The sequence below is a fragment of the Sus scrofa genome, chromosome 2 (genome assembly GCF_000003025.6).
Source record: "Sus scrofa isolate TJ Tabasco breed Duroc chromosome 2, Sscrofa11.1, whole genome shotgun sequence".
NCBI classification, from domain to species: domain Eukaryota; kingdom Metazoa; phylum Chordata; class Mammalia; order Artiodactyla; family Suidae; genus Sus; species Sus scrofa.
The window spans coordinates 100097782-100241960 of NC_010444.4; the positions used below are offsets into that span (position 1 = coordinate 100097782).

General features: G+C 37.9%; 1 long non-coding RNA gene across 2 annotated transcripts; it reads right to left on the reverse strand.

Annotated features, from left to right (window-relative positions):
- LOC106509500 lies at positions 712-66525 on the reverse strand. 2 transcript variants are annotated; one of them, XR_002341824.1, is made up of 4 exons: positions 66348-66525; positions 57634-57740; positions 30045-30242; positions 712-5864 (listed from the first exon to the last, which is right to left on the reverse strand). It is a non-coding gene; the product is annotated as an uncharacterized LOC106509500 (long non-coding RNA). The 2 variants fall into 2 exon arrangements; XR_002341825.1 differs by lacking the exon at positions 712-5864 and adding an exon at positions 14309-15763.

Sequence of the window (144179 nt, forward strand, 5' to 3'; positions counted from 1 at the left end):
TCATTCCCAATGAAAATTATAGTCCATTTTTATTGGTCCATCACCTACCATGACCCCCACTTACAGAGGAAAGCCACTACTGATTCTCTAAAGAATTTTGTTAATCCTTCATCAATGTACTTCTCCATGCCTCATTAAAGAGAATGTTTTCTGGACCTTCTTGAGAAACAATTAAAGAATAAGAGGGTTATACACACTGCAACATTTTTAACTACCCAGTTATTTTTATCCCTTCCTCTATACAGTGTCAAAGAATTTCTGGTATCTCAACTGTATTTAATGCAAGCCACCACAAAGGACAGATTTCAAGGATCAGAGTAAGCTTTTAGAAACATGTCCTGCTACATTGCCTATTTTTAAGTCCTAGGTGCTTTGCTTTGTGGTTATTTGTTACCATCCTATGCCTAGAAGCAAAACTATATTGAGAAATCTGGACATCTCCTTACTCTTATACATTTACATTTCCTATTCTAAACATTAGAATACTATCTTGTACACACCAAATGTTAATAAGCTTTTTTGTATTCACATTAATAAATAAAAAAAGTTTGATCTACAGCTCAAACAACATAGAAACTAAACTTTTTAAAGAGTTTTAGGACTTCCCTTGTGGCTCACAACATAACTACTCAACGTTGCTTCTACAGTGGCTGTGGCTGGAGAGCTTCCATATGCTGCGGGTGCAGTCACTTGTTTAAAAATAAAGTAAAAAATAAAAGAGTTTTAAGAAAAGAAATAAATAAATATTCTAATTAAAACATTTTATGTATTCAACTTTATTTTAACCCAATGAGCAAAGGGAGAGGCATCTGTTTTTCTCATTCAGTTATATTTTTAAGACCTGAGTCAACATTTTTGCTGTACTTGGGACCTTCCCATTTTCCAACAAACTAAGCTCTTTATCAATGAACTAGGTGCTCAGAAAGAACCATAACATATAGAAATATAGAGTAAAACCCTAGACACCTGGAAAAGCTAATGCCTTGTTCCTCAATAGCTACACTTGTGAGTGGTGTAGCTGCCACTGCAGAAAAGTACATTTTCCACTACCAGAAAAAATGAATCAGATTTCCCCAGTACCCATCTGGGTAGAGTAACTCATCTGAGGCTTTCTGGTAAAAATTAACAAACTCAATAGTACTCCAGTGGCCTAGAATCCTTAATGAATAAGCCCAAACACTTCACCTAATTCTGAGAGGACACATCAGCACTATGGGGAAAAAAGAAGCCCATAATTACTTAGCTTTTTATTTAAATCATGTTACAAATTGTTTAGTCTCTCCTTTTACAGTCATGAGTGTAGACATTTTTATTCCCGAACGTATCTTGGTTTTATGGACATCACATGCCCTGACACATGTTGTGGAGGTAGGGAAGAACAGTTATTTAAAAACCATCCCTGTGTCCAATGGCTCAAGTTCTAAGTAAGCCATGAGTCTTCACTGTGGTGCAGCCAACTTCTATGTGGCCACCCACACAGTTCTAGTCGATCAAATGACAAGGAAAAATTAAAATAAGCATGTGAATGAGTTAGAGCTCAGCAGACATCACTGAGTATTTAGAGTCATTTTAGGAACTGCCCTTATCTTCAGAAAATTCGGCTTGCACTTTCGCTCCTACAATCTCATTTTTTTTCAACTTAGTTTTGAAGTCACAGGGAGAATCTGATTCATATCATTAATGTCTCTTTGTTCTTGGTTCTACTGCTTTCACAAAAATGCTGCGGGCAGTTCACTAGAATGACTAATTTACTGGAGAAGTTATCAGAGTCCATTCAGTTGCAACTGTAAAATAATTCAAGTAAGACAATGGTGCCTGCTAGCACTCCATGAGGAAGGTTTGTCTGTGAACCTATTTGATTCACCCCAGCATATTCATCCACGAAGTTAAAAATCTCATCTAGAATGCCTGTTCTTTATCAATTTGTCATTCCTGTCATAAATTAAGAAACGAAAATAGGAGAGTTTTTTTTTTAAGGTAAAACAAAGTCAAAACATTTTTTTACATCACTCAATTGAATTTCACATCACAAAATTTAAATATTTTAAATACTGTTAATAATATAATATTTAGAAGAAAAGTTGCCTTCCCTTAGTTTTGAAAGTTTTTATTGTATTGCTCTGGTAGGCATAGACTATTCAAGAATCCATGTATATACACTGAGTTCGCCATTTCTAATTTTTTAAAAATGTCATTCATCTTAACTATAATAAGAAATACCAATAAAATGAGACTTTGAATGTAAATTACAGAAAATGTCATTTTTGCTGTTGCTAAAATAGAGTCAAGTCACCCAGATGCATGTACTCCCAATGGTTCTATTAGATAAATTACACATCACAGTAACTCACGCTATATCCATTGGGGTTTTCTTCTAGTACTGAATCCTCAAACACTTTACAACTAATGCTACCCATACTGAAATATGGAAAGTTTAATCTTTAAATAGCCATTTAATTTCAGGATTGTTTTCCTACAGTACTAGAGGTGAAGGACTAGAACCAGATTATTGTAAATAGTAGCAGTAGTTATCAAAACACTAAAACTTTGAGTATCCATATTTCCAGAAAACTGCTGCTCAAAATTCAATGAAGTAAACAGAAAATAAAAGACTAGAATGCAGACAGACAAATACAACAGAAGAATATAAAGACTAGAAATGTGAAAGAATGCAATGTTTCCTATCTCAAAGCTTTTTGTCATATTTATGTTGTCCCTTCCCTTAGTATAATAGGAGCCATGTATATAGGATTGGGACAGATTAAACAGAAACCTTGGAAAGGGCTCAGAAATGTCAGCCCAAAGTAAAAAAATATATATGCTTCTGTAAAAAGCCCTCATGCCCTGGTTCAGTCCCCAAGTTCAAATTCAGCTCTTCTTTTCCACCTCACAAATTCTTTGTAAAGATATTGAACTATTTTAAATTCCCTAAACATGACAGGCCTCCTCAGATCTCCTTGTCTTTAGGAATAATGTTTCCTCTTCCCTGCTTCTATAAATTCCTATTTGACTACGTTTTAGCCCAAATATAACTTCCTCTGGGAATCTTTCTCTTACTGCCCCAGAAAACCTAGATACTCTTTCCTTTATGTTCCTACCATGTGTTATACAAGGTACATTATTAGAAATGTTCTCGTTTTACTCATTTTCCCATAATTGTGTGCATATTTTCCTCCCCACTAAGCACTTTTTTGAGAAGAATTATATAGGATTCATTTTTATATTCCTAAAATTTATTATAGTGCCTGGCACACTGTGGATGATCAATAGTTTTTTAAGAATAAAATGAGGGAATTAAAATAACAACATTATGAATTCTGCCTGAAATTCCATGAAAAAATGTTTTGAAGTGGGAAATAAGAAAGTATATATATATAAATGGGCCTTTTATGCATACTTCTAAGTGAGAACTTCAAAATGGCAACTCTAGAAATAATAGGAGTTGTCATGGAACCAACTTCAAGACACGGAGATAATATGCATATAGAAAGAAAGAGGACTCAATACTGACCCATTTGAGCTCTACTTTTTACAAATTGGATATGCAAGTAAAGGAGAAAGATTCATCTGCAAAGGTAGGAATGGAGCCAGGACAGTGTCCTGAAAGCCAAGTGAAGAGTCCCTCGTGAGGGAGGGAATGGTCACCTCAGTGAAATCCTGCTAAGAAGGAGAGCAAAATTAGCACATGAAAATGTCCTTTGGGTTGGACAATAAGGAGGTTTTGGGGAACCTTGACAAGAGTGATTTGTTTTCAGTGGTAGGATAAAAACTCAATTAGAGTAGGAATTAAACATGAGGAAGTGCAGCCAGCACCTGCAGTTAAATAGTTTGAGAAGTTTTGTTGAGAAAGATAAGAGAGAAATGGGAAGGGGCTAGCTGAAAGGAATGACAAGGCGAGAAGGAATTGTTCTTAGCATGGAATATATGCATGATCCAGCAGAGAGGAGACGACTGAGTTATCCCTTCTCTCCTCTTTGTCAAAAGATAAGGCTCTAAGCATTTGGAAGAAGGGGTCCAGAGCTCAAGCAGAGATCTTGGCCATTTATCAGAAGACGTTCCTTCTATTCGTAAAACGGGAAGGAGGAGTAGGTGGGTGTGGAAACTACAAGATTCCTAGAAGTGGTGGCAGCAAGATGATGGCTAATTTCATCCCAAAGCTCAGAGACATCACATTGTTTAGATCATGCTGAAAGGATACAGTTTCCATCTCTGTCAGTCAAGGTAAGCGATGTTTTACCGGGGTAAAAGACAGTCGAAAAATCCCAAAGGCTAGCAATAACAAAATGAGTTTTTCCTGAGTACTATTGTGGGTATCGCTAGTCATCTGTAGCTTGGCTCCACTTTGCCCTTTATTTGGAACTTTGCTGACTGTCTTGCAGAGGAAAGGAAGACAGGCAAACTATGCCCTGACTCTTAAAACTTCTTCCAGAAGCAACATGACAAATTTCTGCTAATATTCCCTTGGCAAAACCACATCAATGGCCAGGCCTACATTAAACAAGGCAAAGATATACGAAGATACTAAAGAGAAAGCTACAGAACATGGGTGAAGAATGATGCAATCCATAGGTTTTATAGACCATTTCTATCTTCCAGTTTAAAAAAAAAAAAATCAGAGGTAAAGCGAATGTCCCAGTTAGGGATTTTTTTTTTTAATTCTATAACCACCTGTTCTCCACATCCACGCTAATTACACTAAAATAACTAGTATATTTAAGAACATTCACTAGGCTATTGCCACCTCTTAAACTATCATTCTAGCTGTAACTTTAGTTCCTCTATGGTAGATGGTAACAAGCGATTTCTGCCATTTATGCATTAAGTATTTACCACGTGCTAGCTTCCTGTGTGCTAGTTATACCAGAATTATTAAGACCCACCCCTGCCATAAACAAAGCTGTTATATTTTCCATATGATAAATGTGTAAAATATATGCCTTACAATAATTTTCATGTGGCTAAATATCTTACTTCAAGAAAACTCTAAGAAACACATATGAAATCTGGATGTTGACTTCTAAATCATGTATTTTACAACCATTAAATGGATATTCTCTTGAAGAAGGTTAAGAAATACTTATGCAAAAGTTTACCCTTTGAAATTGTGCCTGAATTGTGCTATTTTTATTCAAAACATTTTATTTATTCATAGCCAGCAGAAAAAAAATTTTAACTTTATTAATTAAGTAAATTATTGCATAGGATGGATTCATTGAGGAAACATTCTGCTAAGGTTCAAAATGCAGACAGATACTTTTAACTTGTAGAATTCAATGACAGATAAGGGAAAGAAAGAAAGGTTGAACTATCTCATCTCTACATGAAAAAATCTAAGGCTTCCATAAGCTTTCCATAAATTAAAACACCCTCACTGCTAACTGACCAGCATAGTAATAGGATAGCAGAAAAATTTTCTAGCAAATATAGTTTAGCCTTTAAACAAAGTTCTTCATGCTATTTCCCTATATTTAAAATGATTCCTATCCAGAGCATATTGCTACTTTGTATTCCTCTTGATATTTTCATTTAAAAGAGAGCCGCTGTGCAAAATAATGTCCTTGTCTGTCCCTTCCTCATACAAACCTCCAATCAAATTTAATAAAGCTAGTTTGATACAATGCCAGCCTACACTTGGTTTACCCTTGGTCGACTTTAATAGGGTCAAAAATATTTTCGCATTGGCAGTGTACGCATTAATCATTTTTCCAGAGGATTTAGAAAATTGGAAGAGACAAGGCCAAGCAAAATTTTAAATTAATTGGGCCTACCCCAGCCTTCCAGGGTCACCTTGTGGCAGTTGTCCCACATTTTCCAGGTCATGGAGTTCCTGTGTTTCCTACAGCTGCCACGAGGAGAGATCCATGCTGTGGGCACACAAAGGTGAAAGAATTTCTCTCAGAAAGTGCGAATTTTCCTACGGCAACCACAACAATTGCAGTTTCCAGATTGTCGCCAGACACTAACCACTTAAATAATGCATGCTCGGCTGACGCCTCCACTTGTGCATTTTCTAATCGAGTAGTCAGGAAAATTTGCAAACACTCTGTCATTTACCATAAATCCGCTGCCTACTTATAACCACAGAGTAATTAATTTTAGGACTGCTCAGCATTATTAATTTCAGCCAGAAAAATTTGTTTTCAGAATTGTTATGTCCCCCATTTTTGCCTCCATCAATATGCATCGAAAAAAGTTGAAATAATTTTCTTACCAGGGAAGGTTTATTCAGAATAATGTTCCCAAGAGTCTATGTGATAGCAGTAATGGATCTACAGTTTGGGTTCTAACCTATACTCATCTACTCACTCACACTGTCTGGCTGATTCACCAGAAAATGGTGACAACATAAACTAAAGGCTCTCATGACCATATGCTGCAGTAGTCTTTAAAGCCTTAATATGCGATGGGCAACCACTTCATGTTTGGTCCGTTTAATATAGATAGGGTAGAAGTTCCTGTCGTGGCGCAGTGGTTAACGAATCCGATTAGGAACCATGAGGTTGCAGGTTCGATCCCTGCCCTTGCTCAGTGGGTTAATGATCCGGCGTTGCCATGAGCTGTGGTGTAGGCTGCAGACACGGCTCAGATACTGCATTGCTGTGGCTCTGGCGTAGGCTGGCAGCTACAGCTCCGATTGGACCCCTAGCCTGGAAACCTCCATATGCCGTGGGAGTGGCCCAAGAAATGGCAAAAATATATAGATAGATAGATAGATAGATAGATAGATAGATAGATAGATAGATAGGGTAGCGATGAGCTCCACACTCTGTACAGAAAATCATTTGTATCCTTTGAGAAAAATAGCAAATGCTGGATCCAAGCTGTATCTATGACCTACACTGCAGCTTGGGGCAAGCAACACCAGATCCTTAACCCACTGAGTGAGGCCAGGGATCAAAACCACATCCTTATTCTCATGGTTACCAGTGGGGTTCCTTTTTTTTCTTTTCTTTTTTTTTTTTTAAGGCTGCGCCCACAACATATGGAAGTTTCCAGGCTACGGGTCGAATTTGAGCTATAGCTACCAGCCTGCATCACAGCCACAGCAGTGCAAGATCTAAGCCACATCTGAGATCTATACCATAGCTCATGGCAATGCCAGATCCTTTACCCCTCTGAGCAGGGCCAGGGATCGAACCTCCATCCTCATAGATATTAGCCAGGTTCGTTACCACTGAGCCACAACAGGTACTACCACTAGTGGGGTTAACTCACTGAACCACAATGGGAACTCCACAAGTATTTCTCACTTGTTTAAATGATTTTAGCATCTGATAGAAAAAGAGAATAAGAAGCTTGACCAAGGGTAAAAATAACTTGTAGTGGAGTACACAGTTATGAAAATCTCGGCAGTCACATGTATATCTAACACACACAGAATGAAAACTGAGCATTAAATATGGTGCATTTTTTTCTTAGTAAAACTAAATCTGGCACTCTCTTATTCAATATTAGTGTTCTGCCTAAGCAGCTGCATGGCATGTCACAAGGCTGTCCATATTATAAATACATAATGAGCATGAGAAAATTGGTATATCTTTGTTTGACTAATAACCAGATTCCTCCCTATCTGTAGCAGGAACCCAGAGCCAGCGCAAGTATTGGCACTTTAATTGCCATGGAAGATTTCGTTTACACTTTCCACTGCATGAGTGATCAAGAAAAAAATGAAGGGAAAGTAAACTAACATCTAGAGAGATAAACATGACTCACTGGGAAATCAGACATGGTTAAGTAAATTCCAGGATGTTTGTGGTTATCTGGGTCTAAACACTGCTGATAATTCTGACTGCTCTTGTTTTTAACCATTTTTCCTCTGGGCGCTTCTTAGCCCAAGTGCATCCTTATAATGACCTTCAACCTTTTGATTATGAACAGTCTGATTGTTAGATAGCAAGGGAGAGATGTCATTCAGCATTAATGAAATCACTAGTAGATTGCAAAATGCTCTCAACAAGACCATGATCTAGAGAAAAACTAAGATTTTAAGAGCAGGGTTGAGAAAACCTGACATTGTTACCATCTTTGTACTGTACTTTATTTTGAAAATACAGTAGGGTCATTGTGAGACGATGTTGCTACTGTTATAGTGAAAATAGAAATTCCTAAAAAGGATCAAGTCACAGACACATAAAAAAGATGATAAGCATAGAAAAAATATGTCAGAAGGGGAATTACGTTTAGCAAAATCAGCCTCTTGAACTTGGGAACCTTGAAATATTTGACACACACTCTTGTTCAGAGCTGGGAAGTAAGAGCCTAAAACCTTGCACCGAGTGTGAGGTCCAGGCTCAGCAGGATCTTCATCATTGGGGAACCTGTTAGGAACACAGATGCTCCAGCCCTATCCTGACCTACCTACTCAATCAGAATCACCCTTTAACAAGATCTAGAGATTCAAGGGCACAATAAGTCTGAGAAGCACTGGTCTAAAACATAACTGAGGAAGGGAAAGAAATTTTGCAGATATTACACAAATTGTTGCTGAGAATGAGCTTTCCACCTCTATTTCAAGGTAACTAATTGCATTCTAGGTCCACAGTTCTTCCCCCCCCCCCAAGTTTTCCATATATAAAAACAATGTTACTCCAAACACAGACACAGTTAGCACATTTTCAATTTCACATCAAGCGTGGGCCCACTTGAAAGAAGAGAAGCACTAGATACTTAAAAATCAAGCAAGGAGAAAATAACTAACATCTCTTTAGTGCTATTAAGTTTTCTGGGGTTATATCACATGGACTTTCTTAACTCTTCTGATCCAGCCTCTTGTTTAGAGTAATTAATTTGACAATCGTGGCTTTGGAGTTATAAAATTTTATCTTCTTGGTTACAAGGCAAAGCCCTGAATCCTCCTAAACTGGTGAAACAAAATCTACTCAGTTCTGAAGTCTGCAGGGCTATGATAAAGGTTCATGAAAAAAAAAAATTAATCACCATGATAAATAATTCAAACATTATGTAACTAATCTAGAAAAAGAATAGAGTTCAACCCCATTAATTAGTCGTTACAAACTACTGACTTGTACTAAACACCAGTGGTGTTTCTTGCGTAAAATATTAGGGAGTTAAAACCAGGATATGTAGTTAGAATATGGGACTTCAAAACACATGATTTTTTGATGGAAATACTTGTTATTAAATTGAGCCACCACTGAGCTGTTATGCTGCTCAATATTACTCTTCTCTATTAAATCAAATATTTAAACTTTAATTCATGATATTTTGTTGAAAGAAGCACCGTGCTGATCCTCACTATATTTTGACAGCAAACTGAATTCTTGTTCACAAGTATAGGATTTGTTTAGCTCCAGGCATCTGTGTTTGGATTACAAGAATGCTGATTGGTTCCTTGCCAGGGGCACCCAAAGGTCAAACTGTCCTTTTAAAAGTCTCTCACTCTCTCTCTTTCTCTCTCCTTCCTTTGTCTCATTAATCAGAGTTAACAGATAGAGGAAAAGGCAATCATTTAATTCTTTTTCAAGGATATTTTTAAAAGCAGAACTCAGCGTTGGTGTGAGGTCAAGTCGATGTGAGTACAGATCACACTGGCACACTTCTGACAGGTGACCTGAAACCTTTCAAACTGACATCTGTCACAGAGACAGACACAAGTTTTCTAGCCTGAGAGCTTGTTTTCCTGACATTTCATTTTTCATCAGATTTTGAGAGAAGGGAAAAAAGATGAACTTGAAAAAGTCTTGCCAGGGGCAGAAAATAAGATCAGGTTTTCTGCAGCTGCCTGACTCACCTTTAAAGGTTAGAGGTCTAGCAAAAGTGAACAAAAAAGATCTCAGTTTGATGCTATTGGATAAAAAGGACATGTTATTACTTTAGAAACATTTTTGAGACTTGCATAACCATTAGGCAGCATTACAGAAGAAATGGAATCAGAGTGAGATTACACATCCATTTTAAACCCCAATTTTAGAGTTTAGTCATGGAGTAAATCAAATCCAACCTCACCTATTCATCTGGCACAAAAGATGAAATCTACAGGTGCATGAATTTTCTTTCTCATGAATTGAATAATTTCCTGCTCCTATGATATTGAAATGGCCAGTGAAATTTAGGTTAAGGTATTAAAATTCTTACTTTGGATGAGAGGGATTGCTGCATTAAAATAGTCACATGGTTTATCTGGACTGAAAAACATTAAGAAAACATGCTACTGAATGATAGAGAAAAAAATCAGAAGTTCAAAGACAGTTGGGTTATATAGTCTTGGCTCAACTTAAAATGTGATCCTGGGCAAGTGACATTTCTGTTGCAATTTTTTATCACCTATAAAATGGGAGAAATCGTTATCTGGTGGAATTCTGGTGAGGATGAAATAGGAGACTGTATTTGCACACTACTAAATATAAAACAGTGCATCAATGAGTGGAAACTACAATGTGCTCATCTTTTTTATCCTAGAATTTAATATAGTACTTGACATGAAGTTAGCATTCAAAAAGTAGTTCTTGATTTTAGATGAAAGGTAAAGTATTTTTCAACTGAGTCCAGGAAGTTTTTCTATGAGCAACTGCGTGGTTGAAGTTTGGGAAATGTATTCCTATAGATCATCTCCAGAAGTGGATATAAGGGCAATAACTTAGGAATTCTCTAAGAGATTGAGCACATACTAGACCATGTAAGTCCAAAGAACCTGGCAAATCAAACTTATTTGGACAGAATTATCCATATTTTATAAAATAATGGCTCACTTATTGCAAACTGACCAGCATTCCCTTGAGTATCAAATGAGTTTTCCACCATAACATTGATCATAGTATAGAATGTGAGAGGTACAGAATTTACTAAGTAATGGGAGCTAGATAGCCTGGATCAGGCCAACTAAGTGTAAGAAATCTAGCTTACTTTGATAAGTACACCATTAAAACAGTCTTAAAATGCTCTTTATGTATCCTTCTGATAAACCCTCCTCCATAAAGACAGAACACGGCAGAATTTGACTTGCACATTTATGATACTTCATACATAGTGCTTATTATCAAACTGTTAAGTGGAAAATGCATGACAAGGTTAAGACCTACAGGTTTGAAAGTTTGGGTGTGACATAACTTTTGTAGGTAAATTGGGATCCAGAGCTTAATATTCTACCAATAATTCTTCCTTTTAATCTTATTTTCTTTTACCTTTTAAATGAACTACAGTTAATTTACAATGTTGTGTTAGTTTCAGGTGTAGGGAAAAGTGATTCAGTTTTACATATAATTCTTTTCAGAATCTTCTCCATTACAGGCTATGACAAGATACTGAATAGAGTTCCCTGTGTTATACAGTAGGTCCTTGTTTGTTTTTTATATAGTAGTGTGCATATGTTAAGCCCAAACTCCTAATTTAGCCCCCCAATCCCGACTATCCCCTTGGTAACCATAAGTTTGTTTTCTACATCTGTGAGTCTATTTCTGTTTTGTAAACAAGTTCATTAGTATCTCTTTTTTTAGACTTCACATGTAAGCGATACCATATTTGTCTTGCTCTGTCTGAGAGAAATACACATACAGACACCATATCTTCTTTATTCATTCATTTGTTGATGGGTACTTAGATTGCCTCTACATCTTGGCTATTGTAAATATTGCTATATTGCTGCTATGACATTGCAATGGGTGAATATTTTCCCTTTTTTGGGAGGGGGCGGTTTAGGGCTGTACCCGTAGCATGTGGAGATTCCCAGGCAAAGGGTTGAATCGGAGCTATAGCTGCCATATCCAAGCCGTTTATATGACTCACACCACAGCTCATGACAACACTGGATCCCCAACCCACTGAGCAAGGCCAGGGATTGAACCTGCATCCTCAATGATATTAGTTGGATTCGTTTCTGCTGAGCCAATGGGAACTCCATTTTTTGAATTAGAATTTTATCCAGATATATGCTCAGAAGTGGAATTGCAAGATCATATAATAACTCTATTTTCAGTTTTTTAAGGACCCTCCATACTGTTCTCCATAGCAGCTGCTTCAATTTATAGTCCCACCAACAGCGTAGAAAGGTACCTTTTTTTCCACACTCTCTCCAGCATTTAGTATCTGTAGATTTTAATGATGGCCATTCTGACTGGTGTAAGGTGATATTGTAGTTTTGATTTACACTTCTTTAATAATCAGCAATATTAAGCATCTTTTTATGTGCCTATTGGCCATCTGTATGTATACTTTGGAGAAATGTCTATTTCGATCCTCTGCCCATTTTTTGATTGGGTTATTTCCTGGGGCTTTTTCTTGTTTTCTTGACTGCTTTTTTAAGGCATAAAGAAGTTTCCAGTCTAGGGGCTGAAATGGAGCTATAGCTGCCGGCCTACACCACAGCCACAGGATTGTCAGATCTGAACCACATCTGCAACCTACACCATAGCTCATAGCAGTGCCAGATCCTTAACCCTCTGAGCAAGGCCAGGGATTGAACCTGCATACTCATGGATATTAGTTGTTACCACTGAGCCACAACAGGAACTCCCTATTTGGATTTTTTAATATTAAGTTGTATGAGCTGTTTCCATTTTTTGAAAATTAATCCCTTGTGGATAGTATTGTTTGCAAATATTTTCTTCCCATCCTTAGGCTGTCTTTTAGTTTTGTTTGTGCTTTCCTTTGCTATGAAAAAGATTTTAAGTTTAATTAGGTCCCCATTTGTTTATTTTTGTTTTTATTTCCATTACTCAAGGAGACAAATCCAAAAATATATTCATGTAATTTATGTCAAAGTGTGTTCTGCCTAGATTTTCCTCTATGAATTTAATAGTATCCAGTCTTACATTTAGGTATTTAATCTATTTTGAGTTTATTTTTGTACATGGTGTTGGAGAATGTTCTAATTTCATTCTTTTATAAGTAGCTGTCCAGTGTTCCCAGCACAACTTATTGAAGAGATTGTCTTTTCTCCACTGTATATCCTTGCCTCCTTTATCATAGATTAATTAACCATAACTGCATGTGTTTATTTCTGGGCTTTCTATCCTGTTCCATTGATCCATATGTCTGCTTTTGTGACATTACCATGCTGTTTTGATGACTGTAACTTTGCAATATATTCTGGAGTTAAGAAGCTTGACTCCTCCAGCTCCATTCTTTGTTGTCAAGATTGTTTTCACTTTTGTGTTTCCAAATAAATTTACCTTTTTTTTTCATTTTAGTTCTGTGAAAAATGCTACTGATAATTTGATAGAGAGTGCATAAAATCTGTAGATTATCTTGGGTAGTATGGTCATTTTAACAATATTAATCCTTTCAATTCAAGAACATGGTTTACCTTACTACCTATTTGTGTCATCTTCTATTTCTTTCATCAGCGTCTTACAGTTTTCAAAGTCCAAGTCTTTTGCCTCCTTAGGTAGGTGTATTCATAGCTATTATATTCTTTTTTATGTAATGGTAAATGGTATTTTTTCCTTAATTTTTCATTCTGATATTTCATTGTTAGTGTACGGAAATGCAACAGATGTTGTTCCTGTCCTGGCTCAGCAGAAATGAATCTGACTAGTATCCATGAAGATTCAGGTTCAATCCCCAGCCTTGCTCCGTGGGTTAAGGATCTGGCATTGCCATGAGCTGTGATGTAGGTCCCATATTGCTGTGGCTGTGGTGTAGGCCAGTGACTACAGCTCCAATTTGACCCCTAACCTGGGAACCTCCATATGGTGCAGGTGCAGCCCTAAAGAGACAAAAGAAAGGAAATGCAACAGATTTCAGTATAATAACTTTGTAGCCAGCAATTTACCAAATTCATTGATGAGCTCTAGTAGTTTCCTGGTAGCATCTTTAGGATTTTCTAGGCATAGTATCATGCCCTCTGCAAACAGTGATAGTTTTACTTCCTCTTTTCCAGTTTGGATTCCTTCCCTTTTTCTTCTCTGATTCCTATGGCTAGGACTTCCAAAACTATATTGAATAAAAGTGTCACCAATGGTCATCCTGATGTTGTTCCTGATCTTAGAGGAATACTTAGAGGAAATGCTTTCAGCTTTTCACTGTTGAGTTTGATGTTAGCTGTGGGTTTGTCATATATGGCCTTTATCATGTTGAAGTATGTTACCTCTATGTCCACTTTTTGAAGAGTTTTTATCATAAATGGCTATTGAATTTTACCAGAAGCTTTTTCTGCATCTAATGAAATGATCATATAATTTTTCTTTTTCAGATTGTTAATGTGGTATATCACATTGATTGACTTGCAGATACTGAAAAGTCCTTGCATCCCTAGGGTAAATCCCACTTGATCGTGGCATATGATTCTTTTAATGTCTTGTTGGATTTGGTTTGCTAGTATCTAGTGGAGGATTTTTGTGTCTATGTTCAGTGATACCGGCCTGTAATTTTCTTTTTCTGTGCTATCTTGGTCTGGTTTTGGTATCAGGGTGATGGTGGTCTCATGGAATGAATTCAGAAGTGTTCCTTCCTCTGCAATTTTTTTGTAATGGTTTTGGATAATCTTATTTTCAATTCTCCTTTTAGCACACTTCACACTAATATGTGTAAATAAAACTAATGTATGAGTATTTCATGTCAGAGAAATCTATTTGGTATATAGTTTAGCATGGGAAGCAATGAAACATATAGTATTTGCTAATCCTCTTCATATTTCAGATTTTTAGTTTCTGTTCTTTCTTTAAGTAGAACCATAATCACCATTCTGCATGTTGCAATTCTTGGTTTTAAAAAGAGACTCCTCAAAAATAGTGAAAACAACTTGGAACAATCTTATATCTATTTTTTAAACTCAGGGTGTCCTATGTTGCTATTTTGGAGAAGTTGCCTCATTTTTACAGTTCATTATCACTCTGCTCTATTTTCCTGAAAAACCTGAGAAAACTTTTTTACACAAATTTATTTTATGTTATTTTTACAAGATATGTTCTGCATTGTTGTTTTGATGATATTTATTTTAGTGCTGATCACAAAATAAGATGGCATGAGAATGTTAATCTATACTACCTGGAACCATCAAATTATAGAATCATCTAAAGAAGAAGAACATAAAAGTTTCTTTCAGTAAATTTTGTATTACTTTGGAGATCTTGTCAGCTTTACTGGACATTCTAATATACTTCTTTTAGATTAAAAATATATTATCCTTAATGATAATGTGTTTGAATCTTTTAATAACATTTTTATTGCAATTCTTGATTCAATTTCTAACACTAGAATTTTAAAGGGACAAATACATTTTTATTATTTCTGAAATTGTATATAAACTGAGATATATAATCTGTAGATTTCTGCTTCCTTAACATTTATTTATTCACAATTACACACCATTTAGGCACTGGAATTTACAAGTGCTACTTGATTTCCAAGAACAGGCAGGACCCATTATGAGACTGTTAAAGCCTTTCTTTTTCAAAACAAAAAGTTACATTGTTCTAACATCAAGTGAACTAAATTGCCAGAGTTCAATTTCAGTTCAGAAGTAAAAATCCAAAAGAGATGAGTGGGTTTCCTATTTAGTGCAATATTTTAGACTTAGTTTCTCAATTGTTGAAGAGGAATGATACAAAGTAATATTTCAGAGTCTATGAACAAGCACATTTCATCTGCTGGGTGGCTTCGGACAAGAAAAAGGCGCTGTTATGACATTAACTTTCTTCATCAGTGCCCCCCTCCTGCAGTCAAGAAAAGTTGCTCTAAAGTCCTGAGCAAGGTCTACATCTGATGAGGAAAATAGACTGTAGCATGGCTGTGAGAAGCTGTCCACCTCTGCCAGTCCAGACAATACATACAGTTCAGGTGAGGAAGCCTTCATCCACTGGTAAGACTTGCAAAGGAAGACACACTGTTACCTCTACCTTTTCACTTAAGGCAATGCTGCCCAAAACTTTTCCTCAGCCTTACCTGGACCTCTTATTTGCCCCATTTTTTCTATCTGTGGCAATGCCTGACTTTGCTAAAGAAATGTTTCTTTCAAACATTTTTTTTCTTTTCTTTCTTTCTTTTTTATTTTATTTTTTTTTCCTGCGTCTATTGCATGCAGAAGTGCCCAAGCCACAGCAGTGACAATCAAGATCCTTAACCACTAGGCAACAAGGGAACTCCCAGACATTTTTTTTTTCTTTTCTGATTACATCAGCAATACATACATGTTTGTTGGAGATAACCTAGAAAATAACATCCAAGAGCATATATGCTCTCATTTTTTTCCTAAGGCTTGTTTTAAATACATGAGGACACACAAAATACACAATTTTGTATTCACTTTTTTCAACATATCATAATTATTTCCCCCTTGCTATAAAAATTATTTTTAAAGAATTTTACTGGCTGCATAGCATCCTTTCAATATTACCTCAATGATGTATTTTATGCCCTTTGCCCTTTTATCCATTTATGATTTAGTGAGCTTTCAAATCATTTTATATGTCTTTATAGATTGAAAAGTAATAACCTATTCAAAAATATTTCTTAGATTATGTGTATATTTTAAATCACTTAAGATTTTTTTTTTTGATGTATATATTGTTTAACATCTATGACTGCAAACATATTGATCCTTAGTTTGGGAGGTTTTTTGTTTTGTTTTGTTTTTTGGTAGTTGTTCATTCTATTTTTTCTACTTTTTGGATTTTCCCTATTGCTTTTAAAACTTGGAATTTTTCCCCTACGTAGAAAAAAAATCACTGTATTTTCATCTTGTTTTACAAAGTAATGTTTAATGATGATTATTGCTAAAATTGAATGGCGAGTACATGGAAATTCATTATACTATCTAACCTACTTTTGTATGTATTTCAAATCTTCTATATTAACAAAGAAAAAAATGGAAACTGTTTAGATTTATTTGCATTCTATAGACTCTTACTTTTTCTAAAATACCCTTCCTGGGCTCTGATGGAGACAGTAATGACTTGAAGTAAAGAGTTAGTGAATAATAATGGCATTATGCCAATTGCTCTCAAAGTTTAGCATCCCCAAGAATCACCTAGGGTATTTGTCCTAAGATTTTAATTTGAAAGGGCTGGTGTGAGACCTAGGAATTTGCATTTTTAACAAGCACTAAAAGTGATTATACTGAGGTAGTCCATGGACCACACTGGAATAATGCACTCCATATTTTAAAATAAGATGAGTGATTTCAACACATGGTGCTGGAACACTTGAACATCCATATGCAAAAAAAAAATAAATAAAATAAAAAAAATTTTAGTCCATATCTTACACCATATATGTAAATTAACTCAAAATGGATCATATTAAATTTTTTTAAAATAAGTAGAGAGCTAAATGTAAGACTAAAATTTCTAGAAGTAAACATAAGAAAAACTCTTTGTGGCTTTGGATTATGTGAAAATGTCTTAGGTAGAACACCAAAGCATTATCCATAGAGTAAAAAATTGAAAAATTGGACCTAATTAAAATTAAAAACTTCTGTTCATTGAAAGACACTATTATGAGAAGATAATGGAAGGACAAGCCAAAGGCTGGAAGGAAAATTTTTATAGCACAAATATGATAAAATGTTTGTATACAGAATATACTTTTTTTAAAAAACCCTTAAAACCTAATAAAAATAAATTACCCAATTAAATGATGAACAAAATATCTGAACAGACTTCAACAAAGGAGATATGCAAATAGCAAGTAATCATATGAAAAGATGCTTAACATCATTTGTCACTAGGGAGATGCCTAATTAAAAATTAAAATTGAAAACCACAATGAGTTACTACTACATAACTGTAGAGTGGCTAAAATTCAAAAAGACACACAAGAATTGGCAAAGATGAGGGGAACTGGAACTTTTATACACTGCTGATGGGGATGTAAAGTGACATAGCCACTCTGGAAAACAATTTGGCAGCTTCTTAAAAAGTTAAACATACACCTACCATATGATCCAGCCATTCCATTCCTAAGAATTTGGCCAAGAAATGAAAGCCTATGTCTGTACAAAGACTTGTCCCCAAATGCTCATAGTAGCCTTACTAATAATAGCCCAAAACTGAAAACATCCAAGTATCTATCAACAAGTAAATGAATAAGCAAGTTATTGAATGTGCATACAATGGAAAACTAGCTATCAATAAAAAGGAATTAACTGTTGATGTATGCAACATGTATGACTACCAAAATAATTATTTTGAGTGAAAAAAGGCAAACCAAAGAGTGTACACTTTATGGTCCCATTTACATAAAATTCTAAACAACGTAAACAAATCTATACTGACAGAAAGCAGATCAGTGATTGCATAAGGAAGAGGGGAAGTGGGAAGGAGAATTAATTATAAAGGATCATGAGGAAACTTTGAGGGATGAAGAATATTCTCATTACCTTGATCTCAGTGATAGTTTTATGACTAGATAGCTATGTCAAAAATAAAACATAAATTTGACTATAGATTCTAGAGGATACTGGTTTTCTTGACTTCCTTTCCCTCATATCCCCTCCTGGGATAACTCAGTTTCCTAAATTGACTGTTGGCTCTTGGAGTAAAACCTAACAGATGAATTTCCAGAAGAGCTGTGTAAAAGTGAAGTATAATAAAATGGTATTGTATTTTGTTTCATTTTGTAGTAAGCTCATGAAAAATCAATCTGTCCTGAAGGAGCTGCCTCTGTCCTGGTTTGGATTCCCCAGGAAGAAGACTCTAAGATAGAATTTCCTCAGGATCAATCCCTGTGAGAAAAGAAACAGGATGGGATTGAGGGAGAGGTCAAGCTGTCATGCAGGCCTTGCAGCTTCAGCTAACCCCACACATTCTCTGGAGCTTAAGGGGAAGTAATATTTTTAATTAAATCCAAATCGATGATAGCCATGTGACTAAAAGTCATAACATGTACACTAGATATCAGTGAGTTCAGGTGAGGCTTGGTCCAGGGTTTAAGGGATATTACCAAGGGCCCAGTTTCCTGCCATCTCTCTCTGTTCTGCCTTCCACATGTTCAGCTCTACACTCAGGCTCCATTACACGGTCCCCTCAGTTCCAGACTTTTATGACAGAAAATGAAGGCTATGGTCACATCATATACCACATCCTCCCACCAATACCTCAGTGGAAAAGAGACTAAAAGTCTAGTACCTCCTACAAAAAAGAAAAGGTTTCTCTAACAACAACAAAAATTTAATCCAGCAAAATCTCCTAACATCTCTCCACCTGGGCTATGTGCCCATACCTGAACCAACTTCCCTGGTCAGACTTATTGGCACAGTTCTGGAACTCAGGCAAAATCAACTCCTGCAAAATGGAGGATGTGGATTTTCACAGGAAACATCTGGGCATTTGTATCAAGATGTAGACAGAACAGATGCTGAGACACAAACAAAACAAGTGATCTAGTGGAACTACAATGATTTAAGGCAAAGACACAAGCAGTGGGGGAATTTGAGGGACAAAGTCAATAAAAAGGGTACAATTGACAGCCACTCCAGTATCACCGCAATCGGTCAGCTGACCCTGCTCACTCATACATAATCTGCTTTTATTTTCCCCATGAGTAAACATATCCTCATCTTTTCAAATTAAAAACTACAAGAAATGTCAAAAATGAAAAAAAAAAAACATTTTAAAATTAAACTCTATTAAAGAAATGCTAGTTCAAAAAAGACATAATTGGGCTCTCTAAAACCTGGCAGCTCCCGAACGCCAACAAGTTTTTCTCTTCGCAAGTCTGTTCTCAGCCATTCCAAGAAAGGAACGGAGAAGAACAGAGCTATATCATTTTGATGACAACCCACTTCTAATCCGCAGGATCATATGCCTTTGCACCCTGTTCAAAGGAAACTTGGCCTAGAAAAGAATTAGTTTCATAACAAACCAGCCACTCTGAGAATAGAGGTGAGAAGAGATCGGGGTGGGGGAAGAATCTGAGACGTGGAAAGGAGTTGGCGAGTTTAATTGCCAGTTCATATGCAGCTTCACGGTTGTGGTCAATAACCCAATGGACTTGGCTTCTAGTTTCCCAGTCAAATCCGTATTGAGAAGTAGAAAATAGTAAAATCTGGAAGGTGTCTGGACCTTCTTGAGATATCAAAAAGGATATTTTTTTTTTTGAGTCACTGAGGCAAATACAATCATTTCAAGGAAAATAGATGACTAGTAAAGGTCAGTATCTGCAGGACCATCTTCGTTATCCTCGAATAATATTTATTGAGTATATCATTTAAAGACATGCCAAAGTCCCTCTTTTTATAAAGCTTAGAACCAAGTAGTCAAATGCATAGTTTTACTGACACATGAAATTCAGAGAGAAAGAAGACAGGACGGCTATAAAATTGGGAAGTTACTATGATGTTAAAAACAAGCACAAAGCACAATGTTACATGAATAAAAGCTCTACCTACGGTATGATCAAAATAATAAGTGTATAATAGATGAGTATAAGGAGATTCAAAGATTATTATTTAGGAAATAATAAAATTTAAGCCAAATGCCAAAAAAATTTAAAAAATAAGAGAAAAACAACTCTATGGCTGGGAAGACCGTCCAGTTGATTCTCTTTCCCATGGATGTGTTTCAGTGGCACTATTCCTTAAGCCGCTTTTATTTCTTCTTCTTTCTCCACTTTCTCTAAGTAGTTAACATTTCAAGCAAGCTTCACACCTAAGAAGTTACTGTTGTTAATGAAGCAAATGGTAGTAATGAAACTCAAGCTGAGGGGGGAAAAAAAACTATTCTAAGTTCTAATAAAAGTCCTTAGAGATTAAAACCATGTAGATAAAATATGCATAATACTTACTTTTTTGTGTCATGTTGATGAAATAAGCAAAAAGACATGAAAAATTAGTTGCTTTCAACCAATCTTTTCTCCTCATCACCCTGTCACCCATCAGGCCACTAAATACACTAGAGAATGATTCTGGGAAACAGAAGACATGCTCCTTTGGTTCTCTTGATTTTCTCTCATTTCTGTGAATTTAATTTTCTGTGCGAGCATGTGTCTGAGCTGGGGCAGACAGATTGGTGCAAGGTTTCTTAAAAACAATTTTTTGCTCCATCAGACACAATATATTCTGCTGAAAGAGAAGAAAGCACTATACCCCAGGGGGAAAAAAGTTTCCCCAAAAGTTTGTTCCCTCAAAACTTTACAATGGAAGAAGACATCCCTCTTGGGTGATTTAATTTAATTGTTATGTTTTTTAACTTTGTTCTGGGGGAAATTAAGCAACCATCGGCTGCACTTCATAGACAAATGCCACTTTTTGGTAGATAGAACACAAAACTAGGAATCGGAAAACCAAAAAAAGAATCCTGGCACAGCACCGGGTGATTTCATCTCCACATGCCTAAATTTCCTGTTTGCAAAATGAGATAGAGCTTCCCACTCGTCACTTCTTTCTTGGAGATGCTGTGAGGACTAATAGTCTTCACTCTGATTTTTTTTCATCCAAGAAGCAGAGATTTTTAATGGTGCAAAAGACACATCTTGATAAGTATGGAAAGGGCAACAGAGCCAGGATTCTGTGCTACATTCAGTGGTACAAAGGTAAGGCATGATCTGTGCTTTCCAGATGCCGTAACTGAAAGGGCATCAGATATTTAAATAGGTAATTGAATATGGGAAAAGTCAAGATATACTTAGGAACAGATCAAATTGAGCTGAGGCTTAAGAGGCAGGAGAACCTGGAGGTTAAACTACAGACTCCAGATCCTGATTCTGAAACTAGACTTCTAGCTGAGTGAACTTGGACAAGTTTCTTTATTTTATAGTGCCCCAGTTTCTTTCTCTGCAAGAAGGAGATAATAATAGTACCTCCTTCATAGGGATAATATATATAGTGTTTAGAACAGTCGATGCCTGGTGTATAAGTGGTATTGTTATTGTCATTGTTAGATGAGTAATATTACCCAGGCAAGGAATGGTGAGAGGGGCCCTCCAGGTAGAGAGAGCAGCATGAATTGCAGAGGACTGAAACAGCACAATTGGTTTGTAGGAACTCTAAGAAATATCCTATTCCTAAACCCTAAAAGTCCAAGCAGACAAGGCCAATATAGAAAGTTCATGGAGCTTTGATTTAATTTAATAGGCAATGGAGGGTCACCAAAGGATTTTAGATTAAGAAGTATCATGGTCAAATTTGCAACTTGGTAAATAATTAAATGAAGATGCTGACAGACTATGGTAGATTGTTTGCAAAATGGCCACAGTTATTTCCCTCCCTGTATTCACTACTCTTTATAATGTCTTTGGAGGTATTCTCCTAAGAGATGGAATATATTTCCCTACCTATTTAATATAGGTTGGATTTGAATTTGCTTTCTAGAGTCCCAGGACCAAGTTATCTGTGCCGATTCCACACCTAAACTTCAAGGGGTACTATGTTATTCTATTTATTCTCATGTAACCCTGCCTCTACCATGTGAACAATCCCACATTAACCTGCTGGAGGATGAGGACATATGGAATGGGGACAAGCTGTCCAGCTGAAATCATCCTGGTCCAACCAGCCTCCAGCTGACCTAATAGCTGGCCATAGAGCCCAGTCAAGATCAACTGCCCAGCTGATCCCAGCCTGAAGTACCAATCTGCAGAATAATGAACTAAATTAATGGTTGTTGTTTTAATCATTTAGGATTTGGAGTAAGTTGTTATGCAGCAATAGCTAAGTGATACACATAGTATAGATCTTTTCAAATGACTAAATTCTAATACCAGGCCTAAAGTGGTTTATATATGCACATGCCAATGAAAACATGATGAGTGTTACAATGACTTTTTTTTACACCTGCATCCATGGATATGGAAGTTTCTGGGCTAGGGGTCAAAGTGGAGCTGTAGGCTGAGGCCTATGCCACAGCCACCACAAAACCAGAACCAAGCCACATCTGTGACCTATGCTACAGCTTACAGCAACATTGTATCCTTAATCCTGAGCCATGCCTGGGATCAAACTTGCATCCTCACAGATGCATCTAATAACAACATTTGTTAAATGTTGCATCTAATAACAACATTTTTAATTAGGAGAGAATTATATATTTTACAGTGATCTTTCATGTGAATTCTTACTAGGATAAAAAAACAACTATTGGTATAATCTGAAACAGGTATTATTATTCCATTTCATAGGGAAGCTGGTGACTTCTATAATTATGTAATGGAAATGACATTGGAATATGGGACTTCTAATAGCTGGTTGATTTTTTTTTAACCATATCACTTTGCTTACCTGGGAAAATAAAGATATCATTGATCTTATTCGTGAGTTTTTTTCAACAGGTGCTTCAGAGTTTTCTGTGTGTGAGGCACTGTACCAGGAATAGAGCAGTGAACACACCAGTCACAATCCCCACCTTTGTAGAGTCTTAGTGAAGGACAAAGGTAAGTAAACAGACAAGTACCAAACAACATGGTGTTACAATAGCAGACATACAGGATGTTCTCAGAACCGGGAATCAGTGGAAGCTTTCCAAAAGAAGTAACATCTAAACTGAAAGCCAAAGAATGACTGAGAATTGGCCAGGCAAAGTGATGTCAGTGAGGAGAAATAGCATACGCGAAGTCACATAGGTGCTCAAGGCACATTCTTGGAACTGAGAATAATTACTCAAGTTTATAAACTGTTCATACATGCTACCAGTGGGGAGAAGGAAGCTGGAGACAACAGCAGGAATATGCCTTTACAGGATTCATGGAATTTGGCCAGTATCTTGAAGGCAATTCAAAGTCACTGAAAACCTTTTGAGTAGGTCTATGATATAGCCAGCTTTGTGTTTTAGAAGGATAATTTGACAGGAATGTAAGGACAGAATTGAGAGAAGAGTTAGTAGAGGCTGGGAATCAGTTTAGGAAGCGGGGGCAGTAAGTCAGGTAAAGAATGATGATGCCCTGAGACAGGGAAGGTGGTCATGAAGATGAAGAAAAATAAACAGAACTAAGATACACTCAGGAGGAGTTCCTGTCATGGCTCAGGGACTCCTCCTAGTATCCATGAGGATGCAGGTTCAATCCCTGGCTTTTTTCATTGGGTTAAGGATCTGGCATTGCCATGAGCCGTGATGTAGGTTGCAGACATAGTTCAGATCCTGCATGGCTGTGGCTGTGGCATGGCTGCATCATGGCTGTGGCATGACTGTGGCTGTGGCAGCTGTTGCTCCGATTAGACCCCTAGCTCGGAAACTTCCACATGCGACAAGTATGGCCCTAAAAAGCAAATACATGTATATTTGGGAAATACATGGAAGAGTTTAATTAGATGTTGGTGAGCAGGAAGCCTACCCCAGATTGATGCCTTGGGCAAGCTGGTGAATGGTCATGGTGATCATTGGTTCCTTGAGACGGGGACCTGGGAGAGGAACTGTGTGGAAGGAGAAAGTATTAACTCCATTTTTAGGCATGTCCAGTATGATATTCTTATGGGATGTCCAACAGGAGAGGTCCAGTAGGCAGTTGAGGAAAAAAGGGACATGAAGAAGGGTGAATTTAGTTTCTGTGGTCTCTTAAAGAACTGTGGATACTTTAGCATAACTAGATTCAGATGCAGGCTGAAAAGAAATTTAGCAGCAATGGTATAAGGTGGGATGAGCCTTTTCCCTTGGTCCACAGGAGTAAGCAATTTCATGGGGAGCTTCTAGAGTGCTTACACCTCAGGATCAGGGCTGGATACCTGCAGTGATAGGAAGCAAGCCATTCTGAAGCTTCTAGTTTGGCAAATTCATGGGAGTGGGTGGTACTCAGAGAGCAGCGTTTTGTTCTCTGGCTCCCAAAAGAAGGCAGCAATCTAATTAGGTTACTCCTGCTTCTCTCCACCATACAAATTGGGATAATTGACAATTTATACCAACTCATTTCATCATAAAAACATCTCTGTGATATCAGCAAAATATCCCCCACTAGTCCCCACTTCACAAAGGAAGGCACTAAAACTCTTAGTGACGTTCTGGGTCTCATAATTAGTAAGTGGCAGAGTTGGGATACTAGAATTCCAGCTTTTTCTAAATTCAGCATTTTTTTCATTAAAAAGGGAAAAGAATGAACATCATATAACATCTTAGCTAAAGGGAATTTGAAAGACTTAATATAACATTAATTTCTGGTATAAGAGATTTAAATACAGGTGATGTCTCCAGACAAGTTGAAAACATGAGGATGGAAGGAGTTTGGCTGAGAATACGACTTCAGTTTTGAACTGGAATTGGTGGGCAAAAAGTGACCAAGGTCTAACTAGAACAGTTCTTGTTTCTCTGTAGCTGTGAATTAAGGCCTATCCTTTAGATAAGCAGGGTGGAAGCTAGAGCTTTTCAGGAAATCATCTCTCCCCACATTCTCTTTATTAAGGGGACAATTAAGAATGGACCACAGTATATTCTCAAGGCATGTTCAAGTGAATACAGCTAAGAAAATAAAATAAGGATATTACTTGTTAACCCTGGCTCTAAATATAACTCCTAAGAATAACTTTGAATACATTTAATTGTATTTCCAGGTTACCCAGGAGGTAAAGGGCCATATTTCTACTCACTCACCAAGAGCATGTGAGTCTTAACTGATAAATGCGTTTAGATGAAAGAAGCCAAAAAGTTGTTATTTATTAGAAAATACCATAACCAGAGCATCTCAGGCTATATTTCCTCTTACTACTTTTCTGACTTTTTCTTTGAAGGTCGTGGAGATGACCGAGTGCACCGAGGTTCACAGTATGTGGGATTATTTATGCAACTTCTTGTGGACATACAATTTAAGCTTGACCAGTTTGATCACTCTGGAATGAGACCTGGCCAAGTGGCAGGGATTAATCTGCCAGGAGACAGTCTTCGATAAATTATTTTGTTGGATTTTTTTTTCCCTTTTCCTGGTTTAAAACATTTTCCTCCAATAAATAATCAAGTCGTACACTGGAAAACGAAAATGACTGACCTCCTCAGAAAGTAAAAAAAAGTCTGAAAATGGAAACTGGAGAGTTTCCCCTTCTAGTGTCCAGTGAGTGAGAAAATGTACTTATTTATTTGAAATGCCAGCAAATGGGCTCCTATGTAATGAAATATTTATGGAAATTGCTTCTTTGGCCCTCTACAGTTGCTGATAGAGCTTAACGAGAGTCAGGTAAGGAAGCCAGAGCGAAGGTATGTCTTTTTATTTATTTATGGTTCAAGCAGGTTTCGACCAGAAGGCTCACATTGGGAAATCATACAGGTAGGGCCATACATGACTGACAATAATAGTTATTTTCCATTTTCATTGAATCGTTTTCCATAGCTCAGGAAGATCAATCTTAAAGGATTTCATTATTTGCTTGGTTCTGTATTTAAGCCTTTCCTCTCTGGTTAAGATACAGTTATCGTAGCTTTAATTAAAGTTGATAATGTTGAGTACCTGCCATGCTTTCAGAATTCTACCATCAACACCTTCATTCTCTTTTTTGTTAGCTACTTTTTATTTGTTTACCTGTTTGTTTCCCTAGTCTTTCTATGTCTTGAGAATCAGTTTTATTTTACCAACTCAGGATAAGGCCATTTTCCATTCCTTCTCACTTTGAATAATATATATCTATCCCATTTAAGATCATGCATGTTCAAATTGTAGCAATGACCCTACAAAAGCAATTTCAAAGCAATTCTTAAAATATCTGTATGAGCTACACTCATAAAGAATGAACAGTGTCTAGCATTCTCAAACCTTATATGTACCAAATAAAGACATTCCAGTGAGAAAAGGGGCATCTTTGCTTTTCAGAGATCACTTGGTAATACTAGGGCTGTGCATATTTTCATGATGTTCGTCATGATTTATTGAGAAACCTTGAGAAAGTCACTAACTGGAGGTTGCAAGAAATAATCTCCAGCATTACTTAAAAAGCATCCCAACATGTTTACTTTTGCTATTTCTGGATTTTAGAAAGCGATAAATTAATAGAAACACAGAACTTCACAGCTCAAAGTAGCCTTACAAACCATCTGATCAAAATTCCTCAATTTGTGAATAAGGAAACTAGGATCCAGAAGCATTAAGTGAATTGAACAAAGGCACAAAATAAGCTGCAAAGCATAAACTAGAATCCAGGTCTCTTGACTCCTGCTTCAGTATTTTTCAACAACATCAAATGAACACATCATGATCATCACACACAAATACATGCATACTAGGAAAACCAGCTATATACATGAGTCTAATAAAGTTTTCAAAGATCACACATGATTTGAGCAAGCTGCTAACTTATGACCCTCATGTGTGTTTCAAACAGTGTAGTGGATGCCATGGCGCACTGCCCAGATCCACCCTCTAAGACTAGACGTCCCCCCTCCCCCAGCTTCTGGGAGGGATGGCAGTCAACAGTCTTAACAGAGTCTCTCTTCCAGACTTGCCTTGGCCAAAGACAGCCCAAGGTTAAAGCTCTGCATTGAGTGACCAGGCAACACCAGGGTGTAAAAGCCCAGCTCCTTGACCCCAATTTGGAAGACTCCCCAGCTCCAGAACTTCTCCTGGCTCAGCCTAGGCTTTTGTTTCCCCTGCACTGCAATTCAAATTTTCTTTATCTCAAACCCTCCTTCTTTCCCCCACTCCCCACAAGTGGTCATTCTGAGAGCTCTATGCCCCAAAACTCTGCCAGCCCTGCAAATCTTCCTCACAGAGTCAGCCTCCCAGAAAACTCAACCAAAGGTATACAGCATCATGGTTAAGAGCATGGGCTCTGGAATCAGACTGCCTGGGTTTAAATCCTCAGTCTGCCACTTTCAAGCTGTGTTCCCTTCAGCAAGTTACTCTTAAATTTATTTTTGATCAGATTTTTTAAAAAAGAGTAATATTAAAACCTGCCACACAGGGCAGGTATGTATTACATGAGATAATCCATGTTGAAGTTGTAGTATAGTGCTTGGCACAGACTAATTGGCAGTATCAGTCAGGATGCTAAAGGAAACAGATGGCATATTCAAAATAAAGGACTATTTACAGGGGTGTGGGCAGAGTAAAAGCACCAGTAAGGAATGGTGAGGCATCCAGGGACTAGCAACAGTGGGAAGCCAGTATCAGTCCTAGGCTGGACAGGACAAGTAGTCCAAACAATAGTACAGATACACAGTGAAATGTACACAGCCTGGAGAGGGCTGGTGATATGAAAGAGGCAACCTCCACCAGAGGCAAAGCATGAGAGGAAGTGACTCCTGCTAGACCTTGAGAAGGGAGTTAGAGAATGAAAATAAGGACAGTGGGTTCTCTCTCCCACCTCACCCTCTGGTTTCCTGCTGGTCTGCCATTGGTCAAACACAACCAGAAGACAGGCAAGAGATGCCAGGAACACCAATACATAGAGATCAGCATCCCCACCCTCCCTTCCCCATGCCCATCCTCCCTGCTACCAACACACACACACTTCAAAGAATAGGACAGGATAAAGAAATGCAGAAATGGATTTAAAGGACAAACTGATAATGACCAGCATGGTAGTCCTCAAATATTAGCTATTATTCTAATTTGTGCAATTCCTGAAATACCCTTTCTTTGGAGTCTTGGTGTTCATAAAACTTCAAGCTAATCTGAAATTTAACTGTAAGATAGAATAGAATTATTTTTTTAAAAATCAACACTTCTAATCAGTCCAACCAGCCCATTGGCACAATATCTGGCACAGAGTAGGTGCTCAATATAGGTTAACTAATGATTTGACAAATCCATTTTAAATGAAATAAGATTTTCTTGAACAAAAAAAGTAAAGAAATCCCTCTGGGAGATACGTTTTGACTTCAACATTTTCAACATACTTTTAATTTACTGAAGTATTTTAGAATTGTCAGAAGTTATATTCACTGAGTTCCTTAAAAGAAAGTAGACAAGGGATTAATTGCCAAAATTTATAAACACCTTCTGCAACTCAATATGAAGAAAACAAACAACCCCATCAAAAAATAGGCAGAAGATCTAAACAGACAATTCTCCAAATAAGACATACAGATGGAAAAAAAAAAAACCCACAGGAAAAGATGTTCAACATTAATAATTAAATTATTAGAGAAATGGAAATCAAAACCACTATGAGGTACCACCTTACACCAGCAAGACTGGCCATCATCAAAACAATAAATGCTGGAGAGGGTGTGAGAAAAGGGAACCCTATTACACTGTTGGTGGAAATGTAATTTGGTGCAACCACTGTAGAGAACAGTATGGAGATTCCTCAGAAAACTAAAAATATAATTACCATTTGATCCAGCAATCCCACTCCTGGGCATCTATCCAGAGAAAACCATGACTTGAAAAGATACATGTACTCCAATGTTCGCACTATATACAATAGCAACCTAAATGTCCATTGACAGAGGAGTGGATAAAGAAGATGTGGTACATATACACAGTGGAATATTACTCAGCCATTAAAAGGAAAGAAAGCAGCATTTGCAGCAATGTGGATGGACCTAGAAATTATCATGCTAAGTGAAGTCAGTCAGACACCAAGACATCAACATCATATGCTGTCACTTACATGTGGAATCTAAAAAAAGGACACAATGAACTTCTTTCCAGAACAGATACTGACTCACAGACTTTGAAAAACTTACGGTTTCCAAATGAGACAGGCTATGCTGGGGGTTTGAGATGGAAATGCTATAAAATTTGGTTGTGATGATCATTGTACAACTATAAATGTAATAAAATTCATGGAGTAATTTAAAAAAGAAAATTATCAAATAAATTCAAGTGTGGATTGTTACTCTTTCTCACTTTACTCTTTCTCACTAACAGAATGAAAGGTTGCCAGAATAAAATTCTACATTCAAGTGACGCAGAAGACAATACTATAATATTTCTCCCCTCCCAAAAAAAGATTTTATCAAAGGTAATAAAACAAATTCCACTGATGGAAAAGTCCTTTTTTTCACCTGATTGAGACCTTCAAAGTACATTTCAAGGCATGGAGGAGAGACTGCCCTTTCTCCCATAAAGGAAGAAGAGCTAGGCATGGGGCTAGCTGTGTAACTTTGGATATCCTTTCTGAGTTTCAACTTTTCCTCCACAAGACAAAAAAATAAAAAACAAAAAATAAAGAATTTTTACCTCAAAGGAAAAAATGAAATACCTTAGGTCATGTCAAGTGCACAGAAGTGGTGGTAGAGTTTCCTATCTCAACTTACATACTTGTATATGCAAATACACAATTTCCAGGGACCTACCTGTCCATCACCAAGGAAGCCTGGATGCTGTCATTCAAGAGTGACTTTTCCCACTTCCACAGGGGCAACAAGAAGTGGCAGAAATTCCAGAAGAGTCCAATCTCCTGTCTAGACTCTGAATTCCTCCAAAGCGTGGAGCCCAGGCCTTCTCCGAGACATTCAACCAGAACTTGTCAGCCTGGGACCCATGGAGTCTACCTGAAAAAAAGGAGGGGAAAAAATTGCTGTTTAGGGGAGATGACCCACTGATTATATGAGACCCTCAAAGAAGTGGATGACCCAAAAGGACATTAGGATCCCCTGCCCTAAGAATCAGACCTGAGCAACCTCATTAACCACACCCCACTGCCAGACCCACCTCACCTTGCCATGGAGGATGCCAGCATCCACCTCCCTCCCACCCCAGACAACCACCACCATTAACCAACACTCCAAACACACTTCGCAAAGGTAAAGGCTGGGGTTTTTATCTGTAAATATTGTGACTATACTTCTGGAAGCTTGAATGTCAATTTACATAATTCAGTGTTTAGCATATGTAGTCCTCACCGTCCAATGTCCCCTTTTACTATCATTTTTCATTTTGCTGAGGCAAATATTTTGATTGCCTGAAGGTTTGCCTGCAAGCTTTATGCAGTGGAAGTTTTAGGACATAAGTTAATATTTATGAAAATCTCAACTCTATGAATTAAATGTAATATCCAAAAAATATTTCATTAATAAAGAAGTTCTAAGTTGTGTAAAATAATCTAGCCTGATTTTTCAATTCAAGTATATTCTTACTGGATGTTTTCACAATCTTTGAAAGCATATTTTACTAGAATTTAAGTTCCTAGTTTGAGGTTTCTTAGGTAAAGGGAAGGAGAATTAAGCCTAATTATTTAATCAGCACTTATATAGCATCTTCTTTGTGCCAGGCCCTCTTCGAAGAGCTTTATAGCTGTTAAGCTTAGCTAATCCTCATAACAACCCTAAGAGATAGGTAAATTATTCTGTCCATTTTACAGATGAGAAATGAAGCACAGAGACAGTAGCTAAGCAACATGCCCAAAGTTACACAGCTAGTAAGAGACAGTGCCAGGATTAAAACTCAGGCAGAAATAATACTAGCAACCACAATAAAATTAAACATACCTAATAGTTATTGAATACCTACTCTCTGAGATGCTTCCCTTGCTTTTCTAATTTTCACTACAATAATATTATGCAGGTACTAATTTTAGCCCACTTTACAAATGAGCAAACAAGCCCAGAAATGTTAAGTAATTTGCCCAAGACCACACAGCTAATAAGAGGCAAAGTCAAGACAATCCAAGTCGGCTGACTCCACAGGCTGGGCTCTTCACTGCCAGGTACGGATATAGAGCTTAGTAAAGAGAGGTTGCTAAGCTCTTTCAGGCAAAACACTATGAAAGTTTGATACATGAACAAACTGCCCTCAATCTGTAACCTCCATTCACTTCCTGTACTGTATAACTGAAAAGGTTAAATATGCTGGATTCTTTGGCTTGCACCCTGGTTGCAGGCCTCCCTCTCCTCCCACGTGTTTTCCCAAGCATGCCTTCATCTTCTAGCTGCCATCCCAGAACCAGTCCCATGCCTCACTCTGAGGGACTTCAGAAAGAGTATCTGGAGGACTCCAGCATGCTCTACTCATATATCCTATCCACAAGCTCTGGGAATCAGAGGCGACAAGAAGTCATGGACACAACCTTCCAGCTCTCACAGCAGCCAGCATCCTCCGCCCCCACCTAGAGAATCCCCACAAGTCTTCCCCCCAGAGACTGCTGTTCATCTGGTCTCCTGGCCCTGGGGGATGAGAATCTGGGCCAAGGTATGTGACAGCAGAATAGCAGAAGTCAGCAACACAAATAACAAAAAGGCATTTCAAAGGCTTTGTGCCCTATAAAGCTGCTTCGCACATGTATTGTCTTTTTGGGCACTTCCTATGGGAATTATTAGAAACTGAAACTGGCTCTATGAAATATTTGGTACTTCGGGTATTTGGTATTTACCTTGGCTTCGTTATTATCATGTATTGTTTCTTATAATGGTTTTAAATTTATATTTGAAGTTGTTCTATTTGTTTGGCAAGAGACTAATGCTTCCTCAAAACATATTTAATTCTACCAGGATATTTTAAGGGACAAAATTATCATCATCTTTCCACACATACTGAGTTTTGCCTTCAATTTAGATAGAATCACAGGCTTGGCTTAAATATGCTTATAGGAATAAGCACCTGGGGTTGTGAACTTCAACATATATATAATGTTTGTGAAACCCTCAAAAATCGCATGTTGAAGCTCTAAGATCCAATGTCATGGTCTTTGGAGATGGAATCTTTGGGGAGGTAATTAGGTTTAGATGAGGTCATGAGGATGGAACCCCTATGACTGGATTAGTGCCTTTATAAAAAGAGGCACCAGAGAACTTGCTCATTCTCTCTCTACTTCCAAACAAAGAAGAGGGCATGAGAGCACACAGCCAGACAGCAGCTTTCAACAAGCCAGAAAGAGAGATTTCACCAGAATCCAACCATGCTGGCACCTGATCAAGGACTTCTAACCTCCAGAAATGTGAGAAAATACATCTGATATTTAAGCCACCAGTCTGTGGTACTTTGTTACAGTAGTCTAAGCTAAGACAGATGTCTGTACATAGACATACAGTATTATAAATATTACATATAGACATACAATATTGATAGATAGTTACTGATATATACACATCAGAAAGTGAAAAGACTTGCTTTTACATAAATAAATGCCAGAGTTCCAGAAGTGACACTCTAAAACCTGAAGGCATTTTAGCAACAGAAATATTAAAAATAAGAAATTTTCCCAAAAATAGCTTGTGAGTCAAGCTCTGAAATAAGGTAGAGATTAATTGAAGCAACCTCAGAAACAAGCTGGACAGAGATGGTAGACTAGCAAACCATGCAAAGAGTCGTGGATCTTGGCCAAAACATGATGGCACAGGTGGTAGAACCGAGGGCAATGCCCTGTGCTTCAGTCTCCACTCTGAAGTCATGTAAGGTAACATGTAGGTAACAGGAGGCAAGATTTTGTGGAGGGGAGCTCACCTTAATGGCTGAGGAGGAAGGATATCCAAGTTGGCTTTGGATAACTTAGCCTTTGCATGTCCTTATTGTGGCTGCTCTCCCACTGGAGTGCACTGTTGTTGAGGAAGAGCAGAGCCAAAAGCCCTAGGCTCTCACAAGCTTGGTCTCAATCTGTTGAGCCCCCTGGTGAGTTAAATGGCAGCTGAAAGGTACTATTACCTTCTGGAAGAATTATCCATGTTAGAGAAGATGGAGAGCAAACTTCCATGAGCAGTTCCAAGAGAAACATTTCTACATAGCCATAGAAAATAATGAAAGGGAAATTTGCCAAGAACAAAACAGGCATTTTACGCAATAACTTTGGTATTACAGTGTGTAAAGACTGATTTTTTTTTTTTTTAAGATTGCTGTCAAGAAATTTCAAAGGCTTTTACAAAATTAGATATTCACTTTAAGCTTTCTGTATTAGCCAGGTATGAGCAAGAATAGTGATGGTTTAAGCAAGGACAAGTTAGAAAGAAAATCCATGATGTAGGTACTAACTCATCCAACATTAAGAGGGGCAGATACAATTCCTGTCCTAAAATTTATGATGGCTTTTTCATACTTTATCTTTTAGAGCTCTTTTTTAATATTTTATCTTAAAGTTTAATAACAAAATCAATTCTGTTTCTATCCTGGAACTCAAATTTCCAAGACAAATGTAGCCTATTGACTCATCAAATTTGAGAAAACTCATAGAATTGCTAAACTTTAGGGCTACTACTTCTTGAGAAGTCAGCCAGACTGCACAAGAAGATTTCAGATTTGGGTAGGAAAAAGTCCTTACCACTGAGTGACTCAAACACAGGATGAAACTGAAAACTAAAACCAGGATTTCCCTAATTTTTTTGTGTGATATATGCTAAGGTCTCAGAATTCAGCACATTATATGTTTCTGGCTGACAAAATAGAAGTTGATTTCTACCTACAGGGGCTCAATGGCTGCTTTGCTAAATACCCATGTTTGTTGGTATTTTCTATTGAGTTGAAATAATTAGTGCAAAAGACGTGGTATTTTTGAACTTTAAAAATTGAAGGTTGGCTGGCAGCATGATTTTAGAGCTATTAAATCCAGGAAAAATCTGGGGCCCTTCCTCCTGAATAGACTTCTTTTTATCAAGCTAGGTAGAGAGAATAACGAATCAGTGCCAAACTGGAAGAAATTTTCACTGGTATTTATCTAGTGCTTAACCACGCAGCAGACATTGTTCTAAATGGTTTGCATTACAGGTCCATAATTCCTCTCTCATAATTCTAAAATGTAAAATTTTGTCAACCAGGTTTTTTGCAACTCAAAAAACCTGGCAGCAAAACTTGACCAAACTTATTTGACAGCAAAATATGATCTGCTGTTAGCTGCAGAAGGTGTTAATGTTTGATTACTAATCAGTGCCTCAGATTCCCTTGGGAGTTTTATGTATTATATGGTATATTATATAAAAAATCTAACTCACATGTACCATATTACCTTTCTAAAATCTAAAATGTTCTTAATTTCAGAACACATGTGGCCCAAATTATTTCAAGTAAGGAAAGTGTTTTCTTTAAGTCTCACACAGTTATCTAAAATAAGTGATTTTAATATTCCTAATTTACAGATAGGAACACTGAGATAAGAATAGTGTAAACTTACTGCCTAAGGGGATATAGTTAAAAAGAGGTGGCCCTGAGATTTGAACCCAGGCAGTCTGGCTTCAGGGTCTATGATTTTAATTGCCGCACTGCTGTACCCCCTTGAGTCACCTGCTAATGGGGTATCTTTTCAAGAAATATTTTTTGTTTTTATTGTATACAGATTTGAGAGAGAGAAGATATATTATCCCTAGATGTGATTAGAAGCTTCCTACATCTTTATCAGCCAGGATGAAGCTGGGAAAAGAGTATCTACCCCAGGTGGACAAATGTCAAGGGAATTTAAAATGGGGAAACAGTAAAAAGGTCTAAGAAGGATCAAAAGTCCTAAAAGGCAACCCAGAATTTAGCAAGACTTAGAAGCTACCACTACCTGTAGGTCTGAAATAACAAAGGGAGAAGGTAACCTTATCAAAGGCCAAGAGTCAAGGTCAGCAAGAGTTGTTACACTTGGGACTGAGGTGCTGTCCTACAAAAGCAGTAGCCAACACCGTGGAGGTTGATAAACAAAAATAATGGGGAAAATAACCTGGCTTCTCCCTTTCTTCTGCCCTCCAATCTCTGCCTAAGTAAATATCTGTACTCTCTAGACATGACTAGAAGCCAATTAGCAATGGAGCCTGAAAAATGAAGTCAACCCTCTATGCTACAGAATGAAGCAGAGCAAAAAGAGCAAAAGCATACCCAAATGAGTATTAGCCAGAAGCTTGAGAGTAAAAATACTGGATAACTGATTAAGGATCATTCTTAAAAGATTTAACAGGTGATTGCAAAGGTAAACCCTAACATGTTGTCACTTCTGTGGCTCCAGTCGTTGCTGTGGAACATGTTCCATCCCTGGCCCCAGAACTTCCACATGCTGCAGATGTGCCAAAAAATAACAAAAATAAAATAAAGGCAAACCCTAAAAAAATGCTTTTTCCACATTTATTCATTTATTAAATAATTATGTATTAAAGACCTTCTTTATACCAAGAATAATCAGTGATGAATGGAAGCTTCTAGAGGGCAGGGAAGAAATTTTATTTAGTAACATTTTCATTTTTAACAAAAATAAAATTTAAGCAACTTAAATAAAGGGTCTTGCACTTGAGTACAAGAGTCAATTGTCCATGAGACAAGAAGAAGGCTGTCTTAGGAGCATGGACAAAAAAGGACTTAGAGGCTTTATCCAGCAGCAAGGTCTATGAGTCAACAAGACAGAGTGACTCTCAGAGAAAGCTATTGAATCTTGGGCAGCATTAGTTAAAGCAAAGTATTAAAATATGGTAGGTACTATCCCTACCGTAACCTATTCAGATCAGCTTAGAATGACTACTAAACTTCCAGGTATCACTTTAAGAGGGATATAAATCAACCAAATTGTGTACAAAAAGAAAGACAAAGTAGTAAAGGCCCTCCAAACCATGTCCTGTAAGGAAAAATCAAAAAGCCTGGAAATCTTTAACCTGGAGAATAACAGGGTAAGACGGTATATAAACACACATTTCAAATAATTTAAGGAGTTCCCGGCATGGTGCAGTTGTTAACAAATCCAACTAGGAACCATGAGATTGCGGGTTCGGTCCCTGCCCTTGCTCAGTGGGTTAACAATCCGGCGTTGCCATGAGCTGCGTGCAGTGTAGGTTGCAAGATGCAGCTTGGATCCCACGTTGCTGTGGCTCTGGCGTTGTGTAGGCTGGGGGCTACAGCTCCAATTCGACCCCTAGCCTGGGAACCTCCATATGCCGTGGGAGCGGCCCAAGAAATAGCAAAAAGACAAAAAAAAAAAAAAAATCAAATAATTTAAGAAACATGTCATCAACTGCCCACCCACTCCATTCGAAAGTGATGCTGCCTCTACCACCATCCTGCATCCTGGATACACATGCAATGGCCATACTTCATATCACACACCACCATTCCAACCGGGGAGACTGGACTAGTAGTTGACATGACTATGACTGACTCAGAGGCAGCCAGGCCATAAGCCAGCCACCTATGCCAGCACCTGGAGTAAAAAGGTAAGGTGGATCACACTCTAAGTGGGAATTTGTATTAGAAAACCAGAAAGATTGAACGAGTTAGTAAAAAGTAAAAAGCTAAAAGGAAGCCAGCAGCTCGAGTTGGCCCATGGCAAACTGAGACCATGTGTAAACTAAAAGGATGGGAGAGCAAAACACTTTGTAAGCATAGAAAGTTCAGCAGGAGAGAGAAGAAAACAGAGCAAACTTCAGAGGGCAGCCAAGGTGCCAAGAGGGAGGGAGACAGAGATCCTGGAAAGCTGATGCTGCCCCTGCTGTCTTTTCTTTTTTTCCATTCCATGTGAATCCTCATAATAAGCCCCCTTTTCTTAAGGTAACACATGTGAGTTTCTGCCCTTGCAAATAACTAAAAACCAAAACCATTCTGAGAAAAATGAATTAAACCAGTTTTCCAGAGTCTTGAGGGATAGAGTAAATACCACTTGGGGGAAGTTCCAGAGAGACGGGTTTCTTTCTAGAAGCCCATGAACATGGAATGCCTGCCTCGAGAAACAGAACTTTGCCTAGCATGTAGATGTCCAAGTACAAACCACCCAGCACAGGGCAGGGACCTCAGCCCAGCAGGTGGTGCCTGACTAAACAGCCTTCGAGGCGCTGAAGTCCTGAGCCTGCATGCTCTCATTCTAGTTGGAAAATTCTGTATCTTGAGGTAATAGAGATGGCTTTCATAATCTAAGAAAAGCATAACCTTCTAAATTAGAAGTTTGCCTTTTGTTTTTCAGTTAGAATATTTTTCCATCCAGTGCTTTGCCATTTTCAGTTTCTTTTCTTTCCAATAGGAAATGACAAGCCCAACTACAATTCAAGTTCAGTAAATAACGTCTTAAGTGGTTTTGGTTTTGAGAAGAGAAAAAGGTCATTTTGGCACTGATTTTTTCCATTAATTTTTAAATTCACGTGTATTTTTCAGTAAATTTAGTTCATATGATTTAGATTTATTTACACTTAGCTCCCTAAAATGTGTGGTTAGCAATTTGATGACTATGCACCTTCTAATTAGTCTGTCTCAGAATGAGAAAGTCATGTGTTGCCAACACGACCAAAGTGAAATCCAGCTGACACAAATTTGGATACAAATCGAAAAAGCCATAAAATTCAAAACCATTCTAAACTTGGCGATAAAAGTTCTCTTGTTCCCAAAAGTTACAGACAAAACAAGTTCCAAGTATAAAGTACTAAACAAATTTTTCATGCAAACATGTGGTGCACAGATAAATGGCAGTGGGACAGCTGCCTCTTGTTGCTCTGCTACCATGATTACTTTGTGATCAGAGGGGGTGCTGCTTCACATGAGGTTGTGTCCACATCCCCAAAGAATCTGGGACCTGGTTAAGAAAACCAGTCAACCGGTTGATTAGCAGAGTGTAAACCAAACCACTCACAGTAGATAGAATGTTTCTTGTTCATAGAATTAGATAATATTGAATGTAGTAGGAACCTTCAAGAAAGATCTTGGCCAATCCTTCACTTTACTAATGTGTTTCAAATGGTTGTTTTGACATTCCATGTACATAACCTTTAAAATTCAAATGACATTGGTCCAGGCATGAGTTTAATTATAAAACTCAAGGCACATATGGAGCAGAGAACATTTTCTAGGGAAACCTAGATAATTGTTTTGAGGGTTTTTTTTTTTTTTCTTCACTTATTCTTGAGATCCACAATATGAAAATAGGTTTCCTCCTTTAAATGTGTTAGAAAGAGTGATAACACTACTGAGGTATATAAAATGTACATTTTATATACAATTTATGTTGATAAAAATTCTAAACCTGCTTCAGCATATCTCTATGTGCCAACTTTCTACAAGCCAACATTTCATAAATCATATTCAAAACAAATACCAAAAATACATAACTTACATAATTAAACACATGTATTAAATTTACACACAGGCATAATCTGTTCAATTTAAAGATATATATCCATGCCAGAGTCTGCGTATTCAGCAGTAGTTGGGGGAAAAATGAATCCTTAACCAGAAGTACTTTCCTTAGTGAGTTCACTGGTGAAAGGTTTGAGGCCAGTGTCTCTATGTCTCCTTGGGCACCCTCCAAGTTAGGGACAGGGACCTAAGGTAGTTGTGCTTGTTGATCCTGCTCCCAGAAGTCTCTGATTACCCCATTTATAAGCTTTAGTCTTTGCCCATTGAGTTTCTTCTAACTGCTGTGATTGAAGATGGCCCATCAAGCTTGGCCAGCCATTATCCTTATCCTCCAACAAATATCTTTCATTATCTACGTCACTCATCCTCTGAGAAATCCAACTGATCCTCACCATTAAACAAGGAGGAAGTACAATCTTAAAAGATTTCATTGTTCTTGAAACCTCTTCTTTCCTTTCTATAATCTAAAAAATATTTCCTAGTTAAAGTCCTTTTCCTTAGGGAATTCCTCATTTTCCCCCCACCCCTGGTCTTTCCCTTCATCTACCCAAACTGTACCTCATAGTTCAGGACCCCACTTAAATCTCATCTACTCTAGGAACTCTTCCCTGACCTGTCAGCCCTCTGTAATCTGCCCCTACTTTGAACCTCTAATGTGCAGACTGTGTACCACTCAGTTGCAGGGCCATGTTGTGTATAAGCTTAGATTTACTTGAATTGTTTCATCTATTAGTCATATCTTCCCAACTAGATTCGAGATTCCCATGATGTGTGAATTATGCTTTAAACTATTTTCACACTCCTACAGTGATCAGTAGATTGCATACCCCAAAGTAAGTGTCACATACATATCAGTTAACAATTGATAAATATTACAGTTCATGTCCATTTCATAAAGGGATAATAAAGCAATATTTCTGCAGCAAGCTAGAGATGATTCACTTCCTCTAAAATTACCATTTATAAAGCCATAAATAAACTTTGCAGTAAGAATCATTCCTTCTAATAATACATTAATTTAGCTAACAAGTATATAAGGTGCTGATCCCTGCCTTCCAGGAGCTGACATTCTCATGAGAGGCATGTCAATAAGTTAACATGAAAAATGAAAAATGGTTCCAGATTCTACGGTCCATCACATGACAGACCAGAGAGAAAGGAGCAACTTTCAAAGGTTTCTATTCACACTCTACAATCTAATGATTAATATCCCATGCAACTTCTCAGATACAAATTCTGAACTAAATTTTTTTTTCCATTTGTCTTTACTGTATAAAACTGGATTATGTAAACAGAAAAATTTATCATCTGTATTGAACGTCATAGTAAAATATGCAGGGGAGATAAGAAATAACTGAAAATAATAAACCATAACATAAATTATATTTGAAAATGTAAATTTGGAAAGAAATACAATGTGAAATCATATTAATGCAAGTATAGTTAGCTTTTTATTCAAAATAAAAGCCACACTCACCTGCAGCATCTGTTTACTTCAATCACACTATTTACTGAAGTTTTGCTTTTTCATGCCTGTGCAATTCCTTACACATATGCCTGAGGACTGGCATGGGTTCAGCTGGCTCTTATTCAGCTCTATCTTTTGGTAAAAATTAATCTAAGATGGAAACACTGTCTTGACTTATTTTGCAGTCTTAATGTTACATGACAGTGTCAAGATCTTGATGCAGATCGGTGTACACATCAAATGTGTGTCTCAAAACTCTTTGAGCTTATTGTGAATGCTCTTTTTCACATCTCCCTTTCCCATTTCAGGATTTTATTATTCCTGTTTTCTTTATATAAAAATATGATAATTAGATTTTTTTTTTTTTCGTGAAGCAAGTGGAACAGAGCTCTGACATAACTTGTTTTGAACGAGTTCAGATGGTAAGTAGTGTCTGGTAGCAGAGGAAAGCAGTAAGACTTGTGGATCTAGACAAGAAATTTAGAGTAGTAATTTCAATAAAGAGTGGTATAAAGTATAAGTAAAAACAACTGTGAGATCTAAGGAGAGTAAAAAAGGAAAATGGGTATTATCTCTTCCTGAGTTTTCTCAATTACGGTTGATGGAGCAAAAATCATACTACTACTTGATGTGGTTCTAAATGCGTATAGAAAATATATTTAAGATAATTATAAAGGGAAATAAGATAATTATAAAGAAAAATAGACTTACTAATATCATATAGACTTCAGAGAAAAGAAAATTACCAGAGATAAGAGGGACATTATATAATAACAAAAAAGCCAATCTTCCAAAAAGATATAGCAACCCTCAATTTGTATTCACAAAACAACAGAGACATAGAAAATGTGGAGCAAAAACTAGTGGAGCTAAAAGAAGAAATAGGCAAATATACAAATACACTTGATATTTCAACATCCCTCTTAAAAAGTTGCTATAACTAAGACAGAAAGTTAACAAGGATAGAGAATTCAACAATATCATAATCCAACAAGTTCTAATTGATATTTATGGAATATTCCACCCAGTAACAGCTGAATACACATTCTTTTCAAGAGCCTACAGATTATACAACTAGATAGATCATATTCTGGCCTATAAAAGAGACTTCAAGTTGAAAAGCATTGAAATCATTTCAGGGTGTGTTCTTTCACCATTATGCACTCAAACTAGAAACCAAAAGCAGAAAGATAACAGGAAAATCACCAAGCACTTTAAAACTAAACAACACACTTCTAAATAATCCATGTCTCAAAGAGGAACTCTCCAGAGAAATAAGAGTACATTGAACTGAATGACAATGAAAATACAACATATCAGTATTTATAGGATACAGCTAAAGCAGTGCTAAGAGGGAAACATAGCACCAAATTCACACATTAGAAAAGAGTAAAAATTTCAAACAATGATCAAAACTACTAAATCAAAAACCTAGGAAAAAAAGAGATGAATAAAGCAAAATCAAGTACAATATAATAAATATTAAAGACACCAGCAGACAGATAAAACTGAAAAGGAGAAAAACAATAAAGAAAAATAATAGGAGTTCCCGTCATGGCTCAGTGGTGAACAGACCCAACTAGGATCCATGAGGATGCAGGTATGCTCCCTGGCCTCACTCGGTGGGTTAAGGATCTGGCATTGCTGTGAGCTGTTGTGAAGGTTGCAGACGTGGCTTGGATCCTGCGTTGCTGTGGCTGTGGTGTAGGCTGGCAGCTACAGCTCTGATTCAACCCCTAGCCTGGGAACCTCCATATGCCACAGGTGCAGCCCTAAAATAGCAAAAAAAACAATAGGAAAAGAAAAGAAAGGAAGAAAAACAATGAAACAAGAAGCTATTTCCTAAAAAACATCAGTAGTCTTGACAACTCTCCAGCAAGACTGACACAAAAGATACAAATTACCAATATAAGCAATTAAACAGGGGATATAGCTATAGATTCTCAAAACATCAAAAGGGGGAGTTCCCATCATGGCGCAGTGGTTAACGAATCCGACTAGGAACCATGAGGTTGCGGGTACCACCTGGCCTTGTTCAGTGGGTTAACGATCCGGAGTTGCCATGAGCTGTGGTGTAGGTCGAAGACGCGGCTCAGATCCCGAGTTGCTGTGGCTCTGACGTAGGCGGGCAGCTACAGCTCTGATTTGACCCCTAGCCTGGGAACCTCCATATGCCGCGAGAGCGGCCCAAGAAATGGCAAAAAGACAAAAAAAAAAAAAAAAAATCAAAAGGGTAATAAGGGAATACTATGAACAACTCTACACACAAAAATTTGACAGCCTAGATTAAACAGACCAATTCCTCAAAAAACACAAACTACCACAGCTCATCTTATATAAAAGAGATCGTTTAAGGAGACCTATAACTATTAAGCAAACTGAATTCATAATTTAAAAACTATCCACATCCTGCCCACTTTCTCATGCCCAGATGGTTTCACCAGAGAATTCTACCAAAGTTTTATAGAATAATTAACACCAATTCTATGCAATCTTTTTCAGAAAAGAAACAAGGAAATGATTCATTGTATGAAGTTAGTATTATCCTGACACCAAAACCAAATAAAGATAATAAAAAGCAAACAATAACAGAAACTGCAGGCAAATATTCCTTGTGAATACAGATGCAAAAGTCCTTCACAAAATATCAGAAAACAGAATTCAGCAATATACAAAAAGAATTATACACCATGACCAAGAGGTACAAGTCTGGTCCAATCTTTGAAAATCAATCAACATAATCTACCACATTAATTCTACATAATCTACACATTAATTTTAACTAAATAAAAATCCATGTGATCCTATCAATCAAAGCAGAAAAATCACTTGGCAAAATTCAACACCCACTTGTGATAAAAACTGGCCCAAAAAAAACAGGAATAGAGGTGAATTTACTCAAACTGATAGAGTATCTACCAAAAAGCTTAGCTAACATACTTTATGGTAACAAACTAAAGAGTTTCCTCCTAAGATTGGGAACAAGGCAAGGATATTCATTCTCACCATTCAACATAGTGTTGAAAACTCTACCCAGTTTGGTAAGTTAAGAAAAAGAGATAAAATGCATACAGATGTGGAAGGAATAAAAATGTTTTATTTACACATGGCATAATTGTCTACATAGAATATCAGAAGGAGGGAGTTCCCATCATGGCTCAGTGGTTAACGAATCCGACTAGGAACCATGAGGTTGCAGGTTCGATCCCTGGCCTTGCTCAGTGGGTTAAGAATCCGGCGTTGCCGTGAGCTGTAGTGTAGGTTGCAGACACGGCTTGGATCCTGAGTTGCTGTGGCTATGGCATAGGCCAGTGGCTACAGTTCTGATTCAACCCCTAGCCTGGGAACCTCCATATGCCGAGAGAAGCAGCCCAAGAAATGGCAAAAAGATAAAAAAAAAAAAAAAAAAAAAAAAAAAAGAACATCAGAAGGAATCTTTAAAAAAAAAAACTTTTAAAACTAATGTGAGTTCAGCAAGTTTGCAGGATTCAAATAAACAGAAGAATCTATCCCATTTCTATATGCTAATGATGAACACATGGACATTGAAATTATAAATACCACATTACTCACAACTGCTCAAGAAAAAGAAATGTTTTGGTATAAATCTAACAAAATATGCACAGGACTTTTATGCTGAAAGTGACTTAATCAAAATGGTATTACAAAATGGAATTATTCCATGCTCATGAATTAGAAGACCAATATAGTGGGAGTTCCCACAGTGGTTCACTGGTAACAGATTCCAACTAGTATCCATGAGGATGCAGGTTCAATCCCCGCCCTCTCTCAGTGGGTTAAAGTATCCAGTATTGCTGTGAGCTGTGGTGTAGGTCATAGACGCGGCTCAGATCCTGCATTGCTGTGGCTGTGGCATGGGCCGGCAGCTGTAGCTCCAATTCAACCCCTAGCCAGGGAACTTCCATAGGCCACATGTGCAGCCCTACAAAGCAAAGAAGGAGAAGGAGAAGAAAAAGAAGACCAATATAGTAAAGATGTCTTTCTCCCCATACTGGTTCTTATAAAAATCCAAGAGAGACTTTTTATAAATGCATACAGTATTATTCTAAAATGTATATGGAAGGAAAAAGAAACAATAATAGCTAAGACATTCTCAACAAAGAAGAATAAAGTGACAGATTACTCCGCCTGATAGTAAGTTTCACCATATGGCTACATTCATCAAGACAGTGTGATATAGATGAAGGGATAAGTACACAGATCAGTAGAACAGAACAGGGAATTCAGAAGTAGTACCACATATATATGCTTAACTGATATTTGACAGAAGTACAGAAGAAATTCAATGGAGGAAGTACAGACTTTTCGATTCATAGCTATACAATTTTAGGAAACAAAACATGAAAGAAAATCTTCAGGACCTAAAGGCTCAGCAAAAAAACAAAAACAAAAACAAAAAACAAAACCACAATCATTTAAGGAAAAATTGGTAAACTGACTTCATCATCTATATGAACATTTATTGCTACCTAATTATAAGAGCCAAAAGCTGGAAACAACCCAGATATCCTTCAATGGATGGATATTTAAATACCCCATCTATGGCACAGAGTAATACTACTTAGAAAAAAAAAAATCTGTTGATACTATCAACAACTTAAAAACTTTTCAGATAATTATACTGTGTGAAAAAAGCCAATTCCAAAAGTTAAATATTGTAGGATTCTATTTATGTAACATTCTTGAAACAACCAAATTATAAAAATGTAGAACAGGTTCATGGAGAACAAGAAGGGGGAAAATACAGAAGAGAAGTGGGTATGACTATAAAAGGGCAACATGAGAACTCCTTGTGGTGATGGAAATGTTCTTTATCTTGACTATATCAATATAAATATCCTGGTTGTGATATTGTATAATGGTTTTACAAGATGTTATCACTGAGGGAAATGTGTAAAGAATACACAGGATATAGTAGATGCAAACTATTATATATAGAATGGATAAACAAGGTTCTACTGTATAGTATAGGGTTTTCAATATCCTATAATAAACCATAATGGAAAAGAATATGAAAACAGCAACACTAGGAGTTCCTGTGGTGGCTCAGTGGTTAATGAACCCAACTAGGAACCGTGAGGCTGCAGGTTCAATCCCTGGTCTCTCTCAGTGGGTTGGGGATCCAGCATCGTAGTGATCTGTGGTGTAGGTCAAAGATGCAGCTTGGATCCCGAGTTGCTGTGATGTAGGCCAGCAGCCACAGCTCCGATTTGACCCCTAGCCTGGGAACCTCTATATGCTGCGGATGCGGTCCTAAAGAGACACACACACACACACACACACGAAAACAGCAACACTAAAAAATTTTTTAAAAAGAACACACAGGTTATTTCTGTGTAGTCTCTTACAACTGCATGTGAATCTACAATGATCTCTCAAAGTTAAGTTTAATTTTAAAACATAGCTCAACAGAATGACATTTAAAAAAATAAAATAAAACCATGAAGAGGAAACTATTCTTCTTCTTCTGAAAAATCTGCCTAGCAATGTGAAACAAGGAGGAAATTGAAAGTATTAAAGAAGCAACAAAAATTAATCTCAAGTGTTGTATTTTGTTAAATTCAGTAAATTTTTACTTTTAGGGCTGCACCAGCAGCACATGCAGGTTCCCAAACTAGGGGTTGAATCAGAGCTATAGCTGCCAGCCTACACCACAGCCACAGCAACACAGGATCCAAGATGCATCTGCAACCTACACCACAGGTCATGACAATGCCACATCCTTAACCTGCTGAGCAAGGACAGGGATCAAAGCTGCATCCTCATGCATGATAGTCAGATACGTTAACTGCTGAGCCACGATGGGAACTCTTAGTAAATTCTTTAAATAGGTTAATTTAATATAGTGATGGAATAAATCAGTAATATAAAAATTAAAGAATATAATTAATCAATGGATACAGATATCTACATTTAAAATGTGTAAAAATATTAAAAGAATTGTTTTTGAATTTTATATAGTCCCAAATTAAGAGTTCTTTCAGGAAATAGACGTGTGTTTTGTTTCCATCGAGGTGTGCAGCAATTTAAAATAGGAAAGATGAAAAACAAAGTAAAAATGAATTTAGTCTAATACACTTTGCATTTCTAAAATGTCAGAGTTTGAATACTCATGATAAATACCATGTACATCATACACCATGTCTGTATTTAAAAGGAACATGCTCTTTCAACCAAGATGATACTATACCAGATTTGCCCTGAGATAAGCCCAAGTCACCACAAAATTAGATCAACAAATGACCTAACTTTGGTCTTGCTGACATAGATAACAGATAAGTAGTTAGGTAGATGAATAGATAGATAAGAAATAGACAGAAGTTCCTGCTGTGGTGCACTGGGTTAAAGGATACTGTGTAGATACAGCTGCAGCATAGGTTGCAGCTACAGCTCAGATTCCATCTCTGGCCTGGGAACTTTTGTGTGCCCCTCATGGCAGCCATAAAAATAAATAAATAAATAAATAAATAAACAAACAAACAAACAAACATATATATTAATGCTGTACTGTTAGCTTAGATGTTTTGACTAAATTGAGTTGTTTCTACCTGGCATTTTAAAATGTTAACACACTTAGGAGACTTAGAAGAGTTATACAGATGGCAGACAACAGGCTTGAGTGAAATGATTAAATTAGTATTTAACTACCCTAGTCAGTTCAGTAAAAACAGTCATTCTGATCACTCTGTGTAGGTACCTCTTAATGCTTTTAGAATCACAGACATTGTGGATAATTGCATTAATTTTTTTTAAAAAAATAACTGCTCCAGGAATTTAAAGTCCCTTCTTTTTTTTCTTTAAAAACATTCTTAGATTTAAGGAAGGAATAAATAAATGGGGAAAATCAGCATGTTACTAAGTCCAATTTTTCTTTCTTGAGATTAACTCCTAAGCCCCACTCTTCTACTCTATTTCAACTTCAACAACCCATGTTCAGGTTTTCATCACTTATATTTAAATGTCACTGCGACTTCCTGTCTGGTCTCTCTGCCTCTAATTGGTTTTCCCTTCAATCTGTTCTGAAGCCCTGCACTTTTTAAATTCATTTTTTTTCTTTTTCTTTTTACTTATGTATTTATTTTTTTATTTTTAGGGCCGCACCCGCGACATATGGAGATTCCCAGGCTAGGGGTCTAATTGGAGCTGTAGCCACTGGCCTACAACACAGCTTACAGCAATGCCAGATCCTTAACCCACTGAACAAGGCCAGGTATGGAACCTGTAACCCCTTAGATAATAGTCAGATTTGTTTCCACTGAGCCACGATAGGAATTCCTAAATTTGTTTTTTCATTTTTCACTCCCCATCTCAGGACTTCATCAGGACTTAAATGTGTCAGCTCCTCTAGCCCTACACAATCTATTTCAATTCCCTGATTTACTGAGCCTTGCACTCTGAAATTCACAAATACACTGCACCCTAAGCAAGCAAGTGTCCTTACTTGCCCTTGTTCATACCCAATTCCCTCATATCTGAGATTTTCCTGCCTATCATAAAATATTCACTCATTTATTCCCATTGCCTTCTCTTCAACTTTCCTCCCATCTCTGTGCCACCCAAACTCCAAGGCCCAGCTCAAGACCACCATCTTGAAGGAATCATTCTGACAACCTAGTCCATAGTCCATAGTTTTTCCTTTCAAGGTTTTGCCAAGTTATGTTCAGAATCAGAGCCAACCAGCTGGCCCTTAATTGCTCTCTTATACGTCATTTACTTATCTATTTACTCATCAGCTCTACAGAAATATATTGAGCATTTATTGATGTGTCACGTACTAGGCTAATTAGAGCAATTCTTTCACCTTCCCTAGTTTTTATGGTGTGATTATATATTTAGAAAATAAAATATATTTTTTATTTTTATCTTCCTGCCCAGACCCCTCAGTACCCAGCAGGATACTTGGTATATCATCATCAACACTAACACCACCAACATCAAACATTAATTGAGTTGTTTCTACCTATGGTCAGTACAGTCCTCAGTGCCAAAAGATGTTAAGACATGGTTCTGAAATCACTGTTCAGGTGGGGAGGAAATTGCCAAATGGTTGTTGTTTGGTATAACGTTAGAAGGGCTAAGAAACAGGAGTAAGTACTGAGAGCACGACAGAGGTGGGAAGGCTCTTGGTGTCTTAGGTCTTTAAAGTGGATCCTGCAGTGCTCTCTCCAGATCTCCTCTTCAGGGTCCACAACCATTTCAGACTGTTGGGAATGTCAATATCAACTGCTACAGCCCTCACAGGGGATGGCCTTCAGCTGCAAGGAATTGGCCTGCCCAAGGTTACAACCCCTTCCAAGGGGTAACCCACAGCCAGTGACTGGCTTATTCAGGGAAACACTTAGACATTTCAGCCTCAGTTTAAGTCAACTCTGAAGAGCCACTCCACGTCACAGTGCCTGCGATCAGCTGGCTCCTCACCTGAGACTGCACTGCTACACAGCTGCTTACTCTGCCCAGCACTATCTTGCTTACTTCTTTCAAGGTATCTCTCCCAAGACCACTCTACAATAAAAATTCAACATTCACCTCCCCACCTCAGTCTGGTTCCAAGGAACCCAATCTCCATTCACTGTTGAAATAGGACTGTGGTTACTTACTTCTTAGCTGAAGCAAAGTTCTGGGTCAGAACACTAGCACTCAGATGGCCTGACTCTGGCATATCTCATCTTAACCTCTCTTAAGTTCCTGGAGTAGACAGGAATTTTCATCTCCATCTCTCACAAATGAAGACCCTGAGGAGTAGGGAGGTGAAATATCCAAAATCACGCACCTAGGAAACAGCTCCAATACTCAAACTCTGACTTTCTCAACCTTACCCAGTGTTCTTCATCCAACAAAGCATTTGGAAAGCAGCCTGGTTTTAAGAAAACAATGTAGACATCAAAATAGATGAAGTTGAGTTTTTCTTTTCTACCAGTGATTAACCAATGTCAGGACTTCAATTTTCTAGGCAGCTTTGTGTCTATAAAATGGACAGAAGAATACTTCCTTGTAGTATTACTGTAAGGATGAACTGAAGTATAGAAGGCACTGTTTGCTGTTGTCATGGAAGAGAGGTGGCATATAAGATCAAAGAAGTTTATAGTATTAGATTGTAGAAAACTTGGGATGTTCTCCTGATTACCTCAAAGGGATCTCTCCTTTTGATATCTACTGAAAATGATCTCTTATTTCTCTGGAATTCCGCAGTCCGTTGTTTACATAGAGTTTTTTATTTCTCTAGAGTTTCATACTCTGTATGTTTCTTAGAAACATACATATTTTATATTTATAGACCTTATTTAACAGTATTTGATTGGCTTTAATTTGCCAATCAGGGTGTAATGTCCTTGAGACCAGAATGGTCCTAGACATCTTTCTTCTCCCCTCGTTCAGTAAGAGTCTAATTCAGTAAGTGCCACAGAATAAATGCTATATGTATATGGACTATGTTGCTATGTGTTAAATAAACTGATGCCTTATTGAGCCATATATGCCTGCCCCAGTAAATTGTCACATGAAGGAGAGAAGATAATAGATTCACCCTGAGAATGGGCTACCTTAGAAGACATAGTAGAAGGGTAAGAAAAGAGAGGAGTGAACTGAAACATCCAACCTGCCTGATTAAAGAGTGTAGACCTTTGAATGTCAGAGTCCACTAGTATCAACTAATTCACTCATCCTCATGGATTAGAATAAGGAATGGATGGGGTTGGGGGGGCAGGGAAAGGAAGTCCTGCTCCAATACTGTTCATACTGAGAAACATGAAAACAAGAGGACCAGGAAGAGAATTCCCCAACAGAACACACTTCCAAATATTAATCTCCATCAAGCCAGAAGTAAAGGCTTTTGCTGAGAAGAAGGATGGAGTGGAAAAGCTAATGTAGAAAATGTGATAGGGAGTCAGCAAAAGAATTGTGAGTAGCTGTAAAATTAGAAAGCATGACTGTGTACAGATCCACTAAGAATAGTTGTGATTTTCTATAGCAACATTCAACAGCCAGCTGTGTAGTGAGAGAAGTAATATATCAAAGATGACCCTGGATGGGAAATTCTCTTCCCTCGATTGATTCCTTGTGCATGTTCATAAATTTAAATATATTTGACAAAGTGTCAACTAATCAGAAACATTAGCATATTGGATTCTTGGTCTTGTCCTCCAACCCAAGAGGTGGTATAGCAAAACTGCTAAAAAGAAAAGCTCTACAGACTGAAAGCTCTGGTTTGAATCCAGTCCCTACTCCAGTTAGCAACATGTCTTTGGAAACATTATTTAATGGCACTGCATGTATACAATAGTACACACTCCTTAAATTGTGAGAATTAAGATAATACATAAAGTATTTAACAGTGTTCATAAGTGCTAAATAATTGCTAGATAATCTTAAAAGGGGAAAAAGAGAACTTGAAACTCACAAGAATATGCACTACTTAGGCTAACTTTTGCTTTTGGAATACATGAGCAACAACTGAAGTTTAACATCTGCTTTTTAAAACTATTGTTTACTGGAAAGAGCTTCTTCAATTTAACATTGGTTGACTCTAAACAATATTTACTTATTTTCTTATTGCTCTTTCTAGTGAATAACAGGTCTTGCCTAAAAATGGCTGAGGCAAGCCTTAGGTTTGTGACTCCAACATTAATTGACTATCTGCCCTCCTCACTGGGCCCCCAACACAAAGAGAATATTTTTCCTGGATCTTCCACAAGGTCCATATGACCTGGACAGCTTTGAGACTATTCAGCTTGTGATCACATTTGCTATGTGTCTACAGCTATATTTCTTTTATGGCTTGTTTCTTGAATTTACCCTTAGAACACATCTTTTTTTTTTTTTTTTTTTGTCTTTTTGCTATTTCTTGGGCCGCTCCCGCAGCATATGGAGGTTCCCAGGCTAGGGGTCGAATCGGTGCTGTGGCCACCGGCCTACGCCAGAGCCACAGCAACGCTGGATCCGAGCCGCGTCTGCAACCTACACCACAGCTCAAGGCAACGCCGGATCATTAACCCACTGAGCAAGGGCAGGGATTGAACCCGCAACCTCATGGTTCCTAGTCGGGTTCGTTAACCACTGCGCCACGACGGGAACTCCAGAACACATCTTAATATACAATGGCTAACATTCAAGAATTGAGTATTATGAATTTCAAAGATAAGATTAAAGAAATCCTTTTGAGTTCCCATTGTGGCTCAGTGGTAACAAACCTGACTAGTATCCCTGAGGATGTGGGTTCAATTCCTGGCCACATTCAGTGGGTTTGGAACCTGGCGTTGCTGTGGCTGTGGTGTAGCCTTGTGGCTACAGCTCTGATTCAACCCCTGGCCTGGGAATTTCCATATGCCACAAATGTGGCCCTTAAAAGACAAAAAGAAAAAGAAAAAAGAAAGAAATCCTTCTTTAAAAATTAAAAAAAAAACAATTCCAAAATAAATTTCAAGGATGCAACTGAAGAAATCCCATTGCCTGAAATAAATATTTTAATTTATTTATTGTAATAATTTTTGCAAGTCTGCATTGATAGAAAAAGAGAGGCTAGTTTCCAAACTATTGATTTACTTCACCTTCAGTCAAAATTTTAAAATATTAGTAAAGACGTATTCTGGGTCATTTAAACCCACATAGCCACATGAATAATGTGACTTGGCCATTAATTATAGCAAACAAAAGCCACTGCATCCTGGAAGTTACAATTGACAGAAACAAGGATATTCTCAGATGATGGCTTTCTTGCAGAATTAAGTAAATGAGTTCAATTTCATATGCAATAGGCCACTCAAAGAGGAGTTAGAGAGAGTAAATACATATTTCTTAGAATAACTACTTTATACACAGAAAAAATAATCAGCATCAACATGTCACAGATAGGCCATAATAATATAAGCCATATACTGAGAACAAAATCAAGTTTATGTTCGTTGGGGAGAAGATGCTGATTCTCAAAAAAACTATGAAGAACTTGTCTAACATTTTTGTTTCTTGAAGAACAATTATAAGCTTTAAAATTGAAGCCATGATTATGTTATACTATAGTAACCATTGTAGTGCTTATTACTTATCATATACTATATGCTGGAATATACAGTATAGAGTATAATGCTAGAGTATAAGTAATGCAGTTGGAGCAATAACTGACTCAGTAGAATGCCAGGCACCTTCCAAAATACTATTGTGTTCAGAGGAGGATTTTTTTAAGAAACAATGAACATTGTTAAGTCGGTTAAATAAGCATTCATGCAAAGGCTACTATGCACAAAGCACCATATTAGGGATTTGGTGAGACATCCGGGAACATTACATCTCCAAAGGGGAAGGAGGAATTGAACGTAAGTAGCTTTAAAACAAGGCAGAAAGAATATAAACAGGCTATGTTGGAGCTTTAAATAATGCACCATAGGGGGAAACGAGAAAGATGTATTTAGTTCCAGAGTAGTTTGCGGATTGGGGGTGGTCTTCAGCTGGAAAAAGAGCTTATTTACTATTAGCCATAACTTTAAAGACTTTCTTTTGTTATAATAAAAATAAATGTCATCTAGAAGGTATCATAGAAATGAATAAATGATGAAACAAACAAAACCCTGGGCAAGCAATTTCTGTTGGCTTAGAATCTCAAGGCCCCAGAGCAAAATTGGAGCTAACACAGCCCTACATGTTCAGTCAGTGGTGTGGTGCCTGTGTCATTTCGGCCAGTCAAACAAATCAGCTTTTGGTGGACTAAGGTAGATCTTCTGAGCTAACCTGAAATGCCTATCACCATGGGTGACTAATTAACTTATAGGTTTCTCAATTCCCAAACAAAAGTCTCTGAGCCCATCAACAGCAACCATCACTGGAGCCACAAATACATCTTTCAATAACGCTGTACCATCCCTGCATTTTGAACACTTAGCCCCCTTTACAACTTTGTTTTACCCAGAATTTTTTTAATCACACAAAGCTTACATGAAAAACTACTATTATAAGCATTTAAAAATCAATGCATTATTGAAAAATTTTTTAATTTAGGTTGTCCCACTACCCGGCTCCAATAGCACTGTTAGAACCATCCATTTTCTCCCTTCTTTTTTTCCCATCAGGTAGCCATAATAGTTTGCAGAAGACTTGCTTGTACACAAGTTTTGAAAATAGGGTCTAAAGTGAAAAAATTGAATTTGAGAGAATCAATCACCTAATATGCCAATAAAAACCAACAACTAAATTTCAACAAAGGTCTATCACTTTCTCCTGGTCTTTTCCTAAATGCTCAGTGTGCAGTTTTGACTGTAATCTAATAATTGCTTTTCTGATCCAAATATCAATACTTAATGTTTATCATCAGAATGCCAAGTTAGATGGCCTGGCCCCCTCCTCCTAATAAGAAAAAATGACCTGAGCCCTAGCCAGGCTTTGATGAAGCAGGGAGCGAACTGAAGGGAGCCTCCTTCTGCCAACACAGCAGCAATGTGTTTTCTGTCTCCACTGAACTTCCACAAATTTGTAATTTATTTGGAAGAATATGTTGCAGATAAGCAAAAAAAAAAAAAAAAAAAAAGGCATCTGGAAGTCTTCTTGCCAAATGGTAACTTTCTGGAAGATTCCTCATTTAGAAGTAATTTCTGGAAAATTTCTTGATTAATACAAATCCGTGAACAAACTTAAAAATGATGGCTTTGTTATTGCTTTGGCACAATATGTTAACAACACTGTGAGTGCTGCCAAAACTCTGAGAGTTCTTTCATGCGGATTATGGTCTTGTTTACAGATCCAGCTGTACTGAGGCCTTGTCCATGGTGGTAACCTAACAATGTTCCCAGTGGGGGTGCCCATTAGGGGAGGGGAGACTAACTGAAGTTTAGTTTGTTTAAATTGAGCAAGAATGCAAGGCGGCCCTCAGATCTTTGGGGAATGTGTTGGAAGCATACCCTTTCTGGGATCTGTTTTCATTTATTTGAGGGGGATGTTTGCATTGCTCAAAAATTGCAATACACAAACTTGCCATACAAAATGCCTTCCAAATGTTTACAGTGGTCTATACAGGAGTGAGTAGAAAACACGTAATACTGGATTGAATTAAAATACTAAATGAAAAAAAGTTAACTGCTGGCCTCCCAAATTTTTACTAATTGAAAATCCAGACTACTTTCTGTTATGAATATGTGTACATGTATGTCTAAAATATATGTTCCCAAGTATGACACTTAAATTGGAAAAGAAAGATAAACATACTCACTGAAGCATATGAATTTAGAATTGTGAGAAACTGGTCTCCATTAATAGGATGCTTATGCAAATATTTTCTTTTTATTGGTTTGCATAGATCTGTATACACGGATTTTACAGGGATTTTATTTTACAGGTTCTAATGACAAAATAATTGCTTTTTCCCCAGAAAGACAAATGTGAGAAACAATAGAATTACATGTTTTCTCACATCTGACAAAAATGTTAGCAAGATTTTTAGTTGCTGCATGTTATTACCAAAAAAGAATCAAGGATATTAATTGCTCTATGCTAACTTTCTGACATTTAGGATGTCTATTATGAAAAAAAAAATTTGTTCAGAACAAACTTTCATTTTTTTCTGCTTTCTATGCTACCTGGTGATAGAGAACCAGGCATAGGATAGGCAGACCTCATGCTATGGTGCTCCCGGGGTCTAACTCTGTCCAATCAAGCCTTCTTTAGAGTGCCCCTCACTGATACCAACTGCAAGAGGCCACCATGCTTCTCTGACATTAAAAATGTATGAAGGTTTAAGTTGATCTCAGATATCATTTAGGTCAAAATAAGATTCTTCCTGGAAAATTCACACTTCATACTGATTTTAATCTGAAGTCAGTTTTATCAAAGTAATTTTCATCAGAGGATTTATTTTCTATTTTAATCGAAAAGTGGAGCTCCTGTAAACACTTTCCCCAAAAAAGCCATTATCTTCATGTCTCAAAAAAAAAAAAAAAAAGTCTATTTTAAGGACTTTCCAATGTGGTGCAGAAGAAACGAATCTGACTAGTAAGTATGAGGATGCGGGTTTGATCCCTGGCCTCGATCAGTGGGTTAAGGATCCTGCATTGCTGTGGCAGTGGCATAGGCCAGCAGCTGTAGCTCTGACTCAACCCCTAACCTGGGAACCTCCATGTGACTCAGGTGTGACCCTAAAAAGCAAAAAAAAAATCTATTTAAATATGTAAGGTCAGTATGTAATACTATCTTTGATATCAGGAGGTCAATATTTTAACTAAATGTATCATCTTTTCTTGTTATAATGTGGAAATTTGCTAATATGCAAGAGAAAAAATACAAAGTGTCTATGGAACTGTTCATTTCCTTCTGTGCCTTCATATTTAGCATTTTCACATGCAAACCACGTATTGTGAAGCTTCGCTTATGAAGATACAGGTTATTCCCTGTACTGCCACCAAGTATCATCACAGTGAGTGATGGGGGACAGAGAGATGCTGGTATGATCATTGATTTACAGAAATACCTTTAGTTGAATTTTACACTCCTACTTAAAAAACAAAAAACTCTCATATCTTAACAGTTTTTGAAGCAACATTAACTAGTGTGAAGCAATATAACAAAATAGAAGTGCAAAGAACAAACAAAGCTACCTAGGTTTTTTATACCAACCCTTCCACTTACCAACTAAGTGCCTTTGGACAAGTTACATATCCTGTCTGTACTTTGTTTTCCTTGTCTCTGAAAATGGACTTAATAATGGTAATTTCTCCACTGGATTGTTTGAGGATTAAATGAAATAATACATGTATGGCACTGAAAAAAATCTGCCTGGCACACTAGTAACCATCAGTAAATTCTAGGTATAAAACTAGTACTGGATAGATAGGCCATTACTTTTTGCTAATGTTTGAATTAGTTTTAGTATCTCCCATACTTTGAAGCAGATAATACATGCATGTTTTAAAAATATCAAAGACCGTGTTGACATAGTATTACTAAAAGTATTTCATAATTGTTTTGATAGAATCAGGCAGTCAAATCTGGAAATGTTTAGAAACTATTAACTTTATGAAAGACAGACCTGACTAAACAACCTAGAAGCAAGCTCTCTGATATACTATTTTAAAAATTCCCCTAGAGATAATATTTTGAGGTTAAAGGAGAGTAAGGAATCATGACATATTCCTGTGGACCTGGAACTAATATTAATGAAGACAAGTTTAATATCCAAGTATTTTTCAAAATATTGTAGTCATTATATAATTTTTTCTTTACTGTGACTATTTTCTTGTATTTAAAGTTTAGCATGTATCTTCTACTAACAACTTAGTGTATTAAATATATTAAAGATTCTTCTTTTAAAAGGATTATTTAATATCCAGAAGAAGTTGCTGAGTGTGTCCTTATTCTGAAAACTGAGTTGTCTATAGGCTTCAGGAAATTAGCACCAAGGATCCCCATTCTGTTCTGGGCTGTAGCCTCTCCACACTTTCAATGCTACCTTCGTTGAAACCAAGCCTATCTTCTAAACAGACCAGGAGTTGGGGGAGATGGATGATTCACTGCCATCCCAGGGTTATACAGTTAATCATCAGTTATTTCCTATTCCCGTTCATTATTATTTGCTTCCCAAGGACATAGGTAACACTGGGTGTTGGAAACGAGGATCTTTTAAGACACATTTTGATGTTTCTAATTTAACTGCTGAAAAATAAAAACCATGTTTGAATTTTCTAGAGATAAAACTATAGAACCTCTTTATTAACTCATTGGGTTAAATTGGTTAATGAACAACACAAGATATTTTAGTACCCGTTAGATAAAAATCACATAATCTTTCAAATGATTTGCTCTCTCTGATTTGGTCCTAACTGCCGCCCCATATTTAGTGATGAGGTTGATCAGACAGTGATATCTTCTGATGGAAACTGAGTAATTTGGAGGTATGTTACAGTGGCATGTGTGGAAACAGTGAAGTATAAACCTTCCTCCTGACATTACAAGTACACCCTGCAACATTGTTAAACCTTTGCATGTAGTAATTTCATGAATGTTTATAAAAATAAGCATTTTTAAAAGTAATTTTTTCTATGCTATTCTTTGTTATTTTCTGAGCATGAAAGTACAGTCATTGAATCTTTAGGATTCAAAGTCATTGTGGAGAAAAAAAAAAAAACTATTCTTTACCATAGTAGTGAATCATTCGTAGCTAAAGGCAGCCTTTGTTCCCAGTCACGGAGTTCGACTGTACTTTCATAGCCTAGTGCCTTCTACGGAGCTCTGGATGTATTCACGTAAATGATGAAGATGCACGAGACGTGAAGGTGACACGTGTGGTCTCCAGGAGGAACCCAATGCCCTGGGAGCTCGCTTAGAAGCCATCCTGGCGTGAGCTGCACACATACAGCCAGCCGGCTGCCCTCCCAGCTGGAAGGAAGGTGTTGAGCAGCAGCTGTCAGCAGAAGGAGATAGGAAAAGGGGCAAAGCCTCTCCAATTCACAGAAATAAAAATTGTTAATGAAAGTCTCCAGTACCGTATGCTGTTAGCTGCTGTCTTTGCAAGACTTCTGACTGCCTGCCTTGAAACTTCTTTAGCCTTCTAGCTTATCGGTTTCAGGACACTGTATTCCTTGGCCACCGCCTGTGAAGTGAACCAGAACAATTCGAGGTTAATTCACCTCTCCCAGCAATCATAAAAGTTTGGTCGTTCATAGATTCAACAATGAAACTGTTACTGATTAGACCAAGTCAGAAAATCTGCACTTTTGTCATTTCAAAATGATTTAATTACCTTTTTCCAATGCAGTATATATGCCCCATTTGCCAAGACAAAAGATCTATTATTCAACACACACACACAAAAAAAATACTGCTGTAGCAAGCACAGTAACTTTTAATGTTTTCACTGCTGAACTGTCAAAATGTGAGTATTCCCACCCCCCGGAAAAAAAAAAAAAATGAAAGTATGGAGCTATAGTATAACCTTCACTTTTATAGTAAGAGGTTTCTAGAATATGACAAAGAAAACATAGCAATTTCAGCCAGGTCATAATTTAGTATAAAATAAAACAAGACATTTAAACCCAAGGAAGAAAAAAAATTCTGAGAGTGGTAGAACTATCAAACTATGTGTGCAATTTCCTTGTGCTCAAATTGCATTTTCTCCCTTCAGTGTTAGACGGATCAGGGTCTTGCCCTCTAGATTAGAGGCTTTTGCATTAGAGAAAACTAGGTTATGTCTTCCACTGTCAGAGCCAGAAATTATGAGCTGGAGTGCATTTTAGCCAGTCACTCTGAAAAATGTTAGCCCAAGGGGGTAATAATTAGAACTGTTTTTGTCAGGTGACTGCATTTTAAGCAGTGATGTGTCTGAGAATCTAGCTGAGGGGTTTAATATAAATATAAATATTTTTTTCAGTCAGCATTGTGGCTTGGGTTTGTTTTTTTTTTTGGTTTTGGGTTTTTTTTGTTGTTTTGTTTTGTTTTGTTTTGTTTTTTTGCTTTGCTTTTTATTTCAAAAGTAAGCACTTTTCAGGAATTATCAGCTAAAATGCCCTACAGTTTAGCATTATGGTGACCCAATAATATAATAGCCAGCAGAAAATAATACTCAAGCAGTCTGAGAAGTTAATGCATAAAACCTATAACTCATTATGAGATCTTCATATATCTATGGGCACAAATAACTAGTCTGTATAGATTGCTTGTAGGAACCTCAGCACAAACATAATAGTTATGCTTTTAAATTATTTTACTTGGTTATTTAATACAATTTAATACTGTAGTTCACACCAGTAAATAAAGATAGAAGAATATAACTTATGGGCTTTTGGAATACTTCAAGGTGGGGTGGCACCCTCTGTGGTCAGGGCCCCTAGTTGGGTGGGTAATCTGGGAGTTTTGTTATTATATATTAAGCTGTCCAAATCTGAATATACCCCTTTTTGACAAGAATGGATCATTTTAATATTTGTTCCCATTACAAAAACATTATGGAAAGATGGGGATAAATGGAAACAATCTCCTCTCCTGTAGCTTATAAACTTTAATAAAGACTATCCTTTTGTTCTTACAATAATGCTATCTTTACAAATAAATGAATCTCTTTAGATTATGAGTTTCTCAGAAGATCATGTTTTCTATAGCTTCTTAAAATACCACATAGACCTTACTATCATAGCATAAATAATGAATTACAAAATAAAATCTTTCTCCTGAAAATTAGCTTTATTCTATATTATGTGAGACAACAAATGCCAATAATTCAAAAGCAACTGATTTCTAGGACCATTCTATATTATACATCATGATCAGATTGAAATTTTAAACAGACTATCTAAAAAGGGCTCAATTGGAAAAATTTTGTTGTCATTTATTATAACCACTTATGAGCAATGCATTTCTTACAATATCAGAATCATTATATTCCAAAGAGTAAGCTTATGCAGTGTGAATGCATTTCTCCACTGTGTAACCCATCTCATCTTGCTCTATAGCACCCATAACGGTATCTCTCAGTTTGGACCCTACATGACTGCTGAAAAAGACAGCTTTATACTCTCTATCAAGACTAATTCTCTCCTTTCAAGGGATTTTATAAAGAAATAAATCCCTTTATCCTTCTTTCCCAAGATGCTACCTGGGTGTAATAGGATGTTCTTGTGGTGACAGAGGAAGAACTTACAACTTGTATACTAGCATCTGGGTCTCTGCTGGCCTCTGTTGATCTGTTCCTCACTGTAAAGTTGCTGAGTAGACTATGCTGTTAACCAATTCATTATGGTCTATACTTCTTGGTGTTTGGGGATTTGGGGGGGTGGGGGGTGGTCTTGGTGGCACTATTCCCAAAGACCTTAGGTCCTCGTGAAAGCTATAGCTCCTGTGCTCATAGCATTCTTACCCCAATCCCAGGTTTTTTGCTTTCCACTGACTCTCTTAGTAATAGGAGACTTAAGAAGTCAGAGGATCCCTAGGTACCCTTTCATGAACCATGGGAAACCAGAGGCATTATTTAGCACTCTTGTCGAGATGTTTCCTCTAACCTTCCTAATTTACCAATCATGTGGTGCCATATTAGTGTCATACTATGATAAACATGGGACTTCAAGGAAATTGAAATTTTCCCAGGATATATTCTCAAATAAGTAGCAAGCTTAACATAATTCCCAATCCACGAATCCCCCAATTTTAATTGTTTTTTTCTGCTAGCCCTCACTACAACCCCAAAGAGTGTGAACTCAAGGACGTTCTCATCTGACCTCTTGCCATTGACACGCACTCTGTCTTCCCAGTTCTCTGATCTTCTCTTGAGACCAGATTACATATTCCTCCTTCCTTCAGTTTAAATCACTCTCCCCTTCTCTGGCTCATTAGTGGTGGAGGAACTTCTGGAAAATCAACCCAATTATCAGAGACAAAAGACAATGGGAGGTGTGCTGGAAAGGCTCCTCATTTTTTCTTTTCTACCCTACTTCATACCTCAGGGCAGGCAGCCTGCAAGGCTACACCTTCCAGACTCCCTTGCCACTTGACATTCTTTAAGTTTCATTAGGGGGAGGCACTAATAGGAAGCCAGGGAAAACATGAAGCTATTTTTTTTTCAGATTCTAATGGCAACTTCAGCAGCAGGAATAGTTTCAGCTAAGCATAGCTCAAAGTTATACTTGGGTAACTTGGTTCCAGTATCAGCAGCCTCAGCTGCCCTTAGATGCCAGGTAACATCATTTTCTCCTTTGGGCCCCCTGCCCAAAAGGTGCCTAAGGCGAGTAGTGCTTTTATATAGGTACTACTCTTGAGGTAGCCTTCCACGGCATGCCTCCAGCCTTCCAATTCTTTGTAAGTAAATTCAATTAACTCTGCTTGAAATTCCTCAAGTAAATTCTGTTTTCACAATTAAACACTGACTGATACCAGAAATATGTCAATCACATATGAGTTCAATTACACTTAAAATCTACCTGGTGAAATAGTATTGGTAGCTTTAAAAAAAGTTACTGTGGTTCAAAAGAATTTGATGTAGAACTTTGGAGTACTATTTACTAACCATCATGACTACTCAAAGAGAAGTTTTAAAAGGTGACTATTGCACCATGGCCTAAATGGTGTCTGTAGCTGAGAATTAAAGAATTTGATGTAGAACTTTGAAGTACTATTTACTAACCATCATGACTACCCAAAGAGAAGTTTTAAAAGGTAACTATTGCACCATGGCCTAAATGGTGTCTGTAGCTGAGAATTAAAAACACTATCATAACTCAGTTTTTTTTCATCTGTTTCGACAAATCAGAGGTTGTCTATACTCTTTATAAACTGTCTCTGAAATTTGGGAAGAAATACCAGGTATATTTTTGGAGTCTTGCTGCTCTCTCACTTCCTGAGGACTCTCCTCATCGCCCTAAGCACATATGCAAATGACAATCACAAGTTTTGTCTTTCTCTCTCTACTTTATCTAGTACCACACATGTTGCCATTCACACTGTCCTCTTCATCGCCTGGAGTAATAGGGGAATGCTGTGGTCCAAGGATTCAAACAGCAATAAGATACACACACACACACACACACACACACACACACACACACACATATTCAACTACTCATCCATTTTCCTTTCAAGCCAGGGACCTGTTAATTGAAGGAAATGGGTTTACTTTTTATCTTTCTATCTCTATGCCTATTTTTGTCCCAAAGCTGAAAGGCATGTGAACAAACTTTTTGGATTTTTATAGAATCATAGAACTATAGAAATCAAAAAAGCATTAGAAATCATATTGTTTCATGTCCTCATTTACAGACAATTATCTATCTATAACACTCATCCCTCCTATCATAACTTTATCTCCGGACTCATCTGTGAACTCCTTGAGGAAAGTGTCTGACTTTCACCTTAACATCTTCTGTGTCTAACATGGTGCCCAAGACACAGACATTCAATAAATCCTTGTTGGAAAGAAGTAGATAAGTGAACAAGTGAACACATGAATGAATGAATAAATTATTGTTTAATATATTGTCCAAGAAGTAGGCCTTTTGCCTTCAGAGCAATGTGGAGTTGTGAGGGAAACAAGAAGAGATTCTGTCCTGTTTGTCAAACAGGAAAGACAAAGGAAAGGGTTCAGTACTTAGCAAAAGGTTCAAAACTGATAGTAAAGTCCCCAAGACCAATTGGAGAGTAGAAAAACTAGACAAGCATGATAGAGAAATAACACCAGACATGGTTACATCAGAAGCCCAATTTCCACTGCAGTCACTCTGTGCCCATTTATGGAAAATGCACCATATATAAATAACTGAATGCTCTGACTTTTCACAAGAGTAGAGATAAGATCAACATCTGCCTTCATTATTGCCATTTTTCCCCAGGAACAGTAGATCCCATTTAAATAAATTGTGGTGGTGGGGGGGGGAAATAAGACCATAAGATATGACACTGCTGTTTCAGAATTCTAATGCTTTAGAAGCATCACTGATTTTAATGTACAGTATTTGGGGAATATATATTCGATTGGTTGCTCTCTCAACATGTATAATTTGTAAAGCAAAAAGCAAATTAAAAAATTAGAAGAATAAACAAATGCCACTGAAAGATAAATACCATTAAAACTGTGTTACAAAAAACATTTCAATCCCTTAGTGTTTATTTTAAATCCAACTGCAAATCACAAGTCATATCATCTAAGACTCAAAAAAGAATTTTATACACACATTTACACCCAGAAATTTGGTATAAAATTAACACACCACAATGCACAGGCAGAGAGCCCGGTATGCCACAATTTGGTTACATATTTCGGTTTCAATATGTGAAGTAGAAATGTGACATTTGATATTATCACTGATGGTTAATTCTGTGAACATTTAATGTTTTTCAGACATACCAAGATTTATATTTTTCCCTAACATGAAAGAATTTAAATACCAAGTCTTTCTTTTCTTTGAAAAAATAAATGTTATAATATACTTCCCAAGGTTAATTTGTGTCCTTGCCCCTCCAGTGAATCCAGGGCAAGAATGTTTTTTATTCTTCTGCCATATCTAAAATTGCTTAGTCCATACTTTCTTAGACAAATCATTTTTCAAACTCGAACTTCTAAGTTTCATCAGAGAAGAGCACATTACACTAGATGCAAAGTGAATGACTACTAACTGATGTTCTAAGGATATGTGCCATTATTCACCAAACAAGCAAGTCCATATGTTTTAGGTTGAAGAAATAATCTTGCAGGAAGCACTGTTAAGATACCATAGGCCTCTTTGGCAAACTGTGAGGTATTTTGTTCTGGAAACTGCATCATCTCTAGAATCCTAACCCTCACAATTTGACTTGTAATAGATATACTGTCAAATAGTCTACATTTACAGCTTTGACTTTCTCACATCCTCTTAATTACAGCTTACTGCAGTGTGACTTCTTTCTCCCAACTCTGAAACTCATGGTGAGAGGAAGGGGTAAAATAAACCTATAATGGGCTAAATTTTGCCTCCTCAAAATTCACATGTTGAGGTTCTAACCTTATCCAGGAACATGGTCTTGGCAGATCATAAATTAAGATGAGCTCGTTAGAGTGGGCCCTAATCATAGACACTGATGTCCTTAAAAGCAGGGGAAATTAGACAAAGAGACAGACATACACAGGTGTAACACCATGGGAAGATGAAGGCAGAGATCAGGATGATGCAGCTACAAGCCAAGGAATGCCAAAGACAGCCAGCACCCCACTACAAGCTAATAAAGAGGCGTGGAAATTCTCCTTCACATTCCTCAGAAGGGGCAAGTGCTGTTGAAACATTGATCTTGGATCCCTTGCTTCCAGAACTGGAAGGCTTAAGTTTATGAAATTTGTATGAAGTGACCCAGTTTGTGGTACTTTGTTACAACAGCCCAAGAAAACTAACAAAAGCTCATTCTAGAAAAGAGAAACACTGGAATGGACTCATCTCTTCACACAGTGGAGGCTTTCCCCCAAGCTCCATACTCAACCCTCTCTTCCTGGGGAAATCTCAGCCATCCCACAGCATCCACTGTCATCTCCAGATCAAGTAGTTACACATCAATGTCTAGTCCAATCTCTCTTTCATCCAGATATGAATTTATAATTGTTCTGTTGGTATCTCCAAGTAATCTTCCTGCAAGCACCAAAATCAAGTTCCTGCCAAGCCTGCTAGTGCTTCTGGCATATATCTTATTAGTTATTAGCATCCATCCACCCAGTAAACCAGACACATGTGATTATACTTAATTCTGCTAAACACTTCCTTCTCTCTCTGTTCCTCCATCAAGTAGTTCCAGTTAAATCACCTGCAAAAATCTCTCTACTCCATTTCATCCTTTTTAGTCATGATACTATGGCATGGTTCAAACCTTCACTGTTACTTGCCCCAAATTCTTCTAGGGGTCTTGTAAAGCTTCTTGCTGACTTCAAGTCACTATCCCCACTTTTTACAATGTTACCTTTCTACACATAATCTGTATTGTATAAACCATACTTGTGTTACATCATCACTGCAATAGAGGGGAAGTTTCTTGCTGGTGCACAAATTAGCTTGTGCTGACTTATACCCATTCATGAGTTTTATATTCCTGCATTTCTTTATCTGATTCACATGTTAAAGTGTATTGGTTTGATATCAAATTGCCATTTGAAAACATGCGCATCAAGGCATTTTCAGCTCAGTGAGATAGTATTTACTTTGAGAAAATTTGCAATAAAATTTAAAGACTATCATACATACCATAAGGCTCAGTTCAATTGCTTCTCCTCCTTGAATGTCATCCTAAACTCTGCTCTTGCCCTGACCCCTCACACTCCTTTTTCTGCTTCCTCATGTTGGTTTCTTTTTATCTTTGGCATCTCTCCTTATCTTATAGTTATCTGTCCCTCTCTTTCCCTCCAACCACACATTACAACGAAACTGTAATCTGTTGAAGGTCAGGATCTATACCTTCCTGATGCATTTTTTTTTTAAGTCTTCCTAAGTACCTCACACAAAGTGTGAGGCCGTTGTCTATGCTCAGTAAATGTGGATTGAATGAGCTCAGTCATGGAAAATAATAAATGAATTTTTTTCGTAAATGCACCATCTCTCTGGAAACCCACAGTGCTCACATTTTGTGTTATGAGAGATCATTTTAGAGTGATTGGATGCCTTTTATTGGCTAATGTCTGCCATGTGGTAATGTCTTCATTTGCTGAGTTGATGTTCCAAATCTTACAATTCTTAGTCATAATTATTAGTTTTTCCCCTGAATTTTGTGCTTCATTGAAGTTTTAAAGGGTAAAATTAACCTCCCAGCTTTTCCTCCATAAATTTATAATTTCATTGTGATTTCATTGCTATATTGGCTTCCATTTCAGAGGTTTGTCCAAAGTTTAGGTGATTATGTGTCTGTTGTTTTTCTCCTCTCACGAATGCAGTTATTTCCTTACAATCTAATTTGTCAACTGTATAGTAATAGACACAACAACATGATGAGGAATTCTAAATATTATTTACTTAGAAAAGACCTGTCTTAAGGAGAATGGAACATTTTTTTAACCTGTATTAAAATTATACCAGAGTTTATGAAAATGCAGACTCATTCACCTAAAAGTCTTCCCTGCTTTGGTATCTGTTTATCTGGCATAAGTCAACATTTTCTGCTGAACACAACACTGTAAGAAGTACATTAACAAGTATGGGAATTTGATTACATGAACTGGAAATATATGGCTCCAATTTCACTCAAGTTATACACGATTATTATATAGTTTTAAGAAATGTGTTTCAAGATTATTTCTCAACATTGGGTAAAGCTGTCATAGACATTAGACTCATAAACTACCCTACATAATTGCTTCTAAGAAGAAATCTTTAAGTACTTTGTAAGAAAAAAAAAAAAAACACTCATCTAGAGGATCAGAAAAGCTACTTTAGTCTGGATACAAACTAAACTTGGATGAGTCTCAAAATTGTTTGAGACCCCCTGGAGGGAAAACAGAATACGAGTTTTCATCTCACTTCAGTTTGTCTTTTGTGAGATTAATGTGTAAAAATCTGCCTTGCTGTCTCCAATCCCAAAACCTGAACCCACTCAGCTACCACCGCCATATATTTTCCTTCTTCAAACTGTGGAACAAGTTTTGGCGCCGTCAGAGGAAAAAAAGAAACTGGTCCTGTTAACTCAGTAGTTCAGCATCAAATAGGCCTTGCTCCACATCTTTAACAACCAGACGTGCCTTTTTGCCCTTAATAAAAACCGTGCCTCATACCTCAGTTTTAGGAACAGCATGCCTTTGCTCCCATGTCTCGTTCTGGTCTGCTTCTCCTTAACCTAGCTAGTTCAGCAGTTCCCAAAGTGTGGTCCACAGACTAGAAGCATCAGCAGCATCACTTGGGAACTTAATTAGAAATGCAAATTCTTGGGCTCCAACCCAGACCTGTTCAATCAAGAACTCTGGAGGTGAATTCATTAGTCGCTAGTTAACAAATTCTCCAGGTGACTTTGATGAATGCTAGTTTGAGAACTACAAGGCAAGTTCCTTAACTGCAAGTCCTCTTCTTTCCATACGCTGCTCTGCTTTCTTCTAGTCTTTCCTAACATAGAAAACTTCTTTTGAAAAAAGAGGTAATGAAAGATTTTTATGCCAGCTCAAAGTATATGACTTCAGAAAGAAGTAGAAAAGGGAATGATAGTATGCTTTACTGTGCATTTATACTGTGTAAAAGCTATAAGCAATGCAGCTATGATGCATGAAGAGAAAACTGAGGAGAGATATCAAAAGAGAAGTTGTTGGTTTTGTTTGTTTATTTCTGAAAGAGAGAATTGTAAGTCTTGCTCAAAACCAGAAATATACTCTAGCCCCTGACATTTTTAGAGGGACACCAAAAAAATTTAATATACTTTTCTGGTAGCTGGGCTGTTTCTTTTAATTCAACACCACAGAGTCTGCACTATATGGAGACCAAATTGATATTCAGGTCTGACAAGGAAGTGACCTGCCCGGCTCGGTGTATTATGGGACAGGAACAGCATGGGACAGACAGAGAAGAATCAGTAACCTCATTTCATCCCCCTTTGCCTCTTCTGAGATATTGTTCACTCAATTATTCCCACTCCTTCTTTCATCTTTTAGCCTCCCTTCTCCATTGGTTCCTTCTCCCTCAGTATGTAAACCTATGAACATCAAAGCCAAATCTTTTCAAAAGTCTTTTAATCATGCAACCACCCCCATAGGTGCTACCCTAAATATGATCTTCTATTCATATATAAGTTTCTATACAGAAGAATCTACCTTCAAAAATCTCAATTTAGCACCTCTTGTTCATTCCTTAACCTGGTGTAATACAGCTTCATTCCCTCCACAGAAAGGAATTTCTACCACCACCTCCATCAATGACCCACTTATCAAATCCAATAGGTAGTTTTTAGCCTCTACTTTCGTTGTTTGACTGAGCTCTCTAGAGTCACATAGGTCGAAAAATTTTTCCTTCAAACACTTTCCTCATATTTCCCTGACATGAAATTCTCTATTTGTCTTTTTCTTCCCCTCATTTTGTGGCTATTTCCTCTAAGCATCCTTTGAAGTTCATATTCTCCAACCCTTCTTTTAAGTTGTGGGACTTCTCAAAACGCTACTCTTGCCTCTCTTCTCACCCTCTGCACGCTTCCCAAGAAGTATTAAACCTCCTACTACAATCTCTCTTCTGTTTTCCCAACCCAATTTGCCCAGAGCATTCTTCTGTCTTCAGACTCTTAAATCTAATTTCCCGGTAGATTATATTCATCTGAAAATGCCAACGGATGGTGACTCATCATCTTTCCTTCAAAACTGTATTTGATCTACGTGTTCTACCTCCCACTCATTGCAAAACCAGAAACTTGGCCTTTATTTGTATTTATCCTATATTTATCTTTCTTCTCTAACCCCATATCAAATCGATAAAATTTTCATTCTCTCTCTCCTCATTGCTACTGTGAGTCCTTATATGTATTATCTCTTGCCCAAACTATTTTAATAGCCTTGTAACTTGTGTCTGCCCCTTTGCACTGTTGCAAGTGATAAAAACAGAACGAAGTTAACTGCATCAAATTTTTCAATAGTTTCCCATTGAAAAGATTAAAGACAAGGGCCTGGGGTATTTATAGGCTAATGAATAAAGGTGGTTTGAGGAGTGGAGGACATGGAGGGTGTGGGGTGCGCGGGGAAATGTGGTTGGAAAAGGTCTGGTAATCCTCATTCTGCACAGATCTAATAGGCTACTGGACTCTGCATATTCTAAAACGGAGGTGCTTAGCATGATCTAAGGGTGGATTTTCCGGCCCTCTGACATCAAAAGTTCACACAGCAGACACTGGCGCAGGCCCAGTAGGAGGTTAGGGGGTCCTAGCCAGCCTTATGCAGCTCAGCTCAAACTAGACACAGCTGACTCCAATTCCTGGAAAACAACTTGGGCAAACATCTTATTTAGGCTATGTGCGCCTTGGAGGACATACCTTTTGTAGCAACAATTAAAATGACCATGGTTAGTGAAGGCAGGTGAAATGGAATTGACTAATGATTACCCACAGTTTCACATCCAGAAGCCTAATTAACATAACTGGGCAAAAAAGAGGACAATAAATTCAGACCATACAAGAAAAAAAAAAATTCTCTACGCTACATTTTACTGAAGAGTTTGCCAATTCCTAGTAGAGAAAAATTAAAAGTTAATCTCAAAAATTCGAAATTACACATATATTCTTATATGTAGTCTGCTCTATTCAATTAAACCTTTCAATGCTCTTTATAAATATGCAACTTAATAGCCCCTTCAAATACTGTTGCAGATAGATATTTCAGTTAGGTGAATACAAGCAACTATTGAAATCAGGGTTCTGATGCCCAAAGTGTACTTAATGTACCTAATCCTGAGTACGTATGTTACACGTTACACAAGCACAGCTGGTTCTACATATTTGTTTCCAACGAATGGCTGCAAAGGGAAATTAAAAATATAACAACCTACCTGACAAGCCCTTATTCCTTCTTCCATCTCCTATGGGAAGAGGCAGGAAAGGCATTACATAAAATATGATTTGGACAAAATATCATCCACTATTAGAAAAAATTATGTACCTTAATTCAGCTTTTTTTTAACATGATCCAAGTGATCTAAGTATTTCTAAAGTAACTAAATTATATCATTTTATGATGCCAACTGCACATTCCTTGATTTAAAAAAAAAAAAAAAAACCATTTCCCTCCTATTACTTTATTCCTCTTGCCACCAAAACTCTGAAAACATGACAATATGATGTGGTATTGATTGGAATTTAACTATAGGCCAAATGCAGGTGGCTGAGCTATGAGGTCCTGAAGGGGACATTTTGAAAACTTATTACTAAACTAGGAAAGATAGAGCATGGACAAATTATTGTACTCATGAATGACGCTATCTTGTTCCAGTCACTATGATGCCTACATACCCTCAGGGAATCTACACTTTAGAGCAGAAGTAATTATATGGGACTGTAATACAAGGTAACTTGAGGGAGAAACCAACTGAGTAGATCACCTATCATGGTGAGGGAAGATTTCATGGGACTGCAGCTAGATCATTGGTTTGGAAACTGGCCCCCATTACATGGAGGGTAAGGAGAGACCAAAGAGGAAGATCACTCCAGATGGGTAGGTGGTAGGTTTGATAAAAAGGACACTTACATCTGAGGTTTATCTTGGGTGGCTCTGCACCTGCCCACCAGAATCTTAAAAGTTTACAGAAAAGGCTTAACAGGGTTAGCCAGTATACTGTCCAGATGGTCTCAAGAATACTTCGCTTTCTCAAGACTGTGTCCTTGAAAACAGCTTCCACTATTGAACAGAGGGCATAAATTATCTTCTAAGACAGGGGAGTGGGAAGGGGGCTGAGGGACTCTCCAGTCACCTGGGTCCATCTCACAGGTCAATCAGTGGTCATATCTTCTCAACAACCTCCTCCATCAGCCACAAGAATGCGAGAAAGCAGCTGGATGAGAGCTTAACAAAGTACAAGAGCACTCCACATAGAGTCAATCACTGGGGCAAGAGCATGGAGACTGGAATTCCAACTCCGGCTAAAGGAAAAACAAGGTTCCTTTCTTGACCTTTGTTAACTGACCACAATATTGAAAAAGAAATCTTAGTTTCCACTTAACACAGTTACTTGGACAAAGACCCTAGATGCTAAGGAGTTGCATTTATGGAAAGAAGAGGGAAAGGATGTGAGGGAAAATCAGTAAAAGCTGTAAGTGAAATATAAGACTGGAAATCTCGGGCTTGGGATTTTGTTTGAACTCTGATGCTCACCAAGCATGAGCCATCAGGACACTGAGTATTTCCAAGCCTCAGTTTCCTAAACTCTGTACTAAGAGAACTAGAGCAGTAGAGCCTCCAAAATCCTTTCCAGCTTCAAACATCAACAGCAGACTAATTACCTGGTCTTGCCTCTCCTTGCCCATTATTTATTATCATCTCCACAGGAGCAATAAGAGGAAGTGGAATTTAAACCAGCCAATTTTCCTACTTAGCTCTGGGAACAGGTTTGATGAACCAGGGAGCAGAGGGCTATCTACTGACTTCAATTATCAACACATTCCCTGGCCCACCATTACACCACAGACAACCAAGATGTTGCTTTTTCCATTGGAGTTCCTTTTTTAGTATTTATGAAATTGTTTTCATAATCCTATTTCACATCTCCTCATAGATCTGCAGGGTCTAGAGGCCAGCATGTAATACTGATGAATATTAAATACTAGATACTACGTGATTTTCTAGAATTAACACAATCACTTTCAAACCTGTGTTCTGCTCACACAAATCGAATATCACTTCCCATTCAAGCTATTAAAATGTAGTTGTTAAAATGGGCAGACAATACTGTTTGTAACATCAAGGTGATAGATAATAATTACAGTATTTTCATGTTCAATAATCACAGAAATAACCAATATTCATGTTGCATTTGTATGCTAGGCACCGTGATAAATATTTTATATGCTAAGAGTATTCTATTACTGTCCCTCACACACCAGAAAAGAAGCTCCATGAGGGCAGGGATTTGTTTTGTTCACTGATGACTGACTGGGTGGTCTGCACTATTTGGGCGCTCAAATTCCCGTAGTTTGGCGCCAGAGCCCACACCATTTACTACCACACCATGACTGATACACTGATAGTGTATCCTCTGTGAGAACCTGTGCTTTGAGGAAGGCTCTAGAATTGGCCCCCATCATTTACCACCACAACCTTGACAAGTTCTCTAACTGTTAGAGCCTCTATTTCCTTTTCTGTAAAATAAGCGCACTACTAGCTCTACCTCATAAAGTGGTGAGGATTACTATCTATTGCAGCATAGTAAACCACCAAAAACAATGACTTCAAACAATGACAACCATTTATTTTACTCACAAATCTGAAATTTGGGGAAGGCACAGCCAGGAAAATCTCATTTCTGCTCCAACAGAGCCTCAGGAGGGGCAGCCCAGCTGAGGGCAGGATGATCTACCCATGAGATAGCTCAATCACTTGACTAGCAAATTGGGGCTGACTGCTGGCTGGGAGGAGCCTTGGTTCTTCTCAGTGTAGCCTATACCTCTTCATGACATGCTGGCTGGTTTCTAATGAGGTGCATCTCCAGAGAGGGAGCCAGGCAAAAACAGTATCCCTTCTCTTAACTTAAACTTTGGCAATGCCATAGCATCACTTTTGCCATTCTCTACCTGGAAAGAGTCACAAAAGCCCACTGAGCTTTATAAAGAAGAGATGAAGACTCTGCCTCTTTTTGAAGGAATGGCAGATGGCGATGTTTTGGAAGAGCATGAGGGAGAGGAAGAATGGTCGTGGTCATTTGGGGAACATACACTCTGCCGCAACCTGTGCCCATGAATCTGGTTTTCCTCACAGGAAGTTTGTACTTAACTTCAGAATGATTGGAATGTCCAGCTACTCTGTGACTGGGTAAAACTGCCCTATCTAATGACTTGGAATAGCTGGGTGCTGTTCATTCATCAGCCACAACCATGTGTGAAGGGTGATAATGGGGCTTTCCCATGCCCCTTGGTAGATAGGTAGGGAATTCCCAGGCATAGGGTCATGGAAGCTAAAAGGAAACCAATCCATGAATCAAAAAGAAAGGTGAACTGGAGACAAAACCAGAATGGACACTGACCAGCAATGAAAAAAAGAAAACATGTATTTATTGAGCCTCTGCTGTACTGGATATTATGTTTAGGTTATAAAATCTTCATACAACCTAGCCCTTCCACTGACCAAGAAGCTTTAAGTCAACATAAAGCTTGAAAATTTCACAATGTACCATCTCTTATTTAATGCCTACAGCAGTCCTATCAGTATCATGATCCTAAGAGTATCCAATAAACTATTCTAAAACTTGCTCCTCTTGGGATAATAGGATGCCTTCGGTGTAGACAAGTGCAAACTTTCTCAGAGAAAGTGCTCAGAGAAAGTCCACTATTCAAAGTACTCTGAATCGGCTGACTCAGATCACATGCTGCCCACTCAACAGTGACTGTGCCAAAGAAGGAGAACAGGCTGATTGATGCAACCAAAGAGCAGCATAGGATTTGGACATTTTTTTCATTAAGCATCTCCAGGGCAATTTATAGAGAGGTGAAATAAAATAGGGCTCTATGGAGCCAGTCCTGTCCCAAGAAATGTTCATTTGTTTCTAGTATTTGTTTTCTTCTCCAAATCAATTCCTTATCTATAACAAAGTGTCTCTTCTCATCCAATTCTGTGAAATCCTGAAGCATCAGAAGGATGTTTTTATAAAATGGTTCCATTTACAAGTAATTCTATCGCAAAGCCCCTAAGGATCATGATGCAGTGAAGTTTTAGTATAATATTCTCTTGGATGCAATAATTCAGCCATTATAGTGCACATCATGGGATCCTTGGTTTAATGAGAGTTTTGCTGCAAGGCATTCAATATCCATTCAGTGCACTTAAGAAAATCAGGTAAAACAGGTGCTTCCTCAATTAACAATTTAGAGTTTTGTTACACACAAAAAAATAAGTGAACCAAAATAGAAGATAATATTCCTAGCAAAACATTCCAGTATTCTACATTTCCTGTTTTCCCAAAGACCTTGAATCTATCATTCATGTATACATTTTAAATTAATTAATTTAATGCATGCTTTGCTAACAAAAATACCCCCAAAAAATAATTATTTACAGCAACCTAACATTAACCCACATGTGTTTAAGCAAACAAAAAAACCCACCAAGCAATGAAGTGTAATTTTTAACTTCTAGAGAATTAAACATAAGTAATATGATTAATTGAAATTTCTGATTTTATGAAAAATCGTGCTTAAATATTTAAAAATGATAGTGTCCATGTTTACAATTATTTTTGATCATATTGTTTCTTAAGTTAACTCATCAGTAGTCTCTTTTAACTTTGGCAGAATCAGAACTTCTCCCATATGATGCAAACACTGACTCCATTGGTCATACTCCACTTATAATTCATTGTTGGTTAAGATTGCTCTCAGAAGGCTAGCATCTATTCTAATATGCTACCCAAGATAATTTTCACAATGGAATAAAGTAAAATTTGACTTCATTCCCAACTCTCTAATTAATTTAAGCAAGAACTATGAAATCCAATCCTTCTCCCCCCGCCTAAATAGTACAACTAAAAAAGAAGATCTGAAACTATTTGGAGCCTAAATTGTTTGGAGTCCTAAATTTCAAAATACCCTCAGAGATTGCCTAGGGAAGAAAGACAAAGGGCATATGACAACAGCTGGAAGAAAGATGTAGATTTAAGTGTATTATCATCTGGTTTACTCTGGTTTCCATGCCCTCTGCCTGATTACTCCATCATTTCAGGAAACCAGATTTGAAAACCAAATCAAAATGATTCCACTTTCATCCTTTGTACAAATCTATTAGATCCAAGGAGGCTTTGTTTGTGGTTAGTGTGACTATATAATTGATCTCCCAAGCTAGGACACTTTTAAGAATAAAAGGGAATATTATTTATATCTAAGCCTGTTCAACAGACATAAACTGGGACTTTCCTGGGGAAATTGGGACATAGACTCGCCCTATTTACAGACAATGAAAACTTGGTCGAAAAAAATTAAATTGTTCATTAAAAGAGTCATAGCACTGCACTGTATTGACTTTTTTCCTTTTATTTAAAATTCTACACTCTTGTTGGGTTAAGATCTTAATCCTTGCATTTGCTTTCTTTAGCTTCTTCTAGCCTATGTAGATTCTCTCCAACTTCTTATATACTTACCGGCAAAATAAATGACAAATATATTCAAGTGGTCACAAACTCTGGACAGATAATAATCACAACCAAACCATTTCTAGGAAGGCACTGTAATATCATCTCCTAAAAATTTGGGGGATTTAAATGAGTCTGTCTGGAATGGGGTACTTGAAATTTTTACTGACATTTTTCCAAACTAAATTTTCTCCCCCAGCATTTCTCAGAGTTACCTACATCTATCTTAGCCCCTGTAGATCCAGAGTTTCCTCATCTGCAAGGCTTATGGTTGGCTATATACTGATGTGGAGTTCTCTGATGACTGGGTTGTTGTTGTTAAATTACATGAAGCGCTCCAAAGGAATCAGATCCTGGGATAGCTCCAAAGGCAGGTTATTTCCCTTTCATTCCCAACTGAGTCACAGAAATTTATTCATTTACTAGTCAGAAAATAAACTTGATGCATGTTCCTCAGGAGATCCATGTGCTGTACCTTTTTATGGCAAAATGCCATGTGTACATCAGAAAGGAATATTTTGTCACATGGCCCACAGCCACAGCTGCTCAGGTTGTCATTCATTCAGAGCCTATAAGGTAAGCAAAGCTGAGTCCAGAAACTACTGTGGAAAACAGGGCCAGAGGGAAGTCATGCTGTGTTCCAGGTGCTACTTTTCTTCTGCTTTCACTGAAGGAGCAACTTCACATTCACTGGGGGGCGCTGGGCCTCTGAGACTGATTTCCACACACCCGCAGTGTGTAGTGTAGACAGATCTCTCATGACATTTTCCCTTCCTTTATACTTCAAAACCAGAATCCCTGGTTCTTTTGCCACTGCCCGCACCAGCATATTCCTGCCTTCTCCCAGAGTTTCTAATGGTTTCAACAAAGACAACATAATCCCCTTTCTAACTAAAACTGGGTGAAGAAACTGGCTATTCCTTGCTGAGTCATGACCATTTTCACTGAAGAAATGGGTGAATTTCTTTAGTGAGTGACCAGTCTTCTGTTGTCAAAAACATCTTCCCCCCCTTCAATTTTTTTTTTAAACCTTACTAACTGGTTTAACATGGTAGAAACTTTCCCCTTAAAGATTAAATAGTTATCAAAATGAAGCATGAAGTTTTTTTTTTTTTTTAGGTTTCAAATTCACTCCAAATATCCAATGTCCTCAATAATGCAGATATATGCCTTGAATCACTGATGTCAAGGATGATAACAAAAGGAAGAGTTGGCAATTAAAGTATTAGGGGAATTAAGATTTCATTCCTCTTACTGGAAAAAAAAAATCACCATTATTCAAAGCTTACTCCCAAAAAGATCATTTATGAGCATATTTTAGCCTACCATGCTGTAATCAAACATTTTTATGGGGCCCATTTATATTAATAAGACAGTAAAGGAAGAAGCCTCCATTAAAAAATATAAATGGCAGACGTCTTGGGAGCCAACAACAAGATGAAAGAAGAGCCAGCATTCCCGGCTTGCGCCAGCTACTCTGGATTCCCCCTGCTTCCAAATTCCATTTGCTTTTTCTTTGGTCAATGTGGGAACACTCTGACCAGTCTTGAAAAGTAGAACTCGATATGATCCATTATGGGAAAAGCTATGAACATATCCACAGTTCACCCTGGAATCTGCTTTCAAGAATTTGGAAGATTTGCCAACCCCTACTTAAATTTTCCTTCAGAAAAGTGCACTTTTATTAACACCCTCCTCCCTACTGTGGATAAAAATGGTCTCAATATTCTCATGGGAAAAAAAAAAAAAAAAAGAACAAGAGCATTCTCAAGAGCCTCAGTAGACAGAGAAGTACCATTCTTAGCCAAGAATAAAAACGGGAAAGTCTGAAATGTTTAGCACTTCTGATTAAACCTTCAGTGGTATATTTCTCTTAGACAAAGCATTTGTCATGAGTGGCTTGTCTGCCTGAGTATGATTTATGCAGCTGGACTGAAATTGGCTGAATAATTTATGCTATTTATTGTTCTGGAAAGTTTCTTTTGTAATAAATAAATAAATAATGCTGTGTTAAGAGAAAGGGGAAATAGTGGCAAGTGTCAGCAGTGTGATGAGAGAAAAAGTTATTTTTCCATGTTGAAAGTTAATAAACTGTATCTAAGAGGAATGGTCTCCACACAGAAGGCCAGGATTCTAATAGGTGAATATTGTCAGCATTTTCCATGAAACCAATTGGCTAAGAGAAGCTGTCAAATAGGTGTGAAATGAGGTAAAATTAGGAGCGATACACTTTCTTTTAAGGTACTTTGCTTTGTTCCTTCCAGTGCCTTGCAGCAAAAAATTTAATTTAAATACTGAAAATGGAATGCAGTTATATTGATTTAAATTTGCTAAGAAAGTCTTGGACTCTATTTCCTGTTTCCTGCATAAGTACAGAATGTGTGTGTGTTTGTGTGTGTGCGCCTGTGTGTGTGCTTGCCTGTGAGTGCCATCAGCTTTTCTACTATTTATGAGTGAGTCACAGTTTATTAGACCCTACCACAATGTATATTAGCATAAAACACATAACTTGAATTGTCAGTTTATAAAATTTTCAGAATGTATGATTATAGTTCTGTTCTTACTGTAAATTTTTACATAGCTCCAATGATTTATCCTACCTGCCGAGACACATAATATGGGTACATATTAGACCTTGGTGGGGTTTTGTCAAGCTTTTTTTTTTTTTTTTTTTTTTTTTGGTTACCCTTTTATCACATAAATTTTATTCCTGGAACCTAGGCCAAAGACAGAGTTGTAGACAAAGGAATGGATGGATGAGTGTGCAGAAATACATGTGGCTGAGTTCAGCCGAAACTGTTTCATAGATAACTCACTGTAAGCTATGACTAAAAATATTTGAAATGTTTACAGGCTGCATAATATATATGTTTGACATATTAAAGGAGACTTCTATCAGCTGCTCAGTAACCATTCCAGAAAAACGCCTTAAAAGAACTCAAGCAAAATCACAGCCCCTCATCTGCAGTGCTGTTTCTAATTTGAAGGCAAATTCATCTCTGACATACAGCAGATTCTGTGCAGGTGGAAGCAAGCCCCTCTCTGCTCCTCTCTCTGCCAGTCAAATTATGTCATCAGTGAAGGATCACTGGTTTTTAATGATACGGTGGCCTCCATACTGAGAAGCAGTCCTAACAGAGCAGTATGCATAGCCAATAAAATGGCTGTCACCAAATTACAATTGACACTTAACATCACTAAATCTGCAGTGTAATTCCTTGTGACAGTTGTGTAGGTATATTAGAAGAAAATAATTTACTTCAAACCCAGCATGTTAGACACATTTTCGTGAGCGTAATTCATGTCACATTTACAGTAGCCAAAGCAAGCAGTCTCGAGGCAACCTTAATCTGGGAAGAGATCATAGATACTAACATGTTCATTGGAGTATGATTATTTATGCATGCAATAAACAAAGCTAGAGCAGTTGTTCATTGTAGGTTTTAATTGTTATTGGGGGTTTTAATTGTTATTGGGTTTTAAATGAATATTAGCCTCTTTTGCTGTAGGGAATAGAAAAACTATTTTTAAAAAGCCACATTTTATATGGAAAACAGGCATCAGCTAAAAGGTCTTAGTTTTTTGTTTTTTTGGTTTTTGGTTTTTGGTTTTCAGAATAGGATGGACATTCGTGTGACCTTTACCCTACTCCAGGTGAAGGCTGTGTTTGGACTTGAAGTTCTATGCTGATTGGCACATGACAAAAGCATAAACCGGTAACTTCCAAAAGGCAAGTAAACTAAAACACCAGCAACAGTATATCTCTTCTTTCAGACTAGTAACAACCAAGAACAAAGGTTTGGGAGGCAGACACAGTTTCTTCTAGAATACTATTTTGATACATTCATCCAGAGCAGGTCTGCAGAAAGACCCTTCCCTGGCCTTATAAGCATACATAAATATGTGCCACAGTTAAAGGCCTCCACTCTTCAGAATGAAGTGGTTTGAATGTCTGGCAAAATGGGACTGCAAAAAATTCATTCCAACTTTGTCTCTAGGCAATTCACCTTTGGCCCGGTGATGATATGAGTCTTTCTGCTGATGGGGGAGATATAATAAGTCAGGTCAGGCAGTCTCTCTAAGGCAGGGGCCTATTTGTTAGCAGAATGAGGCAGGTGTACTATTCCAGGGGAGATTAGCTCATCCCAGCATGATAATTACCTCACAGGAAACCCTCAAGGTGACACATCAAATGCAGGAGAGCTGCACATCCCGTCCTGGAAATGGGCATGCCTGGATCGTTAAGTAGTCTTAATTTAGAAACTCCAAATTTAAAAACACAAATCAGTGAGTGATAATTTCCCTGTCCTTTCATTAAGACATTAAAACGTCTCCAGCAAGTGCGAGCCCACTAAAGAACGATAAGCGAGATTACAGCTCAGCTGCCAGGCGGAGGAATTATCCTCCGGCCGCGTGTCCTCCTGGATTTTCTCATCCGAGTGGGAAACCGCAAACAAGAAGGAAGAACGCCTACACTGCTGTCACTGAGGGCCCTTTGCTTGTGTTTGTGCCGTTCGCTGAATCCCACCTTTGGGAAAATCATTTTGGGGGCGTTGTGTATTTTCCCAAAGAAAACCACAGGGTTTTTCAGCTATGCCACCAAGAGCAAAAGGAGAAACTCGCAGTTAGGGTTAACGGGGGCTTTATGTAATGTGTAAAAACACAGATGGCACTTCCAACACCATCCTGACTTTGGGGTGACCATTGGACAGTGCTCAGGCTGCTGAATGTGTAGCGCTGTGTCACCAACGAGAGCCCTAGGCACAAGCTAGAACATCCTTGGTTTTCTAGGTCAGTGAAGATGACCTGAGAAATTCGTCAGTGTCGCTGGTGCCTTGAGCACACTCCTGACAGCAAAATGCTGGGGAGGTGGTGGGGCGGCTGTGCGGCCACAGCTGCCAGGTTTATCAGGTGGTCACCAGCCTGTGGGGGGTGTACCAGGAGACATGGCACCAAAGAGAAGCAGGAGGGTGGGATAATGTGATTACCATGGAGTTTCAGCAGCCTTTCATTTAGAGGTGTGTGGGGCAGGGCCATTTCCAAGGATGACCTTTGAGAGACAGGAACTTATCAGAGCTTTATTGGAAAAGAACGGTTTGAGCACGCATTCTTAAGGATGCATAGTGGGAAAATATTTCACACACAAAAGTCAGAATTGTGAACATGAGTATATAATAGTCTTCAAAAGATCAAGATTAAAAGATATTTAATGAGTAATAAATGATTTGAGTTTGTACTTAATATCTTTTGGTTGAAAAAAAAAAAAACTGCCCATTGTATATTCTGAAGTGGCATTTACTTTCTTGTGCCTTGGGCCAGAAGAAATCTAGTTGCTCTCTCATATTGTTAAGGTCTGTTCTGTGGACAAGGTACCGTGATAACCTCCAGAGTGGTGTTTCTCACAGAGTGAACTTGGACCAATTTTATGGTGGATCCTTGTGAAAAACACCCCCTCTTCTAAGACCCACAGTAGTTTAGCACACCCTGCCAGCAGAGTTCCCATTTCCCAGAATCCGGATCCAGTGGTTCCCACCCTGTTGTTGTTGGGACCCCTGCCCCACCCCCACTGCCTTGCCTTCCAATACCCAGAATAAGGAAAGAAATCAAATACAATTACTCTTCCTGCAGGAGAAGCCATCTACAGAAACTGTGCAAAAGCTATTGACTCGCTGATGATGGCAGAAAGCAGCATGAAATTCTAGACACAGTTTGCAGAGAGTAACTTAATGTCTATTTTGAAAACATTACAATTGTGTTGTTGTTATCATATGAACTTGACATAGAAAAATGCCTTCACACAGAAGGAGTAAGTTAACTGAGGGCAGGTGGCATCTAATCTCTTAGTGGTCTGATACTTTCAAACCAGGTCACATAACTTCTATTGCCAAAACAAGTCTAATTTGTCACAGAACATATGTTCTGTTGGCTCTTTATTAGGAACAGCTGATTGGAAGAAATCTTCTACCAAAATATCAAATGTAGCATAATTCTGTTAAAAAGGACCTTAAAGATTTCTTCTGGAAATTGTCTCTGCTTTAGAGAATATATTTGTCCACTATGGGGAAGAAAGTTGAATGTATACACACAATCACACACACCACAATCACACACACAAATACACCCTCAGCCATTTTACTATTTACTTGACCTAATCCCCTGCACATACCCTTGGAAAATATGATTCTATTCCCAGGCTTTGCTAAGACTCTTCTATTACAATGCCTCAATTTTTAAAATGAACACGTCTTTCTGAAATTACATGTGGATATCAAACAAAGGCCATTTTAATGTTTTCAAGGCCAGACCAATATCATGGATAAGTATGAAAAGGATGAAAGTCAAATCATGAACTGTGTATGGCTTTGATAACCAAATAATTTCAGTGATTAAGACAGAGAAGTGCAGCTCTGGAATCACATTTGCACAATGATAAGGAGCAGCACTTATTTTGGGGGTTCTTTTCCATTGACATAAGACATCAAAAAGAAAAGAGAAAATGCTTATTATAAAAACAATTCTTCTTTATGAGCTCCCATATGCATAAGAATACTTTTTGAAATGGAGAATATAAGGAAATTCTAATTCCACATGAAAATGCTATTCTATATTTTGTGAGGTCTCAATTATATTATGAACTATATCTTAACTTACACCACTAATAGAAACATAAGGTACCAATTGATCTTTAATACCTTATGTTTCTGTTCCAAGAAGGAGATCTAAGGAGAGTTGTTTTCTCTACATGTCTGGATATTTTAACTTTATAAAATAAGCAGATAAATAACAGACAAATTATCCTCTCTGAGGCCAAAGCATTGTCAGCAAAAAAGGCAACATTTCTTTATTATCCACATGTTCTTGCTTATCCCGTATTACCAATATACAATTTTCATTCAAAGAAGTTATAGAATGACAGTATCTGTATTTGCAGCACTGTTACATTTAATTTGACTGAAAAATACAATACTTGAAAGCCATTTAGGTTGTATTTTAAATGAGTGCAAAGAATACATTTTAAAAACCACTGAACTCCACTTCACATGTGGAGAAATGCAAATTAAAACTTGAGATACCACTGCATATCTATTATGATGGCTAGAACACTGAAAACACCAAATGCTGGCAAGGATGTGGTGAAACATTCACTGCTCATGGAAATCCAAAATGGTACAGCCACTTTGGTAGACAGTTTAGTGGCTTCTTACAAAACTAAAAATATTTTCAACAGTCTGCTGTGAACCAAAAACTGCTCTAAAAATAAACTCTTTTTTTAAAAACTCAATATTTATTCTTGATAAAAGCATTCAGATATATTTTATTGAATCACTGCAAATACTCAACAGATTAAATTTCTCCAAATCAGTCAAGTAAGAAAGTTCTAGATTTTGCTTTCTAACTTGTCTGATTTATATATGATTATAAATAAGCATTTTCATTATAACTTTATGACAATAATCATTCTATGTGATTATAAATAAATATGTTTATATCATCCTCATGTCTTTAAGATTAAAGTTCCAGTTCTCTTTTATTACAGAAAAAAAAATCCCTAAAATTTATTTAATATTTTATTATTTTCCCTTTCCCTTGTTTTGTGAGCCAGCAAGTAGAGCAGGAATCACAGGGTATCAGATGGAGTCATGTGTCGATATTCACCTAATGGTTGAGTTGGTCTGGATTTCTTACTTTTTTTTTTTTTTTTTTGCTTTTTGGGCCACACCCATGGCATATGGAAGTACCCAGTCCCCAGCAGAGGGGTCAGATCAGAGTGACCTATACCACAGCTCACAGTAACACCGGATCCCCGACCCACTGAGTGACATCAGGGATCAAACCCACATCCTCATGGATACTAGCCGGGTTCGTTACCACTGAGCCACAACGGGAACTCCCTGGTCTGGATTTCTTACTCAGACATGTGAAGCCTGGATGAGAGTGCTCAAACACCTGGCCAACATTGGATTGTCCAGCATTGGTCTCTCTTGCTGCTCCTCTTCAAGAGGCTAGCATGGGCTACCTCAAAGCAGAGTAGTCCCAGGGTAGTCCTATTCCTAGATGGTAGATCAGGGCTCCAAGAGTGATTGTTCCAAGAAACAGAAAGTAGACTTTCTGGGGTCTACAGATCCAGAAACTGGCAGAGCATTACTTCCATTATGTTCTTTTGGTTAAAGCAGTCACAGAGCTTACCCACATTTAAGACTAGAAGACACACCCCCACCTCTTATTAGGAAAAATACCTAAAATTTTGTGGCTATCTTCACTCTGCTACAACAGAATGTTTCATTTTGGAATGGTTTTGTTTAAAAAAAAAATCCTACAAAGAAAATACATTCCATCCAATTTCCTTACTGGGAACCCAATTTTTAGGACCAAAATTAGAGTTTCCAATAAAATAGAGAATACCCAACAAATAAAGTCATAGGGAAAAAAATCAAAGACATATGGACATGAACTAGATATCACATGGAGACTATAATCTACTATGCCCAAACTAAAATAAGTTCATGGGTTCCACAGAAAGCTAAAAATAGGATTACCATATGATCCAACAATCCCTTTCCTGGGGATATATCCTCACAAACCATAATTCAAAATGTACCCCTATGTTCATAGCAGCACTGTTCACAATCGTGAAGACTGGAAACAAATGTCTATCAACAAATGAATGGATTAAGAAGATGTTGTGCATATATACAATGGAATACTACTCAGCCATAAAAAAGAACAAACTAATGCCATTTGCAGCAACATGGATGCAACTAGAGAGTATCATATTAAATGAAGTAAGTCAGAAAGAGAAAGAGAAATAACATATGACATCACTTATACGTGGAACCTAAAATATGGCACAAATGAACCTATCTACAGAAGAGAAACAAACCCATGCACATAAAGAATAGACATGTGGTTGCCAAGTGAGGGGGGCAGGGAGAGGGATGGACTCGGAGTTTGGGGTTAGTAGATGCAAACTATTACATTTACAGTGGACAAGCAATGAGGTCCTTCTGTATAGCACAGAGAGCTATATCCAGTCACCTGAGATAGACCACTATGGAAAAGAATATAAAAAGGAATATGTGTGTGTGTGTATATCAGAGTCGTTTTGCTGTACAGCAGAAATTGATATGACACTATAAATTAAATACAGACAGCAGTGTTTGTCTTTTTTAGGGCTGTACCTGCAGTATATGGAAGTTCCCAGGCTAGGGGTCTAATCAGAGCTGAAGCTGCCAGCCTACAACATGGCCATAGCAATGCAGGATCTGAAACATGTCTGTGATCTACACCACAGCTCATGATATCACCAGATCCTTAACCCACTGAGCAGGGCCAAGGATCAAACCCGCATCTTCATGGATACTAGTTGGAACCATTACTGCTGAGCTACAACAGGAACTCCCAAATCAGCTATGTTTTAATTTAAAAAATTTAAGAGAAAAAGGTCATACTGAATTCAAGGTTTTTTGCTTATTTGTTCTATTTAGTTTGATTGTTTAAGTTGGATTAGGAAATCATTTGACTGCATAGGAAAGTAAATTAAAATATCAAACTCTAAGACTAAAGCTGCCATACTGAAACTTTAGCTTCAAAAAGTTTATGTGTCTTACCAAAACTTCAATTTAATTTTGAAAACAGTTTTGTAGCATAATTTATATGCCCAGACCAACAATACTGATTCCATAAGCCATACCAAGAAATCAACTTATTTACTCCCTAGTCATTCAGTTTCCAAAATTAATCACAATCAAGTATGTCCTTAATAAATAATTCTAAAGAAAAAGAACAATCCTGAATAGAAAGAATCCTTATAGAATAGGTATGAACCAGTCACACTGGTTGTTAGGATAATGTTTATAGATTATATCTATGTCTTAATCTCCTCTTCTTATAAAGATACCAATTAGATTGGAATAGGGTCCACCCATATGACCTTATTTTACCTGAATTACCTTTTAAAAGGCCCTATCTACAAAGTCACATTATCACATTCTGAAGCACTGAGATTAGAATTTCAACATATGAATTTTGAGGGAACATAATTCAGTCCATAATAGACGGTATGCAAAAAGTTATCAGTGTAGGACTAGGCCAGCAACAGGGACTCAACCATAACAACCCAAGTAGCTACACTCAAATATAGGCCTAAGAACCTCTTGAGAAGACCAAAGCACAAAGTCCATCTTACAAAATGTAGATATCTAAAGAAAAACAAGCAAAACCAAAGAAATGTAATTTTTAAAGTTGTTGTATTACGTCTTGAGCAAAAAAAATTCAAATGTTTTATTTATATTATTTCTATACAATTACTTTCATATGTTACCTCATATTATTCTCACAAGATCCCCTATAGAGCAGGTTTCATTAACCCATTTTGAGTACGAGGTCCTAAGAAATGAAGAGGCTTTTTCAAGGTCATACAGATGAAAAAAGTCAGGTGTGCTAAAAATCTTGCCATGACATTGCCTTTCAGTATTAGAAAGAGTAATATAAGCAAAAATATTGCTCTGATGAATTTTAAATGTGATACTTACCTTGTTTTAGCTTTTACTTATATGATTGTTTTTCTCTCCTACCTCATGCTAGTTAGCATTAGTCATCCTGATGAAACGAATCTGTTGCAAATGGCTATAACCAACCCTTCATAATTGTGCAGAGTCCATGCCATTTACAGATCAATGTTTTCCAGAACATAGGCAGGTTTCTTCCTAGGTTTCAGAAGACCTCTCTAGCCATGACATCTCCAACTACAGGCACATGCCCCAAAAATGTCAGTAAGCCAGCAAACTTTTCTACCTAAATTGCTAAGAATGACCTCTCTTTAATGTATAGCAAGAACTATTTTGCAGAGTCTTTTCTCTTCCCTACAATTTGCTTGTCAATTTGCTTTGGCTTGATGCCATTTTTTTCTATTAGGTCTACAATGCTGTTTAAGGCTACTATTCAATATATCATGACATTTCTTCTAGTTACTTTGCTTTCAGATAAGCCAAATATCATCCTCATAGAAGTGCTGTGAGGATTAAATGAAATAATAGACCTTACGGCACTGTATTTCTTTAATGTCTTAGATACTGGAGTCACAAAGATGATTATCCAAAAGCACACAACCCAGTGGCAGAAATGCACACTATGCAAAGACATATCAATCTCAGCAGAATTTAACCAGTAGGGAGAATTTGGAAGACAAATGGCTGAAACTGGCTTTCCTGGTCAGGAAAGAGACAAGAAGTTACCAAAGAAAAATGAGTGGAGGGTAACCAGAGCACAGGGTGTATCAGGAGGAAAAAAGGTTTAATGGAAGCCTAAATTGGTAAAAGAGACTGGGACCATGTCATGATGCATATCTAATGCCCAGCTTCAGAAAACTGACAATATTTGCATAGTTAATGGAAAGTCAATAAAGAACTTTGCATGAAAAAAGGACTAAAGTTAATCCACTCCTAGAGGACTCTGAGGAACTGGTTCACTTAGTCAGTGCTGTTGAGAAAGGAAGGAGGGTTAGAATCCCAAATCCTAAATCCCATAATGCCACCTAATGTTGAACTAGCTTCAAGAAGGGAAAACATTACAGATCAACGTCCACCTTATAGGGTTTGGTCTCAAATTCCAATCTGCCCTCTCATCCTGATAAACTAGGCTTAGCTATACGCAAACGGGGAGGATTTTTTTCCTCAACAAAAGGCACCACTGTGGGCTTCTAAACCGCCACCTTCCCCTGGCCCCATGGACAGGTCTCCAGGTGTGAGCCCTTGGACTCAGAGGAGGCATAAAAAATAGAGGATGCTTTCTCCAAGAGGCTAGCAAAGAACTTGCTCCAAGAACTGACAGTCTATGCTCTGTGACCAAGAAAACCTCTAAGACTAAAGGCATTTCCTGGGTGGATGTGATCTGTAATCACACCAGCCAGGAAAGGGAAGACAGCAAAGCAACACAAAAAAATTGTGAACATGGGTTCTAGTCCCATAGAGTAAGATTCCCCTTCCTCTTCTGAGTCCTGAACCCCTTTTTGAGCATTATTTAATCCCTCGAACACCCTTAGAGATATTTAAAGTAATCCTTCTGTGCCATTAAATAAAAAGTGTCATAAGCATTTTTATTTTAGATTAGTAACATTAAATAATGTTACATCATTAATTTGATAGATTATTTAAAGCCTTATTTTATATTTTTTTTACATTTAACAAGAAATTCATGTTATTTAGCTCACTCCAATTTATGTATTATATTCCTGACTAAAAATTCAACAGTAGCATCTTTTTGTTTAAGTATATTCAAAAATTAAATGACACTGGGATAATTAGTTGTAAAAAAACAGTTGAAAAGTCAACTGGAAAGTTCTATTTTCTCTTTTTAACATTAGCTTTTGAAATGTTAGATTTATTTTGGTTTCTATGCAAGAATTTGATCCAATGAAGGCAGCATACACAACTGCTAAAGAGTGTCCGGAGGAGAATTTGCAGAATTGTAATCATATGTATGCTCCTCCTCAAACTTGTCACCTTTCAGTATCACTATTGTGTGTTTCTGGTCCTTAAACAAAAGTCTATGACAGGTATAAATTAAACAATCTATGGCCAAGGAAATAAATCTTTTTTTTTTTCTTTTTAGGACCACACCCACAGGATATGGAGGTTCCCAGGATAGGGGTCCAATCAGAGATACAGGTTGCCAGCCACAGCCACAGCCATGTGAGATCTGAGCCGCGTCTGCCACCTACACCACAGCTCACAGCAATGCCAGATCCTTAACCCACTGAGCGAGGCCAGGGATTGAACCTGCAACCTCATGCTTCCTAGTCTGATCCATTTCTGCTGCGTCATGATGGGAACTCCTAACTTTTGATGTTTAACCTCTACAGCAGTTAGCAATATTGAGCTGGGACAAATCCCCAAGTAACTGAGGCATGAGAAGACTCATCTCTCTACCCTTAATCAATTAAACTAAACTAGCGATGCCATTACTCCTAGAATACTGCTTCCCAGTGTTTCCCCTGGACCAGTAGCATCAGCATCCCCTGTGAACCTGTTGGAAATGCAAACTAATAGGCATCACACCAGATTCCCTGAACCAGAGCCCCTGGGGTGAGGCCCATGATTTTGTGTTCCAGTAAGCCTTCTGATGATCCTAATGTGTGCTCAATTTTATCACTGACCTAGAACAAGTTAAAACACCACACACCCCTTCAGGCAGCATCCTTTGGGAAAATGTGCCCTGGAGAGGCAGGCAGGCACCCCACAGAAACTCAGGCAAAATATACCCACCACTTCAGGTTGCATTATTAATACAGCAGAAATACTCTAGAAGTGGAAGTGCTTTCTTCCATAAGAGAAGAACTGAAAGAAATTTTGATTTGGTCTCACGTTTGTGGCATAATTTTAAAGAAAATATCAGCTTTGGAGTCCACTAAATCTGAATCGTAAGGCTGGCCCTACTTCTGGCTGCAAGACTGGCCTAGCAGGGAATCTGACCAACCCTTCCTTTATAAAGTGGAGATAATAAACCTATTTTTGTGGGATTCTAGTGGGATCTTACGACCTATTGTATGTAAATGTGGGCCCAACACAGGAATATATCTCTATTTAAGTAGTAGAGTGATAAAATCATTAACCAAGAAATGATTTCAGTTATATTCTGCCTTTGTTTTCCCTACTTCTCCCTCTTGCCATTTCTAGCCAGGGGCCAGGTTCTGTACTCTCTTGGCTCTGAGATTTTGCAACAGAGCAGAACACACAAGCTGTAGAAGACAATTGCTCTCATTGTTCTGGAGGAAAGAAGGGGGGGCTTGGTTTTGAGAAGAGCAAGAGGGAGATTTCCCACACCTGGGAGGAGGTCAAAGCCTGTGGGGCTCCTGGGAGGAGTGGGAGCCCCGGCTGGTCCATGGCAGTGTAAACGGAAGATGGTGAGACCCAAGCTGATCAGAGAGGGAGGGCTCTATGGCTGATGCGACTGGCCTGTAAACACAGGGCTCTGGACTTGGTCAAGATTCCTGGCACAGAATTAAAGCAACAGAACCTGCTGACCAGAAATGAACATCCAGACCAAGAGAATGGGTATCTTAGAGGTAAATACCTTGCGGCCATCAATGGCCAGAGAGTATGCAGTACCTCCACGTAAGTCCCTGGGGCCTTGGCACAATGATGGAGGGAGAGTCTTAAACGGAACTGAACTTCCGGCCAGGCCCACGAGGATTGAGAGTAGATCCTGGGTGGCTCAAAGCAATTTTCACAATGTAATATTTTTGGCATGTCTGAGTTTGTGGACTGATAATCATACCTCTGTTATGTTTATTATTAACAGCCACTTTGCCCTCGGTCTACACAGATCTATTCGATTTAGTTAATTAAAGTGAAGGGTTTTTTTCATATGCAGAATGGGAGGGAGCCAGCACCCCCTTTCATCCTTAGAAAAGAGAGCAACAGGGTCAATCTCAACTGAAAATCTCCCAAAAACATATATATGTGGGTTTTAACACATAAAAAGTGTTGACTTTTCAAACCTCATGTGAAGAGTTGGGCTTAAAATCCTTCTTACAATAATTATATCAATTTTCTTATAAAACTATTTGTATACAAAAACGGCTTATTGAACTTGGTTCTCTTATGATATATAATTGTGACTGCAAAGACCAATAAGAAATTAGCAGGCCCTTCTCCATGGGATTCGGCCCAACCAGACTGAGGTAAGAAACGTGTCCAACTGTAACATCAGAAGTGGGCATAAGTTCTCTGGACATATGCATGATAAATTGCACTTCATTGTGTAATAGAGCCACTAGAAACCTCCCGACAAACAAAGGGGCTAAAAATCTGAACTTCATGCTCACTCAGAGGACATCAATGGTATGGGGGCTGATGAACTTCTAAACATGATAAAGTTCTAGAAAAATAGGCTTTTTGAACATCCTGAAGTCCTTTCCTCATGAATTGCTGAGCTGTTTCAAATCTAAAATTACAAGTCAAGAAAGTACAGTTGAGTACTAGGCAAAAAATAATTAAACTGGTCAATTCAATATAATTTGCTATTATCTTGCTCATAATTAGGGATATGTTATCTGAAGCAATTATGTTATGACACTGAATTTACACATATTTTGAAATTCTTGGTAATGACTAAGAACAAGGACTCAGGTCAATTCTCCTTAATCTCTGAGGCAAAGCAAAACACCCTCTGTATATAAAACAAATAATCACTACACCCTCATAAGAGAGAAAGTCATTCTCCCATCCCATAAGCCTGTAAAAATTTTCCCTCCAAGAGTTTGATAGCCCACTTCAAGCTCAACAGGTCAAAGAATAGGGCAACAGGTCAAAGGATATGATTATTGTGATGAATATTTATGATATCTTGGTGTTTTGCTAGTTATCATTCAGAGTCCAATGGATGGGGTCCAAGTAAGGAGAAAAGTATGAAAATATAAAGTTCAAAAGAAGCTCCAGTGGTTAAGAGGCTAGGACTCTGGGGCCAAGTGCCTGCCCAGGTTTATATCTTTCTCCAACATTTCTGGCTGTGTAACCCTAGGCATGTTACTCAGCTCCTTGATGCCTTCTTGTCCTTAACAGTAAAATAACCCTAATGACACTGTGAACTCATAGCAGGATAGCAAAATGAAGTCAATTAATATTTGTAAAGTGTTCAAAAATACCCACCCATAGAAAGTATTGTATAAGTGATTTATAACTAAAATAAAACAAATAATTAAGAAAAAAAAAACATAGGGAATATTTATTAGAAACTGCCCTGGGTGGAGGTGAGTTAGGAGGTCTTCAAGTCTTTATTTCTTTGTAACTGATATATTTAGTTCATAAGAAGATGGTATAAACTATCTAGTAAATGATAGTCCTAGCTTTATGGAAGGATCCAAGAGTTCATGTAAAGTTGTATTGTCCAAGGAATTTAGTACAGATAAGGTTCCTCTAAACAAGGCTTAACTTTTAAGTTGTTATTGTTTGTTTCTACTCTAAGTATTTCCAAAGTCCAAGATTAGATTATTTTTAAGATGCCTTGTTGGTGAAAAGATGTTCAACATCACTAATTATTAGAAAAATGCAAATCAAAATTGCAATGAGGTATCACGTCATACTGGTGAGAATGGCCATCATCAAAAACTCTACAGGCACCATGTGCCAGAGAGGGTGTGGAGAAAAGTGAACCCTCCTACAAAGCTGGCAGAAATGTAAGCAGATGCAACCACTATGGCAGTTCCTTAAAAAACTAAATATAGAACTACCATATGATCTAGCAACCCCACTCCTTGGCATCTATATGGAGAAAACCATAACTTGAAAAGATACATGCACCCCAATATTCAATGCAGCACATTTACAATAGCCAAAACATGGAAGCAACCTAAATGTCCATCAACAGCAGAATGGATAAAGATGTGAGGTGTGTGTGGGCGTGTGTGTGTGTGTGTGTGTGTGTGAGAGAGAGAGAGAGTACTACTCAGCCCTAAAAAAAGCATGAAATAATGCCATCTGCAGCAACATGGATGGACTTGGAAATTATTCTAAGTGAAATAGACAGAAAGACAGATATTATAGGAGATCACTAATATGTGGAATCGAGTAAAAAAATGATACCAAAAAACCCTTATAAAATAGAAACACACTCAAAGATTTTGAAACCAAACTTATGGTTATCAAGGGGAAATGCATGAGGAGGGATAAGTTAGAGGGTTGGGACTGATATATACATACAACTATATATAAAATAGATGGGTAACAGGGATCTACTGTAGAGCACAGGGAAATTTACTCAATACTATTTAATAATCTATATGGGAAAAGATCTGAAAAGGAATGGATATATGTATAACTGATTTAGTTTATTTATGCCTGAAATCAACACAGCTGTGTAAGTCAACTACATTCCAAAACATTTTTAAATCATATTTATAACAAAAAAAATGCCTTGCTGGAGAACTCTAGGCCAAGTTTCCAAATTGGAAGTTTTATTCCAGATTTATTAATTGGCTACAGATTTTTACATTATAATATCTAGGACTTTTGTGAGGAAAAGAGGATGTAAAACCAGTACTTGCTCTCCTGAAGCCAAATTAGGAAGACAGACAGACATAAAGTAGTTAAAAACAATTTTAAAGAATCAAATTCAACTAACCATCTCATTAAATGTCACTGTTTCAGTCATCTATTTGTCATCCATTTTATTTATAAAGGCAACACAGGTCCAGAGCTGATACATTGTTGAAACGTCTTTTGGAACTGAGTTTATGTGACTCCAATCCAAGGTTCCTTCCATTCCGCCAAAGCTGCAAAGATGGTCATGCCATCTAACGACAGGATGTAATTTAGGAGTTCAGAGAAAAGAGGATCGAAGTGGATGAAACAAGCAAAAATATCTCACAGGAAAAGGATAAAATGTGTTTAGCATTGGGGTGTTGAATAGGAAGACAAAGTGAAAAGTTGAGAAGGCCAAAGTGGCAAGGAGAAGGGGGAGCTGTGCTAAAGTTGACTCCATAATTAAATGGAAAGAGACATGCTGGCAGAAGTTTGAAAAAGAAGTTGGGAGATTGGGAACGTTCACAGGCTCTTAAGTAGGGGAGTGGGTGTGTTACAAATATTTCTTTGATGGCAAAAGTAGAGAAAGGGAAGAGATGGGCAAAAGAGCTGCTAGAAGGTGGCTGCATCAATTCAGATAAGGCGTGACAGGTGTCTGCAGGTTGCCCTTTGACTATGGAATAGAAACGAAATAACATCACAGCAATTGGTCTAAAGGAAGAATTTTAAGAACTTAATTATGAAGAGTGAAGGAGAGCAGTAAACTAGAAATACCTTCAGGTCTCTGAACCTGGAGAACTTCAACAACAGTGATATTGATAGGGGTACTGAGCCAAGGAGGAAGAGGGCACCCTGGTTTGGGGAAGACCCTGGCAAAGTCTTTGAGTAAGAAAGAACCACCACACACTGAAGAAACTGGGAAGCTAAACCGAGTTTAATTTTAAGTCTGTTGAGCTCCACGTGACCCTGGGACATACAAATACCAATGCGCTGCACAACGTTGTACAGCAGGATGAAAATCTTGGTAAGCAGACAGGGTCATCAACATAAAGAAGAGTATAGCGAGTGAGTTAATCTACTAAAGTAACATAAATGACCACTGAGATGTTCTACCCTGTCCATATGTCCCTTCAAAGTTTCCACATGTATATCTATTGTTCTTCTGTTTCTTAGTTAACACCCCCAAAAGGTTCAGCGTCTGACTTCTGGGGCTCAGGCAGGATCAGAGGAGCTCTCACTCTCTATGTATTTGCTTTCCATTTTTTGAAAGTACTGGCCACTATTTCCCTGTAGAAACCCCTGGAAAAGGAACACATGAGAGAATTTCAATGTGCTAAGAAATTTGAAATGCTAAATATGGCACTTTAGCATTGGCTGCATAAGAATTTCAACATTCCTGCCAGCTCAGATACAGTCAATTTTATCTTTAATTACCAAAATAAATGTAATTTAAAATTTCTCTTGCTTTACTAAAGTCAGAAAATAAAGTGCTCTCAAGAATAATGAAATGACTTGATCTAAGGCAAAGTGGACAAATTATAGTATCACAGAGCCTTAAGTGTTGGGCAGGATTGTCAAAAAGACCTAGTCCAGCTCCCTTGGATGACATACCAGCAGGTGCTCCCTAAGCCAGGCTGGAGGCCAGCTGGGCTACGTGATTACTTCTGCTACATACGTCTTATCAACAGTCCTCAAACATCAGCCAAGAACCTTATTCAGTCTGCAAAGTGACCAGATTCAGTATCTTAGCCTGTCCTAGACTGAAGAGGGTCCAAGTCTAATATTAATCAAACTGAATACAAAAACAAAATTTTGGAAAGTTCTATTTCCTTGGGAAAATTTGCTATAGAAAATGCAAATCTGTTCCTCCCAGGTCCATGAGAGAATCAGCAGAGGTAGACAAAGCAAATGAACTACCAGGAATAGAGTTTCTCTTTCTCTCACATCTGTTATGGGTTTATAATGATGCCAAAAGAAATTTTTTTTAAGAAATCATTTACATTAAGCATGAGAATTTGTGCCTTGACCTTGTTAAGTGAAAAGTAAGTGTTACCCCCATGAATTTCTATGAAATTGGTATTAAGTGTGTAAGAGTTATGGTCCCCTCTACAGAATATTAAGCCATGTGTTTGAAACGGTAGAAACATCAAATACTAGTAGTACCTTCATTCATGGACTATATAGATATAACATAAATGATATATTATAGATTTGAATTCAAGCTTTCACTTTTTTTTGATATAGCAAAATGTAAGAGTGAGGGCACAATAACAGGAGAGCTTCATTGTCACACATAGTCAATGACCAGATCCATTAGCTACAGATTTCCAAGACTAGACCTTATGAAATACGAAGACAGCATAAAGATGAGGTATTAAGAATAAATGCATTTCTTAAGAAGAGTTTGCCATAAAGTTTGAGAAATTCTGTGATTATGTTTTTATCCTATAAAGGATTATTCCATTTCACTCAAGCTTTTAAAATTCAAATTAAACTGCCAGACTTTTTAAATAGAGTTTCTTGTCATCTTCTTTAGCTCAGTAATTTAATATTTTCTTCCATTCCTACTTTTGGCCAGTCGAGCCCTTTATTTCTATGTAGGATCAGGACTTGGTATAACACAGAGAAGGCTCAGAATGTTTGGTCTTTGACCTCCACTTCCAGCTAGTTTTATGCAGAAAAGTCCCATGATTATTGTCCTTACCTTCTGCTGCCTTCTTTTTTTTCTCCTTGAAGTGTACAGGTTCACAGCCAGGGCCTGGCTCTTGCTATAGGTTTTAAGATGAAGTCTATACAGTGAAAGAACTTTGTTTTTATTTCTTTGGAATTATTGGCTTTGAAAGCCTTTGAATTCCCTGCAGATAATTACTGTTTTGGCCCATGATTTCTCTGATATTTGATGCCTCTGAGTGGAATAAATTACCTATCTAACAAGGAGGGTTAATTGGTGGTTTCGAGCCAATGTATGTGCCTCTTGTTTTATTTTTTAACTGCCCTACAAACTCTGACCCTCTGAAACATCTTATTGTTTTAAACCATCTCCTCCAGTACAACTTGTGGTTTGGAGCCTTAATTACTATAAACTAAAAGAAATAGGGATGAATTTTGGTAGCTTTGTATATTTTCAATGTTGAGGGTTCTTTAGTTTTTGTGATATTTGTACTCCCTTAAGGCAACCACATTATTTTCTAATTCTCTGAATAAGAATTCTGTAAATCTAAGTAAGATACCTGTGCCCAGATCCAGTCTCATAAAACTTACCAGAGTTCATAAAGTTAACTCTTATCAGCGTTCAGCCTCCCTGAGCTTTTTCACAAACTCATCTCTGAGACTACGCTTCTTTGTGTTAGTATTTGTCTTATTTAATCCGTGAAACTAAAACTGCCTCAATGAAGTAAAACATTAGCACCAACTTTCACAGTAAATTGTTTTGTGTGAATGAAAGCTTTGTAAGAGCGTAACTCTCGGCAAAATTACCCAAAAGTAGTTTAGTAAATGCCGTGAAACATAACATCTGTGTCTCAAAAATGCATTCTGTATGCTGCAGGAAAATTGCAGCACTGAACCAATTTTCTAATATTTACATATTTATAACAAGTGCCTGTCATGGGAAGGCTAAGCTCACCTGCAATACTTCCATGTTACGTAAAATGAAAAATGTCTCATGCTTGGGTGTTCTAATAACCATGATATTATTTTAACAATTACACTATTTAATACCTTGGATTAGTCGCTCTGATAGTGCTATTAGCCGTCACTATACACGATAATAGGAGGCTTCATCTTTGTTATGACATGATCTTTCCTACTGTTTGTTGACCTTTCAATACAAGGGGGAGGGGACGCTCCCAGCCCCCCAAACCTTTAAGCAGCTACTGTAAAGCTGCAGTTTAATTCTCAGCTGGAATGTTTAGAAACCCTTGGTGCTAAATACCTCAGTGGACTGCTTAAACACCAACAACAGCCTTATGGGGCCTTCGCCGACCTTAAACACATCTTTTTTTGTTGAGAATATTGCATTCTGCCACAATTCTGTGGGCTAACCCTGGGCTCACATTAAATATACCAGCCTCATTGAAGCTTACTGAATTGAGTTGAGTTGCTCTTTGTTTTATTCTCTCGAAGCTTCACCCCCAACTGAGACTGGGCAGCTTTTCTTCCAGCGGAGCGTGCTTTAAAGTAACCCAAAGAAGAGGAGGAGGGAGTTGAGGGGAGAAAAACCAAAAGGTGCAGCTAAGGCCCGTAATTAGTCTTGATCCTCCAAGTCTAAAATATTTTAACGCCAGGTTTCTGATTGCAGTACAGGCAAAGTGGATTTGGGAATGCAGAAAAGTAATTAGGTCTGTGCATTGAAGTGTGGAGAGCATTTAAAAGTGAATGGGTGGTTACTACATTCTTGGCAGGCTGTTTTTTATCTTTTCATGCTCTGCTGTTGTTAGAGGTGATGGGTTTATTGCAGTTTTTGCACTCTGGAGGTGGCGGTGTTTTTCTTAACCTAGCCTTTTGCTCTTCATCTCCAAAACGAATCCTCAGGGTGCGAGGAAGAATGAGGGAAATTCTTTAAAAAATAGAACAAGGCACATTGGCCAAATATTATGCAGTGAAGCAGAGTAAGTTGGGAATAAACCGTAACACTGCAACAGGTCACTTATAAAGATTCTGGGTTTAATTAATGACTCGCTGAGCACAGGACCAACGGGAGACAATGGTCACCCCAAGGAGAAGGAAAACAAAACATGTTATTCTCTAACCACGTTCACAGAGCCATCCAAACCATCCGGGGACAGGCCGGCATCATTATGCCACTCTGAGTCCTGGTACAGAAGATACAGACCATAAATGTCTGAGCAGTCAAAAAGGTATGGTTTTGATTACTTCAATCTATAGAATGTCTACAATTTGCTCAGATCACATGTCCCTTCAGCCCAGACCTTCATAACTTCCAGTCAAGTTAGCATCAGTGCAGGTTTGAAAGCCATGGAAAATACACATGTTCACCAAAAAATTAGCTGGGGGTCAGGGAGAGACCGAGGTAAGAGCTGATAGAATTTAAATTGGCTCCTTTTCATTTCCACAAAAGTTTTTTTGGGGGGTTGTTTTTTTGGTTTTTTGGTTTTTCTGGGTTTTTTTGGTTTTGTTTTGTTTGTTTGTTTGTTTTCAGCTAAAGTGAATAATACAAAATGAGTGGGGTTTGTTTCTTTAGCAATATAGACCTAAACATGAGAAAACTGCCTGAAGTAACTTGGCCTTTCCAAAGCACTGGAGAGATGTGTTGAATTTGGAAAGGCAGAGCTAAGAGAGAACCAAATCCAATCAACAGAAGGTTGTTTTTGTTGTTATTTGAAAGTTTGGAGTTTTCCTGTTCCTGTTTTATTTGTTTTTATTTTAGAAATGTGTCTTGGAAAGGCCTGTATCAGAGATATGTGGACCGGTATATTTATGTCCTCATTCAATGACTTCAGCACACCTAAAGCTTAGGCAAGTGAGCCCCTTCCTTGTTAACACATTTTAAGTGTTGTATTCAGTATCTTAATTAAGTGCTATTCTACCATTATCTAGTTTGCTGTGTGAGAAGTCCATTTCCTGAGCCACACGGGGCTCTTGGCTTCTGGGCTTATCTTCACCTCGAGTGGAGTGGACGAGAAGAGAACAAGCCTTCTGCTGTTTGACATAGTGTCACCTGACCCCTGGCTAGACCGTAAGCAGCTCTCTCAGCTCAGGTCTTAAAAGATTCATACGAACAGTGATATTGCTTAGCAACCTTATGTTTTAAGTCTTCCCGAAGATACAAATAAAACATATGATCTGATGCCATGATAAAGAAGATTTACGTCTTCATCATGGCCTGTGTATAACAGAGAAAACTTGGAAACAGCATAAATGTCTAACAAGGAGGGATTAGTTAAATAAACGATGAAACATCCATACAATGAAATGCTCTGCAACTGTCAAGAATGATGTTGGGGAAGACTGTTTAATGACCAGAGAAGATTTTCAAAATATTTTAGTTTTAAGTTTAAAAAGCAGGTCCTAAGGCAATAGGTACAGAATTGCCTGTGTGTCTTTGAACAATAGGCAGTAAATTTTATAATGTACAATCACTGTAAAAAAAGAAGAGAAAGCCTATTTTTAAGAAAGAAAAGCACATTAAAATGTTAATAAAGGCTACCCTTTAGTACTGGAATTCAGGGTGATTTTCTTTTCTCTGCTTCTCTGTATTTTCTAAAGTTAATTTAATGAATTTACAATAAGACAAGATAGTTTTGTAACAAAGAGACTATTGATAAAATTCATTTTAGAAGAAATAGCTTACCCAACTATCCTATTTAATTTTTAATGCATATTTCTTAAAATGCTCCTTATGATCTGTCCACCTGAGCACAAAAGCAAAAGACAAAAAATAAAAGGTTTCTCTCCTCACCCAGGTCCCGCATTTATTGTTCTACCTGACCCTAAGCCTTGTTACTTGCAGTATTTCCTCAGGACCCCTCTCCAGTTGCCTAAGAGGCAGAAAAAGATTCCAGCATCCTATAATCAAACTGCATTTCACATTTTTAAAAACCTGAGTGAGAAAATGTGTCCCCCTCCCTGGGCTTCCCTGCTTGCCCTTCCTCTGACCAGATGCACCCAAGGCTGGATTTCTCCTCCTCCCTGTGCCCAGAAAGCCAGGGCCTTATGAGGGCTCGGCTACTTGTATGAAGAAAATATTCCTTCTTGGATGCCTGACGCATTCCTCATTATGCAAATGGGAAATAAGCACCAGCATATCCAGGTCAGAGGCATAATGTTTATAAATAATTGCTGGGGGAAATAAGTGGTTCAGCGAGCTCATCTAAAGCCAAAAGCTTAAGATGTTTATGTCGAGAGTTGACGCTGACTTGCTGGGAGCCCATGGGAAAATCACTTAAACTCTCTGTGTTTCATCTTAAAATAGAGATGATAGGAATGTTGACCCAGGCCCCAGGGAATAGCAAAAGATTGTGAAGCACTTCAGAAATTCTTGTATCACAGTAATAGATGCTATTTAGGGAAAAGGTCATGAAATAATCAAAGACCTCCTGGAACCTCAATAATAACTGTGATTTGACAAACTGTGATCTAGAGCATAGTTGCAAAAGTCCAACTAAACTCACAAAAGCCCAAATTTACAGACATACCTAAAGCATTTGCCATAGATATCTTAGGAGCTTTATGATTTTTTTTTCTTTTTTTGCAGAAGGAAGACTCATTATTCTCCTGAAGCAGAGCATACCAATCAGATATTAGTGTCGATTCTCTGGCTTCACATGATTTAGAAATTAATCCCACCCAGAGTTGAGTTGCTGAGAAAGTTCCTAAAAGCATCACTATTCCAAACCAAATTGTGTTCAGCAGTAGAAATTAGCACATGGGTTTGACACAACCTAGGATCACAAAAACACACATGGAAGCCACGGAGGCTGGAGAAGAGTGCTGTCCTATCATTATGCGGCTTTCCTGCATGGGTCTCCATAAGCTTCTGTGGCTTCCATTAGGAATACCACAAAGAGTCGCTGGCAGCGGGATGGTACTGATCTCAATCTCATCTCCCTCTTCCATTCCTGCTGGCACAACACCCTCCTACAGTCTCTGATGTGAGACCAGACAATGCCCTAGCTTCAGCTTGTCATGGTATTTTCCAGACAGTTGACCAGATTTTCTGTGTGGTCAAAGAAGACTGATGGTGACTTGCCTTCTCCCATGATTTGGGTCAGATACTTCAGTCACCATCTTTTGGTCCAGTGTGTATCCACATAAGGAGACAGTATAAAACATTCTGAAAAAGCCAGCCAAGAAACCAGAGCTGTCTTTGTGACTCCTATAATCTCCAGCCTTCAACAAAATGATTTGAAACAAACAAAAAACCTTCTTATATTTCTGATAATCTATGTTATATTACTTAATCCTCACATCTACCAAGTCTAGTGGTCCAAAGAAGACTTTTGAAATCAGACTCAGCTCCACTTCTTAGCTAGAGTAAATAGTGTAGTATTTTCTTACCTCACTCTTCTCAACTGCAAAATGGGGATAATAATTTTGCTACTGCTTAATGTTGTCAAGGGGTTTGAGTTGAGGCATCTACGGATTTAACAGAATGTCTAGCATATAGTAAACAGTCAATTAACGTTCACAGCATTGTTAACAGCAATACAGTTATAGCTAGATCCGTAGCTAGTTTCCTTATTTGGAAACAGAAAACACTGACATTCGGGAAGATTAAGAGGCTGGCAAGCCAGGATTCCAACCCAGGAACTCTGCAGAACACATGCTGTTTCCACGCCCCTTGACTGTTTCCCTCTTTAGGAAATAGAGTCAGAGCCGTTAAGAAGGACATGTTCTCAGATCTCCTGAGGCAGTCCAACCACCCAAAGCAAGGATCTCAAGACACAAGTCCAGGCACATAGGAATGTATCCTTTTATCCTCGGGAGCATCATTACAGCCTCTCCTGTGATGAGTACCGTGTTTGTCTCGGTCCCACAGTAACAGCACTCACTGGAGTACTCCCCAATGCATTTCTCAGCACCAAGGGCAGAAGTGAGAGCAAAAGGGATCATTCTTTTTTCCCCACTTTTTTCTTTCTTTCGGTGGAAAAATCCATGACCTCCGTGACCCTCATCCCAAAATCATAGCCCAAGGCTTGGTTAGAGCTACAGATGGAGGGATATGGGGAGGGCTGATAATGTTAGAGAAAGACGAACAAGGAGCAGAAACAAAGGCCAGGAAACAAAGTGAAAGAAGCTTAGAAAGGGGAAGAAGGAGGGGGCCCTGGAAGCAGAGAATAAGGCACAGAAAAAGGACTTGGAGAAAGATGGAATAAATTGTTTGCTTGTGCTGTTTAGCAAAATCAGCTAAACTTGGCTTTCAAAAAGTTTCACACAAAATCATTTTCACTGATTATTTTTTGGCACAAGAAATTTTGTAAAATTTGGAAATTCACAGTGACACAATTTGCTAAAAATGCCATTCAACACGATTTGATGTAAACTACAGAGATGTTATTATAATTCATTAGGAAAACTTAAAAAGGGGATAGTGTCCTGAAAACTTGGAATGTTGCCGCAAGAATCACTGGCAGCTAAAATCCAGCACCAGAACCAAAATGCTCAGTCTATCTATTCACAGCAAATGTCGTGTGTTTTTTATGTGGTTAGCTTCACTTTAATATCCTGGAGATATTTTGTAGCCATTTTTAGTCTCTCATTTTATTTTTTCCTAGGATCCAAATCCTATAGCCCATATACATGTAGGCAATTCTATATAAAAATCCATATGACCCATTTACCAGCAAGGAGCCGCATTTACTGCTATAGCAGAGATCTGAAGGTCTGAGCTTAGAGTCTACCACCCCATTGTTAGAACTGACCTGTGCCTTGTTTGTGTGTTTGTGTTCCAAAGAGAATAAAAGTGGCTGGTTTCCTAAGGAGAATCCAGTGCTCCTAACAATTCTGGGAAGCATATGTTTGTTATACATGAAAAAAATCCTAAGTCAACACCAGACAGACTAGAAGGCTACTGCCTCTTTGAGGAAAAGGACTTTACCATGAGCATCTAAGCAAAGACACCGGCAGAAAGTAAATGCTCAAAAAGGTACAGGAAAGAAGGCTGGACGGAGATTAGGAGGAAGGGAGAGAGAAGGGAAGTGAGGAAGAAAGGAAGATTCAGTTCAAGCTCTAATTCACAGTAAGGTCAACTTGGACAAACGGCTCACTTTTTAAAATCTGTTTCTTCATATATAAATGAGAATAACAACAATACCACCAGTATCATTGATAATTGGGGCACTGATGTTTATCAGAGGTTTTCATATATATTATAGTATTAAATCTTCATATTTCTATTTTTATTGCTATTCCTATCATCAGTTTATATGCCTATTTAGCAGTGAAAAAAATTTCTTTCCTCAACATTCCCAACCACTCTTTCAATAACACTCCTAGTCCTATCCATGCTTTAGGGACCCATGTCCTCAATATTTCCACTCCCAGCTACCAGGTTTCCTACCAGATGAGCTCCTTTGTAAATCCTATTTTCTTGAATTCCCATAGGCTTCTTCCTGACCTGGACAAAATATATCAATTTAGTCTACCCATTCTTTAGTCTCCTTTTTTATGCTTGATAATCTGATATATATTCATACTGGGAGTGAATGAAACTATGTATTACCTTTTGATACCCATTGCCAGACCCTGAACTACAATCACTGGAAGGAATAAACATACTTTTCCCAGACTCCCTTTTAGCTGGAGGTCCAAGTACATTCTGGATTTGGCAAAAGAGGTATGCTTGCAACAAATTTGAAACACAGGAGAGGCTACCTTCCTGTGAGAGTCACACTTGACAAGCAAGCTGTGATAGTCATGCACGCTTGCAGTGGCCAGGGTCCTTATTCTCCTCACTGCTCACCACATCTTGGGTAAGAGGCAGCCAGAACAGAAGCAGCAGTAGCCTGAGCTGCCATGTTTTTCCTAACTGCTCAATTGCAGTGGCAGGGGGACAACCAGAAACTAGAAGTCAAGGGTAGCTCCCTGACTTCCACTCTCCATCCTCTCCCGATGGTTTGTGAACTCATACCACTGGCCACTGCCAGCATGCATGACTACCAGAGGCTGCTTGTCAAGTGCAACTGCTGATTTAATCCCCTGTATTAAATTCCTTTCTGTTTGAAACATTGAGAAGATCTTCCTTTTTCTGCATTGAATTCTGATTAATACAGTTGTTTAATGATAAATACAAGTTAGAGTCAATCATCCATCCTCCTTACTCCCCTGTCACTGTGTTTGTAACTATATACACATTTTTCCTGCTGTGTTTTAATTGTTTATATGTTTGTATTTGTCTTCTGCTCTATTTCTCTACTTGAACATCTAACTTCTTCACCACTGCTACCAAACTGTGAACTTTTAAAGTTTCAGTGTCTTGGTCATTTTTCTATCCTTAGTGCCAATGTCAATGCATAGTGCATAGCAGACAACTCAATAAACATTTTGAACCCCTTTTGGATAAAATGCTTGTATTACTCTGCCTCCAGGAATGTTTGACCCTATATATAAATGCATGAATTGTTTGCATGGTATTATTTATGCTCTAAGAAAAAAAGAGCTGTTTTGTAACTCTATACACATGCACACAATCTATCTCTCTCCATCCATAGCTGTGTGTATAGGCAAAACGACATGAAACGCTAATGCAATTATCCACATTATGCACTCTTTAAAACAACTCTCTTGGGTAAAAAAAACAAATAACAAACTGGGAAAAAAATATTTGCAATTTATTCTATGTACAATACAGACAAAGGACTAAATGCTCTAATCTGTAAGAGACCATAGAATTTTTTAAAAAAATTAGAAGAATGAGTAATAGTTCACAGAAAAGGAAATATAAATGACTCATAAACATATGAAAAGATGCTCAAATCACTCCTACATAGAAAAAAATGCAAATTAAAACTACATCGAGATACCATATTTCACTATCATGTTGGTAAAAATCCAAAAATTTGACAACCCCTAGGCTTGGCAAGATATAGAGAAACGGGAACAGTGATTCATTGCTGGTGGGAGTGTAAATAGGTATAATCATTCTGGAAAGCAACTTGGCAATATTTATTGAAATTACAAATGCATATACTCTTTGACTCAGCAGTTCCAATTCTAGGAGTTTATTCTACAGATATATTCACACATGGGCAAAATCATGAATGTGCAGGATTATTTACTGCAGCAGTTCTTGTAATATCAAAAGACTGGAAGAGTCTAAAAGTTGGTCGATAGAGAACTGTTTAAATAAATCATGGCATATGCAAATAATGGGATACTATTTAGCTGTAATAAAAAATAATTAGAAAAAAGAATGGGAAGTTCCATAGTACCAATATGTAAAGAGACATAAGACACATTGTTAAGTGAGGGAAAAGAACCCAAAGTATGTGTGGTATGTTACATTTGTTTTAAAAGTGGGGAAAGGAATAAGGGTTAGCTTTTGCTTATAGAAACATTTTTTAAGTATCTGGAAATCTACACAAGTAACTAGTAACAGAGGTTATCTATTTTCATGTGGGGTTGGAAAGCAGCAGATGGGGACTGATGAGAAGGAAACTTTCATTATGTTCATACTTACCCTTGTTAAATATTTAAACTATGTGAATCTACTACATATTTTAAAATTAAATCAACATAAAATACGGCTACTATTGAGAAAATTGGGGTCTCTCTGTCTTAGTTACCTGATTTGGTAAATTTCTAGCCTCAGAAGGCATAGCCCTCCACCCTCACTAGATGCTTGTAGGCCCAGGAAGAGTGTTTACAAGGTTTTAAGAGTAACATGAATGCTTTTTGAGCATTAATTTTTTTTTTTTTTTGTTATTGTTGTTGTTGTTGTTGCTATTTCTTGGGCCGCTCCCGCGGCATATGGAGGTTCCCAGGCTAGGGGTCCAATCGGAGCTGTAGCCACCAGCCTACGCCAGAGCTACAGCAACGCGGGATCCGAGCCGCGTCTGCAACCTACACCACAGCTCACGGCAACGCCGGATCGTTAACCCACTGAGCAAGGGCAGGGACCAAACCCGCAACCTCATGGTTCCTAGTCGGATTCGTCAACCACTGCGCCACGACGGGAACTCCTGAGCATTAATTTTTAAAAAAATGTTTTGGAAATACATGGATATCATAGTAGGTGTCAGAGGAGTGGAAAATACTAGGAATTTTTTTTTTAACTTAGAAATGTGCCCATATTAATTTTATATTTGTTTGGTTTAATAATCATCTTTTTAAAGTGCAAATTCAGGGTACATTTTATTATGAGTATCTTGAAACTCATTATTTAATCTAATATGCATTATTTAATCTAATAATCTCTTAAAGAATAATCTGTATTTACCGAGAGGTGAATATTTTCCATGGGAGGAAAGAGATGGGGATTGCAGTCGGGGTGGGGGGGGGGGAGGGGCACTATCTAAGAGTGTAGAAAGAGAAGGACTATGTGAAAGTAGCATGGGGGCAACAGCACAGCAGCCAGAGAAGAGAGAGCACCCAGTGAACCTGAAGAGAGAAAGGGTAAAGAAAGGGAGGTGAGAGGATAATTCGTCAAAAGTCTGTTTCACTTTTTCCTGGAAACCTGCTACTGGCAACACCTGGGTTCCAGAGACACTCATCACTCCTGCATCTGTCTCTGACACACAAATGCCACTCTGCAAATGCTCGAGATTACTGAGTCTTTGTTTTGTCGACCCAATGGAGTGTTAGCTCCTAGTTAGCCTCGTAGAGTTTCTTTTTCTTTCCTTCTCTTTCTCTCTTTTTTTAACATACAGAAAGCTGTCCTTATTTGACGTACAAACTTGATGAGTTTGGAGATAAGGATATACCTGTTAAACCGTCACCGCAGACTGATGAGTCACCGTAAATTTACTCATCCCGGCCAAGTTTCCTCCTGCCCTTTCTACTTTCTTCTCTGTATGTGATAAGAACACATACAGAGAAGATCTGTCCTCTTAGCCAATTTTTACATATGCATAAGAGCATTGTTAACTATATGCACTATACTGTACAGTAAATCTCTAGTACTTACTCATCTAGCCTAATTGAAACTTTAAAACCTTCATCCAACACCTTTCCATTTCTCCCTCTCTCCAGCCATTGGTAACCACCATTCTACCCTCTGCTTCTGTGAGTTTGATAATTTTGGATCCCGCATATAAAGGAGCTCATAGGTTTCTAATATACACTCTATTTCGTAATAAGATCTAATGCTTAATATTTGTTTTGTGTTTTTTTCTCAAACACTACAGTATAATGGCTAGCTATTTTTCGAGTAGGGAATTAGGTAAGATTTTACATTGTGAAAAATGTGTATTTTGGATTTGGGTTGTTATTGCACAGGAAGTACATATACGTAAAAATCATTTTTGAACTGGCTTGTTCACTCAAAAGCCCAGTTTCAAAATGTACAATACTCCCATTAATAGAAATTGCTCGTATTGTGACATCTGTTAAATAAAACCAATAATAGTAAATAAAATGAGTAAAATCAACTGTACTGCTCTCATTTTAGGAATATTATGCCTTTCCATTGTATTCTGAAAAAGTCACTGTGCCTAGGTTAACCAAACCAATAATTCTGAGGAATTGAACTTTTATTTGAATTAAAGAATAAATTGTCAGCTGTGGTGAAATACAGGGTCCTTTTTATTACTCCAGCAGGTGGGTATTTAGCCTTATGGTAAAGAATATATAGTGCTGGCAGGGTTGAAGCTCCACTAGCAGTGGTCCTCAAAGTTCTTCATGTCTGTGTCAGCACAGATTTCATCATAACTTTAAAGTGTTTCATACCATAGAGACTCTGTAGCGTACGTGCTATGCATATGGAAATACTTTTCCTACTTGTTAACATGATGATATGATGCAGTGATATTGGAGACATATTTACATTCATTCATGCCAGGTTACCATAACATTGTTATTACACAATACTTGTACAGAATATAGGATGGCTGAGTGGCTGGCTGGCTGTATGGCTCAGAAAAAAGGAGGTGTGCAACAGAGGGCCCTGGTTCTCTGAACATAGAATTCTGGTATGTTAGAAATGGAGGGGACCTAGAGATTAGAGAGAACAAACCCATTAGCCAATGAGTAAACTAAGTCACTAATTATAGCTACAAATGCTATTTCTATGTAAAACACTGTCTTGAGTCAAATCACTCAGCAAAGCAGAGCCTGTAAAAAAAAATAATAATTATAAAACTGTGGTTATAGAGATGGAGAAAATAAAACAAAAAAAAATGGGTATTCACAATGGAAGAGTGAAGGGTTTTGACATCAGGGAGATATCTACCATTTGTGTAGATTTGGAAGTGAGGAGGCTTCCACTGTTGCCAGGAACAGAAACAACTGTGGAACCACCAATGCATTGTTATGTGTTTTGTGGATGCAGAAAATGAACAGGCGAATCTGCCTACTACTGAGGTCACCTAGTTCCCACTTGGGCCAGGTCTTTACTCTGGGATCCTGACACTGATCCTCTCTGTGGGCCCACCTGTGTTTGCTTTTACAGTCTACAGTCTTCAGCCAGGCTTCCCTGTCCTCACCAAAGTCCTGGTAGGATGTCATGAGGAACGGCTGTTTCCACCACTGATTCTTGAATACACATATTTGAGTGAGAATTCCCAACTTAGGTCCTCAAAGCAATAATTTCCTTTCTTGTGGAGATTTTTCTAACAGCAAAAGATTTCTTAGAAAAATTTCTAGCATGTGATGTAACCAAATGCGTGTGTGTATATATATATATATACATATATATATATACACACACATATATGTATATATACGCACATATATGTATATATACACACACACACTATATATATAGTGTATACTAAAACCAGCTTATCAATGAAGGGTTTTAATAGATCTGAATACGTTGTTTGGCACTCCAGTTCTGAATATTGAAATGGTGTCTTCCCTTTCAATACATACAAAGAAGTTCCTTTTTACTTGCCACACTTTGACCACACAGTAACTATACAGCTGCTTTTCTCCTTTGGGGGCTCATACATGAAAAAAAGCAAATCACTCAACCTACATCATGATGTGTTATAGGGAAGACAGGATCCTACTTCCTAGGCTGGACTCTGCCTCTAATTTACTACATGAAATTGGCCAAACAACCTCACCTCTCTGAACCTTACATTTATGAAGAATAAAATGAGGGGTTAGGCTAAATCATCTCGAACGTCTTCTGTAGTTTAAAGACTCTGATGCACTTTGGAGCCAATTCTATAAACAATCTATAAACTTATCACTGTGGTTACTATTTTTTATTATTTCAGGTTGAAATCTGAAACCTACTTTTAGGGATCGCAGTCGAACATTTCAATTTGGCAGCATTCCGTTACTCTTTAGTAGTTCATCAGGATGGGCTCACAGGATGGTTAAGATGTCTGAAGAAGTACACAATGTATTTTTTGGTTGACTTTGACAAGACAAAATGCTTTCTGCAGGGTGTGTGATTCAGATGAGCACACCAGGACACCCAGCCAAACTCATCTGAACTATCCAAACCCCTTGATTCTGCAAACTGGGTTGCAGATCTTTCGAGAACAGGCTTCTTACAAGATTGCTGGCACTTTCTCTTCCAATCCCAGCCAGAAAAACAGTAAGAACAGCCTTTCTCATATCATTTTGGCATTTCTGGTCTTGGTCCAGGCTGGAAAATTGAAGTGTAAAAGCACTTAACTGAACATTTCATAAGGTAAAGAAATGTTCAGTTCAAGCTTAGCTCTCAAATGGACAAGGGGTTCTTCTTTTATTCACTTCATCAGAACCCTGCATAAAAGAAATATCACGATTTGCCCTCTGCTTTCAAAGTTATCTACTATAAGTACCATGTGGGAAGCCAATAAATCCCTTTATGTCCCTCTGTAAAGGGCTCCATAAGCTATTATTTATAAGAGTTAGCTATTATTTATAATGTTGATTGGTATTCTCAATTCAGGTATCCCTACCTCAAGCCTTGAGTTACTAAATCATTGAAGAATTTTCATTAGGAAAACAAAAATGACTAATGTTTTGAAATGAAATAAATACAACTATTAGCATTAACTTCAGCATAAATATGTAGGCAACTTATAGACAATATATTTGCTTTTAACTATCCCTTGTCACTCCCATATGAGCAGAACACTTAGCCAGATTTTTGTCATAGATGCCTTGATTCTAGTTTGGGTTTGCCTCTATTCTCATTTCATCCTCTGCCATGCACACGTGCAAAGCTCACAGGTTCAGGTCCAGTGATGGCCCTCACTATTCAATGACAGGCTAGAAATTACATTTTGTAAAGTTTATATGCTCATATGTTTATTTGAGAAATGTCTATTTCCAACACTTAAAATGTTGAAATCACTATCTTCAATTTATAACCATTAACTATAATTCTATGTATGGCTGTTACTTCAGCTATTTATTAATTTTCAAGTTTACCTGACCCTGCTCCAAAAAAAACCTATTTCAAGGTTTCTAAGATAGGAGGAGATGCCATGAATTTGGGATAGGCAATGATTTCTCCAAGGGACACAAACGTCAATAACCATAAAATAAAAAAGTAGTAAACTCAACTTCATCAAAATCAAAAACTCTTCCAAATGAGTTCAAAATCAGGAAAATTGAAACTCAAAGCTACTGACTAGGGAAAAACACATACCTGACAAAATACTTGTATCAATTATATAAATAATTCTTACAACTCAGTAATAACATAAACAATCCAATTTAAAATAGACAAACAATTTGGAAAACACTTCTCAAAAGAAAATGTACAAATGACCAATAAGCATGTGAAATATTTTCAGTATAATCAGACATCAGGGAAATGCAAATTATAACCTCAATGACAAGTGACTACATCACCACTAGAATAGATAGAAAAGACCAATAATACCAAGTTCAGCAGACAATATGGAGCAATTGAAACTCTCACATATCACTGATGGGAATACAAAATGGTGCCTCTTTGGAAAATAGTTTGATAGTTCATTATAAAGTTAAATACAACCTACAACTTGGCAATCCCACTCTAAGAAAATTACCTAAGAGAAATGAAAGCATATGCTCATTCAAACAACAGTACTTGAGTGTACTTGACTGTTTTATTTACGATTGCCAAAAAAATGGGAAAAGAAATATTACCAACTCTTTGCCCTTTTTAGGCCCAGGGTCTTCATATGCTCTCACATTTAAAAACATGCATTTTCTTTTTCTCTTTCCCTTTCTCTTGCCTATTAAGACCTATAGAGATGTGGAAACCCTTGATGGTACTGGTCACACTGTAATTACCTGACAGGCTTTGATTATACTAGAGGAGCTATTTATAATCGTCTCCTTATTAGTTTTTTGTTTGTTTGTTTGTTTACAGAGGAAAAGTCTAACTAACTGTTCATCTCTTCAGCTCAACATGACATCCAGGTAAACATAAATACTTGCTTAAAATACATGCCATGATATAATATGGAAAATACAGAGACATCGAATCTCCTCTTTTTCCTGAAACCTTAGTTCTTGAAAAATGAAGACTTTCTATATAGAAATGGGGTTGCCTGTGGTGATTACAAATGACTTACATTCTTTCAGGAAATATTTACTGAGCACTTATTATTAGCCAGATACTGTTTTTAGATTCTAGAAAAGCAATAGTGAGTAAAATAAAACTCTGACTTTAAGAAATGTATAACCAATCAAGGAAGAGAGACAAATAGAAAAGCAGTTGCCATATGGTATGATAGCTGCCACCACAAGGCTATGTGTAGGGCACTATAGAAAAACATCAAAGGGGCACCTTCTCAGAGATACTAAGGCTTAGGAACCAGGATTCTTAGAAAAAAATGGTATCAGATGAGAAATAACAGTCATGGCCACTAACATTTTTTGAGGGTTCACTAGAGCCCAGGCATCATTCTAAGTCCCATTCCTTAAATCTTTATAATAACCCTGAAAAGTAGGTACTATTACTAACATCATAATCACCCAGGAAAGTTAAAGACTTAGGAAATGGGGAGACATGGTTCCCCAATAAGGATGTGTTATTTCAGAGCCTCTGCACTTTACTACAACACACACACCCTTCCTGAAGGGGAGGAAAGGGATCCACATGAGCAAAAAAACAGAAGGCAGAGAGAAGCATATTCTATTTGAGCATGTGAAATTAGAAGTTCTATAAACCTCAGCCGAGAGCATTAATCTATTAGGGAGGAAAAAGAAGAATGGAAAAGCAGTCAGGGGTCAAATTGTGAAGGGCCATGTAAACCTCACTAAGGAGACTGGACTTAACTTATTCTAGATTTTGTCTTTTCATGGCCCCATTTAATTTCAATAACCTGAGAGAAATGGTCTGTTGTATATTTCAAACAGATTGACTGGGGATCCATTAAGTGTTTCAACAGGGAAATGATATGGCCAGATTCACACTTTAGAAAATCACTCTATGGGTGATTTGGAAAATGGATTGAAGAGAAGCAAGACCCTAGGCAGGAAGGTCCATTAGGACATTTTTGCACTAATCCATGAAAAAGATAAAAGGGGTGAAATAAGGAGTGGTGGTGATGGGGGTCGGGGGAGGGGGGGAGGCAGAATGCAGAGATGTTAAAGGGGAGAACAGATAGACACTGTGGTCAGTTGGCTGCAGGCACTGAGAGGGAAGGCAGAATTGGGATGAGTCAGCCACAGGATGAAAGATGGTGCCATTTGAGAAGAAGGAACACAATCTGGGCAGAGTGAAGGGATTGAGGCTCACAAGCTTGTTGATTCTGAGTGGCCTGAGGAGAGCCAAGCAGATCCAAATGGTGGAGGTGAGAGTGGGACAAGATTTTGATTTAGGAATTAACTTAGTCTGTACATGGTAACCCAAGGAGAGTGAGTGTTGAGAGGAGAAGCGAACCTAACACAGAAGCCAGGTAGCATCATTACTTAAGTGCCATGGAGAAACAGGAATTCACAAAGGAAGCTGGAAGCCACAGCAGAAGGGCAGCTAGAAGTCACAGCTTGTATCTTCACAAAGGCCAGCAACATGAGGCCAGGGGAAAGATCTACAAGATTTTTTTGTGAGAACTATCACAACAGGCTATAATTTTCTCCCATTCCCGTAAAGAAACTTTCTCATACACGTAATTCACAGCAATCCATAGGCCTATGATATTTTGTTAAGCTATTTCATGGATTACATTTGTGGGGCAACTCAAGAGGGTATTTGCCTCTCTAAAGATACTTCTATTTCCTGAGTGTGTGATACCTCAGGCTTTGTTAATAAGAACTTTAAACTCTTTTGTCACTGACATTCATTCAGTCAACTGAAAAAAACTGTAAATCAGTTCTAGACTTTCTGTTTTCATGGTCCCATTTAATTCAATAACTTGAGAGAAATGATCTGTTGCATAATCAAATGGATTGATAATAATGTTATCCATATGAGACTAAATAAAAATATTAATGATGTTTTATATAGATTTTAGACTTTTTCATTCTCTTATTAATGCTATTTTATCTGTTTCAGTCCCAAAGGATGACTGATTAGATTTAGTTAGAATCTTTGATGCCTTCGGATCTGTTAAAAAATGGAGGTACTGTAGTAGCTGAATGGAGAAGAATCTGGTTGACAATTCTGCCATTAAGTCACTGAACATTAAGACATGCTACTGAGGTATAGTCTACACTAAAAATAGAAACATCAAACTGTGTCAATTATACACACCAATTCTCAACTGCCATTGAATACTCCTGATGATTGTTTCACGCCAAAGGAAGAGAGATGATAGATACCTTTTACTTTAATTACTAAAAATATTTTTCACTATTTCAAAAATAAGTAATGTTTGTATTTTTTAAGTTACAGGGTAAAAAAAAAATCTTGGTATTCAGGTAAAAGTAAATCAAGAGAGTTCAGTATAAACTGATTAACTTGTCCAATTATATTGAAAACTTGAAGATGGGTATGAGACATGCATTTTCCATACTTTATGACAATTTGCTGGGACATTCTGAGCAGGAAAGGATGTGGGAAAATATAGAAAAGCTGAAAGATACAGCTTATTTCTGTCCTTTTTCTATTTTTATGTATAGTCTAATTCATTTTTCCTGTCAAAGGTAAACATTTAGCTGACTTAACTGCCATCTTTTTTAATAATACCCAATTAGCTGTGATGAACAGAAAATTTAATTCCCAACAGCACAGTGGGTAACAGGTGAGATGAACCAGAAACTGCAACTCAGAGAAACCTCAGGGATGTTGCAAAAAAGGCAAATCGCATGAGATAAAGGAAACTATAGGAAGGTGGAACACTGTATGGTCATGTTATAAGGAAAAATTGTGTTTGCTATAAAGTCAAACCTCTATTAGTTGAGTGTTTAAATTTGTGAGCTTTTCTGAACTGAAACCACAATACTTTTTCTTTAGTCCTCTACTCCCTGATCTTCTTTCACGCTGAATTTTCTTTCAGACTTGTGCTTTCTATTAGCCCTAATCTTCCTGTGACCACAGCTTGCAAAGTTCAAGCTCTCTCCATTCATATTTGCCACCACCCTGCCATCAACACCCCACTCACTGATCCTTGAGTTTCCAGCTATGACCTGGCATAACCTTGAGGCAGACTTCCATGATTGACAGCAGTTGCATTTATAGTATTGTTTCTTAGAGACAGGAAAAGACCACAAGATTTGCAATGGCAACTGCCAAGGCATTTTATGTAAAGAACTGTGGGTTATAGGAGCTTTTCTGACTTGTATAGGAACCAAAATTCAGGTCATTCCTAATACAGATAAGCCACACAGCATTCTGTGACCTTTCTGGGGTTTGTTTTTTTATTTCTTTTTGCTGCCTCTTCCAGTCTGACCATTATTGTTTGATGTGGTGGGTGGTGGGAAGGAGGCTGTGGAACTATGGGCAGCCTCAGTGCCACTCCCTTACTTCTATCCTCTACCCAAACTTTCTGTTTCCTCTCCTCTCCCTTTCATCTTCCCAAAATCCTTCTTTGGTCCTAGTTTATCATTTCCCAGCCCTACCCAAATACTGAAAGTCAGGGGACAAGGTCAGAGCAAGAAGATGCTGTTAGAGTTGGTGGGGACACTATTCCAGTTCCTACACACATAAATACACAAAACTTAATTTGTAAAGCATAAGTCATAATTACATGCAGAAAAATTTTCTTACCTCTCTCTGGCATTTCAACCAGAACAAAAGTCACTTAAATACAACCTTTTCCAAAAACTCAATTTGTTGTCATTAACATTACCAGCAATATCAGTGCAACTTTATATATGAATAAACATCACAACTAGTGCCATGTGTTTTCAAATATCCCGTTGACAGAATACTGCTGGCCTTTTTGGTAATGCAAAGAGCAGAGCCTACATCTGGGTAGGCACAAATATTTTAGGTTATTCTCTTTTAAAATAAACATGTGACTGACAGCTCTAATTCTGACTGCATATATGCCTTAAACTCTAACGCTGACGGGAATTTTTAGACTGCTGTTTGACTAGACTCATAGACTCTCATAGTTTCTTATGCTTTTCCTTTCAATCCAAGGGATCTTTTAGCATCTACAAAAGATGTCCTTCTCTGTGTAAAATCAGGACAGCCGATAATCTTGTCTTGAGACTGAAAGAATGGCTCCTGCTCAGTAGTGACTAGAACTCTGCATCAGGAACTAAGTTCTCCCATGAGTGCTATTTTGTATTAACAAACAAAATGCCAAAGTGAAAAGTCAAATTCTATTTTCTTTTTTCTTTATTTTTTTGTTAATAGCAGAACCTGCAGCATATGGAAGTTCCTGGGCTAGGGGTCAAATCAGAGCTGCAGCTGCCAGCCTACAACATGGCCACAGCAACAGCAGATCCTTAACAAACTGAGTGAGACCGGGGATCGAACCTGCATCTTCACAGACACTATGTCGGGTTGTTAATCCACTGGGACACAATGGGAATTCTCAAACTGTATTTTCTCAGCACTAAAATATATTTCCCCTTTGTTACTATCACAATCAAGAAAAGGAAAATTGTTTTTGTATGTTTTTCTATCTTTATCTTCAACTTCTGAGTGCTGTCCTTCAGATAGTTGTTGTTCCACCTTCTGTGTGAAGAAAAAAAAAAAAAAAAAGAGGACAGAAATATAGATCAAAGCAGAAGGCAAGAGTCACGGGAGGACAAGGAAAATTTAAATGCCTTAGAAAGAAGAACCTTTCTTAGGGCATTTTACACAATACTTTCATGAGTTAAATCACTCATACTACTCCTGGACAACTGTTCTTTTCAAGCAAGGAGAGTTGGGATTCCAATGCTGGATATACTGTCTACTTTGAAACTTTTATTTTTGCATATCTAAATTTTACCTCTCATTACACACCACCACAGAACTATATTCTATTATTCTTTTTCAGGAATAGTAAACGATTATTCCTTTTCTGATTAGATCATCTTTGTTTTAACAAAACTCTTTGTCTGGAGGAATATGAAATCAGCTCACTTGATTTCAAAATTTTCTCTGATTGTCTTTTCCCCTTCACAGCATCACATGTGTATCCTCCATTTCTGTCCCTCTCATTGGCAAAGCGCTAGTGTGGCTTGGAATGAGGAGACTGTGTGGTTGCCAGGGTGACCCCAAGGACCAGCTACTGCACATATGGTTCTGCAAATGGAAGTTCCTCAGTCAGACCCAATGGCAGGAAAGATATGCAAACTCGCCCAGGGCAAAGCTTGTATAAAGATAAGTGTTCAGAATTAACCACCTCCTGTTAGTCCTAAGGTACGAAAATAACTCCATGAAAACAATTTTCAATTTTCCTTATAATCTTGCTCAGTGATCTCTCCCTTTTAAAGAAGAAAACATATACTCATAGTTATCAGAGGAAGAATATTCTTTGCTTTGAGGGGCATTCATAACAATAGAAAGTATGTAGATGCTTAACTGCAAGAAGTTTTAAAGGTTCCCATTTTAATTATTGTAGGATCTGAATCAGCAACAAGTTAGCCTGGAGTTCAAAAGTCACCACTTCACATCAGTGGGCCCAAGACGGATTTACAAAAACCTTCCATTAATATTTGACTCTTTCTACAATTCTAAGTCTCCACAAATACCATGTTTTTAAGCCTTCACTGAAACAATCACTGGTTGGAAACACCAGAGCAAAAGAGAGGTGAGATTACCACCATGCCATGGGCGAACTGGGTCCCATGTTCCATTTGAAGACTACATCTTGCTTTGTGCTTTTTTTGGAATTTTGTACAGATTGGTTGCGATTCTATATTTCACTAAAGCAGAAGCAAAAAAAAAAAAAACTATTTACCAGTAGGATATATAGGGTGTTGTTCATTTTTTATATTTGACAAGTAGTATTTCAATTTAAGCTGGATAGTTCTTTCAGTATTACATGGATTAGAGTTAATATGATGATACTTGGGTAGGTAATTCTTCTGCCTAAGAAAAACTTGGAACAGTCTAATCCAATCACTGTATGTTTTTAAACTCAACAAAAGTTTACTTAACATGTTAAGGTTTTTAAAAAACGGTATATTCAATTTTATGTCATGTTTAATTTTATATGTTCTATAAGTATTTTACATTAAACAAATTGACGATTGAACATTTTTTCAAGGTGTTAACAGTGATTATTTCTAATTTTATGGCTGGGCTTAAGATTAAATAGGAGTTCCTGTTGTGGCTCAGCGGTAATGAACCTGACTAGTGTCCATGAGGACGAAGGCTCAATCCCTGGTCTGGCTCAGTGGGTTAAGTCTCCAGCATTGCCATGAGCTGTGGTGTAGGTGACAGACGGGGCTCAGATCCTGCTGTGGCTGTGGCTGTGGTGTAGGCTGGCAGCTGCAGCTCCAATTTGACCCCTAGCCTGGGAACTTCCGTATGCTTCAGGTGTGTCCCTAAAAAGACAAAAGAAAAAGAAAAAAAAAAAAAGATTACACAGAAGAAATGCTTTAATTTACCAAGCACAATCAAATAAAATAATTTTCTTAGTAAATATATATTTCAAGGTCAACTTGATAAATTTCATTCATCACAGCCATCGGAAAATTATGAAGACAGTTTAGAGTGTTTAGGAAAAGGATTCTATCTGGATCTTCCCAATCATAATATCTGAACCCAAAAGTAATTGATTCCAAGCTCTATAGCAACTTCAGGAAGCCCAATGTTCCTGATGTTATATTAAGAATTTTCTTATTGACAAACTGTCACATTGTGTTTGGGAAAAAACTAAAACAAAAAAAAAGCATTAGAAAGTAGAATGAAAATCATCTGACAGATGTTTCTAGTTTCAGTTTGGACAGTTGGCATTAGAGATAAACATTCGTAATCTACCTCATCTTGTTTGACAAATACCAAGATATGTTGCTTTAAACACCAACTTCTAGTATTTAGGAACTTTCAGAAGTGTGACTAATCTTTTAGTTCACATCAAACTAGGAACACATTTGTTCATTCTGTCCATTTCATAGGCAAATATTGATAGATAGAAGATTCACTATCAGCTTATCCCATATAGGATCAGTCTTGTCACTGTATCCTTTGTAACATGCTTCCATGTGAACTGTATCATCTATCTGAAACTGGGTTTCTTCATTTGTAGTAACTACTACCATTGCCCTCCAGACCCCATACCCCCTCCAATGTTTAGTGTGGAAACATCTCCCTAAAATGCTCAGATCCCAAAACCATCCCCACTAGTGGCATGAATTATTTACTGTATAAGCACCTGTCAAACTTCTTCTCCAGGTTCCAAAATCTAAATGTTACACTTACGTTTTAATAAATATTTGTATTTTAATTTACTGAAATTATCTTCCAGAGACACTAGGTATACTTGGTTATGTTTCTCACCCAAGTTGATCACATTTTACTGATCTTTCTGAATATGCCTGATGTTTTTAAATCAATATCTGGGCAGTAACCCCTCAAGAGCCTATTTTCAATGCCACTTATATTCATTAGGACTGAAGACGGCAGAATAGAAGGACTGGAGCTCAACTTCTCTCCTAAAAACAACAAAATTCACAACTAAAGGCTGAGCAATTTCCACCCAAATGGACTGGAAACCTTAAAAAAGATACCCTACTCCAGAAGAAAATGAGGAGGCCACATCAAGAGGTAGGAGGGGTGATTTCATGATATAAACAACCCATACCTCCCAGGTGGGAAGCTCCACAGACTGAAAACTAACTGGTTCACAGAGATTCACCTACAGGAGTGAGAGTTCTGAGCCCCACATCTAACCATCATGTGCAGGGATCTGGCACTGGGAGAAAGAGCCCCTGGAGCATCTGGCATTAAAAGCCAGTGGGGCTTGTGCACAAGAGCTCCACAGGACTGGGGGAAACGGAGACCCCATTCTTAAAAGGCACACATGGCCTTTCATGTGCATTGGGTCCCAGGGCAGAGCGAGGTCTCCATAGGAATCTGGGTCAAACCTGACTGCAGTTCTTGGAGGACATCCTGAGAAAACAGAGGTAAATGTGGCTTGTTGTGAGGGAAGGACATTGAAAGCAAAGCTCTCAGGAATATTCAGCAGCTGCCTTTCTCTGGAGGTGGCCGTTTTGGGAAAATCTGGCCCCACCCATCAGTCAGTGCTGAGAAGCCCCAGGGCAAACAACAATCCAGGTGGGATCGCAGCCCCATCCTTCAGTAAACAGGCTACCTAAAGACCCCTCAGGCACACAGCTGCCTCTAATCCCATCCAGAGACTAAGCCCCACCCACCAGAGGGATTAGAATCAGCTCCACCTACCAGTAGGCAGGCATCAGCCCCTCCCATCAGGAAGCCTACACCAAGCCCCCATACCGACTTCAGCCACAAAGGGGGCAGATACCAGAAGTAAGAGAGGCTACAACTCTAGTATCTGGAAAAAGGTCACCACACCAAAAATCTATAAAAATGAAAAGACAGAGAACTATAATTCAGATGAGGGAGAAAGGAAAAACCCCAGAAAATCAGCTAAGTGATCAGGAGATTCTTAACCTCCAGGAAAAAGACTTTAGACTGTTGATGCTGAAGATGATGCAAGACATTGGAAATAAACTGGAGGCAAAGATGGATAACTTACAGGAAACACTGACCAAAGAGATACAAGATATAAAACTTAAATAAGAAGAGATGCAAAATACAATAACTGAAATAAAAAATTCACTAGAAGCAGCTACTGGCAGAATACAGGAGGCAGAAGAACAAATAAGCAAGGTGGAGGACAGATTAGTGGAAATTATGGATGCAGAACAGAAAAGAGAAAAAAGATTGAAAACAAATGAAGAGAGTCTCAGAGAGCTCTGGGACAACATGAAACACACCAACGTCTGTATTATAGGGGTGCCAGAAGGAGAAGAGAGAGAGAAGAGGACAGAAAAAATATTCCAGGAGATAATAGCCAAAAATTTCCCTAACATGGGAAGGGAACCACTCACTCAAATCCAGCAAGCACAACTAGTACCATATAAAATAAACCCAAGAAGGAATACACTGAGATACATATTAATCAAACAGACCAAAATTAAAGACAAAGAGAAAATATTGAAAGCAGCTAGGGAAAAGAAACAAGTAACGTACAAGGGAACCTCAATAAGGCTATCAGCAGATTTTTCAGCAGAAACTCTGCAGGCCAGAAGGGAGTAGCATGATATACTTAACGTGATGAAAGGAAAAAACCTCCAACCAAGATTACTTTACCCAGCAAGGCTCTCATTCAGATTTGAAGGAGAATGCAAAACCTTCACAGAGAAGCAAAAGTTGAGAGAATTCAGCAATACTAAACCAGCTTTACAACAAATGCTAAAGGAACTTCTCTAGGCAGAAAAGAAAAGACAGCAACAGAAAACAAAAATTCCACCAATGACAAGGCTCACCAGTAAAGGTATATATACAGTAAAGATATGAAATCATCCATGCACAATTATACCACCAAAAGCAGAAATCATGAGAAGAGGTGGGTACAAATATAGGACACTGGAGATGGACTTGCAATTAAGAGAACAACAACTTAAAACAATCTCATATACATATAGACTCTTATATCAAAACTTCAGAATAACTGCAAACCAAAATCTACAACTGATACACAAACAAGGTATCTCTGGAGAAGTAATATATCTCATAGTAAATAAGTACATGATCCACCATGAAGGGGGTCATTTGAAATCATTCTTGGAAGGCTGAAGTCTTCTTAGAACTGATTCTGATTTTCTCTCCATCAAAGAATTTATGATAATTATAATAATGCAACTGTACAATTAAATAATATAGTTCTACAATTGTATTATTAATAACCATTTCTCTCCATAGTACAATGCAAAGTCTATAATGTCTTGTTTATCACATCACCTAGAATGGTGTAATGCCTATACTGAAGAATCAATAAGATGTAACAAACTGTGAGGACATATTTATATAGTTACACTGTTTTTTAACCAATTTATGCATTTTATATTTTACTTATTTTCAGAGGGTATATTATTTTTGTTATTCTTACCAGTTGTTATTCTTTTTATTATGCTATATAAAATATTTAATGGTATATAAGGCTTTCTCCTTTATAAATTTTAGTTGCACAATATACACAATTTTAATATAATGCTAATATTTAAAGAAAATTGAAATGTAATAGATAATACTAAATAGTAAAGATGAAAGCCATACAAAATGGGATAAAGTATAGAATAAACTTCCTATTTGTCTCAGCATATTTTCCATTCCAGTTCTCCATTGGGGGTCACTTAATCTGTTTCTTAAGATCCATGATATAATAATCTGTGTGAAAGTAATTGTGTTTAAACATATGTATTTTATTCTATAAAAAAATAAAATTAAAAAATAATAAAAAAATTTTAAAAATTCATTAGGACTAAAAAGAAGAAAGTATGTACTTAATACCACAATGCCAAGGTATAAGTATTTTCATTATCAAGGATAATTCTATTTTATAGGGTTTTCTAGAAAGAAGCACTAATAAATGAAAGATTGGGCTGCTAGAGAACATAAAAATAGTATGTACATGTTTATCAACATAAAATATAATTATTTTGCATAAATCTCAATCACTGGCATCTAAAGTTCACTTTCAAAAATAATTATTAGTGTTTTCTAAGATTAATTTCCAATTCTCTTAATAATTCATTATTCAGACCTATTGATTTAGAGTTCTTAAAAATTTTTTTAGGAGTTTCCATCATGGCTCAGCAAAAATGAATCTGGCCTTGCTCAGTGGGTTAAGGATCCAGTGTTGCCGTGAGCTATGGTGTAGGTCACAGACATGGCTCAGATCTGGTGTTGTGTAGGCCAGCAGGTACAGCTGCGATTTGACCCCTAGCCTGGGAACTTCCATATGCTGTGGGTATGGCCCTAAAAAGACAAAAAAAAATTTTGAAATTATTTCCTTATTCACCCTTGGGAAATTACTTTTCTTGTTATATCTCCATTACTTTCTAGTTGACTAAATTCCTATTGTTTATTTTTCTTATTAGAGAAAAATTTTTTGTTTTATTTTATTCTCCTTTATTTACATAGATTTATTTTTCTCTACAGTATCTCTGTTAAATTGACAGATTGACCTTGTATGGATCTATCTTTTCCCTCTAACTCTTTTTCTAGAAGCCATTCCTTTTTCCCAGCTTTTAGCTGTATCCCAGACAAATATATACTTAAAATTTTATCCTTTGCAATTCTAGTATACTTTTTTCTGGATGTAGTTATATAAGCTCTCTTTTATGAAAACATACTGAATGTTCTATTTTTGCAGTAGGCAAAAGGAGGTCCATAGATGGGCTTCAAGAAGTCCAGAAGCCCTCTGAAAGTTTACGTAAAAGTTGTATATGTGGAGAAAACCCATTCATTTCAAAAATCTCAGAGGGTTGTTAGAGACAAAAGAATGTAAATGGCTAGTATGGACTGTTGGTAGCACACAAGTATCCATGTACACGGCCCACACAGCTCCACACCAGCCCTGGCTGTGTGCTCGCTCCAGGTAGCAGCTACATATCCCTCAACTAAGGACTCAGAAAAAAAACTGAAACCAAGAGACACCTTCTCCCATACAAATGTTGATATTTAACAAGTTACTGATACCCAGATGTATCTAATTCACCCAATTCCTACAGGAACATGGGTTTTTCAGGAACCACGACCAGCCCTACTTTTGCAGCTAGAGAAAGGTCAGAGTAAGTTTTAGAATTCCAAATGAGCTCTCAAATGGGTTTTTTCATTCTAAAAATTACAAAGAAAAAGCTATATAGAGTCATGGGAGGGGGTTGTTTTTTGTTTTTTTTATGCTGTGAATGACCTAAGAATTTACCTATAGGTATTTCTAAGGAAATTGCACTCTAAGTTCCAACCTGATTTCCACTTGGGTCCTGGCTATGTAGGTCATTCTAAGAAAAGTCAAGGAAACATTTTATTTGGTTACTTTCTAGCTTTTCCTCTTAAAGATCATCATTCAGTGATTCCAGCTCTGTAACTCTAGGCCAAGTTGTTCTGCTTTCCAGACTCATATATTCAACTCTACAGTCTTTCTCCATCTGGATGCCCACAGGCACCTCTCCTCCCCCCGTATCCCTGCTTAACCCCACTCCACAAGGATAAGGGCTCTCTCATTCATATTTCTTCCTCTCTAGCATTGTGCCTGGTCCATAGTAGAGTTCTATAAATGCTTGTTGATGATGGCATAAGGGGAACTAATTTTACAACTGGTTTTTAATTTAGCTATTATTTTTTATTAGACAGACATTGTTTTTAAGTAGGTAACATGAATCGTTCATACAGTAAGACACACGAATTCAGTGTTAGGTCACTTCAGTTTTGGTTCTGTTGATGATTTCAGTACTTCTTAACACAATTTTTACTAAATCTATATATAATGAATAGAAAACATGAATATGATTATGCATGTCTTAGCTTGGTTCTATCTCATATACTAAAATGCTAAAAACGAACCATTTCTCTTCCAGTCTCTGGTACAGAGAACATAGATCACAGATATTCCTGGTTTCCAACTAAAATGTTGTGCTACTTATGGGTGTAAGCCACATGCATTTTGACTTGCAAAAAGAAGTGGCTTAGGCCACCCACTGAGAGTATAAAAAGTTTGACACTGAAAAGGCCATTAAAGAAAATGTCTTTAGAGAAAGGTGTTGGAGTGCAATGGCATTTCCCTCCCACTGCCTGGGGTGGAAGGAAGGAGGCAGCTTTTCACTCACCTCAAGTAGGTGGGTGGAACTTGGCCAGTTTCCCCTGGAGCTTAGGGACCCAGTGAACTGGGAATGAAATCACACGGAAAAAAAGTCTACAAGGAAGAAATCAGCTGAAGTGGCTATGGAAGCAACAAAGAAAACCCTGTTAGGAGTTAAACTGTGACAATAAACAAGGGAGTAGAGGCAATGATATGTGTTTTACATAAACCAGATATTGGCCAGGAAGCCTGGAACCATTTTAAATTTTGTCCAAGAGGACTTCAAAAAAGGGTGTTATGACTCTCCCAGGGGTGAGGGTGATGGACTATTGCATGCCCTGAGGGTGAGGGGAAAATTAAAAATTGCCAGCTAGAAAACAGAATACACATTGCCCAAGTCACAGGAAGTTTACTCAGGGGTGCTCAAAGGGATGTGTTTCAAAGAGACCCATACAAGTGCCTCTTCAAGATTCAGTACCCAACAACCACTAGGACCAGGAACCCCAATGCCAGACCAAGGTATTTCCTCCCTATTCCCTCTCTTCTATCCCCCTCACAACACTGGTGGAACCAGAGGCAGCCAAATGGGATGGGTAGGAAAAGAAGAAATAAACTATAAGAACATAGGGCGTTCTCCATCCAACCTCAACAGGACCAAGCTGGAGGAGGGCAGGCTACTATGATGTAGCCTGTTATTATGTGAGATTGAAAACAGAATTTGTTTTATGAGAACTGGGTTTTTGTGGGGGTTTTTTTGGGGGGTGCTGTTTATTTTCTTTTTATGGCAGCATCTGCAGCATATGGAAGTTCCTGTGCTAGGGGTTAAATTGGAGCTGCAGCTGCCAGCCTATGCCACAGCCACGGCAACACCAGATCTGAGCCACATCTGTAAACTATACCGCAGCTTGCAGCAATGCTGGATCCTTAACCCAGCAAGCGAGGCCAGGGATCGAACCCACATTTAACATGTGTTGTGTTCTTAACCCACTGAGCCACAATGGGAACTCCTGAGAATTGGTTTTTAAAGGGACTAAAAGGCTTTTGATTTGCTAGAGTTGCTAGGAAAGTCATGGGACCTGCCCCGTATTTCATCCAAAGGGCAGAGAAGATCTATGCAGAGCAGGTTTGAGTGAGCAAAGGGACAAGGGCAGCACTTTTCAGTTTCACCATGCATTCTATGGGGTACTGTTATTTCCACAAGTAATTACTATCACAACCCAAAAGTATTCTTTGAATTTCAAAATGATTTCAGTAATATGGTTATGCTAGGATGCTTGAAATATTTCTTCTAAAAGCTAGCGGGTCACTCACATTATTCAAAGTCATACTTCTAAACTCTACATCTTGCAGTTATGTAGTGATGACACTGTCTCTATATTCATCCACAAATATCTTTCTCTTGACTTTCAAAAAATATTTTTGCAACTCTATAAATAAATTCTCCAAAAAAATCCTTTTCATTAAACATTTTAATGTGTGACTATTGAAAAAGTCTTATTTAAATTTTTTTATTATATATTGACCTCATTAAAATTTTTTTGGCCATGCCCGTGGCATGTGAAGTTCCTGAGCAGGGATTGAATCTATGCCACAGCTATAACCCAACCCATAATAGCAACAACGCCAGATCCTTGACCTGCTGAGCCACTTGAGAACTCCTATAATTGCATTAAATTTACTAATGGGCAGGAGTTCCCGTGGTGATTCAGCAGTAACAAACCCAACTAGTATCCATGAGGATGTGGATTAGATCCCTGGCCCCGATCAGTGGGTTAAGGATCCAGTGTTGCTGTGAGCTGTGGTATAGGTCGCAGGTGCAGCTGGGATCTGGCCTTGCTGAGATTGTGGTATAGGCCAGTGGCTGCAGCTCCAATTCAGCCCCTAGCCTGAGAACTTCTATGTGCTGAAGGTGCAGCCCTAAAAAGACAAAACAAATAAATAAGTAAATAATAAATTTAGAAAATAAATTTACCAATGGGCATAGGAACAAAACTATATTCTATTTTTGTGTGCGTGTGTCTTTTTAGGGCTGCGCCCACAGCATACAAAGGTTCCCAGGCTAGGGGTCAAATTGGAGCTGTGGCCAATGGCCTATGCCTATCACAGCAATGTCAGATCCTAGCTACATCTGTGACCTTCACCACAGCTCACAGCAATGCCAGATCCTTAACCCACTGAGCGGGGCCTTGGATCAAACCTGTGTCCTCATGGCTGCTAGTCAGATTCATTTCTGCTGAGCTATGACAGGAACACCCCCAAAACTATATTATAAATTAGCTTCCACAAGCAGATTTATAACTCAATAGGCTAACATAGAATCTCAACATATTATAAAGGAAAAATTAATAAGCATTTTTAGATTATAATGATGGTTGGTCATTATTCAGTACATGCTGAAAACATCAAGGCCCAAAGAGAGAATTTAGATACAGCATATGAGAAGGTTCATTTTCCAATGACTAAACTTAGTCTTTACCATCTAATTGGTCACACCCTCTTAAGATGGAAAGCACACAGCCGGATGTAAAGTCTGAGAAATTTTCCAAAATCATCCTAAAAAGAGTAGGGTTCTGAATACAAAGGGTCTTTCCATTTACAACATTGTTTCCAAACAACATTCCTAACATGAGATAGATATGTCTACAAGATAGAAACCAGGTAGATGAAAAAATAAAAACTCGATTTGGTCAATCAGTAGATTGCCTTTCTAGTAACACTACACTGATGTTTAGCTATTCCCGATTTCCCCATTCTTTGCCACTTCAGTGCCTTAGTCCTAATGGAGCCTTTGTTCTTGCTGAGAGATGGGCTTTCAGATTCTCTTCCATTTCTTTAAGGGTCTAAGAAGACTTAAATTTCTACAGATGAGGTGATGGAGAATATATGCCAAGTTAAGAAACCAGTCTTTAGAAATGAGTGGAATATGCCCTACATTCTGTCCACTAAGACCTGGGGGAGGGATGTGAGAACTGTTCCAAAGCTCTTTTGAATTTTCTTTGGCTATATCTTCTCAGGCTACTACCACAGGTCAGCCTTCTCAAAAGGATGCTCAAAGACCACATCTCAGTCCAACCATCGCTTCAGCTACATGCCTTCGAGGTTTATGCCAACAGTGCACCCCAAAACTTAGACCTTACACTGAATTCTTCATTCTCATGGAAATGCTTAAAGGTTTCTCAGCTTTCACAATTTGGGTTCTCCTTTTAGGCTCTGTAACAACCTCTTTTACAGTGACAACATGCCCTTCATTTTACATTTACTCATAGCCCTAGTTTATAAGCCCCTGTTGGGAAATCATACCCTGTATAACCTTCAATTTGTCACCTGCACAAACACACACACACACACACACACACACTTTTTTTGCAAGTATGCTAATAACAAAACCGATTTCAGCACCATCCCAAATCCTGCCTTCTCCCTCGAGCTAACTCCCCTAGCCCTAGCTTCTACTATTTTTCTTTCTTTTTTTTTTTTAATAATTTTTTTTATTTTTTCCTGCTGTATAGCATGGGGATCAAGTTATTCTTACATGTATACATTTTTTCCCCCACACTTTGTTCTTTTGCAATATGAGTATCTAGACATAGTTCTCAATGCTACTCAGCAGGATCTCCTTGTAAATCTATTCTAAGTTGTATCTGATAACCCCAAGCTCCCAATCCCTCCCACTCCCTCCCTTTCCCATCCAGCAGCCACAAGTCTATTCTCCAAGTCCATGATTTTCCTTACCCCCTGCTAGGAGCTACCTTAGCAAAAGTATAGGCCATTCCTTTGGTGGAAAAGCAAAGGAAACTTCTGTGGACATCACCAACTGACAAGGAGAAACCCTAGCTATTTCAGCAGCTGTCCAGAATTTTCCAGGCATTCATTCCTTTGATTTAGACCAAATAAAATACAAGAGATGGGAGAGAGTTCAGATAAGTGCCCGAATGTATGCAGTAGACACTTCTGAGGTATAAACTCCCATACGGCTTCTCCATAGTCGTTTTAGGACCTAACAACCAAATCCATTTCCTTTGTTGCAGTTCCACAATGCATCACATTGGACTTGTTCTTTTCTTTTTCTGCCTCCCTGATATTATTCCCTCACTCTTGCTTCCCTAAGATTGTACCTCCCAATAAACCATTAGCAATTATTTTTTGTTTTCTGAGGAATCTATGCAAAAAGACTACAAAATAATAAACATTTGCTTTGGTCAATCTTTTAAAATTATCTGACATTTTTTCCTAATATTTAATGTCTCTGTTTTAATCACTAAATCAAGGGTAATTTTAGTTTTTATGTAATTCATTTATAAATGTGTGTCCTGAAGACACCATCAAGACATCAACATCATAGTTTATCAATGTAAGTATATATTTTTAATCATTAATAATTATGTTTCCAAGCTGACTTAATATCCTTAACAAGGAAGTTGGTTGGAGGGTCAAGAAGAGGTTCTTCTGAAATAATCAGAATCAAATCAAGATTGCATTTGCAAGAGCTGATGTCACTTCATACTATTTGGATTTATGTGCTTAAGGATTGAGCTGGACAGTTCTCTTTTTTATGTTGTATTGGGCTGTTCTTTAAATTACAGAATTAAATGCTCCAAGATGAAATCTTTTGAGTTACAGTGTCCCTGAATCAAATGCTGTAAAGATGAAGCAGCTTCGCTGTTATGTCTGTCAAAGCCTTCTAGCTATGCTTCACATTTGGTGCCTTTATATTTGTTCTTCTATTTCTATTTTGTTAAATAAAATGTTGGAACATATACCAAGAAACACAGATTGTCCATAGCAGCATGAGACTTGGGCTGTGGTTGGAAATAATTTAAATTAAACATTACATGAACACTGAAGAAGTTTCCAACTTCCCAATTTAACTGTGTATAAATTATACCCCCCAAAAAATGTAATAGAAGAATATTATATAAAGGAACCTAGGAATCTAAATATATAATTGATATATATTTTCTATTTTTATATAAATTATATTTTAAAAATAAAATTAACTATATGCTCATTTTTAACAAAAGATTACCAAATCCCGCCAGAATAAAGTACTAAACATAGAAAAGTATCTAGAACATAAATCTTGCTTGAAAAAAATTATAAATTACATATGTAAAATATAAATTATGCTTTTAAAGAGAATTCTTACCCAAAACATATATTCTATGATCAGCTAAAGGTCATTCAATGTTAAGGATGTAAATAATCATGCAAATGTTTTTCCAATTGGGCAACAAAAAGTGTTCATTTTATTCTACAAGTCTCCAAAATACTGTGTTGCTTATCAAGTTTTAAAATAACTGCGACTGTGTCCACGTTTTGGCAGCCACAAACTATGGCGTGACTAGAACTTTGCTCATGTTGCTTTGGATTCACAAGCTGTGTCTAAATGCAGCCTCTGAATTGGACTGCTGCATGCAGAATCTAGCCAAATTGGTTGCAGAGATCTTCATCAAATGTTAAGAGAGCCAAAAGATCCAATTATTAAAGACATTTTCAATCTATAGTCACAGACATAGTCTAGGCCAAGGCCCAACATATGCCAAAGAGTGGCAGAAGACATTTGGAGGATGATGTCACTCTTGAGAGTTGGTAACAGATGACCCTGACTGGAGAGTCGTAGGAAGTAGATTTTTTAAAAACCAGGCGTGACCTAATCACAGACTGGATTATCAGAGAAGTTTCCTAAAAAAGAAAAAAAAAAAAATCTCCAGCCTAAGTATAATCTGCTCTACAGGGGCAAGACACTAACAAAGAAAACAGTAGATATACCAATAGGAAAAGGTAACGCAAATGCCCATAAATTTGAGGACTTACACTAAATGAGCAAACTTCTATAAAACGTTAACTTACCAAAACATATACTCAAGAAGGTAGTAAAAACCTCAATAGTACCATAACTGTAAAGGACACTGAAGTAGAGTTTCTTCCCACAAAGAAAAAAACGGGCCCAGACTATTTTATAGGCAATTTCTACAAAGCTTTCAGAGAACAAATAATTCCAAAATCTTATACAAAGAATTCCAGAGTATAGGCAAAAGCAGAGAAGAGAAAACAACTCATTTTATGTGATTTTATAAAATCTTGTTACTAAAACTAAACAAGGACAGCAAGAAAAAGGAAGATTACAGGCCAATCTCCTTCATGTACATAGACTCAAAAATCCCAAATAAAGTATTAATAAACTTAATTAATCACTGTATACAAAATACACTCTCATCAATTCAGTTTCTATTAAGAATAAAAAGTTGAGACTGGGAACTATATCTAGTCACTTATGGAGCATGATAGTGTGAGAAAAAAGAATCTATACATGTATGTGTTAACTGGGTCACTGTGCTATACAGTATAAAACTGACAGAACACTGTAAACCAGCTATAATGAAAAAAATAAAAATCATTATATAAAATAAATTAATTAATTAAAAAAATAAAAAGTTGAGACACATGATTTCAGCTCCAAGATATAAAGGAACTTAGGAGGTTGTCGCTTCCCTCTTTACAAGAAACAAAGGTGGACAGACTAAAAACATACATATATTTATATGTGTATATATCAGATAACTGAAGTTATAAGATAAATTTCCACCCCCAAATGTGGAAGGAGGCACATCCAGAAAGAGGGAGTAACCAAGACATACTTCATTACAACAGAAACTGCTTGAGACATAAACTGATAGGAGCAATTCAATGGTTTGTTGTTTGTTTGTTTGTTTTGTCTTTTTAGGGCTATACCCATGGCATGTGGAGGTTCCCAGGCTAGGAGTCAAATTGGAGTTGTAGCCTCTGGCCTATGCCACAACCACAGCAACTCGGGATCAAAGCCATGTCTGTGAGCTACACCATAGATCACGGCAATGCCAGATCCTTAACCCACTGAGTGTGGCCAGGGATTAAACCTGCGTCCTCATGGATACTAGTCAGATTTTTTTCTGCTGAGCCATGACAGGAACTCCCATTCAGTGGTAATGTTGACTGAGGGCTGAGTGTTGGACTAATATGAGAGGAAGGAACTATTGGAGCCACAGTCTTAGAATGGCCCCTGAAGATTTTCATGGGCTTTCCCTCCAGGAACTCCAACAAATTCTCACTTGAGGATCTTATAATTAGAGAAAGAGTCCCTCGTACCTCTGGCAATGGGAAGAGAGGTCCTTGTGAAATAAATCCAGAGACATCTCCTATAAAGAGGCCTACTTGAAAAGGCAAAGGATTTTGCCTTAGCACAATTGGAAACCTTATCCTAGGGGTTAGGAATTTCTCCCCATTCTAGTCACTTTCAGCCTTCCTGTCTCACTCAGGGGGAAAAAAAAAATATTGAACAAGGGTCAGGGCTTCAAGAAAACAGATTTGAAATGCTACACCTGGCAAAGGGAGTAAGGGAACAAAGGAAATAAAATCAAACCACTGGAAGAGGGACAGAAACAAGTGTGAAGACCACAGCCACTAGACACAGGTTCACTAAAAGACTGAGAAGTTAATTAGATTATAAAATGCTCCCCTCCTCCATCCCTACCACCACACCCTCTGGGCTTTGGTATAATATCATTGGGTTATAGCTAAAAGAACTGTAAAACACAGGCTCTGAGGAGCAGTACTTAGGGAAGCCCCAAAGCAAAGCCAGGAGACAAAAGCAAGGATGCTAGAAAAATTTGAAGGTTCTGGAACCATAGCTACAACAAAGAAGCAAACAAATTCCTAGTAAATTAGCATAAATCCTCACACTAAAAGCCTATTAAATTAGTTGCTATTATCTAATGTCCTATGTGCTGCTTACATCAAAAAAAAATTACAGGGATGCCAAAAGGCAAAAACCAAAAACAAACAAATAAAACAGAAAACCACCACCACAATCTGAAGAAAGAAGGCAGTCATCAGAATTAGACTCAGATATGACACAGCTGTTGGAATTATCAAACAGAAGATTTTAAATACTAGTACTTTCTCCATATATGAAGGGAAATGACTGAGGTACATTTACTTTTTGTTTTCATTTTCTTTTTGCTTTTTAGGGCCACACCCAAAATATATGGAATTTCCCAGCCTAGGGGGTCAAATCAGAACTGCAGCTGCCGGCCTACACTACAGCCACAGCAACACCAGATCTGCATGTCATCTACAACCTACCCCACAGCTCACAGCAACTCCAGGTCCTTAACCCAGTGAGCAAGGCCAAGGATCAAACCTGCATTCGCATGGATACTGGTCATGGTCAGGTTCATTACCACTGAGCCATAATAGGAACTTCTAAATGACTAAGTTTAATATGTTAAAGTCTCTAAGTAAGTAACATGGAAATTCAAATGGATAACGTAAATAAAGACAAAGAAATTTTAAGGAAGAATAAAAAGGAAATGCTATAAATTATGAACACAATAAAAGAAAGGAAGAATGCCTTTGATAAATTCACCAATAGAACTGACATGAATGAGGAAAGAATTAGCAAACTTGAAGGAAATAGGTTAAGAGTAACTAAGAGATGTAAAGAGAAAACAAAATGAAAAAACAGAACAGAACACCCAAGAACAGTGAGGCAACTTAAAAAGCTGTGACAAAAACATAACTGGAATACCAGAAGAAGTAAGACTGAATAAAGAAGAAGAAATATTTGAACTAATATAGGCTAAGAAGTGTCCATATTAATGGCAAACACCAAGCCACAGATCCAAGCAGTTCAAAGAACACTAAACAAGTTTATTTTTTAATAGGAAAAAAAAATCTAGGCATATTTTTCTCAAATTACAGAAAACCACGGACAAAGAAAATCTTAAGAGAAGCCAGAAGATGAATAAGACAAGGCTTCCCACTATTACAAATTCTAATTAACTATGTATCAAATGTCTTGGAAAAAAATAAAAAAGGATTTTTAAGAAAGAAAGAAAACTACCAGGATTCACAAATAATACGATAATGTATATAGAGCACTCAAACTTAAGTATAAATTAAGGTTTTCAGTACTCTTATGCATTTAAAATTATAAAACTTGATTAGGAAAAGGAAGACCTACAAAAGTTGAGAGACATACCATGTTCATGGATAGAATGGCTGAATATTATAAACATGTCATTTCTCCTCAAATTGATTTATGGATTGAAGGCAGCTCTTTTTTGTTTGTTTGTTTGTTGTTTTGTTTTGTTTTTTTGTCTTTTTGGGGCTGCCCCACCCACAGCATATGGAGGTTCCCAGGCTAGGAGTTGAATCAGAGCTATAGCTGCTGGCCTATGCCACAGCTACAGCCACACCAAATCCAAGCCATGTCTGTGACTTACACCACAGCTTGCAGCAAGGCTGGATTCTTAACCAACTGGGGAAGGCCAGGGATCAAACCTTCATCCTCATGGACACTAGTCAGATTTGTTTCCACTGACCCACAATGGGAACTCTGACACTGAAGGTAATTCTTTTTTTTTTTTTAATGATTTTTATTTTTATTTTGTCTTTTTTTTTTTTCTTTTTTTGCTATTTCTTGGGCCGCTCCCGCGGCATATGGAGGTTCCCAGGCTAGGGGTCCAATCAGAGCTGTAGCTGCCAGCCTACGCCAGAACCATAGCAACGCAGGATCCAAGCCGCGTCTGCAACCTACACCACAGCTCACGGCAACGCTGGATCTTTAACCCACTGAGCAAGGGCTGGAACCGAACCCGCAACCTCATGGTTCCTAGTCGGATTCGTTAACCACTGCGCCACGACAGGAACTCCTGAAGGTAATTCTAATCAAACACGACAGGTTTTTGTAAAATTCAACAAGCCAATTCTAAACTTCGTGTGGAAGATTGAGGGTTGAGAATCACAAAATCTCTCTTCTGATAAAGAATAAGATGGGTGAATTGTCTTGTTGGACACCAAGAAATATTACAAAGTTATATTTATTCAGAGTAAGGCCAGTACACACACACACACAAAAAAGGAAGGGACGGAATATAGAATCTACAAGCACACATCAACATATAAACTTGAGTTATGAAACAGTAGCACTGTAGCTCAGTGAAGAAACATTTCAATAAATATTAACCAGACAATTGCATATCCACATAGGGAAGAAAACTAAGCTTAACCTCTATATCACACAATGCATAGAAATGCATTCCAAGCGGATTAATGACTTAAAGAAGCAAGACAGGAGTTCCAATCATGGCACAGAAGAAATGAATCCATCTAGAAACCATGAGGTTGAGGGTTCATCCCTGGCCTTGCTCAGTGAGTTAAGGATCCAGCATTGCCATGAGCTGTGGTGTAGGTCGCAGATGCAGCTTAGATTCTGAGTTGCTGTGGCTGTGGTGTAGGCCGGCAGCTACACCTCCAATTAGACCCCTAGCCTGGGAACCTCCATATACCATGGGACATGGCCCTGAAAAGACAAACAAAAGACAAAAAAAAAGATAAAATAATAAAACTTTTCAAAATATAATCAACTGTTTGAGAAGACAGATATAGAAATAAATACTTTGAACACAGTATATTAAGTCTAATGATGACGTCAAAGGGGAGCTCTCTTGGAGGTGATGTGGGTGGAGGGGTATTTATTCCAAGCAGAGGAAATAGTGACTGCTAAGGCCCAATGGTATATATTGGCAGGTACTTTCATAGACTTGTAAGCTATACCACAAGGATGGCTCCCTCAACGTATGAGGGTAGGAGGAACAGAAGCTAAGCTGAAAAAAAATAAGTGGAGCTCAAATCCTAAAGGGCCCTGTTAACTCAGTAAAGGAATCTGAATAGTGTCACATAGGCAATGAGGAGCCACCAAAACAGGAGTAATGTAACATCACTTGCATTTTTAGAAAGATCTGTCTGACATCAAGGTGGAAGTAGAATGGAAGGGGGTCAGATTGAAACTTAGGAAATATGCAGACTATGAAAGGAACATAGACATGACTAATGTTGGCTTGAGTTAAGCCAGGAGCAAAGGCGCTGAAGAGGAGCAGAGGGAGTGAAACAGGAGGTAAGGAAGAATTAGAGTCCACAGGGCTTGGTGACTGTGTGGAAGAAGAGGAGGATGTGCGGATGATTCTGGCTTCCAGAATGGGTAACTGAATGACTGCTGATATAAATTCATAAACAGAAAGAGGAACCAGTGTCGGGGGTGGGGAAGGGGAGTAAGATAATGAGTTCAGTTCTGAACAGAGTTTGGATAGCATTGCCATATCCAGGAGGATAAGACATGGAGTAGCTCAACAGTCATGGAAGACATCAAAGATAGTAAAGAAGAGGGAGTCATTGCCATGATAAAGGAAAAAAATTAAAGTACATTCAAATATTGTTAATTTGGTGTCAGTAATTATGATGGTCAGGGGCAGTGCCTGGAAAACGTGCTCCCTGAAAATAAGTCTGAAAAACAAACCACTGCTAAATGTTAGTTTTAATTCAAAATAAAATAGTATTTACTGGTGTCAAAACAATGAAGCCCAAATAAGCTTAGGGACCCTAATGGGGAAAGATACCTTTTAACATTTAAATCATCGTGTCTACTTTATCGGACGCCAATGAATGTTTCTCTTTATTTGCTCTTTATGCATAGAATGCGCAAAAAACAAATTGTTAGAGTGAGTAATCTAGGTGTCTCCCTTAAGAATGTAAGTTCTTTCTTAAAAAAAACAAACAATCCAACCAAGCAACAGCAACCCCAGATGTAATGGAAATGCTGTCTAATATGCCAGATTAATAATGCAAATTGAAACAACCCCACATCAGCACCACTGGCACCTTAGATCCCTCCATAAACTCCTGATAAACTAGACTAATAAAGACCAAATCATCAGCTGGAGGCTGCTTTAGATTTTCAGGCTTCCAAATCCATATAGGAAATCATTGCCTCAGTGACCTAGAGAAGTTTATATATTCTTAGAGATAAATGCAGAGATTTAACTCAATAAATATTACAAAGAGCATGAAAAAACTGCCAAAGCTTCAAAGGTATGCTTTTAGATGAAATAATTATAGGACTGATACAGCAGGATTTCCTGCTTTAACTTTTTCTATGTCTCTAAAAAGCACAGTGTTTTTAAATGTGATAGTTTTCTTGGCACCTTTTGACATTAGCTATCATCCACTCTCATTGCATAAATTCTCTGTTTTCAAAATTTACACCTCTCATTCTTAATCATTTCCCCTGAAATGTGTGCAGAGATCTAGAGACTCTTAACTCAGGACAACCTAAAGCTGTGCCTTGTCACGAAACACAGTACCTTGTACTATTTTTATTTAGTTACAGAGTCTCTTGAAGAAAATGTTCAAAGTAGTTGTATTTCACCTTACACAATAAAAATAGCTTTCTGTATTAAGCTCTTGCATATGTTGGAGAGACCATGCTGGGGTTTTTTTTACTAGTATTTTTCTTGAACATACATCTTTGACTGAAACTCTGAACTTCACTCCCAAGCTATTAAGAATCAGCTCTTTTTACTTTTCTCATTTGCTTCCCCAAACAGTTATCAGTTAATCTCTAGTTGTTAGAAGACCTGGAATTTAGGAAACCAAGTGCTGCTATTTCATTTCTCATGCCTCTATAAAAGCCTAAGGTTTAAAAACATAATAACAACCTTGGCTAATGGAAGCTGTCCTTTGACTCCAACATCTGTTTTAGCACTTAAGATGAACAGGCAACGTATTTATATAGTTAGGATGTACACTGCTAAATTAGGAATAAACTCTACCCTACGATGTGGACATTCCAATTATATATTCAAATTAGTAGGTTTATAGTTTTCAATACTTTATCACATATAATTTTCAATGAATAAATTTGCTTCGATGGTTGTATTCGAAGGTTAAGCTGCCACATGAAATCACTTTATTTTTCATGTTCTTACAGTAATTGAATGATTTTAATTTTAGTCACTATATTAACCTTTTCTGGAATAATTCTAAAGCATGCTGATTCTTGTTTTCCATTGCATTTAGTGATCCTCAACCCACCACAGTTTTATAAATAATTATACACAAAGGGCACACGTTGCTATGAAAGCCTTGTGATTTACCTTCAAGTAGAGAAAGACTGGACAGAAAGAATAAAGAGGAAAAAGTTAGGGTCAGAAAAGCAGCTTTATTTGTAAAAGTGATCAGAGCTGCATTGCTGCTGCCTCAGGTCTCTACCTGTCCACTCTTGAGGTCTAGTTCTGACCTTTTCCCAGAACTGACTGTTGAAAGTTTTTCTATCCCTGAGCAGACTGGATGTGAGAATTATCTCTGAATATTGATAACCCCTTCTGTTAATTACTAGAGCAGTATATTTGTTTTCTATGGCAACTGTAACAAATTACCACACATGTAGTGGCTTAAAACAACAAAAATGTATTAGCTCATAGTTCTGGGAGGCACAAGTCCAAAATGAGTCTCTCTGGACTAAAATTAAGGTGTCAGCAGAGCTATGGTCCTTCTGGAGGGTATAACTGAGAATCCATTTGGTTGCTTTTTCCAGCTCTTAGTCCAATCGGGCTGCTATAACAAAATACCACAGACTAGATACCACAGACTACATAACTTACGAACAACAGAATTTTATTTCTTACCGTTCTGCAGGCTGAAAATCCAAGATGAAAATGCCAGCATGGTGAGGTGAGGGCCTCTTTTGGTTGCAGACTTTTCCTTACACCCTCATATGCCAAAGGGCTGGGGCCACTCTGAGGGGTCTATTTTATGAAGCACTAATCTCATTCAAGAGGGCTGGACCCTCATGACCTAATCCCTTCCCAATACTATCACTTTAGGCATTAGGATTTCAAGTTATGAATTTTGAGACGATGCATTCAGACCGTAACAGGTTCCTAGGGACCACACACTTTCCTTGACTCATGGCCCCATTCCTCCATTTTCAGAGGAAACAACGTCAAGTCCTCATGCTGCAGCCCAGCTGGTTCTCTCTTTCAATTCCCTCTTCTACACCTAAGGATGCTTGCGATTACGTTGGACCCACCTGGATAATTCAGGTCTATCGCAGCTGATTAGCAACATTAATTCCATATGCAGCCTAAACTCCCCTTGGCCATGTAACATAACATATTCACAAATTCTTTGAATTAGGACCTGTACACCTTTGGGGAGCCATTATTCTGCCTACCACAGGCAGTAAATTATTACCTAGCATTATTTTGATAACAAGAATTCCAATGTTCCATTGAAAGCAATGCAAGTTCCAAGGGACACTTGATGCTGGCACCCCTCTTAAACATTGACAATCCCATAGAGATATGAACCCCTGATGAGAACCCCTTAGCTTCCATTGCAATATGAGGTCAGACTCTCCCACACACTTCTTTGCCATGGATCTGTGCCCATGAGTATCTCAGCACTGTGAGATGGCACTGATTCACCTGATAAGGTATAGAGTAGGGTAATAATGAAAGCTTAGAGGCCAAGGCAGAGGATATTCAGGAAGAAGCAAAGCTCAGTACCTGCACCACTCAGTAGTTTGTGTCTCAGAATTCTGGTTCTGAACATTCCCAATGCCTATTTTCAGAAGCCTTCTGGAAACCTGTGACTATTCCAATTAAAAAAACATCTAAAAAATCTCCTGTATTAGTTAAGGTAAAAACCAAGCCAACATTACAGCTTCTTTCTAACGAGATAAAGTTTTAGTTCTCTCTGACTAAAATCTCAGCCAATGTGACAGCTCTGACCAAATACCCTTCATCAGCCCAGACTCCTTCCATCCTAACATTTCTGCACCATCGTTGTCCTCCTAGGCCTCATGAAAATGGGGTTACCTCCAAACCTGTTTCCATCCCACAGGAATAAGAAACAAGGGAAGTTCAGGGTGATTAATTTTTTTCAGCAAGTGAGGCAGTGATTGCGCAAATTGCTTACCCAATGAGAGCTTCATCACTTGGACATGCCTAGCTGCAAGGGAGGCTGAAAAATGTAGTCTCTAGCCAGGCAGTTTTTAACATTTATTTAGAAGCTATTTTGTGCCAAATTCTTTATGCACATTATTTGTATTGCTTGTTTTTAATCAAATGAGGCAACTGGGGCTGAAAGTAACTAACACTTGCAGACAATTATCCAACACCTGGGGCTGAATCTGGGTCTCTTTGTTCCCAAAGGTGTGATCTTTCCCCCAGCACCATGCTGTCTCAGAGTGCCACATACTGCCTCGATTTGTAGAACTTGCTTTTAGGATTTTGAAAAATATCAAGAGGGGCTCTGCCTTGTCTTTGAATTCTTCATGTCCCTATCCAAACATTCCTTCTATACTCTCTTTCCTTTCACTGAGCAAAATGTAGCCTTGAAATTTATTTTATCATCTGTCCCACGTATTCAGTAAAGTACAGTGTACCTTCACAAAAGAGAGCCCTTAAATTTAAAGCAGACAATAGGTGATTTATTATTCTCTTAAAACCAAAGAGCTTAATTCAAATTCACTTCACTTTTTCATTTATTGCACTTAAAGGCATTTGATTTCTTTCCCCACCATAGCCCACCTGGGTGGAAGGAGTTACTCTTTGAAGGCAACAAGCACAGAGGCTGGAAGTTAATGATTAGACCCACATTCTTGCACAGAAGGAAACTAAATCAGAACAAGATTAACCAGAGGAGGCTGCAGAAAATTAATAGGCACAAAACCTTATAAAAATAAAGACAACAAGGGTAGTCAGCTGCAGAACCACAGACCCTTCAAATATCAAAGTGAGAAGACAATATCCTCTCTTCCCCTCCTTTATTGAAATACTCATTTGTCCTTTTTCTGCTGTTTCAAAAGCATTTCTGTCACCTTTCACAAGTTTTCACTCTAATTTAGAAGGTAGCTCCTCAAAAGAGAGAGATGATCCTGAATTTCTTCATTACCTTTCTATAGCACTCTGCACACCATTGGTATTCAATTAATGTTGTGGGAACTCAAATCTAAAAAATATGAGTAAAACACCTCAGGTGAGGAGTTCTCCTGTGGTGTAGTGGGTTAAGGATCCAGCATTGTCACCTCAGCAGCTTGGGCCACTGGTGTGGCTCGGGTTTGATCCCTGGCCTGGGAATGCTGTGGGTACAGCCAAAGAGAAAAAAAAAATGCCTCAGGAGAAAGGTGTTTTTCTTTTTCCTAGCGCCCAGACAGAAAATGATCTTCTGGTGATTAAAAATCTGATGCTAAGCTCTGCGGAGAATGCCGATGTGTCCTCACTGGCCGCCTGGGCCCTGCCGTCTCCCAGGGCCTCCAGACCTGGGTTTCTCACTCAGGTACAGCTCCCACCACTGCCCCCCTTCCACCCCCCTACCAGAGAGGCCAACAATAGTGCGTGTCCTTGTAAGCCTAAAGTGCTTTTTCTCAAAGCTGCATATCTTGTCAAAATTGTTTGCCCACATCACTGCAATCTGTGTGCAGGGAAGCCTGAAACAAGTCCGTGTTTGGAAAGCAATGGAAAGTACAAGAGGTTCTGAAATTCATAAGCCTGGAAAAGCAATGATTCAGAGAGAAGCTGCTCTTCTCTGTTCTTCCAAATTGAAAAGCACTCAAGGCGATAGAGCAGCTGCTGCTTGCCTAGGCTGGTTCCTATTGACCTGACTTGACCTTGTACCTCATGTTTGAATCAAGCCTCCAGCTAGACCAGGAAACCTCAGCTCCCCCTCCCATGACCAAGTTTGACCTACACATCTCTCCTCCTCCCCACGGAAGTACAGCTGGGGGAGCCAGGCTGCAGAGACAGCAGAAAGTTAGGTCAAAGGAGGTGCCTCAGGAAAGGGTTAACACCACAGCAAATATCACAGCTCCCTTCCTTCCCTTTCCACTAAGCCGCTCCCTGCTCATCCTTTATGTTTTATAGTCTTCAGTTCCAATTACAGGTGATTAATAATTAAGTGATTGCTAATTCTTTCCTCTTGGAAGTCAGGATAACTTGAGCAATGATGATACAGTTGCAGCTTCAGAAGATAGGGGAGGTGGAAAGCACCAAAAGAAATTATCATGTTTTCTTTCCTGTGTAAAAACTGTAACATCCACAAATGAAATGGGTTGTCATTCCTTGCCTTCATTCTATAAACAAACAACTTATTCTATTTCAAATTATGTTTTTTCTTTCTTATTTCCCAAGTAACCTCTGTGTTTTCAAGGCACGGGGAGGAGGAAAAAAGCCACATTATCCTTCAGGGATTATGAGCTTCCTTGGCTCCTAATTCAACTTTAAATATTTACTTGGCAGCTGATGGAAATTCAAATAAACCTAAAGTTATTAGGTAAAAGAAAGTGTGCCTGATAATTCAGAGCACTCATGATAGGTGGAAAATTTTCAGCTGACCTAATTTATGTTTCCAGTTTGACCCAGAGTAAGTTGAGTCACTCGTCGGTAGGTGACATGTGGTTAAGGGCAACGCAAAAGATCCCAGTCAAGAAAAGTTCTTTGATGTTGCCCTTGACTTCCCAGAGTTTTTAAAACTAAATCTTCTGGGAAAACAGTGAATCAGTGTGAGATGCATGTGCATACAGCAAGATGATGAATGCCAAGCATATTCCCAGCTTTTTTAGAGCAATTCAAGAAACTGGCCACTAGAGAAACCTCCAGCAACCACCTCCACCTCATGCCAATTACTTTCTCTGTACTCCCTTGTGGTGATCTGAACCACATTATCCATCTCTGCTTGCATTTCCTCTTCCCTTACAGCGATTCCAAATCTATAGAAACTGGATTTTTAAGCTCTTTAAAGAAAGGAGCCCTTTATTTACAGTAGATGTGCAACAGATACTTAAAAACAAACAAGTGGGTGAATGAGGGAAGACCTGATTCAGATGGTCCCATTCACTACTGAGGCTTTCTTGCTGCCTATCTACCTCCTTCCCTCCTACCCACAACGTTCTTCCACATCCCAAGGGTCTGCAAGCACCATACAGCATTTGGTTTGGGCAGACATCCAGGTACACCCCCCAACAAAAAGGGTCAGGAACACCTGCAGGCAGCTTCCCTTCATGGAAAATGAATGCTGAGCACGTATCCAGATCAAAGATAACCTTAGTTTCCTTAGTGTCAAGTTTGTGGCACCTCTGATTTAACATACTGATGATGTGGTTTAGAAGCAAATTCATTGTTAATGATTCAACTTTGAAACACACATTTTCTATGAGTTCCCTCAAGCTCCCAAATCAGTTTCACTGAGGAGTATCCTGAGATTGCAAAACAAACTATTTCTCTGTGAACTAATATTTTCTTGACACAGTATTGCACAAAAACAGAAGACAGAAATAAATTGGATTTGAGGCTGCTCTATGCCTGCATCTCTCGGAGTCTTGGATTTCAAATTTTTGATTTGTCATTATAACACCTTCATTGTTATCACTGACTAGCTGTAAAGTAAGGGAAAGTTGCATATGTAAACTTATTACTTTAAAACATTTTTATTTATATATTCAAGTTTTACATATGATTTCTTTTTTTATGTTTAAAGCCACTAAAATATAGCACCAATGGCAAAGGTGATGAGATCTGTCAGGAGCTGGCAGGGTTTTTAAGCAACCTACACACTTCATTCATTCACAGTCATTCAACAAATATTTCCCAGCACCTGAAAAATGCCTGGTGGTATTCTAAGTGCTGGGGAAATAGCTGTGAATTAGAGAATCTAATTCCTGCCCATGTTGTGGAGAAGTGGTATAGGTTGATGGTATTTGCTTTCTAACTTCTTAAAATAACTGTAATAAGAGTACTCTGTCCCATACTTCAAATATGCCATGGGATGCCTGGAAAAAGAACTTTGTAAATCAAAATATAAAATAAACTAATTTCTGTTCATGGAATATGGCACACATTACAATATAACTGATGCAAATAAAAGCTCCTCTTTCTGAGGTAAGTATTCCCAGTCAGTACCTTTCACCAGTCTGGTCATTTTCCAGACCCCTCACAGGCCTGGCTCCCTTCTTCCTGCTGCTTTCTAATTTGTGGATGCCCATGTATGCTGTCTGACAGTTTGGGGAGAGAAAAACACTCCAGAACTGGCTTAAGTGCCAGTTGCAGAAACCACAGGCAGTTCTATCCCAATTCAAACAAATCCAAAATAAAGACTTTTCTCCCTCCCCTGCTCATTGCTCTTGTCCTGATTATCTGTGTGATGACCAAATTCCAGAGCAGATGGCCAGAGGAGGATGGCATAGCCTCCACTAACGCTGCTTCTCACTGTGGGAGAAAGCTGGGCTCCTCAAGATCTCCCCTGGAGTCCAGAGTGTGAGAGGACACACCACTCGATTCAATTATCCAGCAAGTATAAAATTAATACCTTTAACCAAACCTGGATCTTCCTCTCAAGAAACTTAGACTTAATAGGATAGTTTGCAGAGCCTGCTGAGATGTCATTTCTGTGTTGTAAAAACCAGAGGTGAAGGTCAAGGCCAGCCTGAGTATCACCCAGCAGCAGAACAGGATAGGGGTACCCAGCAAGGACCCTGGACCAGGAAACCTACATCCATGACCCTCCACCTTAGCACATTCCTTAACCTCGCAGAGCCTCCATCTGAAAATGCACAAGAAAAAACAATACTTCCTCAAAGTGCTGTTGTGAAAATTAAATGAGTAGGGACATGCACACCAGCTAGCACAGAGCCTGGTGTCACGTCGAGCATTATCTGCACACTCTGGGCTCAGATGGTTGGCCCACCCCCCGATCATTTCTGCCCATGTGACTTTCCCCAAGCAAATGTTAAGAAACACATTACACAATGGGAGAGAGAGTAAAAACATTTATGAATGATAACAAACACTAGGTTCATACTAAAATTTTGACATGTATTGCCTTTTCCCCAGTCACAGGTACTAGTATATCAATCAAGGGGGAAAACTCATTCAGGTTATTGGATTGTCTCAGGGCATAGGGGGCCTTTGTCTGTTTTACAAATTCCCCCAAATTCTTTTCTAAAATAGATGAGACTATAATTCATTTTTAATGTGCAGAAGAATTGTAAGAAATGCAAACGTCTCCTAGGCGATATAAAAGTTGAAAATGCCCCATAAAAAGAACTCACTTAAATGTCTGACTTGTAAAAGTAAATGTCGTTTTAAAATTTTTCATTTGTCACACTCCATGAGGTCCCTCCTGCTTGCCATGCCCGCGCAGGTCCCTCCCTGTGCCCCCTGATGTGTGGGGAGAGCGTGGCTCATGGTGATGCTGCCGGGGTGCCGCTGGATGTGTGCAAATCGGCCTCACCCCTGGACTCCCTGCCATCTTCCCAAACCAGAGCTATTAGAACCTTTTGACCATCTGCTGGATTTTACAACTACCAAGGTCACACATCCAAGCAGATACAGAGCAAGCACCAGATTCCTGCCCCTTGAGGACTCCCAGTCCAGTGCTCATTCCACAATACCAGGCCTGACTTGAGATACACCAGAAAGAATGCTGCAGTGATGAGCTGCAGCCATAAGGTCTCATGTTGGAATCTTGAAAAGCCTCTGGGTGTTGTCTATAATTTTGGCCTCAGCACCTCAGGGGCCTCTGTGGGAATCCCCTGCACTCACCAACTCAGCAACACCCAGCCTACATGGCTGGAATATCTCTGAGAGTCAGTGCTGCCCCTGGCAGGACAGAACAGCTTCTTGCTCAGCTAGGCTGACCAGTTCCCTTGGGCTTTCAGTGACCACCAACCCAGGAAGGGAGGGAGCAGGCTGCAGGCACTGTGGGCTAGATTGCTGCTCCAAAGCTCATGTCACGGACTAAGCTGCCATCACTTAAATGCTGTCAAAGTTCTTCAAAGTATTTGAATGAAAATTTTCATAAAACAAACATGGAAATCCATTACCAGCAATCACCAAATGCTGGCACCTTGACGAATGGCCAATCTGCCAGCATCTGGGCTGACAATTGACTCTTGCAAAGGAGCCCTTTACTTAAAAGAGATGTGTAGCCCTGTGGCAGAATACCTGGGGAAGTTCAAGGACCAATGAGGCTACTAATTAAAGCGGCGCATCAGTCCCCTGTACTCAGAGTGTTTTTGGAGATCCAGTGATGTCAGATCGCTCAAGCTCTCTGATACTGTTAATTATAAAAATGAGTCGTTATACATGTAATCTAAAAAATGCAACAAGCTAGTAAATATAATTTTTTTAAAAAAAGGCTGACTCACAGATACAAAGAACAAACTAGTAGTTACCAGTAGGGAAGGGGAGAGGGCAATATAGGAGTGGAGAAGGGGTTGATACAAACCATTGGGTGTAAGATAGGCTCAAGGATGTTTTACACAACAGCAGGGAATATAGCCAACATTTTGTAATATCTCTAAATGGAAAGTAACCTTTAAAATTATATAAAAAATAAAAATAAAAAGAATATAGCTTGAAGCATAGATTAAAATGTTTATGTAATTTATACAATCACAAATGTATGAAATAATATAAAGAAATAAATATAGCTACGCCATGGGTGGGAGGGGAGAGTCAACTTGAGCTGCAGACATCAATTGATTCGCCTCCTGAGCTGCTGCAGAGGCACTAGGCATTATCCAGGGTAGACTGGGGCCCTGGGATCTTCTGGCTCTGCACCTGTACAGCCATACACTCCCCTGCACTCCACCACCACACAGTGACATGCTGAAAGGCAAGGGAGGATAGGTCTGGGTATCAGAATGTGTGTGGAAAAACTGAACTCTTCTGCCTGAAATGCAGGTGTGGAATTTGGATCTGCTGCTAAATAGATTAGGATGAAGCATTTCCCTAATAATAGAAATCTTTGATAACTTAGGCTGAAATTCTCCGGAAACCCTTAACAAATTTTTAAGATTCTTAATCATCATTTAAATTGAAAGACACACACACTTTCACCAAATCCACCTCTTCACAAACACCCAAACTAATGCCTTCAGCAAGTTTTAATATCTTTTGCATTTCCCCTTTTACTAATATTTTTAGTTTTAATATTCTTATTGAAAAACAGTAATTAGAAAATCTTTTGTTTCCAGGTTAATTTAAAAGCAAACTTTGCAACACTGGCTTATATGTGTCTATATATAATCTATTATATATATTTAATTGAAATATATATAAAATGTATTATATTTTATATTTAGTATATAAAATATATGTGATGCATAATATATCACACTATTTACATAATATAAATATATACCTAATAATATACATTTTATATAATACATAAATTTATAATGTATGATATAGAATAAACATATGTATTT